The sequence below is a fragment of the Lipophrys pholis genome (genome assembly GCF_963383615.2).
Source record: "Lipophrys pholis genome assembly, chromosome: 15".
Classification (NCBI taxonomy): Eukaryota; Metazoa; Chordata; class Actinopteri; order Blenniiformes; family Blenniidae; genus Lipophrys; species Lipophrys pholis.
The window spans coordinates 23,655,974-23,800,152 of record NC_137642.1 but is presented as its reverse complement, the minus strand read 5'-3'; the positions used below and the strand labels follow the sequence as shown (position 1 = coordinate 23,800,152).

The 144,179-nt window shown below is 40.4% G+C and overlaps 5 protein-coding genes across 6 annotated transcripts; 3 read left to right on the top strand and 2 right to left on the bottom strand.

Annotated features, from left to right (window-relative positions):
• Positions 1 to 54,414: 54,414 nt before the first annotated feature.
• mrps5 (mitochondrial ribosomal protein S5) lies at positions 54,415 to 76,674 on the top strand. The gene is made up of 12 exons (XM_080482379.1): positions 54,415 to 54,508; positions 55,278 to 55,430; positions 56,757 to 56,882; positions 57,986 to 58,099; positions 59,224 to 59,343; positions 62,485 to 62,519; positions 71,045 to 71,135; positions 71,808 to 71,854; positions 72,652 to 72,709; positions 75,477 to 75,539; positions 75,615 to 75,751; positions 76,145 to 76,674. Exons 1-12 carry the CDS (start codon positions 54,460 to 54,462, stop codon positions 76,367 to 76,369), a joined length of 1,218 nt encoding a protein of 405 aa, XP_080338505.1. The 5' UTR covers positions 54,415 to 54,459; the 3' UTR covers positions 76,370 to 76,674.
• A 3,002-nt stretch (positions 76,675 to 79,676) lies between these two features.
• On the bottom strand, positions 79,677 to 95,706 carry LOC308121013 (myelin and lymphocyte protein-like). Of its 2 annotated transcripts, XM_080482031.1 has the most exons (5): positions 95,588 to 95,706; positions 89,916 to 90,080; positions 80,159 to 80,326; positions 79,849 to 79,974; positions 79,677 to 79,768 (listed from the first exon to the last, which is right to left on the bottom strand). In XM_080482031.1, the coding sequence occupies exons 1-5, from the start codon at positions 95,672 to 95,674 to the stop codon at positions 79,694 to 79,696; spliced, it is 621 nt and encodes a 206-aa protein (XP_080338157.1). In that variant the 5' UTR covers positions 95,675 to 95,706; the 3' UTR covers positions 79,677 to 79,693. The 2 variants fall into 2 exon arrangements, with proteins under 2 accessions (XP_080338157.1, XP_080338156.1); XM_080482030.1 differs by lacking the exons at positions 79,677 to 79,768; positions 79,849 to 79,974; positions 80,159 to 80,326 and adding exons at positions 88,554 to 88,692; positions 88,827 to 88,973.
• A 9,787-nt stretch (positions 95,707 to 105,493) lies between these two features.
• On the bottom strand, positions 105,494 to 111,633 carry nphp1 (nephronophthisis 1). The gene is made up of 20 exons (XM_080481156.1): positions 111,459 to 111,633; positions 111,045 to 111,106; positions 110,891 to 110,951; positions 110,359 to 110,492; positions 109,727 to 109,943; positions 109,140 to 109,241; positions 108,945 to 109,042; positions 108,816 to 108,861; positions 108,643 to 108,730; positions 108,048 to 108,142; positions 107,821 to 107,949; positions 107,598 to 107,672; positions 107,394 to 107,504; positions 107,229 to 107,311; positions 107,014 to 107,090; positions 106,818 to 106,917; positions 106,515 to 106,627; positions 106,374 to 106,447; positions 106,162 to 106,206; positions 105,494 to 105,908 (listed from the first exon to the last, which is right to left on the bottom strand). Exons 1-20 carry the CDS (start codon positions 111,522 to 111,524, stop codon positions 105,630 to 105,632), a joined length of 2,055 nt encoding a protein of 684 aa, XP_080337282.1. The 5' UTR covers positions 111,525 to 111,633; the 3' UTR covers positions 105,494 to 105,629.
• Positions 111,634 to 113,272: 1,639 nt separating this feature from the next.
• Positions 113,273 to 115,636, top strand: LOC308120526 (C-signal). Its single transcript, XM_080481167.1, has 4 exons — positions 113,273 to 113,623; positions 114,248 to 114,425; positions 114,973 to 115,067; positions 115,154 to 115,636. Exons 1-4 carry the CDS (start codon positions 113,297 to 113,299, stop codon positions 115,343 to 115,345), a joined length of 792 nt encoding a protein of 263 aa, XP_080337293.1. The 5' UTR covers positions 113,273 to 113,296; the 3' UTR covers positions 115,346 to 115,636.
• Positions 115,637 to 117,064: 1,428 nt separating this feature from the next.
• pank1a (pantothenate kinase 1a) lies at positions 117,065 to 132,696 on the top strand. The gene is made up of 8 exons (XM_080481240.1): positions 117,065 to 117,897; positions 126,069 to 126,215; positions 126,317 to 126,522; positions 127,707 to 127,960; positions 129,706 to 129,882; positions 130,688 to 130,811; positions 131,942 to 132,067; positions 132,257 to 132,696. Exons 1-8 carry the CDS (start codon positions 117,609 to 117,611, stop codon positions 132,314 to 132,316), a joined length of 1,383 nt encoding a protein of 460 aa, XP_080337366.1. The 5' UTR covers positions 117,065 to 117,608; the 3' UTR covers positions 132,317 to 132,696.
• The last annotated feature ends 11,483 nt before the right edge of the window (positions 132,697 to 144,179 follow it).

The window sequence follows — 144,179 nt, the reverse complement described above, 5'->3', positions numbered from 1 at the left end:
TATGAATGTCCTGCCATTGGTAATGTCTATCGCATATTGTTCTCTGCGCATGTGTGTGTGTGTGGTTTCATTACAAAAACAAACAACAGCACCAACTCGTGGCCCAACTTGCCCAAAATGTTACCTCGTAAGTGCAAGACCTTTCTGGAATGAAAACGCAAAAATGATGTGTTCTTTCTTGACACGTTGTGGACATGGAATTTGTGTGCTTTACATCTTATTTAATCAATAATCCACTGCAGCTAAGAAAAAGCTGCTCATGACAAAATCAGCAGTAACTCAGATAAATTCATATTTAATGCAAATGTATTCAGACATAAATCACATTGTAATTTTTGCATCCAAACATATGCTTAAACATCTGCTATTTGAATATGCAATATGAGGTTTATACCCGTTTTAATATGCTCAACCCTTTTATGTCAAGCCCATTGAGTCTTTTGCTTTTTTTCCATGATTTTATTTGTCCATGAAAATGAATTGGAAGGCTCATAATGCCGACGCATTAAAGAAAGATTCCAACATGAGTTATTTACTTCTTGAAGTTAATAAAAACACAGTAGAAATACACAGATATCTTCCAGAGATTAAATTGGGGAAAATTATAAGCAATATTGCTTGATGATAAAATAAAAGATTTATTACGTTGGGGAACTTTAATGCTATAGTCGTAGCTAATTAGAAAGGCAATCTGCTGCAGATATTTGTCTCTGCGTATTCTGCATAGAGTAATGTCACTGGTGGTCTAAACAGCCTTCAGTTAATGAGGCTTTAATTGTTAAATAACACAGCACTAAAGAAAGGTTCAACAACCAAATAATTGAGCTTTCTCTAGTTCTGTATGCATGCAGATCTGCAGGGTGTGCAAATAATTAAAGGGGAGGAGGAGATGGGCTGGCTCCAGTGTGTGTGTGTTTGTGTGTATGTGTGTGTATTTCCCTTGTGTTGTTAAAAATCTGTCATTGAAGGATAAGATCAGGAAATCAGTGTTGAGTATGTCTCAATAAAAATGAATGTAAGTTGCATATATGCATGAACGTAGACTGCATAGACCTGTAATTTGTTCTTTTGTGGCGACTCACATCTATCTACACTTATTTTAGTTCAGGGGTCACATACAGCCTCATTTTATGTTGAGTGGGCCGAACCGGTAAAATACTGTCATAATAACATTTAAATTTAAACTTTCAAAGTTTTCCTTTGTTGCGTCGCAGAGGATACGTGATGAAAATGTCAATATTTTCACAAAACTTAAAAAATGAAATAGATATTACCGAAAATTACTACAATCTCAACATGAAACCAGTTTTGAAAAAAAATTAATTAATTAATGTTTTCTTTGAAAAATGGACTATTTGCTTGGAGGTTTGGGAGGCCGGATTGGAGCCTCTTGGGGGCCAGTTTTGGGCCACGGGCCTTATGTATGACACACCTGGTCTAGAACATCATAAACCACTGCTCCAATGACCTAAAAACAGAATATGTAACAGAATAAACATGAGCAGTCAATTCAGTAAGAAGGAAATTAAGCTGGAAACGTTGAATTAAATAATATATTTAATCAGTAAAATAAGGAGTAAACGAGAAGAAGACTAGGCTACGATGACGGATGACAACAATACAATTCCAGTTTCGCATTAGAATTGTCATTGATGTTGTTTAGTGCATACTGTGTGTGCGTGCGCCTGTACATACAAATAACTCGTCAGCATTCATGTTGACACACTGACACAATCAGGCAAACACATGTCAGCAGCAGCGTGTCACATAAAGGTATTTCCACATTCTAATCTGTGGGTGAAATGTTTTTTTCCTCTTCAAACGCGACTCTGCGGTTTCAGTTCATTAGGATCAAAGTGCATCTGCTTCTTTTCAGAGCTGCGGAGGTTCAGAAATAACACGGGAGGAAATGTTTTGTGCAGCACGAGAGCCAGACGGAGAAATTTCTGCAGCAGCAACAAGCGGAAATAGATGCAATATCAGGGTGTATTCTGGGGAAGTCAGACTTTTTCACTCTGAAGTTAGAGGTTACAAATCAATGTGTCAAAATTTTAATATGTTTTTCTGACATTTGTAGAATATCATTATCCAGAAATGGGATAAATGTAAAAGTATTATACAGTTTGTGTTTATACCTGATATAGCTTTGAATTAATATCACAACATACGTTTTGTTGTGGCTCTCAGGAAAAATGTTTTGTTCAAAACCTTCTGTCCAAAAAAGACAAATAAAGACTAATAACACATCACTGAAAACTCTTTAAATTTTTATTTATTCTATATATCAACACAGCCCATTGATGACGCTAAAAATAAACCCGAACAGCTCCCAAGGTGGAACTTTTTGAAAACGCTCTGGCTCAGTCTCCATGGAAACCGGGGGAAAACACAGCTTTCCTGAATAGTTGTTCTGCAAAACAAATCTCTCTCTATATATATATAAAGTTTTATTTCAGTCACTGACATAAGAAAGAAATTTAAAAAAATTATAATTCAAAACAAAATTTCCAAGCTTGTGAATGGAAAGGCAACAGCAAAGAAAAGACCAAAAAACAACTTATGTAAACTGCCCCTTTGTATCAAGCAATTAGTTTACGATGATCTTTACAAACATGAGTTGATGGACTAAGAAAACAAACAAACAGCACCCACTAGTGGTCCGGCATGAAAACGACATCGTTTTCAGTGTTTCTGCCGTTTCAGTGTAAACGGACACCCTTTTCAAGACATTGCTGTCGAATCGCAAAACTTTTCTGAAACTAAATCACAAAACTTGTGCATTTTCACATGAAATGTTGTGCAACATGTGAGAGGATGTATGTGAAAGATAAAATGTAAAACTTCAGTCAGTGCCGGTTCATGCCTTCACATCTTTCCAAAGCTCTCCGAGATTATCCAATAACAACAAAAAAAAAAACCCTCACTGGAACTGTCACCAATTAAAACTTTATATTTATAGAAAAAGTTGTAAAGCTAGAAATAATGTACAATTCTCTTATCCAACAACAAACTGCTTCCTACCTAAACGTGTTTTGTTTTACCATGCAAAGTCGACAAACACTCATTTAAAATGCATTTAGTATTCTGTTCCAGAACTTTTATATGGATTATTATTCAATTTGGAAATGTACTCTTGCCTTCTTTTTTTCAGTGGATTTTGTGCGACATTTTCGGTTTGAAGAAAATACACAACTACTTGTCAAAAGGCTTAAAGAGAGCCGACATGTTGCGCAGTAATCACTGTTGTGAATGAATGGTCATTGACACCATGAATAATTCAGCCGACTGAGCTGCCTTTTCATCAAGTTATCCCCTGGTGCCAGTCAGACTAATGCACATTAACCTCATCATACAGTATTCATAAGTCCAACGATTATTGACTTCTCATAAGTCATAGTGACAGAAAATAGTTTCTGAGGAAAGACGAAACGTTGCTTTGAAATGAGACGACGACTATTTAGAAAATCATGGGGAAACAAAATGTATTTGGACAATGAATGACTGAAGAAATACGCAGAAGCAAAGGGGCTTTATCAAGGGAAATTAAAGTTATTTAAAGATAAGTGAAGATAAAGGCACTTAAATGTAAACAGCTAACGCGATGCTGAAATCGATTAAAAAGGCAATTGTGAGACCGATTAACATGTTCAAAATGACAAAAGAGGTACATGAATAATGAAAATGAGAAGAAATATATATGGAAATGACCAAACACTATATGTGACATGATTTCTAAGCCTAAAGTCACCGCAGAGGAAAAAAATATGAACACTTTTTTTTTTTCAAATATGCATGAAAATCATTGTTACCATGAAATAATTAAGAAGAAAAGTGTAATTTATAAAAAAAAAAACTCAAATTTAAATCCAAGAAGTTGATCACTATAATGCATAATTATGACAAAATGGAAGAAAAAAGGTGATTATTATTAGTGAATATCTTTTGGACAATATAATTAAAAAAAAATCCAAATACAGCCTAATTAAAAAACGTTTTTTCCCCATTATTCTTTGTGTACATTGGTTTGGGTTATAGCTTTTTAGTCTGGAAATACCAAAAGGCTAAAGGTTGTTCATTAACAACTCAGAAACAACGTTATTGTTGTCAAGAAAACGAAAAGCGTTCATCTGAGACTGCACTCACCTCTGGCCTTTTCTTCCTTGAGAGTGGAAGAATATGTGGATGTCGCTGTGTGAGTCTTCAATCAACTTGTAGGCTGATTGTTTTTTTATTCTTTCTTATTTTTGAATGGTCTGAATGGTAGAGACTAGCTGGAACCAGTAGATTGCAGTTGTGCAACTCCACGGATACCAATTGCGGTTGAAGCTAATTATAAGGAAGAAGAAGAAGAAGAAGAAGAAGAAGAAGAAGAAGAAGAAGAAGAAGAAGAAGAAGAAGAAGAAGAAGAAGAAGAAGAAGAAGAAGAAGAAGAAGAAGAAGAAGAAGAAGAAGAAGAAGAAGAAGAAGAAGAAGAAGAAGAAGAAGAAGAAGAAGAAGAAGAAGAAGAAGAAGAAGGGTAACGATACTTAACGCCCTGGAGCCTCAAATAGAAGCAAAGACATTCTTGCCATGTGGTAAAAGTGCAAACCACCACATTAGACAAAAAACAAACTAAAGAAAACCAAGATCATCTTCTTTTCTTCTGCCAACTTTGTGTAACATTCTGCACATAATACATTCGAAAAACTAATTCCGATGAATAGAAGGTTAGGAAAGACCATTATTTAGGTTAGTTCGAGATTAAAATAGCAAGCGAGCCAACCGTCTTTTGACGGTCACATCTCGTGATACCGCTTACTACCACTAGATGGTGCATTGCTACTGAAAGAGACTAAACCAAAGAAACCAACAAAAACAGTCAAATATCAGTTCACGTTGACCTTTAGCCACCAAAATCTGACATGTTCAGGTTTGAGTGATGCAGGTTGATACTAAAATTTGGGGGGTATCAACAAAATCTAAAACGATTTTGCAATAATGTCAATATGCTTGATCTCCTACTAAAGCAGCGGCATTGCCGAGTGTTCATACTGGGCCAATGCACAGAAACACATGAGGTTTGTGTTCCACCATGCTGGTAAAGTGAAGTGGAGGGACTCGACTGAATGAATGGCTACAAACAGGCAGATTTCATCTTCAACGCTCACTCACAAAAGAAATGTTGAGACCCAGCGGAGATTGCCCAGATGAAGATACATTCATGGAGATTGCGACACAAACAAGCATTTGCCAAAAAGCAAAGCGGTTCCAGTTGCTATGGCAAATTGTGGTACATTTGTATCCCAGATTGATTTGGAGTCCCATGTGCTCATTTACAGTGGACATATGTGTGAAAATTCCCTCCCTTACAAAATAAAAGAGGATAAAAAGAGGCAGATCAGTCGTTATGCAGGAATCATCAAATATTATCTCAGAGCAAGTCCAGGTTCTCCACAACAGAACAGGAAATACGAGCGGTGACTGAATCCCTGTCAGTGTGGTATACATCAAGAAGGGCAATTTGTTGTATTGACGGAGAAAGCGAGGAGAAAAGCGAGGAGAAAAGCTGGAGTGAAGCCTCGTCAGCATGAGACGTCCACATGTGACCACTTTCAGTTCGCCGCGACGCTCCTTCAACCCACCGGGCTGAAACTTGGCAGAGCTCCATTATTTCCTCCGCAAGTGCTCTCTGTAAAGGCTGCATTGCTCACGACTGATTGATCACGAACACTTTGTGATACAGCTTATCAGCACCAGATGTTGCCGGCCTGAAACCGGCTGAGCGGGTGACCGCAGGTGGACGCGGTGATTCCATGTTGGATTTAGCTGTTGGTTCCACTTTGGACAGAAAGAAGTGAGAAAGTAGTGTGTGTGTGTGTGTGTGTGTGTGTGTGTGTGTGTGTGTGTGTGTGTGTGTGTGTGTGTGTGTGTGTGTGTGTGTGTGTGTGTGTGTGTGTGTGTGTGTGTGTGTGTGTGTGTGTGTGTGTGTGTGTTACAAGAATTACATTGCTTTAAGGTTAAAGATGAAGTGAAGGTGGGATTTTAGTTAAATGTTGGTTTCGGGCAAGTACTTATTGTGGCTAGATTAGGTATTCACTGTATTGTGAGTCTCTAAATAGGTTACCATGGTAACAATACATGGACTTTGAGCGTCGACCGAAGTGCATATAAAAGTCGAGATGCCACTTCTGTATTTTTACTTATTTTTTCCCTTCAACGAATGAACAAACAATATTCCACCCAAATCCGGAAGAAAGATACAAATACACACATACAATAAATACACACATGACTGAGATAAAATGACAATACAAATATGAAATTATAAAAACAGACATTAGCAGTGTACAATTGCAGCACAGAATCAAAACGTCCAAGCATCCATGATTGTAGTTTTTCAAGAAAACCACATACGGACCCTATAAATACACATAATTCTTGTTCTTCTTTTTAACACTACATGTTTAGTCTTTGCAAATCAAGAGTAGCAGCTAGTTCCCTTGTCCACAGTCCAACAGACAGTGTGTCCACACTCTTCCATAAAAGTGCAATTATCCGTCTGGCTTGTAAAAGTCCAAAGTCAATGAGCAGTGACTACTGCAAAGTTACAACAGAATCTTCAGGATACATGCCCAGTACACTAAGTTTGGTACATGAACGGATTTTATTCCCAATTACAAGGCTTCTACAATCAATCACCAACCACAATCCAAATTGTTATTACTGTTGTTGTTGCTTCAGCCGTTCCACTCATGTACACAAAATTAATTGCCAGATCTGTCAGACCGTAATCATTCTGGGAAGTTGTCTTTAGCGGTACTAAATACACATTGCTCCATAGTTTGCAGTCTAACTTCAGGTGAAGACATGTTGAATATAGAACAGAGTACACGAATGGATGTCGATGTGTGTAGCTGGTGTGTGTGTGCGTGAAATTTTGACAGCAGACAGATGGTAGGATCCCCGCCGATACTTGGCCAGATGTGTATGGAATGATCCATCGTAGATGTGATTGTGTGTTTACTTTCTTTCTCCCAGATTCTTTTTAGATTCAAACAAACAATAAACTCGATTCACTGAGACAAAAACACAAGGAGCAATAATCAAACAACAGATATTATTCAGATTGAATACAAATGTACAGTAGCCACTGCGAGATGCAGCGACAAAGACAAAGTCTCCCTGTTGTGTTTGGCTTTGAATGAAACACCAGTTTTCCTTTAAATGCCTTTGTTTCCCCCCGCGCTGAACAACAAACATTACACAATATACTTCTGTTATTTAACTCATGTAGTGCTTTTCCAATCTCTCGAGGACATTTGATTTAGCAACATCAAAACACACGGCGCAGACAGACGGCCAACATTTACAGAAGTGGGATTCTTTTACGTTCAAGACCATTGGGCTTTAATGGGCTCTCGGTTAAAACAATGATTCAGAAAAACCAATGCAGAACTAATCACTTTCTTTGTTTTGGGCGTCAGCGCCCCCAAACCAGGAGCTGTTGGGATTGTGTGACATGTTCCAGCCGGTTTGGTCGGGTCTCTAAAGTGAATGTCAACGCCACCCGAACAACAGGAAGGTGTGAAAATTCTCGGCTCCCCTCCCTCCCAAGTGAACCGGGGTCCCGGACTGTCCCAATGTGAAAGAACCATAAGATGCCAAGACCGAATCAAGACCAAGACCAGAGGATCTCATAGCTCAGACCAGACCAAGACTTAAGGCCATGAGACCAAGTCAAGCCCAAGACCTGGAAAATGTGGTCTGGATACCAAGAACACTGTCTAGAAGGACAACACTAGTACATACAATGAAATGATGTACATTGTCATTGTTGCATCGCAGTACGATTAGCGACAATTTAGGTTTGGTTGATACGTGTCAATTGAGTTTAGATTATATGATGACAGTTCTGATGCCTAACCGTGCAGCCTATTTTTGTTGTAATAGATCTCAATGGGAAAACAGCAAATAATCAAACACACCCTCATGGTTAATACCGACTCTAAATAGGTTAAAGTGGAAGACTAAAGTGACTGTTTAGCTTCCTTCTGCTACCCTCATTAAAACTGAACAAATCTGTATGCATGCAGCGAAGTCGACACGGAATAAGTGGAGGGCACGACTGTGACCTAATTTGAGCTTCACATGAGAGAAACGAACCACTAATTTAACCACCCACCGCACCACCCCTCGTTAAAGCAAACCATTTCTCCCACTTAGAGCGCCATGCTCCTCCAGGACGACCAGCCGGCTCTCGCCTCGCTGAGCTGAGCTCCAGCGGAGGTGAACAGCGTAAACAGCAGGTGAAGGGAAGTGCGATCATGATGTGGCAGCCGTCTCTGCGAGGGAACCCCAGCTGCTTAGCACTGACAATAAGATAGAAACTCCCTCTTTAGTCATAATGTAATGGAAACCAATGCCCCAAATTGCATTAGACGAGCTTTTACAAGGCTTTTAGCCGAGATCTGCACAAATATTAGAAGTTAAAGTGGAAGTTAAGCCATAAATCATATCGGTCCTCCCAGGACTGATGAGCCTTGCCAGCCTTGAAATTAATTGATCAGGGACAGGTAATTGAACTATGGTGGAGGAGTGCATCCACTGACTCACATCTTTGTTCCATTATGTCACTTAGTTCTCATCTATTGTTTCTTTTTTTTTTTTAGTTAATCCAGCTGTCTGCCACTGATTCAAGTCTTGAGTGATGAGCTGAGCTAAAACTGTCCTTGTTCCAGCTCAGTTAGCAATCAGCAACAAGTGCCTTTTCTCTGGCTCACTGAAATAGAATATGCATTTCATTATTGTGCTAGTTAGTGAGTATTTCTGAGCGCGTGTTTGGAGTAATATTTCTGCTTCTATGATTAGAAATGCTTTACAGGATTCTTTTTTTTGGGGGGGTTCAAGGTAACTTGTTTGGCAGTTTACTCGATAAGATCTCTCTTTCGATTAATTTTCCCCCCAAAGTCTTTAATTTGTATTGTGTGTTTTCTTTTAAATAAAAGAGCAAATCCCATCTTTGCTTTTCGAACTGGAAAAAGTTGTCTGGGTCCAGTCATTTTAATGCATTTAATACAAGTTGTACAGTTTTATGTTAAGCAGGGTAATTCAGGGTAAAGTTGCACCCAGTATTGGTAAACCTTTCTACAATACTGTGAAGTGAGAGGGTTCTAAAATATCTTGAAATCCTCTTGCAAACATGTGTGCAAACAATGTTTACTTTGGTATCCATGAGCCATCCATTTTCCTACCAACTCTGTCCAGACATCATACCTGAACAGGCTGAACTGATCCTGTTTAGCTCAGTTCAACACTTTTATTTTATCCTCTGAAGCGGATTTGTGAAACTGTGTATAACTTTTATTTTGAGGGGTCATGTATGTCACTTGTATGACATTTGGCCTTACTGTAATGTCGTAGCAAATCAAAGATTTAAGAAGGTGCAAAAAGTAAGTGAAAATGGAATATTTTTTTGCATTTTGGGTTTCCGTTGACACGACAACGGTGCTCAAAACCATTGAAAATGCAACCCAAGGTGGAAAATGTTTCAAAAACACTCCAAGCCCATGGAAACGGGGGGGGAAATGGAGGCTTCTAGAGTGTCATGACCCCCCAGTCCATTTTCTCCTGGGACTTGGTAGTTTTATAGTCGACAGTCACCGTAATAACATCTTGGTCGTCTGTCCACGAATGTCCTTGTTCTCCCATTGTTAATGTTTATAGCATGTTGTTCTCTGTGCGCACGTGTTCGTGGTTTTAGTACAAAAACAAACAGCTCACGGACCGGCATGCTCACGTAATCATTTTCATCATTTCTGCTGTTTTCATCATTTCACATTATACCCCATTTGATTTATTGAATACAGTCTTCACCTGGTACGATGAATCAGAACAGAAGAATTTCACTAACGTCTGTCTTTATTCACTTTGAGAAGTCTGTGTATGAAAGCAATATGACTCTTGTCTGAACAAACCAGTTTGTTGTCTGCCTCGACATCTCTGACAATCAGTTTAACGCCATCGGGGGAGGCCAGTTGCTTGTTCTCAATAACTGCAGGGAGCAGCAGGTAGATGAAGTAAAGTACCTGGGGGGGTTTAATAGACGCTAAACCACTTTTTCTCATTTGATGCCTTTCATCACAGTAATGTGAGCTGTGAGCAGCACTTTGCCAATCTACCTGCAATTACAGGGGCAAAGAAAAAAAAAAAAGCAGGACCTGCTTGTTCATTGAGTTAAATTACCCATAATCACAGTAAAGAATTACCGGCATGAGTGTTACAGCTTTTCTGCAAAGCTGAATAGACCTGCAAAAACATATAAACCATCACGAATAGCATGTTGTTAACATGAAAGCTGCAATCTTATGTACCTTTATGCATTCTGCAATGATGAATTGTTGGTTGGTTTGTGTCAAAGAAAATCAGCATTCTAAAAAAGTATATTATGAGACGAATATGTGGCTTTTATCAAACTGTGCATGTCTGAACAAATAGTTATTCCTCCGGAAAAGACGTTCATATATTTCCACGCATGGGGGATAAAAGCAGACGTGCTTTCAAAGCTAGGACAACCTTTTTCCAAAGCCGTCACTTTGGCTTTGTCGCGGGATGCGAGTGGACCCAAACGCAGACTCACAAGTTCCATGAGTAAAAGTGGGTTTATTGAAAAAATAATTGCCCAAGAAAAATCCAAGACAAAGCAAAGTCCAAAAACCAGAGAGCACAGAGATGACACTGGGGAGCAGGGAATAGGACGAGGACGAAACAGATTGATGAAATGAACTGACACAGACACGCAAGGGAGAGGGGTATAAATACACAGGGAAGGAAGGCGGACAGCCGGTGCAGCACATGAGTGCGGTACAGAGCAGGGGAAGAAGACGATAGGATGATTGGAAACATGAGGCGAGCCACACAGGGGCGGACAGACACTGAGACCTGACAGACTTGAGAATCACATGAATCTGACGGGCTGTTTAGAAACTAAGGCCACGTTTACACGTACCTGAGTTTTTAGAAAAATGCATATTTCCCTCTCTATGTTTACAAAGAAAATCTTCATTTACACGGCCTGCATAAACACTTGGTTCAGAGATACTATGAGCAGCCAAACCTGTAGGGGGCAGTGTAGCGAGAAGCATGAAGCCATGATAGCCAATCAGAATCCTGGAAAAAACACGAACGTCACGAATTGTGACGTAGACGCAATCTGAGATGCAGAATTTCTCTAAATCTCCACTGTGGCCGGAGTTTTCAGGAATCATCATCTGTGGTGACTCGTAGATGTGTTTATGTGTAAATTCAAGGGCCAAACGCAGAGAAATATATATATATTTTAAATACCTGGGTTCGTGTAATAGTGGCATAATGTTCACCTAAAAATGTTTTCATGTTAATGAGGCTGAAATGAAAATGAAATTGCTTTAGTGGAGAGTCTTGCGGTGATGTTTTATTCATACATGTTAGGTTTTCATTCTTCATGCTGAAATCTTATATTTTAGTCTGAGATTAGAGTTCCTGAAGACAGACACATCTTTAACCGTACCTCAGAATCTGTCATGGCCTCATAATTTCATGATTTATCCGTAACATGATTGTGTAAATAAATTTGAGTCCCTACATCAGTAACATCAACACACACAGCAAACATTTGTCATAGTGAAAGAGACAGGTGCAGGACCCACCTCCAGTTCACACTGTGGACGCAAATTCACAACATTCTTTTCTCCTGTATTTACTGTAAGAACTTGATGGTGACGGTTAGTGTTTTTTTTTTGTTTGTTTTTTTAATTGGATAAAGCATGTTCTTTTCCCATCACAGCACACGAATCGGGCTGTTAATGCTCCACCCCACCACTGCAGCTTACATGTATGAATGCAAAGCTGTCGGCCCTATATAAAATGCCAGGAATTATCAGGGATTTGTGTTTCTTTACGAAAAAGGAATCAAGAAAATGTAGTAAGCACCTGAGAGAAAACAGGATTATCATAAAACCTCAGACATGTAATTGACCAACATCATTTATTTGTTTTTTTTAAATGTGCCACATTTGAAAGTTTTTGTACTGTGTCTCGCTCAATGTGTTGTTGGTGGACATATAATTTAAAAATTGATTTTAAAAGCTAAAATAAAGGTTGAATATTTCATTTAAAATGCTGAAAATCACCTAACAAACATAACAGCACTTTTTTGTTGTTGTTGTTATGACACCATAATCAAGTGTCCAGGCAAGTTTTTCAATTTCACATGAGCAAGCATAAGGCAACAGTGAAAAGGGAAAACTTCCTTTTAACAGGAAGAAACCTGCAGAACCAGACTCAGAGGTGGAGACTTTCTGCAGTTCTGGTTGGTGGTAGGGGAGGACAGACAGCCAGATTGTGGGGAGGCATTCGAACCCTTATTCAGGATTACTGGGAGCGATTCAAGGTGTGAGCACAACCTTTAGAGAAACAGGAAGGATTTTGCCAGTGCTGCTCTTCTATATTTAAAGTGACTCTTTGTGCCTCAGTATTATTGTCATACTTTACAAGCTCTTCCTTGTTCATGCTGCAAGTAGTCCTGCTGTTTTAAAGGTTCCTGGGTCGTCTTGGCAATGTTAGTGAGTGTGGTTGTAGTGGACTGTGGACTGACAACCTGTCAAGGTTGTACCTTGGTTTTGCCTATAGTAAGCTCAGATCGGCTCCAGCCTCCCTTGACCCTGAACAGAAAAAGGCAGTATATATTTGATGGGTGCCCTTAGCATTCTCACATTTTTCAGTATAACAGTTAACCATACTGGGACTAACCTGCCAAATGAGCCGTGTATCTGCTGTATCTGTCTCCCATGTTTCTGAGCGTACTTCATACTTTGGCTGAGTCGTCTGTAAACGCTTAATAGAATTATGGAATAAGGTTAAGACTTAGTATTGCAATAGAATGTGGCGGAGGGCTGTGGTGACATCTCGGCAGGTTAGGAGTCGTGGGTTACACGTCCAACCAAACCTGAAACCACCTGGTTCACCGGCCTCTAAATAACTGTGGGAACATTATGCAAGCTAAAGATAAAAGAGTCCATGTTTCATGAGTAACATCCAATCGTTTCTGACTGTGCCATTAATATCACCACCCAAGCATGGCAGGGATTCATAATTGTCCACACATTCCTGCAGTAAGTATCTCATCAGTTGAAACATCTATTACCACCGGTCTCACCTTAAAACTAATCACAGCGCCATACCAGTCAACAATCAACAGACTTGTTATGGTAAGTGCCCTTATCCATTAGTTACACTCACATCTATTTAGTCTTCATCTTTCTTGACTGAAATATATGTAGATTTTTAAACCATTTTCAGATAAAAGGAAGAACATGAACCACATTGGTGGCTTCAGGCTTGCTTACGTGACCTAGTTGTTAATTGCCTCCACAAAGCCGACATCCTGTGGACGTCAATCGAGCCACTGTGTCAGCGGGACATGTACAGGAGGACGTTCACCACATAAGGGAAGGTTTGCAGGCGACTCCACACCTCAAGAAGAGATAGTGCTTTACACATGAGCTCCTCTCTCACCAGCAAATGTAAGGTCAGAAGGCACTGAGACTTTCAGACAGATAATGAGAAAAGAGTTGGCAGCAAATACTGTAAATGTAGAAGTTCACATGCAACGGCCACAGTCTGTTCATCTGCTTGACCCGAGCTGGACTCTCCTACACACACACACACACATATATATATATATATAAAATTGTAATAGCTTTTATTCTTTTTATCATTGATATAAAAGCTAGCAATGTAGAGAAACAGACACACACTCACGTTCATGCCTGTTTTTGGACTATGGCGGGAAACTGCAGTATTCAAGTAAAAAGGTAAGACCATGCAAACTCCACACAAAAAGACCCCCAATCCCAATCTGGAACACTTCCTGCTATGACATGAGAGTGCTAACCACAACACCGCTGTGTGAGGGTTAGGTAGAGATCAACCTCTATTAACTGATATGGGCACAATATGAGAAAAGACATCAATTCATCCAAAATGTTGTAAAATGAATGAAAGAATTGACCTGAAACAATAAAGTGAATGGGTGAAGCACTTCTGGTAAACTTACTACATTGGCGGGGATTGCAGTGTGGATCGCTAAAAGTAATGTGAATAAATGTAAAACTTTTTAATTCAGTCCATGTTTTTCTTTCAATTCCTCTAGATCTGATTTTTTATTGCTTGAAACACAGATGGTTTAAAAAAGAAAAACAAAAAAAACAGACAACAAAGCTAATCCAGATGTGCCATAATTTGAAGCAATCCCTTTTAATCTGAGGAAGAAGTGAAATTTTACTGCGTCCAAATGACACTTACAATCACCTCCTGGCCTCATACGCGCACACACACACACACACACACACACACACACACACACACACACACACACACACACACACACACACACACACACACACACACACACACACACACACACACACACACACGATCACACAAAGGCACCAACTCAGTCATGAACACTTAAGTGCCCACCAATGGGAGGCTTAAATCACACAAACACGCACTCTGATGAGCCTCCGCTCGACCTTGGCCAAAGCCACACTGCTGACGGTATAAATCTGCTCGGTCCCTGATGGAAACAGATGAGAAGAGAGGAACACAAAGCCGGTTTCAACTAGTTTCTCAAGCAGAGGATTGCACCACCGCCTTATTGTCCACGTGTCAGGCAACGACTCAGTTCTCATGTCTTCACTTTGCTGAGTGATGATTGAAAAAATAAACCACAAATACCAAAATAAATCCAGCCACAACACAAACTTTTGTGATTCAAAAAACTAAATTAAACACAATATCACTATTTCTGAGATAACGTATCACTTCCAAATAAATTAACTTTAAAACGGGAATATGTTTTATTCGATTACCATATTTCCAAGTCCATTTATCACGCTATTAATAAAGCACACTCGTCCATGCATTGGAAAAAGGTAGGGTAGATCCTGAACAATTTACCAGTTCTTCACAGGGTAAACACTGAGAGACAACCAAAAACGCTCACATGCAGACCCATGGACAATTTAGAGAAGCCAATTTGCCTCAAATGCATGTCTTTGAATTATGGAAAGAACCCAGATTATCAAGAGAAAATCCACAAAAACACAGGTAGAACAATAGGAGGCATCATCTTATGGTCCAGTGGTGTCATTTTGAGTACTGACAAAGAAAATACAGAGAAAGCCTTTACCCGAAACATATTGTAGATTAAAAAAAACAACAACACACACATAGAAATACTATCACGAAATGTCTTTATATATAATTTAAATGTAAATCTGTTGTTTCTTTTTCTACTTTTTGGGGTGAAAACTATAATAATGCATTCAGGAAGGTGAGAAAGGCCGACTTTTGGGGTTTGTCTACAACGGTCTGGAAAATTTATGATTCATCTGTTGCTTCCTAAATATTTTATGTAAGTTGTAAATGTTTAAAAAATTCCCAAATGGCCTGTTTCTTCAAGCACAATTACAAAATCCATTACACAGGTTTGTAAAGCTGCGTCTAACATAGGTCACCCAACAAGGAAAAGAAGAGGCGTCGCCTTTGTTGTCATTGATAGATAAACCACATGGTGAGACATGCTGAGATGTCTTGATGTGAACATGTTACTGCTGACACTGTTTGGTAATTTATTCTAAATAAAGGACGACAGTTCACCATCGAGGCTGCCATCCTGCTCCATCCTGCTGCGACATCTTCCCATCTGGTCGGCTCTTGATGGGACCATAATGTGCTTTTCACCCGAACAATGACCCGAAACACCCTGCAAGACACAGAGTGATGGAGTGTCCCATTACCTGATCTGGTGCCCTTGTTTACTACCGTTAACCACATTGCGTGTGTCTGTTTTATTTATTTTTTTCAACACTGTATGCACTCATGCTGAAATGACAATGAAAATGTCCGCTTTCTTTTTCATTTGATGGATTGGCAACCTGTAAGGGGTGTCCCACTGCCAGTCCCATCTAAACTAACTGTGTTCATTTTGATATGACTTTCCTCCTCCGTCGTCCCACCTGATTCCAGGTTTCAGCTGGACAAAAAGCCTGCGACGCCCACCCTGCCCCTCTCGTCTCTTCTAATTGGCAATTTCTGTATCTCATTTGTATGATTGGTCTTTGGCCACAGTATCAGGCAAAGCTTCAGGGTGGCTGTGTGTGTTTGTGTGCCTGCGGTGGGAGATGATGAGCATGTTTGCTGATGAGAGTCCTCTTTCCGATTGAATTTACACCTCAATCGGATGTCTATACTTGATTATTGAGGCCAGAGGTCACCAGTGCGCCATGCCAACGTACATCGCGATCAATATTTGAACCTGCAAGTCAAAGACGGTCCACCTGTCCATTGAGTCGCTTGAGCTCCATCTATAGTGTGTGTGTGAGTGTGTTTGTGTGAGTGTGTAAGAGAGCAAGACTTCATAGGAGCCTAAACTCATAGCTCATAAGTATGTAGTTACTCTCTCACACACTTGTACCATTGCTGCTGTTTTATCGATGCACACAAGCACAGAAACTCAGAGTATAGATCATTTTTCCATTTTCCTCTCTTAAGCTTATTGTACAAGAGTGAATTATTCGAAGCGGTGGTATTCACATCACCTCTGATCTTAAAACTGACGCATGATTCAGAAGACTTCCTGTTGTCACACAATTGATTCAAATGACAAAGCTGTTATCAGACTTCTGCACATGAGCCTGTTCCTCCTCATTTGATCAATCTCAAAAGCTGCATAGAACCTGTTTCATCAATAATGTTTAATGTTGTCTTTATTTAGTTGTGTATAATAATAATAATAATAATAATAATAATAATAATAATAATAATAATAATAATAATAATAAATCAGACTGGCAGTGCGAGCATGACTGTTCGGTTGAAGGTTCATGTACTGGAGTTCATAACAATGTGGTGACCTTTCTCTGACATTTGCTCACATTAGCATCATTGTAAAGACTGACCGCAGGGAATGGTGATACATGTAGGATATCAGATGGGGCGTGCATGGACAGAAAGAGAGAGAGAGAGAGAGAGAGAGAGAGAGAGAGAGAGAGAGAGAGAGAGAGAGAGAGAGAGAGAGAGAGAGAGAGAGAGAGAGAGAGAGAGAGAGAGAGAGAGAGAACTATAGATTTTAGACTGTTATTCTACAACAGACACTTTTAAACCTAAATTTAAGATATAGGCATTTCAATTTGTCCATCCATCCATCCATCCATCCATCCATCCATCCATCCATCCATCATTGTGATACAACAGTATTTACCACTACATCCATCTACGGCCCGAAATATGACTAATAACTTACTCATAAGAGAAGGCTGTGTATGTGAAGTCATTTAACAAATGCATTAATATCTATTTACGCTTAAAACATCAACAAAACATTGACAGAAACTGAAGACTACTAGTTTGAAAAAAGCTAATGATAGATGAAATCTTTTACATATTTTACTGTAGAAATGGATGGAAGGCCATGCAAGTTTATGAAGCTTTGATATCTGCAAAAGTAATCGTGTTATATCTACTGTTATTGGGTTTTTCTCTCTGCCTCTGTGGAGCTACAGATCTTGGTAAAAAATACGGTTAGTGAGAAAAAGACATCAGTTTGAGCTCATACTGAACAAAGTGAAAAAACCCCATGAAAGCCAGAATGGTGCCTCTTAAAAAAAAAAAGCCTTTTCGAGGAGAATATACTTTTAGGCATACTGTGTACTGAAAGAGGACCAACTGGTACATCTGAATGTGGGTTTAAGGAGCTCCATGGTCACCTGGTGAGCCATCACTTTTTATCATTGGCAGATTCAGCTTGAGATAAATGAGAATAACATTCAAGTTGTGCATTGGAAGAATGGTGAAGAAGTGCTGACGCATGGCAGGTTTCTCGTTCTTCCTGTTCAAGTTCTTCCTTCATTTTCACTGTAAAGTTTTGTTTTCATGCTGCAGGCAGATTTGTCCCTCCACCAGGACTTAGAAAAGTTTTAATTTTCCCTCCTAAAGTGACATCAGATCAAATTTAGCAGAATTAATTGTCCGTTGGTTCTGCCTGTGAGCTCTCGCAGACTCCCTCTGCTTCACTGCTCCATGTAATTTCGTACTCACTTAAAGCTATGCTTACTCCGGAAAACACTGGCGAAGCTGCTCCTTACGACGTTGTGTACTTTGGGGAGCTGAATCATATTTGACACCATTGATGGATAAACTAAGGCGAGACCCAGAACTGAGGCTGGGTTGGAGGGAAATCCAATTTCTGAGGACACGGGACATTGCCTGTCACAATCCGTCAGCGTTTTGTATGTTTGGCCTCGCAGACAAAAGCAATAGGAATTTGTGTCCTGCGAGGCAGCACCAGTGGAGTTTTTATTTCAACTTCATAACATCCTGATGGCGGGAGCAAGAGGATGGTAAAAGAGAGCGATAAGACAAAGAAATGCTGTGCACCGGCATGTGACAGGAGGTTATGGTTGTGTTTGTGGAGGAGTGAAGGCCTGTGTGATCTATCTGTCTGCTTGTCTTTTTATCCAGCACCTGTAGTTTGATTGATTTGGTTTCAGACGACTGAGGGACAACAGCAAAACTACATTTAAATCTATTATCAACAAGTGAAGCTGGAAAGTGCCAAACCTGTGAGATGAACATTTTTGGGACATGTCACTGTAATTTGCGCAAGAAGGTTTCACTAAAATTGGTTTACGTTGAGATTTTAGGAATTTTCCGTAGAAATTGTTTGGCAAAGTGAAAATATAGACATTTTCATCACGTACACTCTGCGCCGCAACAAAGAAAAACTTTAAACTTAAAATTTAAAACATAATTATAGCACTATTTTAGCTGTTCGTGAACATTATGTGATGGTCAGAATCAGTGTTTACTCCTTCTGGTCCATACCAACCTGCTTCTTCTGCATTATTTTATTTACCGTATAGTCCCCAATAGAAGAGCACCGCCTAATAGAAGACCCCCCCCCCCCCCCCCACCCCCCTTTTTTGGGGGATGTGGAGCGATGAAGAAAGAACAAAGCAAATCAAGTGCGTGGTTTGTAGAACTACTTCCGTACAGTAATTACAGTATTTACAGTATTTACAAAGGCACATGCAATTGCTGTATTTTACAGAACTATATGGTATTTATTTGCTTGCTATCAGTTGGGATAGTTAAAGGACAGTGTCCAAATGGATTTTGACTGTAATTAATCAGAGTTGGAAACAGTAGATATTTTTTTCATGCGTCTGTTTTTTGAGTATTTCTTTATGGCTTTTTACTTTTATTCTACATTCCAACTCTATCTGTATTCTGTCTTCCTCACATTCTTCAAACTGTATCTATTGAAACCTGTTCCACCCTTTATGAACATGATGCAGTTACTAGGACAAGAATCACAGCAGCGGACAGCGACAGTTTTCCTCAGGCCCTGGAAAACGACATTGTGGGTGTCAGTGCTCAGAGCCACTGAAAACAGCTCAGTGGACAGCAGCTCAAGCTCTTGGAGAGCATTTATGTTTTGCGTTGTGATTGTTTCTAAATTCTACATCAGCATTTTATGGAAACTCTCTGTGCCGCGTACATCCTCCTCAGACAATGTTATCGCTCTTTGAGACCGAGAAAATACAACCAGCACACATCCTGCTTCAAGATGTAACCGTTGGAGTTGTCAGCATTTAATCGGGAGTCATAATTTGACGGGTCTGTCCTGAATGCAAACTGAGCGGATGGCAGTCGGAGCGCAGTAATATGCAATGCTGAAGTTCGGGGAAACAAGGTTATACTGTGGCAGGAAGCCCTCGCATGCATTTGCCGTGGTGAGGTGGTTAGCAGGCAGCGCGCAAACACGGACATGACAAATCGAGGCTGCTTTTGAATTCCCCTAAAGCATCAGCATTTCCAACTCGGAGGAAATAGGCCTGTCACACTGGCCTGATAGATTAAAGTAGTCTATCTATACATATATGTATTTACTGAGATACACTTGCTCTTTATTTGATAGCTGTCAGGCAGCCAGGCAGAAGGAGTGCGTGTGAGAGTGTGTCTTTTATAATGTGTGCATTAGTGCATGCGCCGATGTGTACACGGGTGTGCACGCATGTGTGTGTGTGTGTGTGTGTGTGTGTGTGTGTGTGTGTGTGTGTGTGTGTGTGTGTGTGTGTGTGTGTGTGTGTGTGTGTGTGTGTGTGTGTGCAGGCGTGCGTCTGCATTAGCATGCCTGACATGCAGGAGCTTAACACACAGCATCTTGATTCACTGCTCTCCGACACAAACACTCACACCTGACAGCCTGCTCATGCATTTATAAATGAAAGAAAGGTTTTTGGGGAGCCGCGCGGCCTGCAGGCAGCGTCACAGATGGAACATATGGATGAATGTTGCGCCGCTCGCAGTGCATCGTGCTCAAAACTCCGTATGGACATCGACAGGGAAGAACAGGAGGTGATGGAGTGGATGGGGGGGGGGGGGGGGGGGGGTGTGGTAGACAGACTTGATTTTTCTGAGTACATTTTCATTTATGATAACTTGAAATTATTCACACAAAGGCTGTGAAAGGGTTAAAGCACAATCACATATTTTACCTATTTGAACCCAGCAGAGGGGAAAATATCTACTAAAGCCAGCCATTACCTGGGAAATCTGCAGACATCTAACCCCCCTGGAACAAGAAGCACAAAGATTTTTGGGAGTAATAGCAGGTTTTGCTTCTATTTCCATTAGTTAACCCGAAGTAGGGCAGCCCAAAGGGGATAAGGTATAAATCAAACCTTACTGCTAGGAGAAGAAAATTAAGAAACGTGTTACTTGTTGATCCATTTTGCTTACTTAAAGAAAAAGAGTCCATTTTTTTTTTTTTTGCACGCTCACACGACATAACGGAGAAAGTCGGTGAAAAGAGAGCGAGGGAAGGGGAAATAACAGGCAGGCAGTGTAAAGCCAATGAATGTCAGAGAGTCAACACGAGAAATCAAGAGGAACAGGGAAAATCAATATCTAATTTTGGAAGCAAACGTCCTCGCAAACAATGTTGCTCCATGAGAAATTATTTGTTCATTGGACATTCCTGGCAAAATGTGATTATTCTGCTTTCAGCTTTTCTGAGAGATGAAAACGGTATGATGGATTCATTTTTGCGTACGTCGACGCCGCCTCTCAGAGTGTTGGTGCCTTTACTGTTAGCTGATTACAGTCTGTTGGTGATAAGAGGCAATCAGTGAAGTCAGCCAAGAAGAATAATTAAAGTATTCATTGGTCTGCGACCAGTATGGGTTACTTTGTTTAATTTAGTGAAGGTTTGACTGGACAGGTAAATACATGCCCTGCATACATGAATAGATGGGGTTGGACAATGGTGTCGTGTTGTTCATGTTATCACAGCTTAATATTTTCATCAAAATACACAGCATTTTTAAAATCATACAACACTGGACAATAAAATTCATGTGGTAGATAATACAAAGATGAAATAAACGTGCCGTTACTGGGTTCTAATAACTTTTTGGATATAAACAATATACTTGTTTAATTTGGCGTGTGTACTCCTAGGCTATCGATGAAATCAAGAAAATTCAAAAACTAGCTGAAAGCAGAGATTTAAGACAATGAGTTCATTGTGTATTTTTTGTCCAATATAAAGCCATATAAATCTACACAGTGTTAACGCTCCCAACTCTCATCACGGATGTTCCCATGTGTGTGCAATGGTTTCCTTCTGAGGAGGATTGGTGACAACATAATTTCCTGTATGTGACTGTGATGCCTATCCTGATGGGTTTGTGGTGGGATAGTTTGTGTCTCCAGGACCCCTGGAGCTATGTCTGCTGGAGTATAATACTCCTGGTACATCCACGAACTGGTTGAACAGTAGAGACCAGACCAGGAATGAACCCCTGTTCCTCCAGGTCGGGGGTTTGGCGGTTTGATAATTACACACTGGAACTAGTGTTGCAACTGCGCCGCACTGTTGGGAAGCAGAGGTACAAGACAATACTTCCTGGTTGGATCGATGTGCAAAGCAAAGAATGACACTTAAACTGTCGATGTCTTCCGAACAATGAGTTGTAGTATTAAAATGTACCTCATGAAGGCTGACAAGTCACCCAGGGTCTCTAATGAAGGTTCATGCATCAGTAGCAGCAATAGCATCCGTTAGAAGGTTGCTAATTTAACAAATCTGTGTTTAGTTCTGCTTCACGTTTGAAAATGTGAAGGTTAGTCTGACTTCTTAAATCAGTGTTAACAAGTGCATCTGTCACAATGTTTAAAATGCAAATGTGAATCTTTTCCCCAGTGGAAACTGTTGAGGCCAAGTAGAAAAGAGTGAAAAGACAATGAGTTTCTCACTCAGACATTAATCAGCATTGAATATATCGCGAGGTCAGAGGTTTCTGCCCTCGGGGCTTCTGATGAGCCTAGGAGAAAAATGTGCATGGCGATCTTTAAAACAACGTCAACTCAACACATATTTCTGTGCATGCATGTGAGTATAAAAAAAATAAACACCTTTCCTCACATAGTCAGAGTGCGCACACATGCACACATATATTTTTTTTTAATTCCGTGAGGCTCCTCACTGATGTGATGCGTACTCGCCTGCAGGTTACCGGATGTCAAGGTGCCGTCAAATCTCAACCTGAATCCGACAGTTTGACCGGTGGGCTCATCTCCTTCTGGACGACTTGCTGCTCACTGTAGTCTCTCATCTTGGTCAAGAATATGTTGTGCTTCTTGGAGGAGGGCTGAACTGTCAACTTAAGTCAGCATGTCAGGGTCACCGTGCAACTTTTGTTATCAGGATGATGTAAACTAAACATGTTGGACTTCACCTCAGCTGATGATGAATTTGGGTCATTTCAGTATGAATACTGTTTTTTGTTTCTGCCCAATCCATTTAACCTAACACTATTTGTTGGTCACCAATAATAGTCAAGATATATTCTAAGTCAAGGAATATGTTTGTGTAAAAGGGACACTCCCAAAAGATTTTTTTTTTTTTTTTCAAAGCAGATTTAAGATAATTTAAAAGCATCAGACAGAGTCAGTAGGGTGAACAAAGATAGATTTACACTATTAGCTTGGAATGATTATCTTAAAAACATATATCAACGGTTTCCAATCAAATCTTCAAGGATATTTTTTCAGAAAGCAGACGAGCTGGTACGCCTCACCTGAAACCACAAGCGGTGTCAATCAGAGTAGTTATCTGTGAAATGAGCTGATCCTGCTGCGACTGCAACAAGCTTCAGTGCACTGATTGTCTTTTTCCTTTCTTATGCTACGAGTCACGTGATTAAACACTCCTGGGCGTCAGAGCTGCTCATGTTTCACACTATGTATAACAGATCAATCTCGAGAAGGTAGAACAGGGTTTCTATTCTCGTCTTACAACCCGGCAAACAGGACAGACGACTTAAAGACGTCTACAGGTGAGAAAAAAATCCACAGCTGTGGCAATAAAACCTGACCGGGTGATAAATGGGCATCTCTGCCTTTTCACTTTAACCCAAACCCTTTAATTCCGGGAGAGTTTGATGAAAGTAAAACGCTGCTGCTCGATAAGTGTTATTAATTTGGGTACGTGTTTTTAGAAGTGTTGGTCATCGTGTGGAAATTGTCATAATGTTATATACGTGCTCTGCAGTCCATCGTTTAGTTAATAGTCCATCAGAAAATATTGTCCCACCGGAAACAAAGCCTGTTCTTCTGACCGCTGCTCACATCCGTTGTAGCGTTTGCAGTTGCGTTGACCCTTCTGGGCCACTGTAGTTTTTCCCTTTGATTATTTGTCCCCATCTACCCCTTCCCACGCGTCCCAATCTGTCAGGTCGTTGGGTCGGTCAAGCACGACAGTGACAGCATTGTTGTTTCAACACCTGGTGCCATCGGTGCCTGTTGGACTTCAGTAAGTTTTCCCAAAAAAATCTGAGCCGAAGTCATTTAACAGTTTCTAACAGTTGTTTGGCTTCCTCGCAACTTTCCCTCGCTGTTCCTCCAAAAAAGTGACTCCACATTTAAGCATTAGATTGCAGTTAATTAACATAGAAACAACGACGTGGCTGAGAAGAGGTTTACAGCACAAGAACAGAAAAACCTGAAACTGTGCCAGATTACACTCAAGTTGTTTTTCTTATGTCGTAAATTTTGGCCAAAAACTGCATTGCACACAATATTAAAATAATTTTAAAAAAGGAATTCTAAACTCTTGTAAACAGTTTTGTCCAAGTCTTGCCTGCAGGTTTTCCAACGATAAAAACACATTTCATATGTGCAGTGATCTCTAATTCAATCTGACAGGATGTTTTTTTTCCCACACAATAATATTATAATGTTTCATTCATTATTCAAGTTAATTTTCCTGCTGCGTCTTTGGCGTCCAAACTGTCAGACCTGCACAAATGGAACAAGTTGGCTCTTCCCTCTATTGTCTGCTGCCATGTAGAGTACAATTATCAAGCTTAATGTCATTAGGCAAACAGCAGGTGTGTTTCCCAGTGTGTGTGCCAGAGCTGTCAACATTTCGGACGGATAACGCCAAAAATGCGGAGTGAAAAAACACAAATAAAGCCTCACACATTTATATGCAACCAGGTAGGTAATAGTTTAGCCTCGTGGAGAGAAGGATAAAGGTAAGAGGGGAAGATAGATGGTGAAAAATCGGACAAAAAGGAAAACCAAAGTGGGGATAAGCAGCCAGGGTAAAGGGACGGAGAGGGATTTTGGCAATCAGTTGGAACAAAAAGGGACACAATCAATAAAATCTGTTGAAGAAACGATGCGGTTTATGATAATAAAGGACAGTTGGAGGAGGAAGTTGCTAAGAGACGCGGGTGGAGGGAGGATAATTAAGAAATATTCAAATATTTGTCTTAATTAGTTGACATTTAAAGATTAATATTAAAGGCGTGAGTCATTATCACAGCATGACGCGCTGATTTCTGAGAGTGTTGAAGTTAATCACAAGTGTCTTTTTTAAATCTCAACCTGCCATCGAGATGGTCGCTGCATAAAGTGCATTCATTGTTTGATCACAGGCTCATGACCTGTGATTTCATTCATAAACAAACGTTCAACTACCTGCTCAAGTTGGAGCAACGAATAACTGTTTAGGGACAAAGTATTCTTCTGGGAGGTTTAAGTTTGGGTATTTTTACATGCTGGTATTAATCTTTTCTTTCTTTTTTTTTTTTTTTTAATAGGATTTCCCTCTTGATTAAAGTGTTGTTTCTGTCACTGCACCCTCCAGTCTTAATTCAAACTAGTCGTCCAAAGTAGCAGAGATTCAGACTAAAATTGATCTTTAATTTAAAAAAATCGAACCAAAAAACAACAACAAAGTCCACACTCAATCTGAGGAAGAGCCAAGGATGAAGACAAATGATCATCTATCATCTCAACAGTAACCACGAGATCTTCATCACTATGTTTAGAAGTTGGTAACTCTTTGGCTTTTTAACTTTGGCTCCCCCCAGCACCTCCTGCTGGGGTCCCGCCCCGGCCCGGGGTGAGTGCGGCTGGGATGAGGGGGGCGCGCTCCCTCGGGCATGGCGCTCGTGGGGGGGCTGGGGCGCGGTGCTCCTTCTCCATTTGCTGTTGGATTAGTGGAGGTTGGGACACCGCGGTGGCCGGGTGGGGGCCTGGCCGGCGGCCTGGGGGGGCGAGAGTCATCACTCCCCCACCGTCCCGAGTGTGTGTGTGTGTGTGTGTGTGTGTGTGTGTGCGTCTGCGTCAGGGGTGGGTGTCTGTGGGGGGTGGGTCAGGGGTTGGGTATTTCAAATAAAACCCGGGGGGAGGGTCATGGGGCGGGTGGGATATGAGGCTCCTGGGGGTGTAGAGTTGACTGTCCTCCGACCGGGGCCTGCGCCGGCCTTCGCTTTCCTGGGTCTGGGGGCGGGGCTGGTCCGGGGCGCGGCGGCTGGGGCCGTCTCTGCCTTGCCGGGTTGGGGGGGGGGCGGTGGGTGGGCCTGTTCCCGGGGGTGCGGCGGGACTCGCCGCCGGGGTTGGGGGGGCTCTCGACCCGCTCGGCCCGGGGGCCCTGCTCCGGCCTTTTCTCGGCTTGGCGGCTTGGGTCGGGGCCTGGGGCCCTATGCCCTTTATCCTTCTCTTGTGGGCCCCTCTTGCCTGGGGGGGATTCCTCTCTGCATTTTCCGTCGGGTGCTTTTTGGGCGGGGACGTGGCTCTCTGGGGTGGTTCGCTGGGGTCTCCCCGGGCCTGGGGGGCTTCCGTCTGCCGGGGTGGCGGTGTCCGGGCCCGATGGCCTCGGACCCCGGGGTCTCGCCACGGGTCCCCCCACAGCAGTTCCGGTCCCACCCAGTGGACAAACCACACGCACACACGCACATGCACACACGCACACACACACACACACACACACACACACACACACACACACACACACACACACACACACACACACACTTCCACTCCTCACGAAAGGTGCTTCTGAAGTTGCTTGTTCTCTATCATCATTTGCTCAAACTTTGGAGGTCATGTTCCTCTTTTGTTGTCGCCTCTTTTCATGTTCCTGCTTCACGTTACTGTCTAGATAGAGCTGCTCAGGCTGGTTAATCTAAGAAATCATTTTACTGTCTAGATAGAGCAGCTCAGGCTGGTTTAATCCAAAAACAGTTGGAAAATATTTGGATCAGTGTGATAACTGCAAATAATATATGTAGCACAACAAGGATATTGTATGTTATCCCCCTCCCCCCTCCCCCCTCCTCCCTCCTCCCTCAACCTTTTTCTCTCTTTTCTCTTCTCTCTCTCTTTGAGCGTTCCCCCCCGGTCGTGTACGGCAGCCATGCCATCTTCTGACGGAGAAGGCAACAGGAGGAGACTCCAGGTCTCTCCCTGTTGCAAGACCAAAATCTGTTTTGACTCCGAAGGCTCTCAATCACATCATATTGTTGGCCCAAGCTGCCGAACAGGACAAGGGAAGAAAAAAAAGAAGAAAAAATTAAAAAAAAAAAAAAAAAAAAAAGAAGTTGGTAACTCTCTATGAAATAATCAGGTGAAATATTGATGAAAGAACGAATCTCGGTTTGGTTCCAGTTTGTTTTGATTGTCGATATTTTCCTCCCCCGTTTGATTACATGTGGTAGGTTCATGGATCCAGAGCTCAACGAACTGGTGCGGTTGCTTTCACATTACACTCATAAACCAAAATAAATATATAAATGGGGCCTAAAATACCTGAAGAGTCATCAAACATTTTTACCCTTTTTCAAAAGGTAGTGCAAATAAAGACCCCACATAGTAGATCTCTAAATAAATGCGCAGCGATGTTAAGCCTTTACCAGCATCCAGAGTTACACTCTCATCATACACAACTATATTTCTCTGTTTTGTCTAAACCCAGCCTATTATTTCTGTAGTGTGATTTCCTGAAAAGCATCTTGAACAAATGGATACTGAGCTTTAGTGTTACAAATTGTTCCTGTTCCCACCAACGATAGAACGAAAAGCTTGTAGTGTGAAATCAATTCCATTTACTGCCTTTGTTTAACCATTCTTTAGACAAATGCTTCTCAAAAACATACACCCACCCCCAGACATTCTCTTGAGTATTGCTATAATATATTTTATAGTTGGATGATTCTTTAATTCTTCTTCATTGACCTCTTTGCTCTTTATTGTTGGCAGATGGAACTGATGAAACCTCGGAGCAATTTTGCTGCTTCATCACCTCGTTCATTACAGCATGATAATGGCAAGATGTCCCGTACTGTATTTTTAATACACCGACCGATAAATATAGACGAATGCACAACTGCGAGATGTCGATTTGAATGGAGGTCAGTGACGTACAACACGGCCTTGACAGGAAGCTCAAATTGTGTTACTTTCTAGCTTTGTACACGAGTAAATAGTGGAGAAAGTGTCCAGCCTGCAATGTTATATTGACCGTTTGCATGTCGAGAGCCAGTGGTGGCCGTGGGAAAGAGAATAACAAGGATCAATGCGGATTTAAGGATATTGCAAAAAATATGAAGAAGAGAGAAGGAGATGACCTGGAGGTTAGTGTTGGTATGTCACCTTGAGAAAAAGATGCATTGCCTGAGTAGGAATAATATTGTTACCCGTTTTTTTTTTTTAAAGCAAATAATGTTTTATCTCGGAATTAAACCTTGAGTGAAGTCAATTAATAAATTTCTTTGAAAAATGGCAATAATTCTCTCTCTATATATATATATATATCCAAGCTTAATTTTAATGCAATGAAAAGTTGTGTCATCAGCCTATTATTGTTAACTTCCTACAAGTAAATGGTGACTGTCATCAGCCCGTCCTGTCAACGCTCTGCAGCGTAGTTCCAGGCCATTCTTGATCTGGCAATCGTACTCTTTGTTCCTGCCAGCGAGTTTTGGCTGAGGACAAAGGAAAACAAAAGTATGTTATGTAATGGACGAGTCACCAGAATGTCAATCAGTCACTGTCGAAAAATCACATTATGATAATGACGCTTATGCTAATTAACTCCATGGTAATCCTCTTTAGGCAGACCTAGACCTTACATCAACTATGTGTGTGTGTGTGTGTCTGTGTGTGTGTTGTAAACGTCTCAGCTGTCTCTGAGTAGGTTAGAGCATTATTATAAAAAAAAAAAAAATCAGCATTACATCCATTGAGCAAAGACGGGCCTCTTCCTCATCCTCAGATCTAATTTGTAACAGATCCACATTCACCGAGCAAGATTTTTGTAACTTATTTTCTTGGGGACATAAATATTTAACTGAATCATATTGCGGGGCCACATCTCAGGAAGCCCCCCCCCCCCCGTGTTATAAATCATCAGATTGTAGTGGGAGGAGTTTATGTGTGGGTCACGGTCAAAATGAAGATGAGAAAATAAGGCAAATGGAAAGGTGAAGTAACATGGAGGCGATAATGGAACGTATCCCCATAACTGAGCCTGATTGTTGCTTGGAGTAAACAGACGTTTTCACAGCTGTCGGATGTTTTGCACACATATAGAAATGTGGTTATTTTTATCCTCCTGATTGAGTTTGTGTTGTCACGCCGTGCCTCGTCGGGCTCCAACAGAACACAAAAGCAGTTGACTGGTCTCTCTAATCTGTGTTAATTTACTGCAGTCAACAACACCTACACACACATCCACTCCTGGCTAAGCCCATAACGCTATCCATCTCCAGCAATTATGTCTATTTCTTATTAATTAAAATTATTTATCGTAAACTGCAGCAGGTCCGTTAAAGGTATGGATTTATCAAGCAGTATGGCAGTGAAAATAAAGATGCCAGTTCAGTCCTTTCGCTTCATGTTTCCCTCCAATTCCAAACCACATCAATAACCTGGAAGAAGAAGAAAATGAATATTTCAAAGCTTGTTTTTCTTCAATATATCAAGATTAGATTTTGCTCCGCGTGCCCCACAGGCATGAGTTGGATCTGGAAAAGCTGACACTGAAGAAAAAAATACAAAATCAGGCACACAAAGAAAAACATAGCAATAAAATGGATTAATCCTGTTTGTTTTAGATATACTTACTTACAACTAGTAAACATTTATTTGCCGGGAGAACAGCTCGGTGCCAACTGTTGCACTGTGGAGACTCAACAAGGACACAGAAAACATCCCCATCTGTACAAATATCAGCTTTATCAGCCTTGTTTTTGTTCTTCTTTCAAAAGAATATAGCTAATTAGCTCTGGATTAAACATTTCCAGGTGAAGATGGATAGTCATTAGAATACCAACTACAAAATTAACAAGTTGAATCTCAGATGATGCCACTGGTAAAGGTAAGGAAAACCTAATTTCATACATTTTGAAGAGAGGCAAGAAAAAAAAGGTTTAAATTGGCAGCTCTAGAGACATGAGGAAACATAAAACATAAGGAAACAAAAGATAAATGAAACATAGAATAGAATAGAATAGAATAGAATAGAATAGAATAGAATGTAAAAAGCAATTGGAGAGCTGCTCCAAATGCAAAATATTAAAAATGGAAAATTAGTGCAATATGCAATAGGCTTCACAGTTGTTTCACACTATATAGTTGAAGTGTTTTGATGTGCAGAATCTATGTGAATCAAGGAATGTGTGAATTTAGTTTCTGAAACCGAACTCACACATTGCCAGGTATTTACAAAAACAGAAATTTCCCCTCGACGTTTTCAAAAATAACATTTTTCACACCATATCGTTCATTTACACACACCCGCATAAAAATCTGGTTAAGAGCTCCTATGAGCACGACAATCGTACTGGCGGCAGTGTGGCAGGCAGCATCAAGCTTTTGCTCGACACCATACGACATTTGTGATTGTAAAACACAAACAAGCCAAAAGCATTTTCACGAACGTAAAAACAAGCAACAGCCTTGCGTGCTGCTGTGACGACCCTCTGTAGCATGTGCAGTAGCAGCCTTTCAGAAAAGGTGCATTTGCTCGTTTCCATGGCGACAGAGTGTCATCGAAAAGTTTTTCAGTGGCGCTGAGCACCGTTGTCGTACGAATGAAGGTTTTGCTGTAAACGGGGCTTGAGTCCTTGGAGGTTATTATCTGTTTTTTTTATAATGTGTGTGTGTGTGTGTGTGTGTGTGTGTGTGTGTGTGTGTGTACATATGACACCAACACTACCACCTGAATGGTTTAAAAGTCCTTGAAAGATGCACCATGTATCAACAAAGATTAAAAAACAACACATTTTTTACTCATTTTGTACATTCCTGCGATTTCTTAATTTTACGTGAGTGAAAAAAAGCTGACTTGGTAATCTTTCCCAAGTATTTCATGGAGTATAATTAATCCACAAGAATAAATTAGGGCAAGAAAATCTAAACAACTGAGACTAGAGGGAGAGGAAAGTCCCAAAAGGAAAACATGAGTAAACATAAAAAAAGAAGAATGTGGCAGGCTGCTCACAGAGATCAAAGCCAGTAATATAAATTTGAGTTTTACATCTTAATTGTTGTTTTCTGGTGCCTGTGAACAAAAACGATCTTTTCTACACTTGTTGAGATGTTTCAATCGGCTCCGAAATGCAGAACAAACTGACAGATGACATTTAATGACTCAGATTCTGACATGATTTCTTTATTCTCACAGTCCCTTTAGCCTCATATTGTGTGTCCTTGCCACTTTTGATGCCCGTCAATTTCTTTTTCCCCCTGCACAGCTGATTTGATTATCATCCCTTTTCATCCTTGCCAGCCGGCAGTTGATTCTTATTTCATGTATTATTATGATGCATATTCTTTTTTGTCTCTGGTTCCCATGCAAGCCCACACATGTACTTACACAGATTTGTATCTGCAGACATGCAGGAACGGAGCAAAGGGCTTCATAAGGCAGATATAACCACTGGAAAAGTCTTGGTCAAGCAGATGGTGTGGTGGAAAGTCAGACTATATTGCAATTATTGCAAAGTTTCCCCATCCAAAATGTCTCCTCAAAGTATAAGATTACACGTCTTTTTCCACTTTCTTGGTGGAAAAGACTTTTTTTCAGGCAAATTAGGACAAAGTTTTGCCAGAAATTTGAGCTTGGGTATTTTTTTTTTCAGTTTTAAAGTTGTCTTTAAGACGGAAGTTGAAAAGAGCAATGTTCAACTGCAAACTGGTTGGATCTAAAGTATTTAATAAGTCGTCAGGGGTCTTTTTCCTGTGAAAGGGATTCAGACACAGTCAGACAGCAATGCTCAATTACATATCGCACTTAAGAAAATGTTAGCGTTCTGCAGCTGACAATGTTTCACATGAAAACCTAGACAGGTTGACTGAAGAGAAGCTTTTATAAACAGTGAAAAGATCCAATTTTTAAAAATGCAACATCCCACATTCACTCCAAGACTTCTCTGGATAAACCGTGCAGTGGTGCCCACAACAGCTCCACTTATCATGGAGGCGACAGGCACATAATAACATGGCTCTATGGCTAATGGCTCCCACACACTCAGGGCTTACAATGTATTTCTCTCCGACTCTATAACTCCTGCCCTCCTCCTTCTCAAACATGATGGGATAATACATCCAACAAAGGCAATGATTCAGGGGTAATGACGAGAGCCGCTGCAGATGGACTCGCTCTTAGCCTCCAGCTAAAAACGCTGCAAAATGAGTTTTATTCTTGTGTTTGCCACCAAATATCTATTTGTCTGCAGAGCAAATGTTTTAAAATCTCATTTATAAATGTAATGTAATTTGAATGGCTGAAATAAAGATGCTTTATTAAAAACACTTAAAACATAAACTTTCCAAGAACTTTCTACGATATACTAAAAACCACGGTGGGGGTGGGGGTGGGGGGTGACACACATAATGTCTCTTAAATAAAAGTTTTTCATGTGGCAGGTCACATTTGAAATGCAGACGGCAAGTCAGAACAAAACGTAATACAAAGTCAAAACTTATAGAAATAGACTGAATGTCCAGGGTGAATCAAAATGGAACACGTGCTGGTTAGGAGGTAGCAGCGAGGCAGGACCAACTACAAACAGACAAAGACATGAGTATTTATTTACATGACAGGAGGAAAGAGAGTATACGTCCATCTCAACAGGAACAGGGGGATAGTGAAGTTTCCGGTGCACAGAACAAATCAGAAAAGAAAATTGGCATGACATCCCTTAAAAACTCAATGTTGTTATTGTGGAACACCAGGAACAAGAAGGGAATCAGCCACTAACACCAGTGGGTAGAAGGTGTAAACCTAAAAGTTCTCTTCCTGCTGCTTCTTTGAGTGACTCAATACTCCACCTTGTGGTCCAAACTTGTATTGCATGGCTAAACAAGCTCAATAAAACCATGAGTGAAATCATATACTATGGGGAGCATTCAAACCCGAGTTTGCTTGCATTAAACTGTGTTTACACGATAGTAACCTGCTGTAAACTTGATCCTTTTTTGATGTTTATTTGCTGTGGTTCAGTGCAGAGTAATTGGAGTACAAAAAAGTAGAGTTTAACACATAAACAGATGTGAACGTATATTTAAAATTGGCAATTTTCATAGTGTGAAATGCAAACTGTATTTACAGCTTAGAGAGCTACATATAAAAGGCAAGACATCTATCAAAGAGATACACTGAGTCTGGTAAATTTATTTGAGGAAAGCACAGTGACAGTAGGAATGAAATCGGAGAGCGCGTACGTTTTCTGCTTTTAATTCGACCTGAAGGCGAAGCCACGGGCAGGCCGATGCATCTGTTGTTTGCAGGCTCACAGCTCCACTGGCTGCTCGTGTGTCGCAGTCTCAAGTGTTCACATTTGCATCAATGATGTGAAGCAAAAAAATAAATAAAAAATTCTGTTTGCATTCTGTTGTGCCCAAAACCTGCAGTCGCTCAAATCTGCAAGCAAAGAGTTTGCTTCAATTCAACAGGACAGAAACGAAGTGAACTGAATGGAAATCGTTGTCTGCCAGGGAGGACGATTGTGTTTATCCCACGAGCGCGAAATGAGAGAAAAAGCTTTTCCTATGATCTCAAGGCGAAGACTTCTACATTACAATCAGCAGAAAAAGTGATGAGGCAGCACAATGAGGGAATACTTGGATGAAGCAAAACCTGTGAACTTCTTGATGCGGCTTCTTGAATAGATTCTCCAACACAACTCATATTTGGTCAAATGGAGGCTAAATTAACCCTTTCAGAACAGGGATGACATTTGCTTTCTTCTCTTTTAGACTTTGATGTGATGTGACTGCATTTTAAATGAGGCCATCGCTTTCAAGACCTGTGAACATCGCCATTATCTGAAAAACCATTATCTACGCATATGTGAGTAGATGGACAGTAACAACAATGGCGATGTCCAGAGTGTCATCACTCCCAGTCCATATTCTCCCAGGACTTTTAGTGGTAGTTTTATATTTGGGTCACCTGGAATAGCAAACCAACTTAGTGGTCTGTCCGTACGAATGTCACTATACTCCCATTGTTAATGTTTTTAGCGTATTGTTCTCTGCACACGTGTGTGTGGTTTCAATACAAAAACAAACAACAGTGCCACCTCATGGCCTGGCATGCTTATTACATCATTTTCAGCATTTCTGTCATTTCCGTGTGAACAGGCGTTGTTTTCAAAATGTTGCCGTGTAAACACAAAACGTTTTAGAGGCAAAAACGCCCCCAAAAGATGTGTTTTCATGTGAAACGTTGTCGTGTAAAAGGGGTCTAAGTTGCATGTCTGGGCCTGAGTGAAAGTTATAGCATCACTTCTTAATGCTTTCTGACACTTTAAGCCGTCAGCTTGAATCCATACATCAAACCTTCACACATCTATGCTCCAAAGTGTAAGAGAACTTTTGTCACATAAAGAGCAGATTGTGTCCTCCACTGCGGTTTATAGCGTGTTCTTTTTCTGCTCGAGAGCCGATCTGAGCAGTATTACTCAGTGATGTGTTGCTTGGCTGCCAGGTGGTTAACTGCAATCACCTGTTGTCCCAGATGGAAGTCCGCCTCTCATTAGACCGAATGGCCACATCGTTCTCCACACTACGTTTTCACTCGGGGCCTATTTTACGTGCTCACTTTGGCGTAAAACCCAGTTGGATGCATCTTGCCGTGGTAATATCATAATATAATATAATATATGACACATCTGGAGCACGCAATGTTTGGGGTTTAAAGTGCACAACCTGAAATGCAAATTGCTCAAGCATTTGACCTTCGTCAAGTAAACTTTTAATAATACTGTCGATTATCGTGTACTGACTATATATTGCTCCTATTGGTGGGACTATGAGTGGTTCAAATAGACTCCGTTTAATCAAATCCTGACAAAATTCATTCTCATATTAAGGAGATTTGATTATTGAAGTTTTCTTATTCCAATCTTCACACGTTTTGGAGACACACGTGGTGCAGATTATGTAGTGAACTTTAAGAAAATACTCCAATCAACTGTTCTTAGTGCCCAAAACAACATTTCCTATTTGGAGTAACTAGTTCACTCATGCAAAGTCTTATCAGAAGCACATTTCAAGAAGTTTTGCTGCAAAACTACGAGTACAGAAATATCACAAGACATTTGTTTTTATATTTGTGTCTGCTATTGCTGCTTGGACGTGAACAAACAAGGCACCATCTTGCTTGATTTTCACTAACATTCGTTTCACTCTGAAGAAAACTTACAGTTAGTCTGTATGTTTTAATGATTTCCCTCCTAATTTCAAGGTCCCGTTTACACGACAATGATTTCAAGTGAAACGGAACTTTTCAAAAACGCTCAATACAAAAACAAAACAACAGCACCCACTAGTGGCCGAACATGATACGACATCGCTTTCAGCGTTTCTGCTGTTTCCGTGTAAACTGACATCAATTTCAAAACGTTGATAAGTAAACGCGAAACTTCCCTGCAATGGAAACACAAAAAAGATGCGTTTTCACTTGAAATGTTGTGTAGACAGGGCCGGTGACAAAAGTTGCAATTGTTGTTGTTTGTTCTTTTTATCGTCTCCTGGAGGTCTACATCTCTGCCATGTCCATGCGGGTGAAGGACAGATTGATTTTGCAGCTTCATTTTCGTGTGTTGTTTTTCTCCTCACTCGTCCAGTCGAACATAAGTGTTCCCATAATTTTTTCTTTACATTTCATGAGCCTCCCTTTGGCCGCTTATGTCCGATCATGATGTGTCTGTATATGTGTGTGTACATACCGCCTATTGACAGACCATCTAAATCACAGTCCCAGTTGATTGGATGAGTGTGTGGTCTTTCAGGCATGCTGCTGAGAGCTCTGTAAGCCATAAAACCGGGGGGGGGGGGGGGGGGGGACCTGCCTGTGCCATCAAATGAGCAAGACTTTACAATCTGAAATGAAACATTTCAATGTGTACAAGTGTGTGTGCAAGAAAGAGCACATGCTTTTAGATTTAGCAAAAAATGTAGAGGATCCAAAGAGTTGATGGTTTCATGACAATCTGGACTTAAATGGGTGCTTGTCGACAGAACTGCAGTGTGTAGTGATTGTGTATCTCCACATATGCATACATATTGTAAATGTGTGTTTGGTCCACTAAATCTTGCCATTATTATGGTGGCGTGTGTGTGTGTGTGTGTGTGTGTGTGTGTGTGTGTGTGTGTGTGTGTGTGTGTGTGTGTGTGTGTGTGTGTGTGTGTGTGTGTGTGTGTGTGTGTGTGACTAAAGTAAAGGACATCTTGTCATTATCATGCTGCACTGAACTGTGGCAGAGCTCGAAATGGCTCAAAGGTCAAATTAGTTCCATTTGAGAATGATAAGAAAAAAAAAAGCTGCATGCGTGCGTGCGTGCATGTGAAAATAAGGTCCACCCTTTATATCTTAGTTCAAGATGTTTTATTGCACAGAAAGAGGTTTGACAGATGGCATGATGGTCGCCTCCTCTGCTATTTGCTGTCCCGTTCGTTAAAATGGCTATAAATGACTAGTGGTGATGGTTGCATATCTGTGTGTGTGTGTTTATTTAGTTAAGTGATTGAGCTGCTGGGCACAGTTTCAGCATGATGACATCGTTTGCCCTGAGCGGGTGAAGAACATCCGAATCTGTTTCGCTCAACCAGCGATGAAAGTGCATTTACAAGGGCACGTTCGTCTCTGGAAGGCTGTGTTCCTTAAAAACAAACAGAGGATTATTACATTTCGATACATTTTGTACATATTTATCATGTTAACTTAAGCCGGCGGCCGAACCTACATGACAGAATAAGCGTTAAGAAAACGCTCCGAATGCATTCTCTCCATTATCACTGTTTTCAGTTTCACTTAACGATGAGTGTAGCTGCACAAAAAGCTTTGTATGAAATGATGAGGAAGTCGACAACAAAGAGTGTTTCCTTGACGACAAAGCTGCAGGTGAGTGTGAGCTCTTTTGTGACGCAGAAGCATGGAGCACGAGAGTGAATCCAGTGGTGAGGCGATAGCTTGGATCAGGAATGATGAAGAGAAGAAACACTCTGTTGGACTCCAGATGATGGGTATCATGACAGCGATGTGACGTCTCTTAGATGGCACATAAAGCTCTGAAATACCAGTGATAGATGACACAAGAAACATACAATCGAATTAAGAGCTCCTTCATTATTTATGTAGTTAGAATTAAGTTTAATTGGTAAATTTGCTTTTGCCAGTAAGAATTTTTTCTATTGTGTTTCTCCAGAAGAAAACAAGAAGGACCTGCAGTCCTATCCTGTAATAAACACAACTTCCTCCCCTCTCAGAGACATTTACACTAGAAAAGAAGACCTGGTATAACATGACATAACCTGGTGTCCATGGTGTCCTGGTGTCCATGTATAGACGAAGGCCAAATTATACCACAACGTTTTCAAAGGAAAAACGTCTTTGCATTTTTCAAGTCTGTTTCCACGACAACGGTGCTTAGAGTCACTGAAGAAGCTACTTTTTGAAAAATGGCTCCCAAGGTGGAGCTTTTTGAAAAAGTTTTAACTCAAGTTGGTGCACCAAAACAAACTATTACCGGTTGCGAAAATTCTGTTTATCCATCCATCCATCTTCTCTCCCGCTTATCCAGTTCAGTGTCGCGGGGTGCTGGAGCCAATCCCAGCCTTGTTTATTTCAGGCTGTCTTTGATTGCACGTGTTACTGAGCACCTGCATCCCCTCTCACTGAGCTATGCTTTCTCTGAAATGTACAGAATCTCACGGTGTATCGCCGCCTGTAGCAAAGCAACAAAGCCTCCCACTGCCTCGAAGGCCCTTAACTGCCTGTGATGCTGCATAAGACAAGTGACCTGCTCCGTTTACTCCCCCTACACCAATATAGGTTTATAACTGAAACATCGCTTCAAGTCAAATGGAAAATCACAATGTCAGGAGCTGGATGTGACACGTGGTGTCGCCCTCTTTGTCCCCCGCCCTGCGGACTGTTTTAATGATAGGCTGTGAAGCATTAGCGCCGAGGGAGCGTCAAAGTCCTGCTCGTCTGTCAGGGCTTCGCTCGGAAACTGCAGACGGAGCGGGAACATGACCGTAATCACAACTCCAGACAAACACAAGCAGAGAGGTATGAGTAAAGCAGGAGTCACACACAGGTAAATATGATTTTGACTTTTGAAGGGCAAAAATCTATGCGTTGAATAACATTGTCACATGTTATCAACTACAGAATGTGAATAAATTGTCTTTGTCATGTGTTGTTTCCAGTTCATAAATCCACTCAAATCTAAATAGTAAATGACTGCGATGCTGTGAGGCAGCTCGGCAGTGAGACGCAGACTGACTCTGAAGAGAAAAACAGGCCTTTGATAAAAAAAGAAATAAACATGTTCAGCCAACCTTTCCTTGGAGGAAATTGTGTTTTAATTATCCTGTCAGAACGGCCTTGTCATAGAAAGCAGAAATGTGATTCAAGCCAAGAGGCTACAAGTTACTCGAGAAGAAAGGAACTGATGTAAACTCTGCATTTTCCACATCATTTCCAGCTTTTTGGACCCCATAATGCATTACTCACACTAAATTTGTCTAGTGCGTGTTCTTGGTAAGAGCACAGTACCGGACTCTGATGTGTCTGGAGATTTTAGCTGGTGGTCCGTGACCCCTCACTGTCCCTGACCCTCAGCGGGGAAAATGGTCGCTTCCAGCCAGGCTAACAGACAGATGGACCGACAGAGAGAACGTAACAGGATTATTCTTTGGTGGCTGTGGTTCAGTGATCTTAATTGTAATGTACATGGTGTTGCTCTCAGCTACATCTCTCCATGTCAATGAGAATTAAAGTTTCAGGAGTTCAAAGTAACTTTAATGTCGGGCTGCAGTGCCCTCAGCTCGGCGTGGTTCCGTTTTTATCTCCCTGCTAACTCTCCTCGGCCTGGTTTCCTCTCCGGGCCAGTGCTTACTCATTACATTGTTTACTATGAAACAGGCCAAACCCATTCGGAAAACAGTTGCTAATGTGCAGGTGCCTCCGAGCAAAGCCCTGACCTCAATACCTCCCACTTGTTTCAGGACGGAGGAACAGACACCCCAAAATGAGGTAAAGCATGACAGACGCAAAAGGGAAATTAAGTTTTCAGTCAACCACTATGTGAACTGATGTTCTGGTGACTTCAAATAACACTGAAACAAATGAAAGCACATATATTGCATTATAAATTGGTAGAAATATGCAACATAATTGCAGCAGCAGAGAAAGAAAGTCTCATAATCACAGTTTTTAACCAACTTGTTAAAATCACACTCAGCGAAAACAATAACTTCTAATTTGTAGCATTTATATTGCGCACATATATCACTGTCAAAATTAGGCAATTCGTATTAAATATAACATGAAGGTAGTCTCTTGTGCACAAGAGAAGATGTTCCCCACATTTCTGCAGAAGAACGGTTGAAAATTGATGTTGTAACACAACATCTATTCAGGGTTGTAAAGCTTTTCTGTAAAGCCCATCCTCAAACTGGAGACAAACAGGACAAATGTAAACACAAGATGTAAATATAGTGGCAATAATGAGTGAGGTGGTGTCACAGCTTTATGCAGAAGACACTGTCTATTCCATAACTCTTGGATCCTCCAGCAGACTTTGATATCTGGACCAACCTCCATGTTTAAGCCTATGGTTTTGTTTAGTTCTTACAGGAAATGCTGTTATGCGCTACTGGAGTTGAGATAGACAACCCAAGTGGAGGAGTGAGGGTAAGAAAAAGAACACAGGTTGGTACAAATAGCAGGAGTAATGCCGTGACAATACTAGGCTAAACGGACTCTGTTTACCAGTTTAAAAGGAAAAGACGTGAAAAAACTCGGAGTAGAGCTGTTACTCCTCTGCAGTTATGGAAGAGGGTTCAACAGGTTCTGTCAACTCACATTACTGGACATCATCAGCACCACAGAGTAAATTTACAGAGTAAATCTGTCTTTTCTTTTTTTTTTTTTACACCAAGTCAAAGGATCACAACCCACCGATTGAGAATCACTGGTTAAGAAGATCGATAGAAAGAAAGAAATCACACTTTGTTGATCCCTTGGGAAAATTGTATCTCTGCATTTAATACATCCTATTGTAAGTTATCTTTAACTCTGCGTGCGCCCAGAGAGCTGCTGGGGTCAATGGCGAGGGGCATCGAGGTCAGCGGTAGGATTTCAACCTGCGGGCCTCTAAGCATGAGTCAGATATATGAGGTAGCTGAGACTAGAACAAAGCCTCAGGGAGAATAGAGTGTGAATATGACTTCACTACCATTACTAATCATCATGTTGCCTTTGGGGTCACGATCTAGAAGATGGATGGATGGATGAATGGATGGATGGCTGGATGGATGGATGGATCGATGTTTCTTGACGTGTCAAGGTGAAAAAATGATGAGTAAAGGCAGTTCAGTCAAGCCACATTCAATCTAGATAAAGCACTTGTGCATCATCAGAAACACAACATGTACAGTATTTCACTCATATAGGAAATAGTTGCGTATATCATCAAAATACTGCCAACACACAACCACAAGACTTTCTTGGTTTAAATATTTTGTTTAATCTCGTGAGTTTAGATTTTTATTTTTTTTTAAATAAAGCACATCTAACAAACATTCTTTTGGACTTTTTATTTTTCCCTCTATTTTGATGCATTCACTCTCACTGCATTCAGAGCAATTCAGGAAAAGGGGCTCAAAAAGCTGCTAAATTGCTTTGAAGCTGGTGACAGTACTGTCTGAGAGGTCATTTTATACTAAGTGGAAAAGCGTTTTATTCTGAATGCCTTCTTTTCCAACTCTCCCTCTCTGAACTTTCTTTCATTGTTAAACCCCTCCTCACACAGAAGTTTTATTATCACGGGAAATATATGACAAGCGCTGCATTTTGCTGAAAGGCTTTCATGCGGGGCAATTAAATTCACTGAGGTTACCGATGATCTCCTCACACCAGTACGGTGTAAGGTCAAGACTTTTACACTTCTTTGAGCATATAGAAAAGATCTTTAAAACCTCCGAATGCTGATTCAACTGAAATGAAGACGGCAGGGGGTTCACTTTGAGGCTGAAGTTACACTTGTCTTAATTTGCAGAGGATTACCACTATCAAAAGAAATTTCTGCCTCACCATATTTTGGTGAGACAGAACGATATGTTTTACACGGCAGATTCTGAGTCTCTGGGTACATTTTATTCGGCGGGCTGAGTTTAACTGTCAGGGCAGAGTGTTGGGAAATTGCTTACGGGTCAAAAGCAGTCAAGCTGCAGAGGAGAGAAAATAGAGGGAGGCAGAGAGTTTATGAAACGTGACATCACATGTGGTGTGTTCGGGTAAAAGTTTGCCCAGTGGCTGTGCCAGAAGGCTGCTTTTGTGAGTGTGTGCGTGAGCGTGTGCATGATATATCTGCTGACATTACAGGCCATTGAAGATCACCCCTCTGCAGCAGGGAGCACAGATTATTTTGTCACACAAGGTATAAGTTTGTTCTTATCCTGTCATTCACGAGGCAGGCAGTCTGGGGCAAAGCTTGTACAGAGAGATTTGATGAGTCCTCACTCAGTTCCCACTGCAGTCATATTACCTGAGGACAATAAACTATATTTGTAGCAATAACACAGATTATTTGTGACTTCACTGCTGTCCTGTAAGGTGAAGGGAGAGTCTGCAACTAGTTTACAATCCCTTTATAGCTGAACTAAAAGGGGCAGTGCAAATATTGATGCACTTTTGTAATGAAACTACACACATCCGCTCAGACAACAACAATAATATGACTGAATATTGGGAAACGGTAGTTTATGTGGCCATGATCAAATTTGTCTCCTTTGCTGAGGACTAGTTGTTGACTGAAAAAACACAAAGGTCACTTTTGTATAACAAAGAGAGAAGTCAGTGGATCAGAAACATTTGTAGGCTTCAAAGTATTCCAACAACTTGTGTTGAAAGAGTTCAGTTGGACTCGCAGATCCATTAAAAAAAAAAAAACAATCTTCATATTATTTGACCGCAACTTATTTAATTTTACTCTCACTTTATATTAGTTGGCATTAGTCCTGCCCCCTTCAATGTAATTGTTCGAGAAGTTAAGTAAATTTTTAAGAAACCAGAAATTATTAATTCCTCACCTTTTACAAACGTATGTGGATGTGCAATAACTTCATTATCCCTCTTGAGATGGAAACGGTTTGTGAAAACAGATTGAAGGAAATTTAACACTGCTTTAGATTTTTCATTACAAAGAAGGCATTGCTATTAAAATCCACATGGCCTCACTTTTGGACCTTTATTTTTGTACCTTTCCACCCTTTTGACAGCTCAAAATTACAGTTGTGATTCAAGACAGGATCATATCTAATGTGAGGGGATTACTCTAAGGACACAGTATGACTTCAGAGGACAAAGTACCTCGACTTGACGTGGAGAGCGTAGAAAGGACTGTTGTAAAACATGCTCTCTTGGAGTTCAGCAGCCATTAAATGTTGGATTAGAGCCCAGCAGAACAAACAAGATGCTTAAAATTACTGGCCTACTCTGCATGAGTCATTCGGGATGGATTGAGAAACACGATGTGTCTTCTCTTAAGTTCAGTATCGATCTGACTTGGTCCTGCCTCGATTAAAAATACCGACTGGATGCAGTGAGCGATGATACTGGAGAATTTAGAGGAGGAATTATAAAACACTGCTTGTTTTTCTGTGCCTGGATTTAAGAAATCAACATTGTTTGTTTTGTAATCTTATTGTTATAACGGCCGTGGGTGTTTGGTTTGTCTTTTGCCTGGTTTTCATGGCTTGTTTTGGTTCCTTTATGGTGTTTCGTGTAGTTCTAGTTTTGTTTTGGTTCTGGGTTTAGGCCTGGTTTACACATTTTCAAGTACGAAACAGTTATGTTGTGCTTTGGGCGTCTATTTACTCTACAACGATGGTCAGAGCCACTGAAAACACAACTTTTTTGAAAACGACTTCCAAACTGGAACTTTTCTGAAACGCTGCTACTACGCATGCCATTGTTATTATTTATAGCATATTGTTCTCTGTATGCATATGTGTGTAGTTTCATTACAAAAGCAAACAACGGCATCTACTGGTGGCCCAACATGAAAAGTTCATAATGTTCAAAATGTTGCTGTTGAAACATGAAACTGTAAAATGTAAAAACGATGCATTTTCACTTAAAATGTCGTGTAAACGAGGTCTTAATTTCTAGTAATAGTCCAGGTCTGGTTTTATGTCCTCTGCTCGTGGTCAGGTCAGTGTCCTATTGCTTCCCCCCTGTATCTCCCCTGATTACCCTTAATTGTTGTCAGCTGTGCCTTGTTGTCTTTTCTTTTTCCCATTTCTGTCTATTCTTGTCAGGCCAGAATAACAAGAACCTGTTTATGTGCTTGTGTTCCTCATCTGTTGCTTCTTGACTGATGTTCCTCACATGTTTTTCCTTTATAGATTCTCATAATCTCTTGTCTTCTTCATTCTTTTTGGTGTAAATAGTTTTTGTTGTTTCTGTTTTTTAAAATTTGGATCTTAAGGACCTTGTGTTTGAATCTCTTTTATTGTCAAATATGGCAAAATGACCACTTATCATTGAGATAATGTAATATCTGCAAATGTATAAATACAAGAGTGAATAAGCATTTATTTAATTTTTCTTATGTAATCCATTGGGGCAACAAAACAATTCTTGGTTTCATCTCATGATATGCTTTATTTCAACTTGAGACCATGAAAATATAATCACAAAGTCTGTTAGGAGTATTTCATCATGAGTTAGAATGTTTGCAAGATGCAAAAAAGCATTGTACACTGGCTTGAGTTCCTATGAGACAAGGTTTATGACTACACCCTTCAAAGTAATATACCAAAGGATAACAGTTCATTGCCGCATCAACCAACAACAAATGGTCCAGCTACATGCAGTGCATACAAAGTCTATTAATATTATCTATAATTGTGAAAAAAAATTGTTCCACTGTTTTGTCTAACAAAGTTAATTCCTCTCTTATTTCCCTTACGCTCCATCAGCAGCCATTTTAATCTCACTGTAAATTATTTATGATCTTACATTATTCAACAAGTGTAATAAGTGCAAACTGCTGGTTGAGTGAATAATGGAATGGAAATCAGTTTAAAAAACACATCTCTCATGCTGCCTAACTGGTAACCACTTCTGGATGACTGCAGGCCATTTGGACTGGGCTGTGTTCAGTCGTTGGTCTGAAACCTCAAGATAAACAATTCGACAACGTTTGTACGTGTTTTACTGGAAACTTGTGGGAAACATATAAAACAGACAAACCACGTGTGAGATTTTTCATTCGAGTTGTAAGTAACGTGTAGATGTAGTAGTAAGTGATTCAAGTTAGTCTTCAAGTCCAGACCTGTGTCTGGGGAGTAAACAGGGCTTCTGCTTCTTCTTACAATCTAACTACTATGACGCTGTTTGTTCAATGTTCGCTGGGATTAGTGCCCATAACTATTGTTTTTACAAAATTAATGGATATATGGATATGACTCTCATATGGTTTACAAACTTATAAACAATACATATTTTCCACAAAAATGCATAAGTGGCCACTGTCGAATGTGATTTATAATAAGAGATCTAATGCTTTTAAAGGACACAACTCAAATTATGATTTTCAAAGATTTTTTCTGTTCGTTCACCACATTTTCAGACTCCGTTGAGCATACACAGAAACCACTGACCACATACATGTCCTCTGGGATTCTGAGCAAATTTAAGGGGCTGCACACTCAAATATAAACCCATATTTACACTTAAGTGAACCACTAACATCTTCTAAGGCTGAGATGATGTTTCTTATTTCCTGCTCAAATCAAATGCATCGTGTCCTTGCTGGTCGAGCTGCTGTGCCATCAGCATGGACATGAATCAGAAGTGCATAGGCAAAAATTACAGTCCAGTATAAGACCAAAATAAACCCTACATAGATCAGCATAGACCAGCATGAACCAACATAGACCAGCATGAACCAACACTGGACAAATTTATCCCTCAGAGCTTCGGACGGGTCCTTAAAGTCTCCGAAAAGCCTTTTTGTGAAGTTTAGGCAAAGCAACGACAGAAGGTGTCTGATTTTCATGTCGCACGACGTGCAAGATCACTGAAATTAGCAGACTGTGATGTAAAAGTAATGAAGCAGACCTTTTGAGATGAGTCTAAACGGGGTCTCACTGTGCCGTCGCGGTGTCAGACCAAGTGAGTAATCTTGAATAATCATGGTCCTCGCCAGCTCAACATGACTGCAGGAGAAACTGTGGCGCTGTGTCCAGTTATAGTATCTTGGCCCTGCTCCCTTCACCACTGTGGGCCAGTGACACAGCGTACCTGACATTAGGATGAGTTGGCATAAAGAGGAAAATAGGAGCGGATGAAAACATGTCCACAGGGGGGTTAACTGAGTGAGGTTCGGGCGAGGTTAAATGTTGAATTTACTTGAATGTCAAGTTATACTGTGAAGAACGGTGTGTATCTGAAGCAGCCGCCACAAAGAATGCCAAAGTAAAATGTCAAGCCAGTCAAGCTTAAAATGCTTATCAAGGATCTAGATTACATAGAAACCCTGGCAAACACGGCATTACAAGAAACTGATGTAATAACATTCTGAAGTGATGAGATGACGGCAAATGGTTCCCTGCACTGTTTTAATCTGCAACACCAAAGCAAAAACAGGGCGATGAGTATTGGTTTTCCAGCCCAACAGCTGCGACTCAGGGCAGTGGCCAAACGCACTATATCAGACTCTCTGTCAGCAATCCTCCGTGGCTCCATCAAACTGATAGAAAACAGCACAATCTAAAGGACTTCGGGTGGGATGCTGCCAAGGAATTGATCTGTCTTGGGAGGGAGACAAAGGGGATGACCCTCCAAAAGCAAATAAAGGTCACTCACCATTGAGCCGGCTTGTGTTTCTTTCCTCCACTGGTCCTCTCTCCGTTACCATCTTGTTTTGGGAAAGTCATGTGCACAGATTTTTCTCTTTCCCTCGACATCAACTACTTTTACAACTTCACTCCCTGCCACATATTATCAAGCAACCAGTCAATCAGATGTTATTGAAATAGCACTTTACACGTAGGTGGATTCCATTCAACAAGCTTCCCAGGGAGACTGATACAGTTGTGACCCGACAAAAGAAGAAAGAGGGAAACAGAAAATACACGAAGACAAGAAAAGCAAAGAAAACATTTGAAATGTAGAAATAAGAGTAAGAGAAGTGGATTGAAAATACATTCAAGAAGACGACTAATAGTGATACATATTTTTGGCTGCTCTATTTCTACGCTATGTTCCACAGAAGGTCATTACAACTTGCACCATATGACTTTTTATTCTGGATGCTTTCCCTGCTGCTATCAGGACTCAAACCTGGGGCCCATTTACACAATATTTTCCAGTAAAAACGCAAACCTTTCACTGTGTTTTGGGTGTCCGGTGAACTGACAATGGTCCTCTGAGCCACTGTAAATGCAACTTTTTGAAAACGGCTTCCGAGGTGGAACTTTTTGAAAATGCTCAGACGGTGTCTCTGCAGAAATGGGGGAAAATGCCACTTTTTGAAAACGCTTGGGCTGCATCTCCTTAGAAACGGGGAAAACGCATGTTTTTTTTTTAATGCTGCTCCTGCGTATGTGCACCACAGCCGTAGTAAATAGTTGTTCTGCACATGCGCAGGTAGATGAACAATAACAACAATGTTGTCCTCCAGAGTGTCAGTCCCCCAGTCCAGATTCTCCCGGGACTTGGTAGTTTTAGAATTGACAGTCACTGTAATAGTATTTCAATTTGGCCGTCTGTCCATACAAATGTCCGTGTGCTCGCCATTGTTAATGTTCAGAGCGTATCGTTCTCTGCATGCATGTGTGTGTGGTTTCATTACAAAGACAACCAACAGCGCCAACTCGTGGCCTGTCATGCCAGCTACATCATTTTGAAAATGTTGCTGTAAATGCAAACATTTTCCAAAGAGAAAATGCAAAAACCATGTTGTTGTGTAAACAGGGTCTTATGAAAATGAAAAGCATAGTCTGTGATGTCTGTTTGTATGTCGTAAGATTTTTTTTTAATGCAATTAAAAAAGAGTTTTAACCTCTTTCGGTAACTTGTTTTGGAACTCCTTGTTGTCATCAGTCTCCCGGAAGCAAATCAGCCTCCGATAAAGCCTCAGTGTGCCGCCTCGGGAAAAAAAGTCAATCAAATCAAAAACATGCATCAAAACGCACAATTTAATGCAATACTATTTAATATTTAATGTTGAAGTTTCGGAGGGATAATCGGTTATACTTCAGTTTTCATGCACTTTTCCTAGTGATGTCCTGAGTCAATGATTCTCCTACATCATGTCTTATCCTCCCTTTGGTGTTAATATGACTTCATACTCTCCCTCTCTTGTTTTCATGCCCCGTTAACTTGCGTTTCTGAAACCTTACACACACTTCCTATGATTTCTTCTTCTGCTTCTTGATTTCATTCAAACCATCCCTCTCATCTTTTGTTTTCATTTCAAAATAAATCTCCTGAATCTCTTCGTTACCAGCTCTCCCATGTTGATGTGCTGCTGAATACCGCTGCTTATCAATACTTGTGACTCTCCCATTGATAAGATATGTGACTGCTTTTCTGATTCCCTGTGTTACTTCAGCTGTTTTATCTTTGTCCTTTTAAATCCCCTGCTCCTCTGGTCAATCTCTCCTTTCGGTTTTTAACACCCTGAATTATCTTCTTCATTATTAGTTTTCATTTATTCTATTATTCCTGCTTTCATGTATCCACTGCACATTCACGCTCAACCCACATATTCCCCATTTCCTCTCCTCTTGACAAGTTCCTTTTTAATTTCCTGACACTTCTCCATTCTCTTCACCTATTCAATTCCTTTCCTCTTTCATGACCTTTCACTTTGGCCACAATCTCACCCACTCCCTTCTCATTGCATTTCCTTCCTTTCCAATAAAAGTCTCAATTTGCAATTCTTCTCTAGACCCCCTGTGTTACCTCATATCCCCTCGCTCTTTGCTTTCGTAGTTTTGCTTCCATTAATTCCCCTCCCATCTGCCATCGAGCACTTTCTGAATTTCCAACCAGGTTTTTTTTTTTTTTTTTCATTTCCGCTCCGTTGGTTGTCTTTATCTCTCTCCAGCTCTTATTCCACTCGCGTCTCTCCCCTACAGTTCCAGTTTCCTTTTCTGCTCCCTCAAGCCGAATGTTTAAGTACAACTGGATTTCATCATTTTCCCCTCCTCCACTTTTTATTCTACCGCTCTTTTTTTGTATTTCTTCCTCGCAGTTCTCCTCCTGGTCATAATAATGCTTCCACTCCCCCAATGCTCCGCCAGCTCCCACTTCCCCCCGAATAACAGCTTCATCACACAACCTGTCAAACTTGATATTGCCCAGGAACAATAGAGAAGTCAGGAGAGAAAAATCGCACCAATGGTTGTTTTTGCATTGTTGGTTATTGCTTGTGTTTAGTGATTTCCCATCCATCCATCCATCCATCCATCCATCCATCCATCCATCCATCCATCCATCCATCCATCCATCCATCCATCCATCCATCCATCCATCCATCCATCCTCACATCATTGCACGTCACTGGTTTTCACATGTTATAATTAAATGTTGTTATTTTGAGTGGCAGTTTTTTTGAATGTTTCCTACATATCTACGCAAGTATTATTTTCTGTTCTATTCAACTCTGAAGGTTAATCACCAGAGCAAAGACTGAAATTAGCAAAACAAAATGATTGTCGTTTGGAAATGAGTAACATTTGTTATTTAGGCTTATTGCTCAAATATGATTGTTGCACAAATGAACAACAAACTCGGATCTCGTTGTGCTGTTTCAGGAGCACTTACAAACCAACTTCAGATCTTTGTATTTCAGCCCCTTTTAGGAGTAAAAATATTTCCATTGAAAGTTTTTTTTTTTTTTTTTTTTTACAGTGAAATGAGAAATACTTGCCTGACTCATCCAAATTAAATGTGCTTCCACTTCACCCTGACGTAAGATGCATTCTGAACCTTCCATTCAGCAAATTAATTTTAGTGTCAGACTTTTGTTTCTCACAGTGAAGGTCACACAAGAAAATGAAAGTCTCATCCTGAGCCCAGAAATTTGACTTTAATTCATCCTTAGAGGATAATGGTTCATAGGATTGTATAGGATCTACATTTTCTCTAAAAGATCAAAAAGAAACCAGATTTCCTGAAAACAACTTTGAATCTGTCCCTTTCATATTTCTACTTTCATTCTCTAAATGGAGCTCTTTACTACATTAGATGCCCATTTTATTTATGATTAAACTTTCTTTTCTATTCAGAAATATTATGTTTGTTATAAAACGATCATACGTAAGTGGTTTCTTTAAATGAATAGTATGTCTTCCCACTTCATCTCTTTCCATGTTGTTATCCTCACATATCCCTGCGTCTACTGTTTTTTATCTTTAATGCTTCTGTTCTGTCTTCTGCCTCACACTATATTCACTTTCCTATGCTTATGTGGAAGTTTCTTCCACTTCTCACTTAACCTTTTATTTTGCATTTGACTTCTCTTTTCACTCATTCCCTCTTCTTTTGTCTTTCCAGAAGCAATGCACTGACTTCCCCTTTGAAATCCGCCAAAAATTAATATTGCATAGGGCCTCACATGGTGAATGTTTCATCTGACACTGAAGTAGCTCCATAATTCACCATGCGTGAGAGAACCTGTGAATCTTTTTAACTTGTTGGCCTCTGAATGAAGACAAGAAAAGAATGGAAAATACATCTTAACAATGCGCTGAGAGTGATTATTGATTGTATTGTTTGTGATCTGGATACAAAGGAACGTGATCAAAGACGTCTGTATTTCTTTCCACCAGTGATTATTCTAAAGATAATACGTCAATCTTTTTTTTTTTGATGTTGATTCAAGTCTGTTGTTCACCCGAGCTGCAGCCTAAAGCATGTGTCAGCTTCAAAGAGGCATCACTGGTGTCAGGTGAGGCTGAAAAAAAACTGCTTGAGTGCTTTCGTTAAGTGAAGGAGAGTGTGGAGGCGACAGGAGCAGAGGCCAGGCCAAAAACAGTGTGTAGTGAATGTAGACTCAGCTGACCTCCACGTCTCTCCATTTTACTTTAAAGATTTACATTTCTAAGAGATCAGAAACGTATGGAGAGTTTCACTGGAATTACAACCTCACCATCTACGTGTCATTGTCTGTATTCCCACATTATTTCCAGTTTCTTTTTTCCTGTGCTGATGCTCTATTAGAATTCGTTGTTTTCCTCTATAACCTTTGAAATCTAAGAATGTTACTTTTGTCTCTCAGTTTTTCCATGTTGTCCAACTGATCGCTTCATGTATCTGCTTTTTATTCCTTTCTTAAGCGCACATGTTCATGCAAAAAGTAATTTTTGCATGAGCATGTTTTATTCTAATAAAATCCTTTCATTGCAACCGAGTGTTTTAATAAACATTGGTATCATGAATGTAATGCAGACTCAATTTGGAATGTGATATCATCGCATCAACAAATGGTATTTGATGACCATGAATCAAACTCCCTTCTAATGTGGAAATACAGACGGTCAGAAGGCATTCGAACTAAATTAGCCATCTTGTGTTATGTAAATGGAGTGAGTAACTTAGTTTCACTGAGATAAGAGCCAGAGAAGTTCAAACCAGGAGTTTAAGACAAAGTCGGGGAGGCTTTGCTGACGATAATTTATTGGTTTTGCAGAGTCAAAGCTGAGCGAGGCGTCACCTCCGCTCCGCTCCCGTCCCATCCAATCTCCGTGAGGAGAGGAGGAGGAGCAGCGGGAGGAAGAGGAGGTATCATGGAGGGGACAGCGGGGAGCGGCGGTATCGATCCCCGTCAGGTTAGGATGACCTTCGGATGATACCGCTGAGAAAAGGCTTCAGCTCTAAGTGTCTGCTGTCTGCTTCCTGCTGGGTGGTGCTTTTGCTCTGTGACTGCTTACTGCAGGTAAATTCAAAACGCTTCACTAAGCATCTCAGATGAAAACATTATTCCACTATCCAGCAAAGCCTTTTATGATTTCAAAGTTTGTTTTCCATTACTTTACTTTTTGTCTCTATATACACTATAGTTATGGTTTGTCTGATAGCTTTTCAAAAAGGATGATATGACTGCTGGATAAATAGGCAACACTACTATTTTTTTTTTTTAAACTATTTTCAAGCACAAGTGTGAATGTAGTGAATTTAAGACTCATCTGATCAATAAGCAAAAGATTATGTGAAAAATCCATCTGTCTTCCATACTTTAACTTAGAATGTAAACATAAATCAATGTTCATGTTCTTACTACAGCTATAAATTTAATATCCTTCTGATGAGTGCATCACAACTAACAGTGGATTAAGAGAAAGGCTACACACGCTATACATTCTATACAGGTTAACACAGTCACAAACCATATACACCTTTCAGGCTGTCTGGATCAAATCTGCTTTTTTTTCTCAAATTCACAACAAATGAGCTGTTTTCTGTTCTTATTCACTAAATATTTGAAAAAAACTCAAACAGCAGCATGGCTTCATCTTTTCACTTCATGCTGTTGTATGATAGATAAATTGAATGTATTTCCATTTGGCCTGTTCTTTCATGCTTTCCCAGCTTTTATTCACCTTTCTTATTGTCTTTGGTTTCACTGTGCTTTGTTGCTCCACATACAGTGTATATGTTGTCACTCTTTGCACAAAGAAAATCCCTTGCCCTACAATCATGCTTTTTTATTATGGGTGACAGTTTGATATTGTTGATATTGTCTTTGTCAGGGCTTCATTTGTTATAACTGTACTTAAGAGGAAGATATTTATCATTTGACTGTCTCTGAGAATGAAAGGATGCAGCGATGCATAAGATTAAAGAAACTGCCATTAAACGACATACCTGGGTGTAATTACCACCATATCACTCTGCCATTGACTTCCTTGTAAGTATATCATCATGCAAATCTTCAGTTCAACTGCTATTAATGTTCAAGGCTGCAACCAAAAGCTGTAGTTCAGCACTTTAAGCTGCAGCAGCATAGAGCAGCCTCCTCCTCAGGTCACCTGAGTCAACGCTACACTTTACAAAGGCTTAAAAAAACTATTTAAATGGAGAAATTAATGGTCTGAATCCTATGCATTCATTGTGACTACTGGGAATTCACAGTTTTCGCTGTGACCAGTTGCTGCAGTTTTAAAGGTGGATTATAAATTAAGTTTACTTTGAGACACACACACACACACACACACGCACACACACACACACACACACACACACACACACACACACACACACACACACACACACACACACACACACACACACACACACACACACACACACACACGAACTGACATAAATAGCTTCATACACACCATCGAACTCCAGACTCCCTGCTCGGAGGGAGACGGGAGTCTTTGGCAGGCCGTCTGATAGATGTCTAATCTCTAAAGCCACCTGGAGAAGATGGATCATTGGAGTTTTGTCAATTTATTTTTCTGCTGGTGTATCTCCTACACCTCTTTTAGTTATTCATCAGGCTAAATATATAGTAGATGTTAGTCAAATGAGTGTTTACGAACATAGACGTGATCTCAGAAATAATAAAAATGCAAATTGCCTTAAATCAGTGAAAAAGTAGTTGCACAAAGATTTGTGACTCTCAAAAACTGTATTTCAGAATCCGACACAAATCCCTGGTTGTCTGATTGAATGCTCACTTTTCATTCAGCCAATTTTGGTGAATTGTTATGAAATATTTGCAACAGCATGCAAAACTGTGTGAGCCTTAGGCCCCATTTACACAATGGGGAAATTTAGGGTCTGCAGTGAACCTCCAAGAAAATCCACTTCCACAGGAAGAACATGCAAACTCCACACAGAAAGGCCCAGTCGGTACTGGAACCCATGAACTTTTCAGTGCGAAGTGAGACTGCTTACCACTGCTCTACCGTGTGGCCAGGAACTGAATCAGATCAGGAAAAACAACATTTCACAGCCAATGATTCACCTAATATAGATATAAATAGCCTGACGGGGTAGAGTCCACAGTCATTATTATAACGTTTTTCTTAAGTTAAAGTAATCTTACTTTGACTCAAGCAGCACTGCGTTTACCGTAATGTTCCATCAGTCTGCACTCCTCCGAGAAACGTGACTCACTGTTTCACATAATGCCCTCGATGAAATTGTTATAATGGTGCAATCATTGTAAAGAAAGTTACTGTGTGAAACGGCATTGATTCTTTTTTCATCAGCATCTACCACCTCCTGCTGCTACACAGCTGGGCCACTGTCCCTTTTTTTCTCAGCGTCTCTTTGATTGCAGATCTCCACTGTACTGAGAGGAGGCGGCTGTATTATTGAGGAAATTATCTTGAATGAGGTGAAATTGAGATGCAAACGGTGGATAATTGCCAGTAACTCTGCTGCAAGGCAATCATGTCCAAAGGCTAGAGGTGCTGATTGGTGGCCTGCCGCCCATGTTCAGAGGCAGCTGTGTGGATGTGTGTGCACAGTGGGTACTTCCCACCTGCCTGCATTGGCCAAAACATACAAACAATACTAATAGTGCTAAGCTGAACCAGTTTCCTAACTCTCAACTTGAAATCTGTTAACTGTCACAATGATGGAACAGTGCACAACATCAACCTGCATAACTCTTCACTTCTTCTAAAGAATTGACTCCTAACATCTTGCTCTCAAAATGTTAGGAGTAAGGTAATTGTGAGGTAATTAATGCCACGGAAAGAAAGACAAAAGCTCCAAAGCTCTTCTAATCAATCAACACAAAGCCTTTTCGAATAATCGTAGTTTATTTTGCCTTTTGATTATTATCCTCACAAATATGAGCTCATCAGGAGGCACAGACATGACACGCCTGTTGAAACAGATGCAACTCATCAGGGTTTTCAGCCACCTGATGTTAGGTCACCAAAATATGCGTGTTTGTGAGTGTAGTTGTGGCAAAAAGTTATACACCAGAGTTTCTTTCAAACCGACTCTTAGCAGTGCTGCCTGACAAATGTTGATATTTCACTGAAAGGTTGGCTTCATCACTAAAGTCTGTATCATGTCGAACTATGTCACCTGCATGCTGCTATTCATTTCAGTTTAATCCAACAGCATGGATAGGCTCCTATATTTTTACTTAGAACTATGTCATAAACAACAAGGAAAATATACATGAAAGCTCCATAACTGCTAAGAAGAAGGCTTAAAAAAAAGGTATTAATAACAAAAATGTCTAGAAAAGCAAACATTTCTGACAAAATAGCTAAAATCACTAAAACTATGAGAATCGACAAATGTTTGCATATTCTCCCCGTGCAAGTCTCACAGCAAACAAAGAAACAAACAGGCATGTTAGGTTAATCAGTGAAAATAAACGACCAACAGTAGATATGTCTGTATCTCTGTGTTCTTTGTGTAGTAGTAGTAGTAGTAGTAGTAGTAGTAGTAGTAGTAGTAGTAGTAGTAGTCGTCGTAGTAACATTGTCGTGCCTTGTTTCAACCTTTTTCGTCAGGCACAGTTTAGTCGTCTTGCTTTGCTCAGAAGGACCCTCAGTACTTCTAACATGGCGGCGCCCATGCGGCTGTGCTGTGTCCTCCGTGTCACAATCGGAGGTAAATAACTCATCCTTTTCAGTATTTAGCAGCTTTGAGACAACGGTTTGAAGTTAATACCGTAGTGTTTGGAGTATATTGATGTTTTGGAAGTGTCGTTGTATGTCCAAGTTTGTTCTAATTGGAAGATGACGATGTCAATGATTCTGAGGAGATTTATCCTTGACAAAATAACCTAAATCTTGCAATGTTGCAATGTAACGTTATGAATTGATGATAAATGTTAATGTTCTTATATTATTGCAGCAGCGGTAATCAGAGTCGTTATTTCTGGATAGTTGATATTTATTAGATAGTCACCCATCCAATGCAATTACTAAAACTTATCAAAGCATTTGTTGAATTAATGGTCTTAATCGTCTTACAGTTCAGTGCAGAAAAGCGACTATTGCAGTGTAATCTCAGTTGTTTTCTGTTCTGGTATCGCCTTTCTCCTATTATAACATAACAGTTATAGCTGTGTTGTCCTGATGATGGATATGTTATCCATAATGACATTATCTCTGTCAATAAAGCTTTAGGAGTTATATAATGATTGGCCGAGTAAAGAAATGATACTCATATGTTATAGTCATTCAGATCTTGTCCCTCAAAGTTTTGATACATGATCAAAACAATTCTGCTGACATGTGGTTGTGCAACACGTCCTGACATGGTGTCTATTTGCTTTTAATAATCCACCACCTCCATGTTTGCTTTGTTTGATTCCATGGACACGACACAGTTTTAATACATCCTTTTATTCTGATGAAATGCCGTCTTCTTTCAGGTGTGGTGCCTCTTCGAACTGCAGCAGGAGCCATTCGGGGGTCCATCTTTCTAAACCGAGCTTCCGCTGCCACTCTCCAAAGACAGCCCTCGTTTCCACTGTTGCCTCCAACATCATGGCAGCAAACCAGACACGGCAGCTTTTTCAACAAGTGTAAGTTAATGGAAAACGTATTTTCTCCACTACAGTATAAAATAATCCTGAGTATTGTACAAGCAAATGATTCACACTGGCAGAGATGCAGTTTTGTTACAAGAAAGAAAATCTGTTTATGGATTGTCTGTTTCTTAGAATCAGTCGATGCAGAGATTTGCATTAGTAGTGCAACTTATAGGAACATGTGCAATATTTCAGTCCATTTTTAAAAATTGCATTATTAAAAGGCAGGATACACTCTGGACATGTCACCAGTCCGTCATAGGGCAAACACACACACCCACACACACACACACACACACACACACACACACACACACACACACACACACACACACACACACACACACACACACACACACACACACACACACACACACACACACACACACACACTAGTATGATTAAAAACAAACAAACAACATCTAGTAATTTGGTAGTAAACTGGTAGTTTTTCATTTGATGCTGATCAAAATGTTTAATTTGTGACATTATTTTTACTTTAGCAAGTTTCTACAGCAGAAATAAAACACAGCAATTTGTTGTAGATCAAGAGAAAGGAAACACCCAGGCTACAAGATTAGACGGGTGACAGGTAGAAAATTTCACATTTACACGGCAACTTTTGTCCGTTCACATGGAAATGGTGGCAGAAACACTGAAAGCGATGTAGTCGGCATGCCAGGCCACGAGTGGATGCCTTTTGTTTTTGTAATGAATCCACACAAGTTGCTTATCCCCCCGTTTCCACACAGATGAACTCAGAGCCTTTTCAGAAAGTTGCATTTTCCCTCAATTGCACGAGTAGGAGCGTTTTTGAAACGTTCAATTTCGGGAGCCGTTTTCAAAAAGTTGTATTTTCAGTGGCTCTGAGCAATGTAAATACACAAACACATAAACCTTTTGCATTTCAACTTGAAAACGTTGTTGCATAAACAGCGCTTAAATCTGCAGTCCTAGTCCTAGAACCATAATGAGACAGAAACATCAAGTCGTATTGATCGCCTTTAATTGAAAATCGAAATGTGAAAGCTCAAATCAGAACACAGTTTAGACGGGATTCAATTGCTTTGGCATGCCGGCTGACTTTATCAATAATTCATGTTGTTTTCAAACTTGCCAAACACCTTTTCTGAGTTTTTTTTTCTTAAGCTATTGACAAAGTTCCACCACTTCACTTTGTTCGCGAAGTTTGAGTCGTCTCCTGAAAACAGACAGTCGATTCCTTTTGTTGTTGTTTATACGAAGATAGCGGATCCTGTTTTGACGGGTCCTTGAAGCCGTTGGATTTATTCTTCTTTGTATGTTTTTCTGCATTGGCAGTGACTGCGCAGGAGCTGTGGAGTGGTGTGCTGGCGGATTCTGGCGCCGGAGCCAGGAAGGGTCGGGGGAAGCGAACCAAACGCAAACTGAAGAAAGATCTGAACCGAGGACAGATCATCGGAGAAGGTGAGACATCGTCTGTCTTTTTTTTCACTCTTTGTTACATGTTTAATTCAACTTTCCTGTGAATAATTGAATGTTACACCCCAACAAACTCGTGTAACCTCGTTTCAGTGTATCTGAAGATATATTTTAGTTGTTTGCTTTATTTTCTTTGCTGAAAAAATGTTTAAAGATGCACTTTATTTGCTGTTGGCTTGAGTGCTGGGATTTAGAAGCTGACACAAGTGTGTGGAACTAAGGCTCCGTTCACTTGACGAGGTTTCAAAATGAAAAGCCTTCTTTTTTTTTTTTTTTTGTTTCAGAAAAGACTCGTGTTTACACAGCAACGTTTTATAAACGACGTTTGATCAATGGGAATTGACAGAAACGCTGAAAGCTGTGTACTGTAGTTGTCATATTTGGCCACTGTTGGTTGTTTTTGTAATGAAACCACACAGCATAGAACAATATGCTGTGAACATAATCGATGGCTTTGGGGCGTTTTCAAAAAGGTTTTCTTTTCAGTGACCACCGTTGTCGTGTAAATGGACGCCCAAAACACTAGAAAGTTTAGCTTTTTCACTTGAAAACGTAGTGTAAACAGGGCCTAATGCTAAAAAGCACTTAATGTGAATGATAGACTACAATCTTCATCACTTAAGAGTCACTTCATTTGTTGCGCGACATTACAAGAGGGAATTACATCTTTTTCATTCAGATTGCTTTGGTCGTGTTCATTGATTGAGTTTTATTTTCAAAATGTAACAAAAACAAGAACAAAACAAATAGAAAATATAATAAAAACAGTTAAATAAATAATACAAATGTAGAAGAAACAACATTATCCGTCTCCGATACATGCTCATTTATTCCTTAGTGACGTTGCCTGTGATGCTTTTTTCTTTTTCATTTCTGCTCATTCTGTTTTATTGGTTTTGCTCAGTAAAACTAGATGGAGTTCTAATAGAATATTTACTTGTTTACGTGCATTTTGCTTCAGTCTCTTTTCTCCATAAGCTTTATATACCAGCAATGCATTTCAGTGCATTTTTCTTTGTTCTTGTCCCTTCTTTCGTTCGTCATTAACCGGATAGCTATTATCTTTTTCCATTCCCTGTGTCTGTCAGGTCGTGGCGGGTTCCTGTGGCCCGGTCTCAACGCTCCGGTCCTGAAGGAGGGCATGTTGCAGGGCATGAGTCGAAGAGGCGAGGCCGAGCAGCAGGATGTTCAAGCTGAACTCGGTACACACAAACACAAACGTCTTCTCCGGCAGGCTTTTTATAATGATGTTTAATTATACAACACACGCAAACATGGAGCAACGAATCAGCCTGCAGGTATTGTACCGCTATGGAGACAATATTACTGAGAGTAAAATGAATTGGCTCGAAAACAAATCAGCAAAATTAGATGTTCTGTGTTTGAAAGCAATGTCATCAATTTGTCATATTTCTCCAAGGTTTGCAATGTAATCATTATTACTGACAAATATTTTTTTTTACCTGGTAATGTCAATAAACAAATTTCAAAGATTATCATTGAGAAAACCTATAATTTAAACTTGAAATACTGTATGGAACCCTTGTTAGAGGAGAATTATCAGCCTTGATATGTCATATTTCCACAGTGGTTTAAACGCAACAACAATTCATTTATTTTCTGAATTTATACATGTTTTAACACCAGGTTTTTTTCATTGTAGCACATTAAGAGACAATAATGTGAACCAGCTGAAATTACTTTGACAGTATAAAGTAGTTTCTTTATTTATAATGCATTTTGTTGTATTTGATTAGATGAATTGTTGTCAACTAGTGTCAGGGCTGTGCCATATATCACAAATGAATCTTTATCACAATATGAACATGTGCATTCCAGCTCTGCATGGGAACATCTTTGAAAAATGTGAGCCTGACTGTCAAATTGAAAAAAAAAAAAAAAGCACAAACCCAGTTACAGTTCATGTGAATTAGAGGCCAGAAAAACCAAAATGAGCCCTACACCTTATAACTTCAGGTCAGATTAAGCTGCAATAGCATCACTTATAGTTCAAAAAATATTGAAGGTACAGGATTAAAATATATTTCAGCACAAAACTACATGACGATATTTAAATATGTCAGAACTGCCTGATTAGGAGAAATATCTCAAACAAGAGGAGAAAAGTGTCGATCTGGATCCTGAACAGCTGAAGCTCCACTGCTGTGAGACCCAATTTGCCTCCACTGTGATCTTATTTGTTCACGGTAATTGCTCAGATAATTTGACGATGAGAAATGGCACCTTTTAATGTTCACCACGCTGCGCAAACTTCAATTCACCCGCGGCCTGTTGAGTAAAGTTTGTCGCTCGCGTCGTCCCGCAGTGCGCCAGAGAGACGAGTGGGAGAAGAGGAGAAGGATGAAGGTGAAGAGGGAGAGAGGCTGGACCGGCAGGTCCTGGGGGGGCACCAGCCTGGGACCCCCGGACCCTGGACCCAACGGAGGTGAGTTGCACCCAGATGAAATCAAACCTTTACTGGGGATGCACCTATAACAGTATCGGTTATTAGGTCCGATACTGCAGTCGTTCTCGTACTTGGAAAATCTCCCCGATACAACCCGACGAGTACTACATGACGATATCCGTCAGCAACGTGAGCAGCAGGTGGACGAGAGCGAGAGTGATGTCACTAGTTTGGAGATCCTTCAAAGTGAATGAACACTCGACTTGGGTTATGTTCACACTGCAGGTCGTCAATTCTGATTTCATGCAGTGGTCTAACGTCTTTGCGTGGTCGTTCACTCTACGTTTTAAATGTGACATCCACCTTCGTGACGTCAGTCTCCCGTCGATGACGTTGGAATCAGATACATTCGGCTTGGCCGTTCAGACAGTGCCTGACGGACATCGGATCCATATCCGATTTGGTACCACATACAATTGAGGCCTGGGTCTGGTGTGCAGCGTTTACACGGTCACAAAACAAATCGGATACGAGTCACTTGTGAGCAGAAAATTGGAATTGGGTCACAGTGTGACCAAAGTGTGACTGCAGCCTTAATCCCCAGTGACATTTGCCGTGGTGCGACGCAGAAATATACGTTTGGCTTAAAAAATATCCCCGAGAAGCATCAAGACGACAGAAAGTCTCCATTGACGTTTTACAGGCAGTGTCACAGGAAGACGTGATTGAATAATAAAAGATGGATGAATCAGTAGGAGAGTAGTAAGAGGAGCACTGCTGTGTGTGTGTGAGATCAGTGTGTGCTCTCATTAGTACTGATGAAGATGAGGGTTTGACCGAAGTGTTAAGTGGGACGATTCCCTGATTTAGAGAGACGCCTTTCTCGCTCACTGTTCCCTGATTTGTCTTTTTCGACAATCACTCCACCCCTGGTCTCCTCCTGTTTCTTCATCTATTCCCACCTGCTTCTTCTGATTTGGGACTGAATCTCCAAGTGATCGCACAGTTTGAATGAGCTGCTATCAGTCGGAAACAAAGCTTAGCCAAATGAAATGTGTCCAAAAGCCTTACTTAACCTAAAAAATGTATTTAATACCTCCTAAACTGTTAAGAAAATGTAGAGAACTGTAGCTTTGTATCCATATTCTAGGTATTATCTACAATTTTACAATTTAGAAAATGTAAATAAATTTAATATATTTCACTGCATAAAATCTACATCTTTCAGAAGCCACCACATTAGATGTATCTGTAATCTTATAATTTAACTACAGAGAGATGTACTGTCCTCTTCTACTATTAGGTCGACAGTCAGCCACAGGAGCTGGAAAATATCAGCTAATATGAGAAAAAAAATCCAATATCTTGTAACATTTGCTTTCAGTCCACCACACAGATAGTGCCTCTTCCAAAAACATGAAATAAACGAGACATGTTTGGTTTTTTTCATGTAATGACTCAACAAATCTGCTAAGGGGACAAAAAAATAATAATTCTCTGAACAATGATGCCTCACGTTCGGTGAGTAATTTCACGAGACAAATATACAGGGTTACATTCGAGCTTTAATATGATCAAATGTCTCAATATCGTCCACTGTGAAATTTTGTGGATTGAATGATGTTTTCTTTGTTCATTAACACTGATTGACACTGATTCGTCAGATTAGTAATTCACACGACTTCTTTAGTGGATATAATTCACAAATTCTATTACTTTATGTCAAATTCAACCCCTTTTTTTTGCTCCAGCAGACTCTTAATTGGAAATAAATTAGATGTGTTTGTTCGTTTTAATGCACAGTGGTGGATCTGGCACATTGTTGATAAATATTTGTTTTTGCGAGGTTATTTCCTCCTCATGCCTCTTGGCAGTGACTCTTATACCATTGGAAATATCTTAAAAAACTTTAATTTGTCTTTTTAATAGTGCCACATTTGTGGAGAACTTGCATCTGTTGCTAAGGAAGTATTGTTAGAACAAAGAAATAGTCTCACAAACACACATTTTCTTCCTTTTTTTGTGTGGTTCAGGGAAACTTGTGTGGTTTCCTACAGTAAAAACTCAGTATATTTGCCTGGTCTTACTTGTGCCATGATACATTTGAGCGTTTCAAATAACCGATTGCGTTTCAGGGACTTTCCAGAGTAATTCTTCTTGTTTTTAGTGAAAACCTTTTAGTGTGGGCATATGAAAGGTCTTGTTGGAGCGCTATCAAAAAGCACATTTTCATCTCTCGGATGATCTCGGATTTTCATCAGTCGGATCGCGATACTTTATTGTGAACGGTCTCTGCGGCGCACCACGTTGCAGCTCTCGCCTAATCAACTCTTTCAGTCTGGGACCCGGAGTGTCGAGGCCGGCTAATTCCCACTGATTCGCCGCCGGAGCCGGTGGCCTCCCGCTCCCAGCCTCATTACGCGTTTAAACCTCGCCAGCTTGCTTGAATTGAGTGGAGTTTGTTTACCTGGTTTGTCTGAAGGATGAAGGACAGGACTGCCAAGTTACTCACCGTCTTGCTTTAGATTCTGCCCCCTCGTGCAAACAAGCGCCTCGCCGTGAAGTGCACCCCGGAGCCGGAGCTCGCTCCATGCCTGTCGTCGCGTGTCAAACACAAAGTCGCCCGGGACGCCTTGAATGTGATGTGCAGAGAGCTGTAACCAGGTTGCCTCTCGCTGATCAGGTTTGCTTTCTTACAGATGGTGGACTAATGTCCCTGCTGAGGTGTGTGTGTGTGTGTGTGTGTGTGTGTGTGTGTGTGTGTGTGTGTGTGTGTGTGTGTGTGTGTGTGTGTGTGTGTGTGTGTGTGTGTGTGTGTGTGTGTGTGTGTGTGTGTGTGTGTGTGTGTGTGTGTGTGTGTGTGTGTGTGTGTGTGTGTGTGTGTGTGTGTGTGTGTGTGTGTGTGTGTGCGTGTGTGTGCGTGTGTTTCCTCTCTTCGGCGCCTTATACTCAGCTCTTCTTTGTTTTTTGTTAATTGCTTGGAAGTGAACAAGCTGCTCTTGAGAAGAGTAACATCCTGCAGAGGTCACTGACAATGGGAAGTGCAGACTCCCGACGCCGCCCCGGGGGCTTCTGGGTATTCGCCGCACCGACGGGAGCCGGCGTTAAGCTGTTTATGTTGCGCACGCCTGTGCTTAAAGCTTTGAAATTTACATTTTTCTATTTTCATTTCTCCCACAGAAACCTACAACGAATTTGACTCACGCGTCATTGAGGTGAGTGTGCTAATATATTATCAAAGTCGTTTATAAATTGCTTTTAAAAAAAAAAAAAAAAAAAAAGAACTTTTAACAATATAAATAAAATGTTATCACATTACATGAGACAGTAGCAGTGATTCTTATGATGCCTCGGGGGCGCTAGAGAGCAGAGCCGAATCATGATTTGAAGAAAATGAATGGATTGTAGAACTATTGTTTTATTCAAACACATATATAGATATCTATTGATTTTAATTGAAACTAATGAAAACTAAAGAATAGTTATAAGTAATAATTCGGTGGAGTTTTTTTTTTTTCTTTTTTTAAACGACAAAACAATGTGTTTTCACTTGAAATGTTGTCACGTAAACAAGACTTAAATGAATACGCAGAAAATAATAGAAAACCACTAGGAAACAATGAACCTCCAGCTCATTGTGTGTTTTCTCATGTCGTCTTCCATCGAGGTCAGTCTCCATAGAATTATACTATTAAAAGCATCAAAGGGGAACGTGTATTCAACAACCCGTAGAATTTTCTGAGCAGTAAAGTACTGGAACTCAGTTGAGGTGGAATTTGAAGAAAGTCACGTTTGCACCCGTGTTTGATAGAAAGAGCAGAAGAGCATTTCAGCTGTCTTAAAGGAGCGGTGTTTATTTAATTGAGGAGTGGATTCAAACTGTTTATTCTGAGCGTCCACAAAAGGCAGCTCCTGCAGATATGCAGGTAAAATATCCACTCAGCCCACTGGTGGTACTTCAACAGTTTGCTTTTCACAGCTTTGGGGTGTTGATGGGGGTTTTATTTGAAAGGCAGGGACGTACCTGTGAAACACACAGGAGCAGGTCTGATTGAGTTATCTGTTATCTGTCCCAAGAAGAGCATCAGATGCCCTTTTTCACACCGCCCCTTTAATTTTCCAGAATTTTTGCCACAGTCTATCTACTCTCTCCATGCTTCTGTTGATACTGTATTTACCAAGTCTGCCGCTCATACATCTGCCAACTCTCTCCTGATGCCTGCTGACTATGCTCCTCATGCCAATTAATTTCGCTCACACTATAGCCCTGTACCCTGCAACGAGGGGGAGGATCAGTGGGTTGCCAGGTCAGAGTAAAATTCTGTGTGTGGCCCTTGAACTAAAATGTGTTTGACACCGCTGATCATATCAAGTAGTGTGACGCTAAAACTTATATCTCGCTTTTCCACTGATTCAACTGCCTCCAAAAGGCTTTACAGTGTTTCTCACATTCACACACTTGGAAGTGGCTGCCAAGCAAACTCTGTGTTCAGTGTCTTCCACATATGGACAGATGGGGAATCGAACCTGCAACCATCCAACCGAGAGACAGCCCGCTTCACCAGCTGAGCCGTTGAATCTAAAAGATTAAATCTGAAGCTGCTGCTTAGTAGAGAGAGCCATAAGATGTATTATATTGCCTGTTCATTTAGATTCCCACTCTGTCATGCTGCATCTTACCTTAATTCAATTAGCACTAATGGACCCTGTTGAACTAATGGAGGTAATGTCGCAAGGTCACACGCACACACAGCGGGATCCAAATTTGTGTGTGTATGTGTGGTTGCGGGTATGTTTTCCCTACATATTATCTTCCAAGTAGATCAGTGCAATAAGAGTGATGACCTGTGGGTTACTCGTGTGGATTCACATTTTCTTATGTAGAAATATTTGCGTTACCTTTTTGTCGGTGCGTTTCTTTATGCGTCCTCATGTGTGCGTGTCCCATTGATAGTCCTCCCCAGCGCTGCCGTCTGCATAAATAAGCGCAGTGTCACGGACATTAGGCTTTCCCCTGGAAACTGGCGGACGCTTTTATGGTGCCATTGCTTCTTATAAAAAAAAAAAATACTTTGTGTGTGTGTGTGTGTGTGTGTGTGTGTGTGTGTGTGTGTGTGTGTGTGTGTGTGTGTGTGTGTGTGTGTGTGTGTGTGTGTGTGTGTGTGTGTGTGTGTGTGTGTGTGTGTGTGTGTGTGTGTGTGTGTGTGTGTGTGTGTGTGTGTGTAGGCCACTATAAATTCTGTCCTAATGAAATGAAAGAGGCTTACTGGAATAAAAGGCTTGTCTCCCAAGGACGACGATGCTGGCATGCCATTAGTGAACGCATCCAGCAGGAGGGAGAGAAAGGAAGAAAGCGAGGGAAGGAGGAAGGGAGGGAGGGAGACGAAAAGTTGGGAAAGTAAGTTGGGAAGTTGAGCCGTCTGGTGTTCAGTTCTGACATGCGATGTGATGGCGTTTTCTCGATGTGTGATGAGTTGACGAAAATGAAAACAAAGGCAGAAACTAAAACGGTATTTAACCTCCCCCGTTCAACAACCATATCAGCTCATTGAATTGTGATGGACCCGTCTGTATATCTGTAATTACATTTGTCAGATTCATTTTGTTAACAGATTATATGATTTATGAGTAATGTGTGTTGCTTTTAAATAAGGTAACACAATTAAATCTTCAGTATTCAGACTGTTTTTCACTGTTGCCACTGATTTTTCTGAAGTGGTTCATAATCTGTGAAAGTTTTATTTTGCATCTGTTGTTTTGTCAAATGTGTTTATTATTAGTTTTTGCATCAGAAGCATCTAAATATTTAGAAATGAATAAAACATTTTTTTTTCCCGTATAGAAAAAGTGAAATCCTTTTCTTTAGTGGTTTCCTCCATCCATCTATTTTCTCTACAGCTTTATCCAGCATGGGGGGAATTTAGAGTCACCAATTAACCTTACATGTTTGTTTTTGGACTGTCAAAAGAAAGCAGAGTAACAAGAAAACATTTCAACTCAATAGATAAAAAAAAAAAACTTCTGCCGGACTTAAAACCGGGGATGTTCTCATTGTGTTAGTGCCAGAGCATTAACCACTACACCACTGTCGTTACGGTTTGGGGGTTCGTTTACGCAACAATTAAGTAAACAATTTGAGCCACTGAAAAAGGCAACTTTTAAAAAAAAAAAAAGCTCTGACTCTTATCTCCACCTCTGTGGGAAAACAAAACTTTTTGAAAATGCTCCAACTCAGTCTCCATGGGAAATTTTTGAAAACACCACATCTCCATGGAAACGGGTTAAAATTCGACTTTTTGAAATCGCTTTAACCCCGTCTCCTTGGAAACATGGGGGGAACGTAACTTTTTGAAAATGGGAAAATGCATGTTTTCTGAAACGCTGCCACTGCGCATAGCGTATTGTGTGATTTCATTACAAGAACAAACAACAGCGCCAACTCTTGGCTTGGCATACTAATTGCATCGTTTTCAAAACCTTCCTGTGTGACTGCAAAAGTTTTCTGAAAAGGAAATGCTGAAACAATGCATTTTCACTTGAAATGATGTTTTGTAAGTGGGGTCTTAATTGTGAAAATCTAAAGCATCTCTTTGTATGTCATAAAGTCTTTTTTATGCAATTTAAAAAAAAAAAAAAGCGTTTTAACCTCTTTCGGTACGTTATTGTTGGATCTCCTGTTGTCGTCCGTCTCCCAGCAGCAGATTGGCCTCTGATTAAAGCCACAGTGTGCCGCCTCGGCAGAAAATCTATTAAATCAAAAATATGCATCATAATAATTTAATCCAATACTGCTCCGTTACAAGCTGCCTCCAAAATTTCTATCGAGTTAAATCATACGTTTCTGGCACGCTCACACAAGAAATGTGATGAAAAAAACAAGGAGGGCTGGGGTGACAGCGAGCTTGAGGTAACAAGCGGGGAGAGTCAGAGCGACGCAGACAGAAGAGATGTCCGTGGCCGCGCTCCAGCTGCAGCAGCCGCTTGGACGGGACTCGGTGATTTCATTAAGAGAGATGGAGCGTCGTCGGTGTCAGAGCAGAGTTTCTCTCTTTTTCGTTTCTTCTTTCTCCCCCTTTAAAGTCAACAACCTTGAAAGTTTGGTGGAAAGTAAACATAGGCTGGACAGAGGCAACTTTTCTGAAACTCCCAAATGGGATTAAATGTTGTTTTGGAGGCAGTGCCACACCTCAAATTGTAAAGTGGATAGGCATACATACTTAACGAAGATTGGTTATAAGCAGTAATTCCAGTTATCAGGGACGTCTTTCTGGTGACTAATGTCTTTGTCCACCAAACAAAATTTAGTAATCCACGAGTATCAACATGGAAAATGAAAGATTTAGCACCATATCCTCAGACTCAGCATGTTCTATTAACTACTGAATGCCCGTGGGACAAAAACAGCCGCCAGAGGCTCCAATCCAGTCCACAAACCACCAAACAAATAGAAATAATTTCAAACACGATGTCTTTTCTTTTTCTTTTGTGTGATTTTTTTTTATTTTACATATAAACAAACTGAACATGAAGACCTTTTAAACGCGTGTAAAAACATAAAGGGAGACAGAGGTAAACACGGCGAGTTAATGAAATGAGCAAGAAAGAGAGTAAATAAGAAAGTGTGTAAATAAAAGTAACAACGATTGTCCAAACAAAGAATACCTGAAGTCAGGTCTGATGGTAGAGACATATGTAATCTATTTTTTTGCCATTTTTCAATAAATACCTCCTTTTGTGTTCTGAGATTTACAGTCATTTTTTCCATCACAAACATATTGTGCACAATTTCCATCCATTCATCTCCACTTGGTTATGGACTTCTTACAGGCCACCAGTAATATTCTTAGCAAGTAATTATGTTTGTTCCTCCACTCCAGGTCCTCCAGATCAACCAAATATAACAAATTAAACCTCGGTTATTGTTGTTGAAAACACAGTACGTAGGATTTAATGCACGCTCAGCCAAAACAGTGTCACAGCAGGGAAAGTCCAACATATATCAAAGTTATATTCAGCTTTATGTACACAGCATCTCCAACACTAATTTGAATGTGATTACATTTGATATGGAGAGTAGAAATTCTAACAAAAACCTTCAAGTTTATATTTAAAGGTTATTATGGCACCATTTTACCGGTCCGGCCCAGCCTAGATGAAGTTGGGCTGAATGTGGCGCCCGAATTGAAATGTGTTCGGCACCCCGGCTCGAGAGGTTTGGCGGCGTCGCTCTGCCTTCTGCTTCTGCTTGATGGCAACTCCTCCCCCTTCACACGACTCCTCCCCCTTCACACGACTCCTCCCCCTTCACTGCAGCACAGAGACGCGGCAACAGATTGAAGTCGGGGAGCGAACGAAAAGCATCCGCCCACTGACACGCTGTCGCTCATCAATGCAGGAAGCGCTCCGTCCATCTGCTGTGTCGTCACCCAACAGGACAAATGTAGAGCCTGGCGATCAACGTTTGCACACACGTCCAATCAAAACGCCCTGACACATCGGCCTTAATAACTTGTTGAATTTCTACTTTAAAAAAGAAAGAAAAAAAAAGGTTTCAGATGCCATCTGGTTAGAGTTCGTAGTTTTTCTCCCACTCGCAGCATTGTTTCTGTTGAGTAATTACAGGGCGGTCCCAGAGTTGTGATTCCATCCCCGTGTGTCCTGCAGGCTTGTGTTTTCCAGTGTTTTGCTGTTTTCCTACTGCTACACTGACCCCAATCCTTCTGCTGTTGCCCCCGCAGTCAAATTATAAACCCTTTACTGAAATGTGTGTTACATAACTTGCCAGGCTGAAGGCAGATCTTTGACTTTGAAGATCCCTCAGCGGAGATTCGGCTCTGCTCTGCCGCTCGCGGCCCCCCGGCCCGGGGGGGCGGAGTGGAAGCCATCGAGGTGAACTGCAGCCCAGATCGCTCCCTTCCTCCTCCAAAAAGCCGCCGGTGGTCCGCTCGTGGAAACAGACACATGAAGCAGACTTAAATCCAGCCTGCAGGGCGACTTGTCACGTCTTAGAACACTTGGTCTTAGTTTTTCTTGATATTTTATTCGTTATTTTGTCAGAAACAAGGGCCGGGGCTTAATGTCGGCTCTCCTGTGATCTATAACGTCGTTATCAAACAGCCGAGCCCAGTGGTTTTCAACTGAGGATCTTTTTACCTGTGATTTTCAGCTTGTCAGGCGTTACACGTTTATTCATTTATTTTGTGTCTGCCTGTGAAATACACAAGAAAATTATGGATGCGGGACTTTTCACTTTTACTGCTCCTGTGTTGATTCCTTTTCACTATTACTGGCACTTTTTTGATACTTTTGTCACTTTTACTGGTAGTTTATTGATAAGTTGAAACTATTACCAGGCGGTAATTAATTTATACTTTTTCATTATCACTGCTACTTAACTGATACTTTTTCACTTTTAGTGCTACTTTAATTCTTTTTTCTATTACTGCTACTTCATTGATACTTTTTCACTATAACTGATACTTTTTTGATACTTATTCACGATTACTGTTATCATTACACGTACATTCTCAGACACAGTCACAGACTTTGACAATATTTTTTTTTTTCATAATTTTTCTCCAAGAATTGGATCTGAGGCTGTTTTCAGGCTTGTGGTGATGATCCAACAGAGAGTTACGGCCTTGAAGCTCCGAGAGAAAATGCTTCCTCTCTTACATAAAATATACGCTATAAAGTTAGCAGCTGTCTGATTAACAATGTCCAGATTTTCACCAATTAATAGGCTTTTTTTTTTTCCACTAAGAAATCAAAGCAGCTTTGGAGAGACTGAATATTTGACTTATGGATGGTTCAGCTTAAAATATATTTGCTCTGTGTGTGTGTAGGCATGCCGCTTCTAACTCGCTACACCATCTGGTGGTACAGTGTGGTATTACTAGTGAGATTGGGCGTAGGTGACGCCAGGAGATTTATCTTCAACATTGTGATGATTGTCTCTCATGATAAAACCTAATGTGATGAGATGCATGAACATATTATCTTGGAATTAACTGTGATCAATCATCTGTTTGTTTAATGTAGCATTTAACGGCTCCTGTGTTCTGTGGATTTTTGTTTCAGTGAGATCAAGTTTGATGCGTTTACCTGGTGTGTTTGTGCTGTCTGTGTGCATGTACCCTGAGCAACTTTTTTTAAAAGTTTAAAAGTTATTTTCGCATTCTCTTTACACACATGGTAACACACACACACACATACACACACAGTTATCTCTTCTTTCTCGTCTATTTTCACAGTTTTGTTTTCTTATCTCGTTTTACCTCCCTCTTTACTTTGTTCATCCTCTTAATCAGATTAATCACCCCTTCTCTAAATCACCTTAAAGTGGCAGTAAATCCCCTTTTTTCATGTCTTTCTTTCCCCTCTTTTCTTTTCCCCTTCTTTCTCTCCTGTTTTGCCTTTTCATCATTAGCCACCCTGTTATTTTTTTTTCATTATTTTAACTTTCTGCTGAGTTCCTCCCCTCTTCAGTCCTCCCTCACAAGTGTTTGTGGTGTATCTCTGCTGCCCCCTGCCGTTTGTAGGTGATGTTGCAGGCTGTGAGGAGACGCTGTCATTATAATGATCTAATAACTACAGATGTCTATACTTTATTGTTTCATTTAGCTGTGTGAAACATTTTTAACCCAACTGAAAATGTGACAACAAAGTGAAATTTAATAGTTTCCCAGATTAAATACACTTATGTGAAGTCTGCTTATTATTACTCTCTTCAGAATTGGTGTTTTTGTTTTTCATATTATGATTTTCAATTATAATTTTACTTATAATGCTTTATATGGCAGATGTCAATAACAACATGAAATCTTCTTTTTCTAGTTTTCCATAACTGGGTCATTAAAGGTTGCAGACTAAGAAAAGTAGTCCGGGTCCTCTAATTGGTGGAAGCGTCCTCCTGCGGGATCTTGAGGCATTCCCAGACCAAAAGGGATATAAAATCCCCCCAGAGTTTTTTTTAGTTCTGTCTCAAAGTCTCCTCCCAGTTAAATGTGCCCAGAATACCTCTCAGGGGAGGGGATGTCCTGGTTAGAGGCTCCAACGACCTCGGCTGGGTCTTTTCGAGAGAAAGTAATACACTGTTGTAGTCCGGACGGCTCAAACTCTCCGTTAATGCAAGGCTGTGATGATGAATAATGCAGCGATGGTATGAAATAACCTCAGGTGTTGCCAGGAACTAAAAGGATCAGAAGGAATTAAAAAGACTTGCAACCCTAATTCCAAAAAAAGCTCAGGGCAACGTGTGAAATGCAAATAAAAACAGGATGCAGTGAGTTACAATCATCACATATCGAATATAGAGAATATTCCAGTTTGATGTATGATGTTTTGCTATTTTATGAAATGTATTTGCTTTTTTTGAGTTTGATGGCAGCCATAAATATCAGAGAAGTTGGGATGGTGGTTATAAAGCCTTTCAAATGTATAACTAAGAATTTTGCCATCAATTAGATTAATTGGCGGATGGCCAGTGACATGACTCGGCACAAATGGAGCATCAGTTGAACTCATAAAACTGATCCTCACCTTTATAGAGGACAACCGAGAGGCATGTTGCAGCTTTAATCCAATACTTATGACAAAACACGCGCTTTTAAACGTCCTCTTAGCCAATGTTTTACTCATCTGGTTGCAGGCAGTGACACATTGGGTTATAATCGAGCTGATGCCATGAGTGAGACAGACTATACAACCCGTCTCATGTGCTTTGGTTTATGTTTTATAGGTGAAGAGCGTGTTCAACATGACGGCCAAGGAGGGCAGGAAGAGGTCCATCAGCTGTTTGGTCGCTGTGGGAAATGGAAACGGAGCTGCAGGTTGGATTTCATGAGAAAATACACAACTTTTACCCCCTGTGAAACAATGGAAGCACGTTGCCAAAGCATCATTTCACCAACCTACTTGCCACATTTTAGACACTCTTGTCAAATATTTCCACACAATGAATGAAAAATGTAAAACACCAATTTAAAAGACAATTCAAATGAGCAACAATTAAATCCTGTGAGCCGTAATAATGAAGTTAAATTTGACATTGATTTTGATTTTGAAGAAATATGATTTGTGTGTGTGAACTGCAGGTAATATTTTGTAAGATATTAGATAAAATAAGTGACATGTAACTTTGACTTGAGCCTGCTGTAATCGCATCATTTGCGTCTGTGTGACTGAAGTGAATATTCTGTAAATTGCACACTCGTCCATTTCGTTTATATTTTTTCTGTTGTGGTGTTTTGAAGGAAGGGGCACCCGCTTTAAGTTTTATCTTCTTTGTGCTCCTGTTCAATTGCGTGAAGCATTCAATGGGATGAGCTTCATCTCGAATTCACACTACCAATGATGCGTTGTAGTGAAAACCCGTCCTCAGTGTTAATCACTAGATTAGGGACACGCTGTGAATCACACTCTGAGAGCGAATGTTGTTTAAATGTAAACAAATAAAAGATTTTCTGTGACGTCACTTGATTGAACCTCCGCCCTCCCGCCAGGCTTCGCTTTGGGGAAAGCAGCAGACAGACCCACGGCTCTCAGGAAGGTAAGACTCTTTTAAATCTAAATTAATGTTTCCAATCGAACTCATTCTCCAGTCGAATCTTAATAATAAAGCAAAGTGAAGCTGAGTTATAATCGACAATTTGATCGTTTTTCCGATTATACTTCGTTGAAAAGATGGAACTAAACACAAAACATCCGTCCAATAAAAAAAAAAAAGATAATAAAACGACAAACTGGAAAGCAACATGTTGTATAACTTCAACCTGTTTTCCTTTTCCGCTGGGGTCCATTTTAAAGGGCAGTTTGTGTGATTCAGTTAACCTGTATTATTTCAATGAATACAGCAAAATAAAAATGCAAAATTGGTATCGATTAGTCAGTTACTCCACAATGCAGTTGTTTGGTAGTAGTTTCTGTTGCAGCACTATGAGGTTTCCCATATATGGACAATTTCCCAAACTGAACATACTTTCTTCGTCTCCTTGGGGAAATTCATTTTTTCTGCATTTAGGATTTGTGGAATGCGATGCAGCCACATTATGGCTCTCCACCAGCTGGTGGGGGTCAAAGGCTCATGGGCTCATAGTGGTGACCTGAATGATGTGGGATTCGAACATGTCAACTTCCAATCCCATTCTTTAATCAAAAAAAAAAAATATATATATATATATATTTCTTCATCGTCTTTCTTTTTTCTTTACCTTTTTTCTTTTCTTTTTCAGGGAAGTGTGTGGACAATATAGTGTTTCTGTTAATGATAAAAACAATATGGGCGTCTACTTTTGTCTGCAGCCACTCCACTCTTGTCAAGTTGAGTTTTCCTTGTTTGATCTGCAGGCCAAGAACAGAGCCATGCACTACTTGCACTACATAGAGCGACACGACGACCACACCAGTAAGTCTTTTTCACGATTCCCGCTCACTTTCATCTTTCATTCATGTCCTTTCTCACCCTCCTCTGTGTGTTGATGAGCGGTTCAGTTGGTACAATAGTGCAATAATGACCGATAAATTAAAACCTGGTGCAGAGTACACGTGATGAAAATGTCTATATTTTCACAAAAGCAAACAATTACTACAGAAAAGGACTATAATCTCAACATGAAGCCAATTTTACTGAAACCTTCTGGTGCAAAATACAGTGAAATGTCCCAAAAACTTTGTTGCATGTTACATTATGTATGTTTTTACAAACTCACCATGACAGCGATGCTGTGAGGCTCGTTTGCGACCATCAAGGAAGCCATCTTTCATGGCGGCATCTCATTGTTGTGTTGTGCTTCTTAAGAACGATTTCTTTGACATTTTTACAATTTGCTTGGTGGTTTGGCCGGATTAGATCCTCTTTCGGGCCGGTTTTGGCCCTTATGTTTGACACCCTGTTGAAATGAAGGAACCTGCACGAGTGAAACTAATTCTCACTTAAGAATCTATTTAGTGAAGAAAGAACCTGACTGAAAATAAGGCTACAACACTTAAATGCCTGGGAAGGGAAACACAGAAGTAAAATCTCGTTGCTTTAAATGATTGTGAAACACCACAAAAACTTCTAAATGATTCATTTCACTTCTTATCTCACGTCGAATGTGCAGCTTCAGATGCTCCATATTTAATAGCCGCGGTGCCATTTGTGCTCAGGACAGAAGAGTAGACTCTTTATCAACATGGAGCACGGCGGGATAAAGATAAAAGAACAAAAAGACAATATATCCCGTGTAAAAGTGGTTGAATAATACTGAAACAAGTAAGAACAAATTTTTAAAAAATGATCAATTCGGTGGTATATTGAAGACAAATTCAATTGTAAGATCACAATAAATGTTTGGTTTTCTAGCTCAGTTCACCTTGCAGGTGGGACTTATGTTTTATGCTGAGTTAATACCATACAAACTGATTTTACAGGATATTGGCAGTTTTGTTTTGTTTTTTATGTAATTATTCCTGGAAGAACAGTGTAGGAATCCTCTGTTTAATATGTTTTATCTCACTTTGGCCTGGTGGAAATCTCCAGATAGGAGGAAATTGTGTAAATCAGAGCCAAACACGAAGTCAAATATTAGTTTGTGAATTCTTCCAGAAATTTACCCTGGAGGTGTAAAATTCTTTTGTAGGCACACTTAATACACAGTTCTGAGGCCCGAGATTAGAATATTTCCAACTGATCTTCATATTTCGCTTCATTCAGCCAATTAAAGTTCCTAAACTTTGAGGGATTTAACATTTACTTTGAGGGAAAAGAAATTGAATTGGCCTTCAGTTCCTGAGCCAGGAGCACCTAAAATATTCACCTCAACACTTTCTCTTCTCCTCTCATGTCCAATAATATTAGAGTTTATTTATCAGTGCCTTTCAGAACACCAAACGTCGCTGTACACAATGAACACATTAATATACAGATTAAAAAACACAATAATGAAAAAGATCTGATGTAAACGCCAATATTGCCGCTATTTCATGTATTTGAACACAGGTGAGGATATTCTGCTCTGCTTCAGCTTTTTTTCATCTTGCCCCTGCGTGTCACTTTGTGCCGGCTGCTGCTGGAGCAAATCGATGATTTAATTCAGGCTCCATTTAAACGTTTTCAACTGAAAACACGAAGCTTTTGTTGAGTTTTCGGGTGCTTGGAGGCCAAAGCCACTGAAAACACAAGTTTTTGAAAACTTTTTGAAGGCGAGGGGACGAGCGACGTGAACTGAATTTAGATCCTTCACTATTAATGAGGCTGACAGAAGTGAAAAAGACTGTAAATTAGGTTCTGCCAAAATATCAAGAGAAGAAGAAAGATAGTAGCCAGTATCAGCAAGTAGCCAAAGGTCAGTACTCGTCCTTTACAAACGTATCGGTGGATCCCTAAAATAAATTGAACACATTTAGAGGAAGCAGATTTTTTCAGTTGCTTTTAGATGTTTGGAGCCCTAATGACCTTTCATTTCTTCTTATTGTCGACACTTTTCTTGTGTTGAGGATTCTTTGTGTGGCTTCGGTGCAGCGTGCACTAAAGTAAAGTAGATAGAAATGCGTTTTTTGTGTTATTGGTTGAATCAAAGGTTCAGAAAAACTGTATTTCCTTTGAGTTTCAGTCATTCCATTGTTATTATAATTACTGGAAAAGCAAAGTGCTCTTGAAGGAGGAATTGTTGTAACTCTGTAGCTCGATGAAGAAAGACCTCCTGCAGCCACAGCAAATGTTCACTTCCCTCCCTCCCTCCCTCTCTGTGACATTTAGTTTTACATTTTAGACATCTTCACCCAGCAGGACGCTTCCCCAGACACTCTCCTCCCATATTCCTCCGCCTCGTCCCGGCAAACCACAACTTCAGTCTCAGAGTCGCACAACAAAACCTCATTTATATCCCGAAGCGAATGTCCCGAGGACAGCAGGGCAGCGTTGTGACACAACAGGGTTTTAACCCGCAGCTACCGAGCAGCGGCGCAGAGGGACGGCGTGTCTCTGAATAAGTGATTATCGCAGCTGCCGCAGCGAGCAAGCCACGCCGGCGTGTCGGAGGACGCCTGGTGGCCGGGTAGAGAAGCAGGAGGCCTGGCGGGGAAAAGCAGAAGACGACAAAAACACAAGCGAGTCCGTTCGGAAATGGAACAAGAAGATGAGAAGATCATCTTCAACATCTTTTTATTTTTCTGTGTGTGTCTTCCAATAGTTTACCACGACATCCAGTCCAAGTTCAAGAGGACGACGCTCCGCATGAAAAAACAGAATGAAGGTACGTTTTGGTCTCATCTCGCAGCGTCGAAACGCCAAACAAGAGAAAGCTTGATCATGTTGCTCGTGCTCGCAGGTCACGGCCTGCACTGCCACCGGGCCATCATCACCATGTGCAAGCTGATCGGCATCAAGGACCTGTACTGCAAGGTGGAGGGCTCCGTCAACCTGCTCAACATCACCCGGGCACTCTTCACCGGGTTAGCCAATCAGGTGAGGGCATGGGAGACTTCCAAGAACTTAGCGTTAACATTACGAAGACAGACTTACTAATACAGGTAAAGTGTGGATCTCAGTCACTTGTTATGTTGTACTTGTTAATAGAGAGCAGAAGGTTCAAAGATTAGATCTTTTCTCACTTATACTTAACAAAACGACAACTTCAGAGCTTCTAACAACTTATTGCCTCATTTTTTATAAGTATAAACTTATTTTCGCTTCAGTTTCAGTAGACAACGAACCGTCGTTTGTAGTTGAGTTTATGTAATCCGCATCCAGTACTTAGCATATAAGACCGCTGAACTCCCGCGGCGTGCAGAAGCTGCAGGTCTTTTTTATTCATGGGTCACGCTGCCATCCGCCCCCTCTCCTCCTCCCACGCTGCAGAACACCCACCAGATGACATCGGACAAGAAGCAGCTCCACGTGGTGGAGTTCCAGAACCAGCGCGGCCCGCTGCCCATCGTGGTGGCCAGTCCCAAAGACGGCGCCCGGCCCCTCGGAGAGCCCGTGGACGAGATCCCCAACACCCGCCTGCACTGGGACGACGTGCGAGCCGCGCAGGGAATCAAACGCTCAACCTGGGCGAGCGTCAAGCGCACCATCTGGTAGCGGAGGAGACGAGGCCGCGGGTCCGACTGCAGAGAAGATTGTTGGACTGAGAGGAGCCAGAGGGGACAGACGGAGGAGCTGAAGGCTGCATGTGGAAGAAGAAAACATCTCCACATCTGGTTGATTCACTTCATCACATTGTTTAGAAAAGTGCCACCAAAAGCGTGTGAGCGCATGAATCTCCAGCTCCGGTTCAGAGGCCAATAGTGACAAACTATATTGAAAAAATAAATTAATAAATATTTCCTGATCAATGTGGACATATTGAAAATTATTAGATGTGTTAATAAAGTATCAAACTGTAGAAATCTGTGTTTTGTGTCATTTTCTATAAAATGTGTGTTTTGATTAATGAATTTGTTCTCAATTGTAAAATAAATTGAGACAAAACAGTTAAATAAATCTGAAAAGACAGTTGTTGATGGGATATAATTGGCACCCTGAATAGAATACTATACTATACTATACTGTAGAAATTCCTTTTCACTGATATATGAGCTCCTGGCCAACAGGTTCAAATGAAAGTTAGAAAATGTGCGGAAAAGAAAATAAAAGTGAAATTTTTCACTTGTCTTGGGTCACATTCAATTTTAGACAAAACTGTTAGACACTGGCCATAACATTAGATACACCTGTTCTAATGTAGCCAGTAAGCATAGTTAAAGGTGATTCATTCACTAATAGTTTGTTAGTATTATCACTGCGTTTACTATAAACATTACCCATCTGAACGGTGGAACATCAATCAGTATTTCCATGATGTGTGTAAGGCCAGTAATGTTATGCACTGTATGTCTTATAAATGTAAGAAATGTGACCAAATGCTCCATGTGAGGCTCGAACTCACAACCTCAGCATTGCTCTCCAGTATACTGTGTTATAATCACCTCACGCTGACCGATTGCACCTCTGGAGCTGATATTCCTTTTGCTGTATGTGGTTTTTCAAATGGATATTGAATTGAATCTGCCGGACCGTCGGCCATGTTCAGGGGGTTTCCTGCGACTCCGGCTCCTTTTGGATGAACCGACATCTAAAGTCAGTGAATAGATGGAGATCTGAACGCTTGCAGTCGTGTTAATTGTGCATAAGTGCATTAAGTTACTACTTTTTAGTTACAAAATATAATGGAATATATAACCCAAAATGTAATAACTGGTCAGTTATGTAAAAAGATTTAACAATACTTTAAATTTGACCTTAATGTGTTTAATGCTTATATCTTATTTTGTAGTGATGATTGGAGAAATAGATTACATATTAACGGAAGACTACAAATGACTGGGGCAATAGCAATCATAGTACTCATTCTTTAAGTGTTATTCTTGTGTTAGAACTTGAAGTCCAAACCATGAATCTTTGACTCACTTTATGATGTAATACAATTATTACAATATTAGGGGGAAAATATTTTTGATGATGTAATATTAAGAATTAAGTTTTGGGCTCAGCGTCTTGTCAGATTATTGACCAGTTGTTCCATTTTGGGTTTTATTCAAAAAAAATTTTAAATACATTTCAGGCTCAGCACTATTGTCACATTATCAACCAGTTACTACATTTCGGGTTTTATTACGTCGTTTTTTGTATACCAATTCAGGTCGTTGTTACATTTCGGGCTCTAACAAGCCTTGAAGTAACATAAGACCAATGTTCTTGACACCATAACTGACTTATTGCTCCCAAGACATGTCAACGTTTTGACTTGTTGGAAGTCAAAACTCTCCCGTCGTCCGTTTCCTCTCCACTCTGCAGGCTTGAAGATGAAAGGTTAATGGTTTGTAATGAAAAGCACCAGGTCAGGCTTGTACCAACAACCCCGGCATTGTTCTGCAGCATGTTGACTTTAAGTTCTACTGGCTAACCTATTACTGGCATGTTTGGTTACCTCCGACCCCGGGATGCGCAAATCATGGCTTTGCTACCCAGAAGATTTAACCGTGTCTCGCTGCCATTTAGTGTGACGAGGACATGACTGCATTTTGACTTTAAATGTTGGAGGTCAAAACTATCACTTTGTCCTTTTCCTGCCGTATCTCTGTGGGGTTGAAGATGAAAGGTGTGTCGGAAAACGGTCCAGGTGGGGCTTGTACAAACAACCTCGCCATTGCTCTGTAACAGAATACCTTTTTACATCCCACTTGGTAATCTTTGTGTACCCTTGTTTGATGTCGGTTCTTGTTTGAACATTTGTTTGTGGTGTCCCTCTGGGGTCAGTGTTGGGCCCAACATTATCTAACCTAAATCAATGACATTTGTCAAGCATCAAATGTATTTTCTGTTCTCGGGGTGAATGTGTACAATGTGCTCCGTGCATGACTGAATTTACACAAAACAACACCTGTAAGGAAATTGAAGGACACAAACAAGCAATAGATTTCTTATTTTATTATAGAGAATTTAAAAAACAAAAAACAGCAAAACAATACAAATACTCTCTAACCTAAAAATAACATGTCATAATACTCTAACTCAGTCATTGAATATCTTATTATTGTTTCAGAATCACAAATGGTTCAGAAAAATGTATCCATATATTTGAATCAGGTTTGTTAAAGTTGGCTTAAAACATGGAAAATACAAGGTTCTGCAGAAGCGGGAAATATTGCTGACATGCGTGTGATTAAAAGAATCACTAACATAAAATTTTTTTAAAAATGGACTTTGAAACTCTTAATGTGACTTCAGTGGAAATTAGCTGAAACTGTGATTACAAGTGATTAATGTGATATTATGTTCAGAAATGTCCACATGTTCAGTGTGGGAAACGTCAGAAATCATGATTCAGTGTATTGTATGTTTCCAATGAACTTCAGTTTACTATAATAATACATCTGTGGATTCTCAGAAAAACAATCAGCGGCTAATAAAAAATATATGATATATAAGTAGAGAAATTAAAGAGAAATAGAGCTTGATTGACATTTTTACTAAGAAAAAATATTTCCCAGATTGAGGACCGTTTCAATAGTTTTTTTCATGTATTTGTAAAATATAACTCTTACAGTCGTGGTGCTACTTCAATAATCCTCAATTCACTTCACAAAAGAATTATTCAGCGCCTCAAAATGGAGCTTGAAGTCTTGATTTCAATCAACTGATATGTCAAAATATTATGGGAATGTAAAATTATTTTGCATGTCGGTATTTCTACCACACACACACACACACACACACACACACACACACACACACACACACACACACACACACACACACACACACACACACACACACACACACACACACACACACACACACACACACACACACACACACATTCCTGTAGACACGTGCACAGTGGTTGATGATCTGCGAATCTCTTCAGAAGTGTTTCCATCGGATGGCAGAGAGGATGGCGTGGATGAAGTAGAGGAGTGTGGCCAGGTACGCAAACACCTGAGAAATAACACAAACGACCAGATTAATCCTGAAACTGACGAGAGAAACGCGGAGAAGGCGACCGTACTGATGCTCACCACAGCTGCAATGTCAATCTGGTAGATTCTTAACTCGGGTTGTGTTTTCTTCATGATAGTGATGTTCGCCAAAATCACTCCTGCACTGAGGAAGAAGATCGTCGCCAGGCCGTGGTAAGCAAAGTCCTACACACACACACACACACACACACACACACACACACACACACACACACACACACACACACACACACACACACACACACACACACACACACACACACACACACACACACACACACACAGTTTAGATACTCACAACCACATCGTTTCAAACTCATCAGGGGTTTTATTTTATTTTCTATCTTACGGCTGCAGCCCAGCCAGGACTGTTCCTGTGGCCCCCGGCAGCGAAGATGATCATCCAGAGGAAGGTCATGACGAAGCAGAAGACCGAGACGAACATCACCCAGCCCAGCGGGTTGGGTGGGTCGATGTGGGTCGATGCCACCAGGATCCACACCAAGCCACCAAACACCTGCAGGGCCAGAGGAGAGCAGGGCTGAACCAGTGGGATATGTGTATAGTAGGAAAACAGGAAACACAGCACAGTCCAGAACATAAACCCACATGGTCATTGTGAATGTTTTCTTACTGTTTCCTGTTTTATTTGAAAGTTCCTATACTGTCGCTGGTCCTCAGCTTCCCCTCGCTGTGTCTGATTGCTGTTCCCTGCCCTGATGTGTTTCACCTGTGCCTGAGTGTGTGATTGTCTTCACCTGGTGGCTGCAGTATATATATTGAGCTTCTGTTGTGTGTGTTTGACAGTTTGTCATCCAGTGTTCACATGTTCTCTGTGTTCCAGCCTTTCCAATGTTTTGTAACTTTTTTGTTTCGTCTTGTTTTGAGTTTGGGATTTTGCACGTTTTGCCTCAACGGCTACAGTATGTCTCTGCTGGCCGCTTGCTCCACCTCGACAGTCCTCTTCAACTTGAATAAATTGAGTTGCAGGCCCTGTTTAAAGTGAAAATGTACATGATGATGTGTTAGCTAGTTATAGCCAGTCATTAAGCTTGAAAAGCATTTAAAGGTTATTTACAACAACATGAAATATTTTAGTCGTGTTTGCATTTAAAAAAAATATAATAAGAGACTACGTTTAAAAGTTGATGAGGCTTTATGATGCACTTGGTGCAAACTCTCAATTTTGGCATGCACAAAAAGCAAAAGCTTAAATCTTGAATTCTAAGATAATAAACAATAAACTCTCTGGAAAAATGCAACTTATGGTTAAATGAGGTGATATTTCAAGAAGCCCTTTGACAGCTTTTCCTTTCACTAGATTATAAACGGGACTTGATTTTCTCACTGTCATTCCTTTATTAAGGCTAAGGGGGATTACTACAAAACCCTCGGCTTACTGCTGCACAGTGGCAGTTTTCTTTCCAGTGGACAAGTGGGTAACCTCAATGAATCTTAAAGTGGATTGAGGAAAGTTCTGTTATTTGTGTTGATGCAACTGTTCAAAGCAGAGCGGTCATAATGGGAGTCACAGTGACTTCAACAAATTCATGATCTGACGTTACTTCATTCTCTATTCTGTAGTGTGACGATTGCATGCTTAACACGTTTAAGCCTGACAATGAGTTTCCTAATAAGTTGTCTTCCTTAGAGGGACCTTCAACCACCATGTCTTATTTCTAATACCATGCCTCACTTTTGGTTAATTGGTTAGTTTGGTTGTTGAAGGTCCTCACTCTGGAGTTACTGGGAAATGGTTTTATAAAGGAATGCTCCAGGTGAGGCTCGAACTCACAACCTCGGCATTGCTCTGCAGCGTACTGTCTTATAAGTACCGCGCGCTGACCGATTGCGCCACTGGAGCCTGCTTGTGATGCTTGAGCTGTCGTCGACCTTCACTCAATGCCAGCCAGCATCTGCCAGCTATCACCTTGGTTAAAGGGGAAGAGAAAAATAATGCGACGTGTAATTGAGGCTAAATGAGGCTTCTTGTTTCTACTTTGCTGATAACCTACTGGTTAAAATTCAGCTTTAACCGTCTACTGTCACATCCTCAGGTGTACCGGTTCAGGTTCTCTGGTTCAGTCAGACTACATGAGGCTTCTTCCAAACACATTGTTAGGCGCTATATAAATGCTGCGTTAACTCAAGGACCGTCAAATTGTTCATCTTTCAAGAATAAGAAAGGAGTTACATGCTCCAGGTGAGGCTCGAACTCACAACCTCGGCATTGCTCTGCAGCGTACTGTCTTATAAGTACCGCGCGCTGACCAATTGCGCCACTGGAGCTCCTGCAGGAAATTCATTTACGTTCGTGAGATCTAGGGCCCCGCTTCACGTGACAACACCTAAAGCATTAAAAATAGGAGTGTGTTTGAACTGCAGCAGCAGACAGAGACAATGATGTAGTTAGTATTCCGGGCCACAGGGGGGGCGCTGTTGCTTGATTTTGTAATGAAACTACACAGACGTGGGTGCAGAGAACAAAACACTATAAACGTGAAGAAAATGGAGAGAACCTGACAACCGCATGGACTGATGACGCATCGGATGCTATCAGGGGTGAGTCTCAACTATAAAACTACTGATATGGACGATAAAACTAGAATATGGACCGCGACTCATACCACTGCGCGGCCGCCATGTTTGTTTACAACTGGATGAGCAGGAGGGAGGGGGAGATGTGCATGCGCAGTAACAGGCTCAGTAGCCTCCGGCAGTGCCTGCAGGAGGGAATAACGGCCGTGAAAGAATCTTTCTACCTTGGGAGCCAGATTAAAGACTTTGCGGATACAGTGCATCCGCACACTGGTGCCGTGTAAACGGACCCCCCCCCAAAGTGAAGAAAGTTTTGCGGATACACTCTTATTTGTTGTGTAAACCGGGCCTGGGCCTACTTGCTTTCTTGCACTGATGGTAATAAATATATCTCCACCAGCTGGTATCCACAGTGTAAACCTGCAACATTTCAGGTTAACGGGTGTCATATTGTCCATCTTTCTCAAAAATAGCCTGCAGTGACTGGTAGTTGAATCACTTCTGACTGTTGATCTGAGGATGTTCAGCTTTGTGGCGAGTGCTCAGAATAGATAGCTTTTGTCACTATTGATATCGTATCTCCACATGCAAGCTTCCATCATTTCCAACCTTTATTTAAACACAATCTAGAAAAAGCGCCAAGCGAGGGTCGAACCCACAACCTCAGCATTGCTCTGCAGTGTACTGTCTTATAAGTACCACCAGCTGAACGATTGTGTCACTGGAGCTTTTAAAGAACTAATAATGAAGAGCTCCATACGGATGTAGTCTAGAGCAGTTTGCTTCTGGAAAAATCTTCCAGTACATGTCTCTTGTACTTAGAGAAGCAAGATGGGAGGCTGCGATTGCAGGGAATGTTCTGACTGATAAAACTGTGTGTGGTAAATTCCTTTTGTTAGTCTGGGTGCAATTTGCAACCATGGATGAGGTGCATCTCCATCAATCCAATCTCAAGCATGTATGCAAACTCCAGCTGAAGCTTTACCCATATGGCACTAGAATTCGTGCCGTAGCCTTTGTACAAAAATTGTCAGTAATTTGTTTCCTCTGAAATGTTTGTCTTGGATAGAAAAGGGGAAAAACGGCATCATAAACACTAAAAGCTTTATCGTATTAGAAACGTGTTATTGTAGGCGAACGTGACTTGAAAAAGAGTGAAAACGCACTCGGCAAATAGGACAGTTTGTTTTCTATGAGGGTGGTGTTTGGTTTGTAGGGTTAATGGAATGTCAACCACATCCGTAACCTCACCTCTCCACGATGTGACACTGCGTCTCACCGAGTCATGCACAAATAATCCTGGTAAAGGAACGATAACTGGTAAAGCTTCTGTAAAAGCATCTTTCTCAGGCGTTTTAGGTAAAAAGCAATGAAAATCTGTTCAATTTGCAATAAAAAAAAAAAAGAAAAAGTTTCTCCTCTTCACCAGACTGATGCATTCATCTTGAAAATATGTGAAAATGTAGAAGACCTGTTTGAATACGAGCACTTTACTCAGAATAAACCTGGTAAATTAGATTTATGGCATATTTTAGTAAATTGCACATAAGATTAAAGGACAGGAGCATTACAAATTGTATAGGATATCATTTTATGGGCGGTTAAAGTCTATTTAGAGAATGTTTTAATAAGAAATTGTGAAATATGCAGGTCTGGTCAATTCTGCATCACTTGGAAAGACATTTGATGTTATAATTATATGTAGGCCAATGGCATCTATTATCTATTATCTATTATGTATCTATCTCCCAGTATCTATTCTCACTTTAAAGTCTTTAAGTATCTTTTAACAACCGTTTTTCTAATGTAAACATGTTCTAGTGAGTTCAATATAGAAAGTTAAGATACATTTTGACAAGCGACGTCAAGTCGTCACTATTTTAAGGTCACACTTATGCATCGTAGGCACTTTAAATCTCTAGATATTTTTAACATGAGTCCTCTTTTTTGAAATTTTGAAACAAAATCTGACAGGAAGTGTTAACAAGTGACATCACTTAGAGGTTCAATATGTGTGAACAACTATATAAAATAACAAAAATAGGCAGAAAATTTGTTCATTTTCAGGTGATTGTAATAAGCTCACTGCTCTGAACCGAACCAGAGTTTTTAATGTGTTTCATTGTTTGCAATAAGCACCAAACACCTGAAACTGAGTCTGTCTGGTAATTTAGAAAGCCGTTAAATTACATGCAAGCGTGGTTTGAAAGAATTGGTTTTGTTTAAACGTGAAAGTCTCTTAATTTGCACAAAATCATTGGAATAATTAATTAGAACTCACTGTGCAGAACCTTCTGAAAATTCACTGAAAGGATTTGCTGGATTAAGCTGTGGCAGTCTATAACGGATGAATAAGACCTTTTTTTAAAAGTACATACAGTATACATATCCCTTGCTTCTTCCTCTCATTACATGTTTAATTAGCCGTCATCAGTATTGTAGAAACACACCCAAAAAAGCACATAGTATAGTATCACAGTGGTGTTCCTGATTAAAGCCAGCTCAAAGCTTGATTAACTACAGAAATGTCGTTCTGTTGGTTTAAATTGGAGCTAAATTCAGCTAAATTCATTGATTTTCTACCTGTAAAAATACAAGAATACGCTGCATTCATGAGCTATTCAACACTAAATGTGATACGATTTGTACAAAAGGAAAAAAACGATTTTTCCTTTTTACTAAACTATATTTCCATATAAATCTATGATATTGTGCACAATAGTATGAGAACGTTGTAGTGAGTAACAGATTAAGTCGATTGTCAAACACACATTAAAGGTGTGTACGAAGGAAGGCTACACCTAAAATTGTTCAACTCTACAAGTGGACAATAAAAGATAAAATGTGTTCTGATGCAATGAACTGAGACGTTGGTGTGGGAGCTGCGCTTTAAAACCTCTTTAAAATGGTAAGAGATAAAACAAAATTCAGTTTTCATATTGAACGATGGCTGATTCAATATAACCCACCGAGACTAGAATCTAAAGTAAACATGATACAAAAGACAAAATCATCTCCATCGCCTGTTGGGCGCAGACTTTCTATCTTTTGTTAGGAAAAGAAGAGTTGGCCGCAATCTGTCTTAGAGGAGCAGAACAGACACAATATGAGTGAAACGTGAGCAGTGGGAAGATGTGGGTCCTCCTCCCTCGTGAAAAATGTGCTTCATTGTCTCCTTTTATTTACCAAAATGACTGATTTTTAATCATATCACTTGTTGTTCATGTTTTAATTCAGATTATTGTCCAATGTGTGCCTCAGACTTTAGGCCAAGGATGGCCAAATTGATCGCCGTGAATGTTACAAAAACTTGATCCTTTACTATGAGAGAGCTGAATTGTGACCGAGCACATCAACCTGTAGAATGTATGACAATTATACCTTGTAATTTAATTTAAAAAAAAGGACTAATTGTATTATTGCAATTTTGACTAACATTCGTGCATTTCATATTTTTCGCCTGGAAAAAAGTAACACTCTTGATTGGAGAAATTCTTCCATAGATACCCCATTCTATTGTGCTTAAAATGATTTTTCCACCACTGTGTGAGGTCTGTGCACCATCAGTTGCATTGTTAATACTGTGCCTGTGGAAAAATTGATGAGTTATTGCACTTCTGAGGAGATCCTTAGATATCGAAGCAAAAAAAAAAAAAAAGTATTGTTGGAAAAACAAGTTGATAATATTGATGGTTGTATTTGAAAATTCCATTTATGATTGAGCAGAAGCATCCAAAATGGGAAATCAAATAAAAGACATCAATGTCGGGGTTTTCTATCTCACCAGCTCGGGCAGGTAAAATATATCCGGGGCCGTGGTGCAGATCTGCAGTCCGCTGGGCAGGCTCTCCATCGGCTGTGCAGTGGTTGCAGCCATCTCTGCCTCTTCCTTCTCCCAGAGTCGACGGTCTCTCCTCGCTCTTCTTCTCCAAACTAACGGAGGCGCCGCAGGTGCGGCTGACCCTTATAGGAGAGCCAAGTCAGTGGACAAACCCGTTCTGCCATTGTGGCCGAGAGATCCCTTCCCACCGCAGCTTCAGAGCGCCGGTGCAAACCCGGACACGCCCTCCAGGCCGCGCCGGGCCTTGTGAGCTGCTGACCTGTGACACGGGGCATGAAAACCCACCACGAGAGGAATCCTGTGGCCTCAGGCTGCTGCAGCGGAGACATTCTCATTGTTGCCGTTGAGTAAAGAAACGGCTGGATGAGTTTTCAGGTTACACTAACTTTAAGGGCCTGGCTTTGTGTGTGCAGAGCGCCTGCAGCCTCTGTTTGTTTTGCACACAGAAACCCGGGCAGGAGTTTCTGTTCAAAATAGAGACAGCCATGAAAATCATTGTGTCTACACCCACGAGAGGAAATGATTAATTAAAAATGACTATTATTAGGTAGTATTTTAAAGTACAAGAGACAAGAATTTTACACAGAAGTACAAATTGTAATTTACTTTGAGCGCGTCTACAATTCAAGTTGCTGTTTAAACGTTTCGATTGTAGCCAACGCCTTTATTGTTTAAACACATTCGCTATCAACAATGCCATTGAGTGCGGTTAAATGTAACGTAAGTTATTTTTCTTTAACAGCAGTTCTTACTGTAGTAGTGACACTTGAGTACAAACTTTGCAGGTGTTGGAAAAGTTTTGCGTTTACGCAGCAGCAGCAGCTGTGTTTCCATGTTTTCTCGTCACCTACAAGGGGGCTCAGTGGTTAGTTTAAAAAAAAAAAAAAAACTCCTCGAGCATATGAAATCATCCAGACCGTTTAACTGAGTCAGCATAATAATTTGCCAGCATAAAAAAAGTAATTCCAAAGTGTAGCTAGTTAACCTCAAACTTAATTTCTATTGGCCAAAATATCCATGTGTTGTTCTCTATGTGTCACTGTGTAGTAGTCACAGTGTTGATAATAAAGAAAGTTGTTGACTGTATCTCGAACTGGGATTTTCTCCTGACCGTACAAATTCACACGCCACCATATTTCCTCAGGAAAGAGGAAATTAGGAGCTAAAATTAAACAAGTGCTCAAAAAAATCCACATGCATTTCAAGTTAATGTGAATAATAAAGAAACAAGAAGAGTTCAGCTGAATCTAAAATTCTTTTTTTTTTTTTAGAATGAAAGTTTACCCTGTTGTCAGAAATAGGATCATAGTTTCCTCATCATCACAAAAAGAGAAGACGTGTTTGAATCTCCAGTTGGTTTATTTCCCATCATAGATTCAAAAATGTACCTGTAAAGTAAAATCATCTCAGTATTTACATTACAAAGTTCATCCGTAACTAAAAACAATTATAAGAAAAAAAAAAAAAAAGAACGTTTTAGTGTTGAATCTGTTTGGGAAAGGAAATTATTTAATCAGTTGGGTAGGAAAAATTCATGAAACATATAGGACAAAAAATAATAATAAAAAAAAGCTACAACTTTATGACAGATTCTTTCAAGATTTATCCAAAAATTCTTATGAAATTCTGCAAAAAATATTCTGCTTCAACCTTTGAAGTAAACGCTTATTTGCACTTCATCTTTTATGAGTAATTTCATATTTTCTCTGTCAGATACCGACGTTGATCTCAAACTATGAACGAAATGGACGGAATTTTAAAAAAAGTTTCACAGATTTTCATCTCAATTTTGTCGTATCATACAGAATCCTCAGCTTCGACCAACCGGAGTCCATCTCTACCAGTAATGGACATTAATGTGTAAATATCTTGACCAAACCCAACTTTGCCTAAGTGTGCTTCACACTTACATCAAAATGTAATTGACTCACTGTGGTGGTTAATGAAGTGGCATTTAAAATGCATTTGCTGCACAGGGTAAACATGCAAACGCCACACGGGCACATGATGGAAATATGGATGTAAAAACAGATAATTCAGGAGATTTAAACCTTTTTTTGGTGAAACATAATAAACACAATTAGAACAGTGAATTTAGCAATTTACTCTCTATTGTCTTCATCAGAATTCATTTATTTTAAACAAAAAAGGTTAATTTAATCATGTTTCTGCATATTCAGACCAAATTGCAGTTTTTTTTCCCATTAATAATGTGCTTTTTCAAACTCATTTATTTTTTTGTATTTTTTTTAATTTAGACTTTAATTTGTATATTGTATATTGTATATTGTAATATATATATATATATATATATATATATATATATATATATATATATATATATATATATATATAAGAAAAAAGGTGAATAAAATTATTTCAGGTCGTCTGGTTTTTGTTTCAGATTTCATGGCATCTCAGTGTCTCTTTTAGGACCTTTTCCATCGCATGGCAGAGAAAATGGCATGCAGGAAGTACAGAAGAGTGGCCACATAGGACATGACCTGCAAGCAGAGGGGCAGACGGATTACTCTCACACTACAAAATAAGAGTCCAAATACAACACAAAAAGTGGAGCATTTCAAATCAAATATGCCAACATGACACCTTTAAAGTTTCTCTATATTTTAACACTTACCACTGCAGCAATTTCCAGCCGGTAAATTTTAAGCAGGTCAAAAGATGCTATTATCGGCAGAACAGAAGCATTCGTGATGGTGATGAATGCCAGATCCACGGCTGCACTGAGGTAGAAAACAATCGCCACGAAGTGATACACCGTGTCCTGAAGGAGACATAGAGGGATCCGTTTGTGAATAAGACCAGTGGAAAGAACTATGTCCCGTTTACGCCACAACTTTTCAAGTAAAACTTGCATTTTGTTTGTGTGTTTTCTTTTCATAAAAGTTTTGTGTTTACATGGGAGCGTTTTGTAAATGATGTCCGTTTACACAGAAACGGCAGATGCAACATAAAAATGGTGTAGTTACATGTCGGACCACTAGTGGGTGTTGTTGTTTGCTTTTGTAATGAAACTACACACGTGCGTGCAGAGAAAAAAAAAGAAAAACACTGTAGCAGTAGTAGCGTTCCATGAAACGTCATGTTTTTGACCAATTCCACAGAGACGGAGTCAGCGCATTTTCAAAAAGTTGCATTTTCACCCATTTCCATGGAAACCGAATCAGAGTGTTCTGAAAAAGTTGTGCTTTCCGCCGTTTCCATGGAGACCAGATTGGAGCGTTTTCAAAAGGTTTAATTTTCCCTGTATCCATGGAGACGGAGTCGATGCAGTTTCAAAAAGTTGTATTTTCCTCTGTTTCCACGGGGACAGAGTCGAAGCATTGTCTAAACATTCCACCTTGGGAGCCGTTATCAAAGAGTTGTTTTTTTCGGTTGGCTCCGAGCACCGTTGTCGTGTAAACAGACGCTCAAAATGCAACCATTTTATATTTTCACTTCAAAACGTTGTGGTGTTCAAGTGAAATGGAGCCTGAAGTTGAACAGGATAGATTTAGAAAGCAGAGATTTGGACAATTCACAATGCGTTCAAATAATATGTACATTTACAATCATTTACTTGGGGATTATTTCTTTTTGAAGAGCTCTCCCTTGAAAATACCTTCCAATATCATTGAATGTGCCATACAAACACTTGTAAAACCGGCGTGTTGATAGGTTCGACCTCCCCGTTCAGCACATTAGCCATAGAGTCGATGGGACTCACCAGAAGTGGCCAGACGCTGCTCTGATTGGCTCCACACAGGAAGATGAAGAACCAGAGTGTGGTGAAGACAAAGCAGAAGACGGAGACAAACATCACCCAACCCAGAGGGTTCGCAGGCTCGACTCGGGTGGAGGCCACCAGGATCCAAACCAAACCTCCAAACACCTGCGGGACAGAAAGAGGCATCGATATGAATGAAGGATCTAGATTGTGGATCAAGCTACAGATCCTGATGTTCGCTGCGGAAACCTGGATGATCCCTTCTAACTTTCGAACTACCAACCATTTAATACAACTTTTAATGAAAATGCTAAATTTTTGAAAAACAATGTTTATGAAGCAGAAATAAAAAATAAAAAAATTGAAATCCTAAAATTTACATGCAAGTTTGAGACAACTTATTTATTTTATTTCCCATAGTGCACATTTACCAGACTTCTAAAACAATCAGTCCATCAAACACTATTTAGATGAAACTTTTCTTCCAAGATGATATAATTCAAAGTGCTTCACGTCCAGTTTGACACAGTGATAATGAAAGTAACAAGAATACACGAGATTTAAGATGAGAATGAGGCGAATATGACTTTTGGGTACTGTTTACAAGATGACATTTCACATTAAAAAGCATCGTTTTTGCACATTCGTTTAAGAGAGGTATAGCTTTTCCGAGGCAAAAAAAAAAAAAAGAAAAGTCATTTCACACGAAACAGCAGGAATGCTTAAGACGATGCAGTTAGCATGCCAGGCCACGGGTTGGCGCTGTGGGTTATCTTTGTAATGAAACCACACATGCTACATGCACGCAGAGAACAATATGCGATAAACATTGACATACACAGACGTTCGTATGGACAGACGGCAAAGATCCCAGGAGAAAATGGACTGGGAGTCACGTCACTCTGGAGGGAAATGTTGTTATATTGTCCATCTTCTCGCACATGTGCAGAAGAACTATTCACTACACCGTGTCAGAGAAGTTGCGTTTGACCCCGTTTCCATGGAGACAGAGTCTGTGCATTTTCAAAAGTTTCACCTTCAGTGGCGCCAAGCCTTGTTGTCGTGGAAACGGAGCATAACAGTAAATTTAGTTATCCTGTGATCATCAAAACTGGGTGGAGGAGGAGAGGATCAGAAAACCCTTTGAGAGGACAACTGGACATGGTGATGAATGCAAATGGCAAAAATGCGGTAAAGCGGATGTTAAATACTAAACTGAAAATTTTAAAAACAAAGAAAAGAAAACAGATACTACAAATACAAGTAGTTGTAAAGAAGTGGATTGAAACGGAAGTATCAGGGACTAATCTAAAGCTTCTCCTGAGCTTTTTATTTATTTTATTTTTTTTCCTGTTATATTAAACTTTCTTTTTCTCCAGGGGAAATTCAATTGGACGCTTCAACGGGTCACAGCCGGTGTTACCAGGATATCGGTTGTGCTTTTCTCATTGTGAAAACTGGAATTTCTGCTTATTTGTGTCCCTTCTGTTGAAGGCTCCAGCGAGACCCTCACTGGGCATGTCCGTCGGCCAATCAGCAGCAAGCTTCAGGTTTCAGGTGTGGTATCAGGAAACACCTTAAACTGGCAGCTTTTAGTGAGGAAAGCAACTCTGCTTCTCCAATGGAAAAAAAAAAAAAAGGCAAATATTACTGGAAAGCCTTTTGTTTTTAATGTTCTTTTCCTCTGATTACTTGTATTTGTTGTAAGGGTATTTGTATTTGTTATATATATATCAATCAAAGTGGAAGGAGACAATGACAATGTGAAATGTCTTAAAAATGAGGCGGAGCCAGTATTTAATCAGCTGTACAAACAGAGTGACTTCAATGTGTGGACTGTTTATTCATACCTCAGCTCATATGAACTTTTTTTTTTTTTTGTTACAAACTGAAGTATAAGAATGAGCCCGCCCTAAAACAAACAATACACCTGCAAATATTTCTCAAGCGCATATTCAGTTCAGTGTTAAGAATGTAGATCTGGTGATCCCTTTGAAATGACACAATTTGCAATCTTAAAAAAAAAACAAGTTTATTGATTCAAGGGAGGCTGCGTGAATGATTATCTATCTATCTATCGATCTATCTATCTATCTATCTATCTATCTATCTATCTATCTATCTATCTATCTATCTATCTATCTATCTATCTATCTATCTATCTATCTATCTATCTATCTATCTATCTATCTATCTATCTATCTATCTATCTGTCTATCTATCTGTCTATCTGTCTATCTTTTGTTTTTTTTATTTGTTCTGCATTTATTGGATAGTACACTGAGTTACTAGTTGAAACCTTTAATCAGTTTAACAGTGTAAAATTAAGTCTTCCCTTCCAAAATAAAAATAAAAAATTCAAACCCAATGGGGCAATACAGATTGATTCATAAAAATAAAATGAAAGAACAAGAAGACCTGTGATATGACTCTACAAATCATGTGAATAACAAATAATAAAAAATATAACCTGGCATATCAACGAGAGTGAATATAGACAAATACATCAGTAAGCCATGTTATATCTTTCATTCCAGCTGCTGTGAAACTGCACAATACCTCAACATAATAAGATGTTAAATCTGTTCTAAATACTTCAAATCTGTATTTATTCATTTATGTAGTTTATTTTTCTGGCACCATGTTCAAAAACATTAATCTTGAAGGAAAGAGGCTTTGTACCGGATTTTAGTTGGAGCTAGTTTCCATCTGCAGTCTCCGGGACTGTAAACATGTTTAAATTTTTTTAAAGTGTGTTGCTCCAACCAGCCAATCAGAAATCAAACCCTACATAGTGTCATCGGGGGTTTAGCCAATCACAAATCAAGGTTGGCCCTCCCTTTGACTCCTCCCACAATTAGGCAGCTCTGCTCTGGCACATGGCACCACGAGAGGAAGTACTTCCTCCTCCTCCCAAGATGGGCATGTGTGGGTGGAGCCAGTCCAGCTCTCACAGACACAGCAGATTCTGAATGCAGCAGTTTTAACTACAATAACTCAGCCGACCTTGTTGATCCAGACTACCCAGGTTAAACTCTGGTTCCCCCTTGGACCACTTTTGATAAACACACACACACAAAACAAGTTTGGAGTTGTTGGTAAATGGTTCAAACTTTTATATGATTGACATCTTTTCCTGCTTCTAACACATCGCCTCTAAGTAAAACATGTTTACTTTCTGTCTTATGTGTCTATTACTGGGATGTCAAACACATTTTAGTTCAGGGACCGGGGTGCCATTCAATTCTAAAGGTTTTTCTATGTTGTGATGCAGAGTAGAGTATGTGAGATGACAATAGTTTCACATAACTAAACAATTAGTACTGAAAATGATTACAGTTTCAACTTAAGGACAACTTTAATAAAACATCTGGTAAAAAAACTGTGAAATGTCCAACAAAAAAGTATTACCATTGTATTTGGTATAACCTCTGTTATGATCACGAATAATAAAGTCATTCTATTCTATTGTAAATAGAGGTCTGAAAATCACTTACATTCTCACACCTTACTTACTACACCTTACTACATGTCAATGCCGTGTGCCCACACTGTCCATTCTCTGCCAGCTCAAATGTCAACCTTGCTATATTTTAAAGGGCACTCCCCACTTTGAACTAGCCAAGCCTTACCAGAGCACAGTGGTCAATCATTTAAAAAAATATATTTCTGTACATACATCATGTATGTACATTATATACACTGTTCTTTTTTCTTTCTTCGATTAAGGTAAAAGTATCATTTCAAGATCTTTACTCAACGTTGGACTAATAAAGTAGCCATCAGTTTTATTAATCTTTTGTTTTGTTGTTGTCTCGGTACAAAAAAACAACATGCAAATACATGTTTGCATGTTTGCACGTACACACATTGGAACTACTATTAATAGCCCAGACAAGGATTCAACCTGTTTCCTGGTTTTTGACACACCGCTTTCGTCATTTGCATGGTTTGATGTACAGTTTTTCGAAAGACCACGAATTCCATTTGAGTCCGTTTTGGCTTTCAGCCTTTATGCTTGTAACTTGATCACTCTTAAAAGTGCCAACTTCTGCAGCTTCACGACGGGGAACTGTTAACGTCAGCTGCTCCTGATCCCTTCACTGCGGGCAAGTGCGTTCTCCCGTTCTCCTTCTTACGCAGTTAAAGTAGAGAAACTGCATCAAACTGCTGCCAAGTACCTTATTTTGGTGAATGCCCCTTTCCTCAGCAGCAGATTATTTTATAAAAAGGTGTGAGCCAGTGTTTAAACAACCTGAGTTGACCGTTGGTTTAGATTTCTGCTTGACAGAGATGGGAAAGCACCTGCTCCGCTGATTTAATCTTTCAAAACAAATTAATTTGGGTATCTACAGCTTCTGGTCTTGAGAGCTTTCTAGCAATAAAGCGAATGTTCACAATGAGATAATAAAGACCAGTGATGTTTAATGAAGACTTTATTAAATAGTTCCTCTTTCTGTGTACTAAATGTTCTATGTCAGCATTAAAAATGTACTTTCATAATCAAATCCTGCCGGACGGGTCTCAGCCGTGACCTTCAATGTCTGTGATGTTTGCAAAACATATTTTATCTGTATGGAGAAACTGTTGCATCACTGCAAATCATCACATCACCACAAAGTCAAAAATTGAAAAATACCGTTTAAGGGAAATGTTAAGCTTTATCTGTGTTGTTGAGTAGAGGTATAAATGAATGTATGGCTTTGAACAGGGTACACTCATTTGTTGCATAATTGCAATCCATCATATCAATTAGATCAATTAGAAAATTGAAATTCAAGCCAATAACTCCCGGCTCTCACTTCTCACAGATGTCTGACACCAAGTGGTACGTTTTCATTAATGCCTTTCTTTATCAATGACTCTCACTGTCGTCTGAAACATGTAGTTCACATTGAAGAAAGAATGCACCTCTGCTTTTGCACTATCGCCTTCCTTTCATTGCATTTGCTTCACATTTAGTTTAGAAATAGATATTTAATTTGACCAATATCGATTTTAAACTTGACATTTCTCATTGTAGTCATGATTTCTACCAAAATCCAGAATGTTCTCGAGAGAAGCCTCGCTAAATCTTAGAAAAAAAAAGAAAAGAAAAAAAAAAAACACCAAACAAAAATTAAAAAGGTTTCCATGTGTGTTTTGCTGCTGAAGTGGTTTTACTGTTTTGCCGTTGCCATGGTTACAAGAGACAAATCCCAAAATGACCTCCACAGGTTTGCCAAGTTTTTGGAGCGGGAAATCTTACAAATATCTGCCAGCGATGAGCAATTTAAAGAAGATAAGAGCCAGTGAGGAGTAGATATGTGAGGTTTAAGTTGGTGGTGCTTCGGCCTATCAGCCCCTCAAATCTCCTCACTTGGTTGGTTGTCTGGACGCTGATCAAACATCGGCTCCCATTGACCCAGTGAGACAACGGAACAGATTATCTGGACTGAGTCTCGCCCGACTGGAGTGTTGATGAGGAGGCAGATAGTGAACAAAGGAAACAAGATCATTGGCTAAATGATGCTGAATGAATAAGAGAGGATACAGAATAATGTAGAGAAGGAAATAGGCGGATAAAAGGGGGAATAAGAGATTCTGGGTGAGAAAAGTAAAGATGGGAGGACAGGAAAAATCCAAAAATGGGGGGAAAGCTCCTCCAAAAAGTGTCAATGAAGGAAACTCACAAATTCAGGGATGAAGAAGACGTCGGGAATAGTCACGAAGATCCTGCCGCCCGAAGGCAGAATGTCCCCTGAAGTGGTGGAAGCCATAGTCCAAACTCAACGTGTGTGCGACTTTCTCTAAACTGAGATGTGTAACCTGTCCAAATCTGCCTTTTAAAGGGCGTTGTTCTATCCTCCTGCACCTCCCTCCCTCCCTGGCTCCTCTACTCCACCTACCCATCCCATTCCTCCAGCCGAAACTACCAGTCCGACAGGTGTTTTTTTAGCTTTGTTTGCGCGGCAGGAGGTTGTCTGAAGGCTCAGTGGGCCGTGTGCCTGTGCTTCTGTGGGAGGGTTTCATTTGTGTTTACAATGTTTGAGCCGCGATCAAAGCCGAAGACGAGTTTACATGCACACAAAAAAAGCGATTCAATGTGCCTGTGGGAAAATCAGAAATAGTTGTTAATCATCTCAACTGTGTTTTCAGGATTTGGTTAATGAATTAATTCTTTCTTTATTTTTATTTAGCATTTTGTATCAGCTTCATGTGCACCAATTTAAATTGTATCGCAACAGAAATCGCCCTGCAGGTTCAAACCAGACACCATCTTCCCATGAAGTGACGGTGCTGACCACTGCACACCCATCAGAGGTAACATCGTGCATTGATTTGAAGTGTCAATCAAGTCATTAATCGTAGACTTTAGCGGTTTTCCTGTAAGATGCAGAATTCTAAAACTCAAGGTTAAAGCTTAAATAGGAATAAATAGAGTCACATCATTACTGTTAAGAAAAATGTCTTCATGTTTTTTGGGGTCCATGAACTCGCACAAAGATTACATGACATTTATCTTTATAGCACATTTCAGACAATAAGATGCAACTCAAACCATTTAAAGGCAAAAATATGTAGACACACACACCTACACTTGTATATACTGTATGTTTGTGTGTACATGCACATATACAAATCATGAATACACGCACACAAATGATCAGAGTAATAAAATAAAATTGATATTTAAATAAAATAAGCCAGTATAAAAAAGAAATGAACAGAAATGTGTATAATCAAAAGCATATAGACAAAAGCCCAACAAAAGACTGTCTCCTCAATTGATTGGCATTATTCATTTTCATCAATTAGCTGTTTATTTCTCATTTTTCACCTACATCCACCCTAAATATGATTATGTTGCTCCATTTCCTTAAAGGTCAGGAGTCATTTTGAAAACACACGTAGACATTGAGCAGACTGTCATCGACTGCAACTGCGAGCAGAAGAGCTTTTAGTCGGAGCTGGTTTCTCCAACGGGTCAATTTCACAGACGTGCTGGGATGTAAAAGCAGTGGAAGTCTGCAAAAAACATCTGACGCACTCAGATCTGCCAAAACAGCCAAGATGCAGCATCACTCTGGTTCATTTCCTTCACTCTGATTTATTTATTTATTTTCTGTCCCATAGCTCGCTTTCGTTTTAAAAATTTGTTTTTCATTGTTGGCTGCGATTTTTCACAACAGCGCTGAACATGAGGGAGAAAGTCAGTTTAACATCCATGTTTGTCCAATAACCTGAAAGCCAAAATCAATTTTCTCATATTAAAACCAGTTTTGGACAGACAATTTGAAATTTGTACTCGTGATCTGATGTTCACACACCTTGGATGCTTCATCCGTGTGTGTCTTTGGTTTGGAGGAAGAAGCTGGAGTTTGCATGTTCTTTACATACAGGAAACGAACATGCAAAGGACAGCGCACAGATGTTCTGCAATGCGCAAATATTAACAACCACCTGAAATTTATTGATTCTTTTTCATAACATGAGTCGAGAAACTGACATTTACAACGCCAAAATATGCAGGAAAAATATAATGAGCTAAATTCAGCAACAAAAGCCGTTGGTCATTGGGGAAAACTACGGATATACTGTATGTACTGTATGTGTGAATGTGGGTGTGTGTGTCCTGTGATGGACCTTCAACCAGAGTGTATCCTGCCTTCATAGTCGGCTGGGATTAGCGCAAGCCGGAGATGGATAAAGTGGTTTTAGATAGACGAATGGATAGATCAAGTCGATGTGCAATCACCTGAATAGACAAAAAATAAAGAAATGTTAAGAAATGATATGAGATTGTTTAAATTGAGTCCAGTGTTTGAAATGCACAGAAAGGCAGAATACAGGAAGGTCTATTCGGGTTAATGTTGAGTGTACATGTAAAAAGAACCAACCAAAAAAACAGGGCATTCAGACTGCAGGAGGACAGAACGGAGAAGGACAAACAAGCTGAAGTGGTTTGAAATGAAACAAGAGAGCAAACACAGAGCCCACAAAGCAGGAGAGTGGTTGGGAGTGGCAGGGATTTTATTCATCACCTGTGACATTGTAGTTTTCCGCCTGACAACATGAAAGTAATCATCCAGCCAACAGAGACCGGAGTACTGACATTGCCCAACACGTTGCCCTCTCCAGTCAATCAAACCTTAACTATTTTAATTGGCTGCTTTTAAAAGTGCTGGCCGGTGGATTTTATTCCCTCACAGTCGCTAGCACCTTTTTGAAATTTTTTTAGATATGGTCTTAAATCAGCCGTGATCAGCGTTAGAACCATTTAATGTGTGTGTGCTGTCGTTGCTGAGGTTCGAGCTGCCAAACACAGCATGACGGTCTCCAGGCTGAGGGATTAAAACTCGGCACAATAAACAAAACCTTTTGTGTGTGTGTGTGTGTGTGTGTGTGTGTGTGTGTGTGTGTGTGTGTGTGTGTGTGTGTGTGTGTGTGTGTGTGTGTGTGTGTGTGTGTGTGTGTGTGTGTGTGTGTGTGTGAGGCAGAGAGAAGAGCTCTCTACCTGTTTCATCTCAACTGACTTGACATGCTCTGTTGCCACAAAATAAATCACAAATTGCACACACATACGTTAATATTCGTTGTGGTTGCCACACAGATGCTGAGTCTCATGAACGAATGTTTGTAGTGCGAGAATCAGTCAGATGTGAAGAGGTGAGAGTCAAAAACTGCACTTTATTGAACAATGTGACATTTAGGAGATTTAATCGAGTACATATAACCTTTAAAATGAAGTGTCTCTTACTGTATATAAAAGCATCAGAAGTTATCCATGACCATTACTTATCAACCCATTACAGATTAAATATTCACATTTTAAATTAACAGGTTAGAAATTAAGGAAAACAATGTGGTTGTAGATTCCTTTAAATCTCATATTTACTCAATGTGATTTTCATTTTCGAATGATAAATGGATAGAATGGTGCCTCAGACTGAGGTCCCGTTTACACAACAACGTTTCACGTGACAACAGCTCATCCATTAAAAAAAAGGAGTGTGTTCACACTGCAGCAGCGGACACAGAGACAACAATGTAGTTAGTATGCCGGGCCTCTGGTGGGCGCTGTTGCTTGGTTTTGTAATGAAACAACACAGATGTGTGCAGAGAACAATACGCTATAAACGTGAAGAAAATGGAGAGCACCCGACATCCGCATGGACGGATGACGTATCGGATGCTACCAGGGGTGAGTCTCAACTATAAAACTAGAATGGACGCGAGTCACATCACTTCCTGTCCGCCATGTTTGTTTACAACTGGATGAGCAGGAGGGAGGGGGAGAGATGTGCGCATGCGCAGTAACAGCCCTCATAGCCTTCGGCAGTCTCTGCAGGAGGGAATAGCGACCATGAAAGAATCTTTTCACTTTGGGAGCCGGTATAAAAACTTCGCGGATACAGTGGATCCGCACACTGGTGTCGTGTAAACGGACCCCCCAAAAGTGAAGAAAGTTTTGCGGATACACTCGTATTCGTTGTGGTGTAAACAAGGCCTGAGTCTTGACCTGTAGCGAGGAAGAACCTGGAATCAGATGAAAAGAAACTTAGTTTCGCTGCAAAATGGCTCACATTAGCCTTTGAATGACTGTATAGACCTGCATCCTGTGTTTTGTTCTGGTGGTAACCTCCATATTGTGTTTGAACTGAGTCACTGTAGGAGCAGTCTTCACGCCGTCCAAAAGGGTTTTTGTTGGCGAGAGAGAAACTCTAAGATGTGCAGATAGAGACACGCCCTGAATCAACCTGTTAGTCTGTTGGACTCTGCAGAGGTCAGTCGAGACTGTTGGGAGACCATTTCCCCTGTTGGTCAAAGGTCAGGGACACCGGTGAGGAGAAACATAGTGAGGATTGCTCCATGGTGACAGGATGGTCAGGTCGGTTAGAATAACTGTATTTTCTGTTGCACTACAAGAACACAATATATGAGGTTGTTCCTCATATATAGGCCTGCAAATGTCATATCTGTTAGATCTGTGGTTGTTTTATTATTTTAAATGTCATCATATTGTTGGAGGCTCATGAGATAAGGTTTTGACTATGAGAGCGTGAGACCTGGGTTCAAATCTTTTACCTAAGAATGTCCTGCTCCTTTCATTTAAAAACCATCCGCTATGGCAAAACTTATAGTACATAAATGCATCCTTTATTGTATGTAAATTATATTTCTTGAGTGACTTTCACTTAATGAATTTACCACAGAGTTCTCCAAAAGATGGCCACACGAGGCTCCGGTGGAGTATGCCAGTTCCCCCAAAGTAAAAAATCAACACAGGAAAAATCTAATCTAAACTACAGGGTAAAAAGTTATCTCATATAAAACTTTTGTCTTTTTACATATTTACGATTTGTCACGTTTTTTTGGAGGATCATTTTTACTACAAACCGGAATTTTAACTTGCCAGAATATAGAAAAAAAAACTCTGAAGAATTTTTGGTTTGTTGATTTTGAGGAAAAATCCACTAGAATTTAGATTCTACAGACAGTTCCTCATTAAAAGTTGGTTAAAAAAACTAAATAATCACCTTGTAACACTTAAATGGTTTTGTCTTGTCACATGAAGAAATGTGAATGTGAAGTCTTGAGAACGTCTTTAACCACTGGTCAAATATACACACAACAAAACAAGCAGTGTTGAGAGAGAGAGAGAGAGCGAGAGAGACACACCTTGGACTACCTCCTCTGTGATGGATCTGGTTACAGGTTACACACACACAAAAACACACACGCACACACACACACACACACACACACACACACACACACACACACACACACACACACACACACACACACACACACACACACACACACACTCAAACACTAAAACACTTCCATGGGAACCCCTGCCAGCTCTGTTAAAGTACAATGGATATTTGTCAGTGTCAGCTGCACTTACACACACACACACACACACACACACACACACACACACACACACACACACACACACACACACACACACACACACACACACACACACACACACACACACACACACACGCGCACGCACTATGATAAAGAATGCATTGTTTTCTGCATCCTGGAAAACAAGAACACCTTTTTTAGTCTTTCGAAGGACAAAAATATCAATAAAATCTCAATATTTCCTCAACCTGCAGGCCAAACAGAGGTGAAGTGGATTGTCGGAGTGACGTCCCCCTGTTAGGACAGAGGTCAGATGTTCAAATCATCAAGATGATCGGATCAGAAATTTATGATGATATTTCCACAAATGGTGTCGTTCACACATAAACCTCGTCCTCAACATCCACAACAGTCTGGAGACATTTATCTGGAAATATATACTCTTTGTGTTTTTCAGCTTAAATTTGTACACTTGCTTTTTCACAACGTTTAGAAAATAAGCCAAAATACATGAAGCTCTTGTAAGAAACTCATTATTTTCTAATGAACATGACTTACAGCTTGATAATAGAGTTCGAATATGGAAAAATAACACCATCTGTTTCTAATAAAATGGCAAAAAGCATTGTAGGAGCCGTGGTAAAGGTTAAATATTACTTTGAAATTCCACTTATTCCTTTATTTGTAATTGTTTATTGAGAAAAAACACAATAACTTCTGATTTCCTCACAATTTGCATTCTGTTTGTATTGTATATATAAGAAAAATACACATAGTGTAGTATCAAGATTATTTTCATTCTGTATTGTAGCCTTCATGGGTTTTCCTCATAATTATCATTGACATAAGGATAGTAAGGGTTTATTTAAATCTGATCCACTTCAGTGCAGCAACACAAACTAAAAAATGTACATGAATTTACATAAAAGCTGAATCTTTATATGTGATACTATAAGTACACGAGATGACCAGTGAGTGTGTATTTTAGTGAACACACAATTAGACCAATAGATGCCATAATGTAAGCAAAAATTCTGTCGGTGGCTTTTTGTTGGTGTCCTTTCATTCTGTATCATATTTCATGGAATTGGAAGACCCAACCATCTACAACAGGTTCATTTACTTTGTGTTCTGCATTTTTCCCTGTACAGTGCTTAGCAATGGAAAGTGTCTTTACTCAAAAATACAACCTGAGCCTTCCTGGATCATATTTCCTGTAACTATTTCATTGGAAACTCCCACATTCCCGCTCAACTTGCTCCTCTTTCCCTCTGCTCACACACTCACAATGAGGTTTTTCCTCCCCTACACTTCAGTCAAGGAAAATATGAGCGACGTTACCAAATCTGTGTGTGGTCGCTTTTTTAAGGGTTTTTTATTAAGGACTAACAAATATATCAAGTTTTCTATACATTCTTCAAATCTTGAAGGGGCATCCAGTGACTCCTGAATTAATCAGACATGATTCTACACACAGGCCGAAACATGTATTTATCACATACAATACCATGTGTTTTATTCATATTGATTATTAATCATGTATAAATGCTATTTGCTGCAGTAATCCCATTAGCTTTTCTCCATGTGTTTATGCAAAAATGTATATTCACAATATCTTTGTTTATTGTATATTTTGTCCTACGTAGATACGTTTTCCATGAACAGAATAGAATAGTAAAACTTTATTAATCCCAGACGAAAATTCTTGAAACTTCCCATCATCATTATAATGGGAGCTGTTATAAAGCAGGTGCACTAATATGGATGCATATTGGTTTTATTCAACATGCATTTATTGCATACTGTTCACTTTGACAATTAATTAGCAATATAACACATAGAGCGTTATTAGAATAATTTCAAACATTGTTAAGCATTGTTAAATGGGCCTGTATCACCTGTGATACCATAAACTTCCATTTGTGGAAATTAGCTCACAGTTCACAGGGATTAAGGCCTGATCCAGGAAAGGTTTTTTTGGAGGACTTTTCACTGTATTTTACAGCAGAAGGTTTCATTAAAATTGGCTTTGTGTTCAGATTGTAGTCAATTTCAGTAGTAATTGTTTGTTTCATAATCATTTCAACACGTGTACTCTTTGCCACAACAAAAAAAAAGTTTAAAGTTTAGATTCAAAAGTTATTTTGGTGCTATTATGTGGAAGAATTTCCCTCTGGGAATAATAAAGTATTTCTATTCTTTTCTAATCTACCGATCGGGCCTTCTCACGATGACATGGGCTGTAGGTGGCCCCTTGAACTAAAATGTGTTTGACACCACGGGGGTAAACCAATACAAATAACCTGGACATCAACACAGGAAAGAGACTTGAGGGGACAGTAAGAGACTGGACACTGTAATGAGATAGAAAGGTTGGTGGACACCACCCACCCTCAAGGTCACTCTGCTGATCCATGGAAGGACAAACAGACTCTTAAAACCTTCAACAAATAGCCTAAAATACAGTTCCATCAGTAGGGTTGGGCAAGCTACTGAAAATTAGTACTTGAATTACATATAGGGTAGTTACTTAAAAAACTGGTAGGAAAAGTTTTGGTTGAGTTACATTAGCTTGTCTTTCTTAATTCGATTACTGTAGTAGTATTGTAGTGACAAATAAAATAATGAATTATCAGCCAATTAATACGTAGCAGCTTTAAAGTAACAAGTTACTTTGTCACTCCTTCTATCCAGTCACATTTATTTATTCTATGTGGACTTATTTTATTGATTTCGCCATTATGATAACTGATATTCTAATTAGGATCCAAAACAATATTTGAGTGGCTCAGAGGGTTTTTACTGTCTCACTGTCGACAGATATTTGAGTCGCCTTGATGTTGTGCCAGTTTTGTTCCACTCTAAATAAAACTGTCCGGGCAGCCAGCAGTCACCACAGCAACAACAACAACACGGGAATGTGGAAATACAGGATGTGCAATATGATCGACCTGCAAACTGGGCATGCGTGTGATGTGTGTGTGTGTGCGCGCGCGTGTGTGTGTGTGCGCGCACACTTAAGGAGGACCACTTCAAGTGTTCTCGGAGAAACATGAATGGTGTTTTGGAGTCTTTAAGAAAAGGCCGTTTTGATGTTTAGAGAGTGAAATGAGAGTTAGATTTATTTAGGATCGAGGTCATGTTGGAGAAACAGATGACTGATGTAGATGGGCGTGGTCCAGTCAGCTTTAGTGGAGAAAAGTGGAGAGGAAAAGTCAATTGTTCTGAGAAGAGGATGAAAGATTGATTTTCTTTTTTTCAGTTTTACATACTAAACCCCACTAATGGTTCGAATATCTATCATTCTCATAAATCAATTATTCCCTTAAAGTGAACCACAGCGGAAAATCCCTAAGGAATTGACTTCCATGCGTTTTTACAGTTGAAGGTAAAGCGAACCGTCACATATCACAGCTCCGTATTGAACTGCTGTGTGTCGAGTACGAGTCTGCGCCCGGACTGAACCGACCTCCCACTGCTCCTCTTCTTTTATACCCACCTATAAAAAGACTGCGGCAAAGTAATTATCAACTCTGCCCTGACGTCCTGTAACCCTACACCACACACACACACACACACACACACACACACACACACACACACACACACACACACACACACACACACACACACACACACACACACACACACACACACACACACACACACACACACACACACACACACACACACACACCTGATGTTGAACAAATGGGTGTCGCCATCTCACACAACAGGACTGGAAAATAAATATCAGCAAATGACGCTATGAAGCCACACAGTTTCATGATACTCTGAATAGTTATTCACTGGATTTTCTCTATTATGGTTGAAAGTATTTTGTGATTCAGAAGTTCTGCAGAGCTGTGTCATAGTTGGCGCAAAAAATCTCTCCAGTTAAAAAAGTGCAGATAAATTATATCCTTACAAAATAAAATTTGTGGAAAATTTGTTGAAAATACAACAAAATGTACGCCGTTTGGAACGGCGGCCAATGAGGATGAAGAAAAACTGAAATCCAAAGAGTGTCTGACACAACGTGTAGATGAGGAATGTAACTCACATACAGTGAGAACTAATCGATTGTTGGGTTTGTTGTTTAGGGCTTTTTGTTCATAAGTTACGAATGTAATAGTTTATTCATTCAGCCGATTCCTTTTCTTTGTCATTTAAAGTGAACAGTATTTTGATTGTGTTTGTATTTTATATGTGCACTATGACCCGTATTAAACCAATCATTCATTTATTCTTTCAAAACAGTTGGGGTGGGGGTGGGGGTGGGTGGGAGGTTTGCATGTTCTCTATGCAAGCAGTCTTGTTTAAAAAATTCAATTCATGACCCTGATTTAGCTAAAATAAAGAAAATATGGTTTTCTCATGTCACATGTCTTGAGGCAGTTAACAGCGATCAGCCACAATCAGTGCCTTTGTAAACATAAAGTAAACTAACATGTTCCGTTTAGTTTTCTGAGGTTTTTTTTTTATTTTTTTTACCAAACGAGTGTCATTTAGTTTCTCAGTGCAGAAGAGAGTATTTTTATTAAAATAATTTTTGATGCAGTTTTGTTGATTATAGTGGCGAATGTAAGGAAAGCAGTGAGACGTGTGTTCTTTACATGCCTGTTTCATTAATTTGAGTGAGTGTGTGTTATTGTGTTGAATCAGCTCGGCCTAAGTTGGATGAAATGTCTGAGAAGACAAGGAGAATCACTGACAACTTCTTCAAAGTTATTTTATTTAGAGCACACATTTAATATAATTCTATCAAAAAAAAATAAAATAAAAAGCAGTGTAAAAAATATCAAAGTTCTCTCAAATGGCTTCTCTGTCTGGATGCAGTGGATGTCTCTGTCACCGCCTAATACTGAGAAGGTCAAAGGTCAACTCGGTCACGTCAAAGGCGAGATGTGAGTGTGCGGGGCTGACGAAGACGTCCAGACCTCCCGTTTGTCCCGCGGAGTGCTGCTGGCTCTTCAGAGTGTCCAGGGTGGTGTAGATGACCCGGGCCCGCTGCTCCTCGGAGGACGGGTCGGCCCAGCGGTGGCCGGGCAGCGACGGCGAGTGCAGGAGGAAATACACCGAGGACATGTAGACTTTAGCAAACTGGTGTTTCAAAAAGGACGAGTCTCTCTGTGAACACAGAGGAGAGAGAAACTGTTGATAATCACATCTACTCATTTTTAACTCTTAAGAGAGGAGCGCCACCTCTTTGTCCAGACTGACAGCACCCTCTACAGGTGTGTCCTGCTATTACAGCTACATCAGTTTTCGTCAACAACACTGACTTTTACTACTTATTTATAGTCACTTTTCTAACCACGTATTTACAGTGAAATGAATAGAATAGGATAAAAAGTTGTCACAAAATGACACACAAACACACCTTCTGTGCTCGGCTCATGTTGGCCTTGGCGTCCATCCAGACACTCTGAAAGAGAAGTCATGATTTTAGATTCGACACAATCACTATGTGATGTGAGTCTAATCAGTTTAATGGATTCTGAATTTAAGATTTCTCTTTTCAACATATACTCATTCATTGTTTTAGCATTGGAGCAAACAACATTATAATAAATTAGAGTTCAACTTTCTGACCCTGAGTGCATCCAGGAGATCGGTTTGTTCCAGCAGCACAGGGAAGGTTGACAGGATCGGGCTGCAAATTAGATCTGAAACAGAGAAAAATGTTAGAATATACTCTTGTTTTTTGTTGCTGTGAACATTTAAGACTGTTACCTGCATTCTGCATGGTGGGCCTGTCCATCAGCAGTGTATCAGCCAGCAGCTGCCTGTGCAAGGCCAGCAGGTGGACGCTGCTCTGACAGTGTAATAGAGTATCTGGAAGAAGACTGAGGGAGGAAAAGATACTGGTTTCGAACATCTGAGGCTGGGATGTCAACACAGGGGCCTTATGTTTGACACCCCTGATCCAAGGTGATCCATTCATGTATTTAAATACATCTAATGAGGAATATTTGCACTAAATCATTAAATAAAACACAGTGTGTTTAAGGTATAAGGCATATTTTTCTGGCTTACTTAAGCTGTGTTCTGGTTTGGTTGTTGGCCGATTTCAGCTTTACAATCAGTTTGGGCTGCCGCCTGGCCTGGAGCATCTGCTGGAGTACACCGCCTGGAGCTGGGAGGAGAACAGACACACTGATTAGAACACAATTCTATTTAATTTTACCCTCACATGAACGTTTCAATATTAGGTTTGTCCCCGTCTTCTTACATCCTCTGGTAATTGTCGGCTCCACTGGTACATCCTCCTCATAGGGAGTCCCACCGTTCACCGGGACCTCGTACGTCCTGAACACAGGAAGCATTTTTACATACTGAGAGCAGTTGAGAAAGTCAAGTTCAGATTCAGTGTGAGGATGAGGCATTTCAGAATATCTTTCAGAAGAAATACACAAACATCTTTTTGTGATTTATTTGTGGATAAACCTGTTTGGAAGTGGATTTCCTGCATCGTCGGTCAGTTTTAGGAAAGCCCAGCCACAACTTAAGTCTCCTCTCTCGCCTGTGGACTGAAACAAACCCACACGCTCGATAAGTTCACATGACAGCAGAAAAGTCTTTCCAATTCTCTTAAGTGTTATGCGTGCGTACATTTCTTATAAAAGTTACTCCAAGTTCAAAGAGGATGCCGAGGTCGGGAGACGTAGAGATGCAGCGTAAGAAACAGTCTCCGTTCATTAAGGTGGGCAGGATGCCGGTCATCTGGAACAAATGAAATTAGGATGTGCTGAATGTCAGAGGAGGTTTTGTTTAACAGCGACGTGAACGTTATGAGTTTTTTGAGGTTTCCGATACCCTTGGAGAGAAGCTCCAGGTCTTTGGGCTCTTGGAGTTGTAGGCTGCTCTCACAGTGTGGATGTTGCTTAAAATCTAGATCACAAGCATAAAAACTATCAAAGACAGTTGTGCTTTTCAGATTTCCCACAAAGAACGTAGAGCTATTATTATCTGTAGGGAAAAAAAAAAAGCAAGTTTTAGAATTCAGGGCTGTATAGCCATCAGAGAGAACTCCTGATACCTGAGTCCCATCGAAGGCACAGAGTCGAACGTGTCTGCTCAGGACCTGAACTCCGACCCCTGGAGTGGGAATCATCCGGCAGTTCCACAAAGTGAAGCAAACACACGTCTTGACCTGCCGTGCACGAACCTGCATGCAAGAGAACTCTACAGTGAGCAAAAAATTGGAACTCAACAAAGCCCATTGGAGACAAACGTCATGGCCGAGTAATATTTACGAAGTCTCACCCTGCCAGTGTCAACGTCAAGGAAGAGATCCTTAAAGGAGAGCTGTGACTGACTGAGCTCCGGCTGAATGTAGTGACTCCCTCTGTATTTTACACCTAGAATCAGAAAGTCAGTAACAGATATGCTCTTTAATTACGTAGAATTTGTGAGGTAAAGCACTAGGAGTACCAGAAAAGCAGCTACAAAGAGAAGCAAAACCATAAAAAAAAAGGGACATAAACTACAAAAAGACAAAAACAAATGCAAAGGAACCTAAAAATTGCATTAGGAAAAATGTTACTTTGGTATCTTGTAACTTGAGGGTCATCGTTTACTTTAAAGCTCAGAATATATCTATTGAGACAAATACTTCTGTTTTACTGACTATAGATCAAGAATGAAGCTCTCATTCATTTCTTATATTTCATACACAAAAAACAGAAACTGGCAAAGTATTGTGAATTCTTAAACGGCTAAACACCATGGGGATTCATTGGAAACGAGCAGCAGTAACCAGCAAGTAAAACTTTGCCACTGCTGCTTTGCCAGAATTTAATAAGTATGAATTGTTGTGTTTTCGGTTTGAAATGAACTAATTAGTTTCCCCCATAATGACCTTCCTCCACCAGAAGTTTATTGAGAGTTGATGGTCTGAATCCGGACGGGATCGCCCCCATGGCAGACAGCACATCTGTCGTATCAATCTAAAACAATACAGAAATCCACATCATGCACAGTTCAGAATTGTACACTTAAAATACTTAAAATAGGAATAAAATGCAGTTCAACCTCAGTCAAGGCCTTTCTGACAGTCGACCAGTTTGCATGTGAAGCACTGAAGGAGAAGAAGAAACAACGTGGATTTATAAATATTAACATTCATATATTAGAGGTGGTTGAAGGTTCAAAACACTGCACCTCTTCCTCTCTTGGGCATGGGTCACCTCTTCATCCGATTCCTCATCATCGTCACTTTCATCGTCTTCATTTTCACTGTCTTCAGCGCCGGAGCCGGTCTAAACACATTACAGGTGTATTCACTGAACGTCTCACAGCTCTTAAGAATATAAGAGGCTGAGGAGTGACAGTCACACACCGGAGCAGCGTTTGTACCTGCAGGAAGGTTTTTGGAACAACTCCTCTGTTGCCTTTGCTGTCCTGAGCCAGCCACCATCCATCTGACGTCTTCCTGATGATCCTCACTACTTCCCCCTGCTGAAACGCCATGACAATGGAAACGTGAGGCAACTTCTTTAAAACTGCTCACATTAGAAACCCCACAGAAGTGTTCCGCTCACGGAGGTGTATTGCTTTTCTTTACTGTAACAAACTTTGTTTTAAATTTGACATTTGAAGATAGAAGGAGGAAAGTGTTCATGCTCCAACAAGACTGACCTGCTCATGATTTCATAAATCTACAAAATCATATAAGATTAATGTTTGGGGTTTTTTTGGGGCACGGACAGTGCTCTTTTTTCTTTTTTTTTTAACCTTTTGCATCTCTTACAAAAAGATGCTATTTACAAGAAGTGGCTCCAGATGAACGAACGCAAAGGATTTTTAACGCAACTGAGGCCGTTATTACAGTTCGTCGACACGGGCTTCACTCAACCTTTGAAAAGGTAGGAATCCTTTGTGAAATTAGCGGTTCTGTCACTACAGCCCAACACACAATTCTAGTACGCTTTAAATTATTGTACCCGAACAGAGAGGTCGCCGCCCTCCTCTCCTTTAAAGTCACCCAGGACGGTGTAGATGCGGCAGTCTGGATGAAATGGCGGCTTCATTGCTCTCTTCTCCTTTTCATCATCATCGTCTTCACTACTGTCTTCGTCACTGCTGTCTTCATCATCATCATCATCATCATCATCATCATCATCGACAACTCCATTCTCACTGTCGTCCTTTGAAACATCACTGTGAAGCAAGTATTGGAAATGTTAAAAGCTATTTGAAGTTACAATCTAATAAATACACTTCAAAGTAGCACTTCTATGTCCTGACAAGCACAAAAGGACATTTTATCTTTTTTTATGCTTTACATTGGGAAATGTTGATCCATGTGAGATGGAACAACTGAACCACTTTGTTTTGGAATATCAGGCAGTTTATGGATGGCAAAAGTACGAAGCCGTACGAACATTGCGTGTGAAATAAAATGTTAAATTGTGGCCACAACTTTACTGGTCTCGAATTAGTATTTTTGTGGTCACATAAGTTTTATTACCGATGTCACATCTGGGGCTTTGTAGAAAAGAGCATCATAAATACTCATACATGACCCCTGTCCGTTTTCTTTTCTTTTTCTGTAATGTCCATGCACATCACTGACCCTGTGGTGGTGCTGGGTCCCGGTGGTGAAAGCGCCAGAGAGAGGCTGTTCAAACGCTCCAAGATGCTTTGCAGTCGCGTCTCTTCTTTCTGTTTCCTCTGATCATAGTTGCCCACCGGAGCCAGCTCGTCCGCCTAGAGAGTCAAGCAACAAGCATTAGGAGTGATGTGTTTTTCGACTAGTTCGTGATTTTAATGGTGGCAAAAAAAAACACACAGACTGAAAATTTCAACCACTGAAACTGTGCAGGATCATGAGATCTTCGCTTTTAAAACATAGTCAAGTTATTTTGGGCTCTCACTAATAGGAAATCAGATGGATCGAGAGATTATAATAGACATTATTTCTGGTTTGCACAGATTGAATGCATATGTCACCAACCTATATTATTATTACTGTTATTCATTTATTTATTTACTGAGAGGAAAACTTTGTTATTAATTTTCTTTTCTTTCTTATTGTTTTTGTACCTTATATTCGAAAAAATAAAAATAAAATAAAAAATAAACATTTCAATCAATTTCAAACCAACCTTTGTGAGTGTCTTCAGCATATTTTGTGTCTTCTCCACCAACATCTGCAGCTCTTGACATCTTTTGGAGAGGAGACATTCAGACTTTTAGACATTATGTTATCGAGGGACTGAAGCCCTTAAGAAGACTAGTTTATAAACCACAATCATTTACTTTCTAGATGCATCTTCGATGGTTGTGACCTGCTTCTCTGCATCCTTCACCAGGCTGTCAACCTGCACCAGAATAAAAATAAGAGGAAACCTCACTCATGCAAAGAAGGCATACACTTATACAGCTGACTATTTTCCACGTGTAATAAAATTATGTAACTTGTGTTGATTATTTCTAGCCTTTCACCACACAGCATCTATCTGCGACTGTTCACGGTTAATGTAGCGAGAGCAATACTCAACTAAAGGCGGCTCATATTATAAAATATATCTAGTCGACTTCAAGCCTTCATTTTGCCGAGTTTATAAAGGATCTGACAGTGTTTCAGCTTCATCACATGAAGTTATCCGATCACAGTTAATCGAGACATCAACTTTGATTCACGATACATACAAGCGCGATCCTCTAACAAACCTGCTTTTCAATGTCGTCCACTTCCCTCTGTGCGAGCTGCAGCGGGCCTCTTCTTTTCAGCGGCATTTATTCTCTATTTATTCTCTGTTTTGAGTCATAAAGTCCACGAGTTAGCTGTTAGCTTAGTGCTTAGCCTGCTAGCTGACGCTACACGTCCACTGGTTGCTGGGCAACCGACTTCTTCGGCTGAAGTGAACTGTATAAAACCTCCAAATATTCACATGGGTGAGTTTCTTTTCATTTTTAATGCGTTTCAAATAAAATAGGGATATATTTATGTTATCAATGGTGATATAATAAATGATAAATGAACAGCATAAAATATCTGACAAGCTTTTCCTTGTAAACGTTGGTAGTTTTATTGCGCGACTGCCGCCTGTTGGTCTGGAGGAGAAACCTAAATACTATATAAATTATATTTCTACTTGTTAAACGTGTCATTTAAGATGTTCAAAACTTGCAACTGTTTTATGGAGTTACTCCTGATAGGGTTTTTAACAATATTCTGTAAGGAAAATTCTATGATCAAGTCAGATTTTTTTAATGCAAGAATGCCTCTCCATGCATTATATTATTATAGCATGATATGGTTGTTGGTCCTAAACTCTTCAGTCGACATCAAGACAATAGTTAATATATAAAAGCACTGCAAACTCCCTCTGTTCAGGGGATCCTACTTTTTACAGATTCCAATCCCATCATTTACTGTATTTGAGTTTGGAAAAACAGCAAATGCATCATGAAACACTCATGCTATTTTCTATATTGTTGACTGACTAGGCTTCACCCCAGTGATGTTTCAATACAAACCCCATAATTCAAAAAATGATAAAGAAATGTGCAGATGCCAGACTAAATTCTTTTTCTATAGAAAAGTTCATTTTTGTACAATGTGGCATCATACGTTGTTGTACATCTTATATATACTTGATAGATTATCCATCCAGCTCTCATACAGTTACAAGAATGTACATCACCCCGACATGAGAGAAACAGACGTTTTGAGACTTCATTGAGGTGGGATATGTTCACTGCAGGGTCCCTATACTCAATGCTTTCACTCCTATTCATGGTACATTTGTTTCCACTGATATACGACTTTAAACGTTGCTGCTGTGTTGTGATATTGCTGTATTGTGTTTTGGATTATAGCATTTAATTTATTATTTGTTGCATGTTGTTGGACAGCGCTTTGAAACGCTGTTTTGTTTGTTTGTTTGTTTGTTTGTTTGGTTGTTTGTTTGTTTGTTTGTTTGTTTGTTTGTTTGTTTGTTTGTTTGTTTGTTTGTTTGTTTGTTTGTTTGTTTGTTTGTTTGTTTGTTTGTTTGTTTGATTGTTTGGGGGGAGGGTTGTGCTACAGAAATAGACTTTACTGTCATTTATTATTTAGGGGACTTTGACTCACATTGTTCCAGTATACCAATGAATCCCAGAAAACATTTTGTTTATCTGTGTAGAGTTACGCTTTAAAAGAATACCCCACAGGTAAAGTATGTTCTATTCTATTCTATTCTATTCTATAGCTGTTTTAGAGTGGTGTAAGTACATATTTGAACCAGCAGAGGACAGACTTTGATTGTTATTAAATATGTTACCTTCAGTGTGCGTCGTTTTTCCTCACACTATACTTTTATCCTTAAGGTTTGAAAACACAATCTTCCCTTTTAGGTTATTTGCGGCCTGGGATTTAATAATAAATCGCCTCTCTCTTAAAAACATATCAATACAAAAAATATATCGACTTGTATATTTTTCCAAATTAAAAAAAGGCCACTTCCCATCCCTTCGTGTGAACCTGAAGGCACCACGGCCCATGCTGGTTATGTCACTTTGGCAGTATGGCGGCGCCCATCGCTCTGATCCAAGGAGCCAGCAGGGGACTGGGGCTTGAATTCTGCAGGCACATATTGAAGAATAAAGGCCTCACTTCTGTAATAGCGACATGCAGGAACCCGGACGGTGCGGCCGAGCTGCGGGGCCTGTCCGGCCAGCACCCGGGCAGAGTGACGATCCTCAGCCTGGACGTGAACCGGGAGGAGGACATCCGCGGAGCCGCGCAGCGGGTGAAGGAGAGCTTCGGCCGGCTGGATCTGATCGTGAACGCCTCGGCGATGCTTCACCCCTCTGGTAAAGGAGAAACCAGTCTGAGGGACGTTTCTTCACAGGTAAAGATGGCTTATGGCTGTTTAGTCTGCTTCATCTTCTTTAAAGTTTAGCAATAAATTCGCCTGTAACATTGGTCCTGTCAGATCGTTCAAATAAATTAAACGTTTAGACCAAATTAACACTTCTCTAATCCTAATAAATGTTTTCCATATTAACACGGGACGGAAATCCTATGTCAGTGTTCATGGGTAATAAAAAGTAATTACCTCCTTGGCATTTCCACCCATGTGCACCTTTATGGAACCTGAACCACTTCTTTAGTTAGTGCATATCTGTTTCATATATTCAAAATGCAAAGCATTCGATCCATACTGGCTAATCATGTGCAAGGTTTTGGGGTGCAGGAGCCCAACCTAACTAACTATGGGCAAGGATCATCAGTCTGCCACAGAGACAGACTACCACATCTTGGGGAAAGTTTGGGTCATAACTTGGACTATGGGAAACCCACACACACATGGGGAGAACATGCAGCACTCATGCCTTCATAATTTCAGTTATTTGGTTATATTTTCCCTTGTTTTGCTTGTGATATTTACACAATATCAATTTAAACGTCAGAAATGTGTCCCCAGAAAAGAAAGGTACAGTGTTCCATACACGCGATTTATTTTCTGTTTCAGGGCATCATTTCCACCTTAACAACCAACACAGTGGGTCCCCTGGTCATGGCTAAGTACTTTGCGCCACTCCTGCAAAAGGGCAGCGGTGGTTTTGGTCAGCAGCCCGCAGAGAAAGCCAAGCAACACAGCGGCATCATCGTCAACATCACAGCCAAAGTGGGATCCATTGGAGACAACGGTATCTCAAAATAACACTCCCTGCACACAGATGATGTTGCCTCCACCACTGCTGCTTTGGGGACAGGCCGCTTGAGTCATATCAATTAAAATACAGTGGATGGATCCAAAGGATTTAGCAAAATGTTACTATTTTTACATGAGAAATAATTTATGGGTTATAAAGAACTCTGCTCTGACATGAAGGGACAACAAAAACCGAGCCAGACTCAGTGATGGTCAGCCATATACTTTATCCACGTAGCACAGCCCACGGATCAGAGGTACTTGAAGAAAGAAGAAAAGAGTTAATGGTGGCACATACATAAATGCATGGAGTGACAGGGATGATCCAAGTGTCATAGAAAATCCCTTTGCAGTCCAAATCTATCGCAGCAAATCTAAAAAAATAAATAGGTCAGGGTCCATGTAGATTCACAAACATTTTTTTATCAAATAGAAACATTGAAGGCACAATCTGTTAAAGTACAGCGGAGGGGTGTCAAACACATTTTCCTGTTCTGCAGTGTTCCTTCGTGTTTAAAACGAGCCTCACCCTCTCCCCTCAGGTCTCGGTGGCTGGTACAGCTACAGAATGTCTAAAGCAGCTCTCAACATGGCCACCAGGAATTTGTCAATAGAGCTGGGCCGCGGTCGACCCAAGGTGAGTGCAAACGCTGGAGGGAATCTATTGCTGTGCTTCCAGATGCATTTAAGCCCACGGCATGTCGTCGTCTGCGTTTCCTCCAGGTGGTGTGCGTGTCCTTACATCCAGGAACCGTCGACACAGACCTCTCGCGGCCTTATCACAGAAATGTGCCTCAAGACAAACTGTTCAGTGCCGAGCGCTCGGTGAATTGTCTCATGGACATCGTCAACACGCTGAGTGTCGAGAAGACTGGGAAGGCGTACAACTGGGACGGGTCCGAGCTGCCCTGGTAGAGTCGGTATGGCAGGATGGGTTTTATCATTTGTGTTCTTGAAAGTAGATGTTGGAAGTGATCAGGGCTGAGGCTTCTGGCTGATTCAAAATAGGTTTGCATCTTTTACTACCTCAAAGCCAGCAAGTCTTTTCATTTCTTTTAACACTTTGCTGATAACACACTTGTCTAAAGGCCTTAAAATATATTACTCTGTAACGGAATTCTTCATGCATTGTGGCACAGTCACACTTCATTTCTACGATAATGACAGTCTGTATTATATTGAATAAAATCTTGATTTCTTCACTCTATGTGTGTGTGCGTGCGTGCGTGTGTGTGTGTGTGTGTTGACCATGATTAAACCTATACTTTTTAACCAGAGAAGTATATTTCTAAAATGGCATATTTTGAGGTTCAAGCTTTTCAATGCAAATCTTAAAAAGAGAGAACATTGTCATGGTAGCATTTCTTGTTTTTGGAGACTTTTTGGTGGCCGTGGCTCCGTTTCAGAACCACGGTGTGTTCCATTCATAAAGTCAATAGATTACTCTGCCGTCCACATTCCCAAAGCATGTTGGAGGTGATTTAGTCAGAATTCAAGTCAAGGCAAAAAGTTATAGAACCACTTAGATTGTTTCTCTGTATTTAGATAATCATATGTAATTGTTTTGATTCAACAAGAGTTATATTTCATCATTTATACTCTGGAGGGGAAAAAAATGTTTAAATTGCGGCACAGAATTTTTACGAGGTTTAATGTTGCAATGGACGCAGAGGAAAACATTTAGCAAATGGTGAGACTGAACTCGATCCTATCAAGTCTGGGTTACCAGGTTCATTTATTAAACTTCAAAAGTAATAGAGACCGACTTTTACACATCTTCCATGTGAAATCAATAACAAAACTGCCAACGTGAGCCAATGTTTTGACTAGAGGGTGGCAACATTTCACTTAACTGACAGGCTTCAGTGTAAACAGACTTCAGATGTTTGGCTTCGGTCACATGCTTCTAAGTGTGTCTTTCTCATGTAAGATGATTGACTTTATCCTCAGGAAACCAAAGCAAATTCATTGAGTTTTCACTGAAATTTCATGCAAAAATACGCAATCAGTCCATGATACTATGAATTACTACGTCTAAGGATGTTATACCATGTTTTTTTTCTTCTTCTTCAACCCATCGCATTTATAATTTGGACATTCCTATAAAAACTATTTAATTTCTATGTTTCTCCTTTCTTCTATCATGTTAATAAGCACAATATAGTTCTAGCGTCAGGATTCCATGATGTGGAGGGTGAAAGAAGACGATGTCCCATCGTTTCTGCTTTATCTTCCAGAAAATGCTGCTTGACCTTTGTATCTCGACTAAAGTATGCCTGTTTATCAGTATCGGGTCTCTTTTGTATTCAAAAACAACTCACCTTCTAACAATTCTTCATATCATCACGTCAAAGGTTGAACACAATATATGCACCACTCATATATGCATATAGTTTTTAATTTATTATTTTTATTTCACATTTATGTGTACGCGTTGTTCTCAACAGAATAACATATTTTCTTTCTATTGTGGCCAGTGCGCTTCATGCAGTGGGTCAGTGTCCCCAAAGGGTATTCCTATTTAACAAACAAAGAAAAAACAAGCAAACATGTTTTGACATTTGATCGGGTTACAACAGTTCATTTCGCTGTCTGATTTATCGACTGCATGTGAGCTGTGTGCGCACACCTCGCAGAGGACTGCGGGGAACAGGGGGAGTGACAGCGGTGCGAGTGCAGGCAGCGACGCTTATAAATAAAGTGCCCGCAGCTGCACACGGAGCGCGGCCGCAGCAGCAGCACCGGGGGGAGCTCTGCGGGCGACACTCAACGGGCCCATTGTTGTGTGTCTTTTGTGTCGAATTACGGCGAGAGACGGAGAGGAAAACCGGTCGGAGGAGGTGAACGGGTTCGGGCCTGGGCTGGAGGAGCTGCTGTGACGTTGCAGTCCACACACACACACACACACACACACAAACACACTCACCGGCTGCCGCTACCAGAGAACTCAATGTGGGGAAATGACCGAGAGTGACCTCAACGGAAACGCCGGCTTTTAGCGACTGTTTATGTTTTTGTTTTTCACCCACGCACACGCAGAGATGAGCGCTAAATTTTAGCGTGCTATTTTAGCTTTAAATACGGGACATCGAGGCGTCAGCCGCGCGCACGGTTCTCTCGGTAGCTTGCAAGCGGGGCTAATAGTAGCCGAGCTAAGGCTAACTGCTATCTGTTCGCCATGGATCAAGCGAAGTCGATGGTTGACAAGAAAGGAGCGGTGGGGCCTTTTCACGTCAACAACGGGCAGAGCCAGAGGGGGTTTCACGGTCATGTCGTCGTGGCCGCAAACGGGAGCTGCTGCAGCGGCGGAACCAACAGCGGCGGCGGCGGCGGCGGCGTTGGTGGTGGAACCACTTTCGACGGCATGCATCACCTGCACCGCGGGGAGGATGCGGAGTGCAACGGGTCCCCGGCGAAGAGGTGCCGGCTACGGAGGAGGACTGAGTCGGTGAGGCGGCACAGACCCCGTAAGTGCTTTTACCCGCAGATTTTATCCCGCTACTGACAATTTAGCGCAAGGACATTATGCACGGTAGCGATTGTGTGACATAGACCGGTGTTTCGGATTATCTGGTTTCCGTGTTTACTGGTGACAGCCTTCCTTGAGCGTAGCTGCTAACCACAGCAGGTGTTAAATAGACTGTTTTAAACACTTATTGCAACAGGTTTTCCCCAGGACAGCTACGGATTTCTGTATTTTATTTTTATTGTATTTTTTTACATCCGTTGTTACGAGCAGCAACAAGGGACGCTAAAGGAAGTCGGTCACCAGCGAACAGTAAAGCCAGTGCATCCGAAACACCAGGTGACCGCAACACTGACCAGCCCGGGTTTGCGCAACCACATCATGTTGTAACCGTGTTTTATTTCAGCAGTTTATGGAGTAATCTGCGTGTCGGCTCACATTCCTGTCTTCCTCCTCCTCCTGATTGTCTCAGGCTGATCTGTCCAGTCGGTCGTCAGGGAGACCCCGTCTCTGTGTTGCATGAACCCTCAGGTTGCATTTGGAGCGCTCTGATTGGTCGCTGCTCGGTGGTGAAAAAGCTCCTGATAAGTGGGCTTGGCTTGTCTCAGCCAATCAGGAGCCGAGTGGCTGTGCCGTGGTCTCGCCCTCTTATTTACCCAGTATTTGTGATGAAGTGGCTGGAGCTGCTCATCCTGCTGAACTTTTCGGCTTTTACACAGTATGTGTGAAAGTGTCGTTTCCTCAAGTGTCTAGAATCCAAGATCTTCAAAACTTTATCTGTATCTGAGTAGTTTTTTTTATTTTAAAACAGTTTAGCATTTGTTGGTGGTACTCTGCCTCACTATGAAGCTTATCACTGAAAAGAAACCTGGTAAGTGTAATTTTGGTTTCTTTCTAAAATGCAACACATGAAGAAAAGACGTAAGTTTAAGTTTCCATTCATATCTTTTCTCAGTGAATGTAAGTATATTTTCCAACAGTAACTGAAACAAAATTGTCACTTTTGCAGATAAGGTGTGTACTCTGTGAACACAGAGCTGATTGCAGTGCATGGCAGGGTGATTGTTAAGTCTAAGCTTCCAGAGTTTGTTGTGGTTAAGTGTTTCCTTCTCTGTGGAGGTATTTTGCACAGATTGGCTGCATGTTTAGCCGCTTTGTTTCGATGTTAACCCTACAGCATTGCTGCCACCTTTTTAGTAATTGCATTAGGGTGTGTTCAGATGAAATGAGAATGGTATGCATTCTGATTTCTGCTGACAAGGATTTTGTTTTGTCATGCTGTTTCAAACTAGACTACTGTTGGTAAATATTATTGGGTTTAATCATTTACACCTTGTCATAGAATAACCTGAGCATTTTTTATTTCATTGTGACTTCTAATCTCTTAAGTCTTTTGCACTTGGGTTGTAAGTTATATTGTTAGATTCTTGCTCTTTAATATATCTCTATACTTGCATTGCTTCCACTAAGTTAATTTGTGTCTAAAATGTGATACTTGTGTAACACCAATGTAACTGCTGCCTTTTGCTTTATCTGTTCTGTCGTCCAACAATATTGTATGCAAGTCACAAAAAATAGGGGGGGGGGGGGGGACACAGTATGTAACCACATGCAAACTCTGTTATAAATAATATAATCAGATTTCTGCAGAGCAAAAGCAATCACTAAAGTTTCCCCACAGCTATTAAATGACCAGTGGGGTTTTTTGTTTTTTGTTTTTTTTTCTTGCTTCTCTCTGCAGTGGTTATTGATTTAAGAAAAAAAGGCACACCTCCACAGTACACTGTGAACCCAGATTACATAATTAAAGGAACAACTCGTCAGTCAATTTTTAAATCTTTTCTGCTTTATGGCTGAGTTATCTCTGGATGGATGCCAGGTGTCTTGATACACTCAGATAGCCCTCTGAGCTTTTTCACCGATACAGACCGATCCTGGAACGTATCCCCCCTACGAGATTAGATTTTTCACCATTGTCCCAGAATATTTTCTTTCTACTCTGTGCTTGAGGTTGTTCAGGATCGGGGTTACTATTGGTTAAAGCTGGCCTTTGTACCCTTTGTTTGCACCAGAAGCAGCCTGGCTGCAGTTTCTCATTGGTTGGTTTCTGAAGTCTTCCCCATGGTTCTTGTGCAAGATGACTTTTAATTCACCACTTTATCCTCTATTGACTCCAAACTTTCATATGTAATATTTGATAACATAAACAGACTTTTGTATAGGCATGATGCACAGCAGTTAGGCTGTAAATAAACTTAATTTAACTGAATTTTGTAAAGTGAAAAATTTGTCATTTATTAGCACACCAGGTTTGTCTGCATGATTTGTTCTCCGGATAACTGTTAAAGACCAACGCATGTGTGTCAATGTTTTCAGTGGGTAATAAAAAACTGATAAAGACCGGTTTCTTCCCCCGTCACATCTGTGGGGTCACATTAACATACAACTAGGTAGCTCCGCAGTGTTGGGAGCCGTGTGATTGTCAGTTCACACAATTAGGAGGAGTTTCGGCGCGACTGGAAAGTATTGCCAAGTAGAAATATAATCTGCTCTTTGGATGGGAAGTGAACATTGTTTAAACTCCGCGCAGAGTTTTTAACAAAGATGTGGGTTACTTTATATTGGCATGAGCTTGTTTGTGTTACGATATCGGAAGTAGGGTATCGTTTGTGTCTGACTGTTTTTACTTGGATAATGAGGAGATAATATGGATGAAAACTAGAGGAAAGTTCTGTTCTTTACATGGAGAAATTTCATGGAAACATGCTTTGCGACAGCGCTTTGGCTCCCGATACAGGAGTGGAAAAATTGGATCTACAGCTAAGGTTTCAGGTTTCGCTATTGAATCTTAAGTGGTTGCCAAATTGGAATTAGAATAACAACTGAACTTAGGTGGTGACTTTTACCACGTCCTTCCATGACCTTACAGCTTCTGTCAGTGCTCTTATTAGTATAAGGATAACTCCAATAAAGAAAAAAAGGTTTTTCAAGGTCAGCCACAGGTTGAGTAAACATTTCACACCATCTATTGTTGATGAAGCGGTAAAAGACATCCTAGCAAGTTTCAGTGTGGGTGGAAGGGGTGTGCTCTGTCAGAGGTTATGCAAATTGAAACAAGAGGCAGTGTCTCACCTATAACACACCCAGAAACCAGCCGAAGACCGTTCTTGTGTCCTGTTTTACCAGATTTCTATATGTCAACATGGCTGTAAGAATGTTTATTATTATAGGTGACTTACAGTGGCAAGAATTCACAACACGTCATGTAAATTATACTTCAGATGACATTAAAACTAATAATGTCCTAGTAATCATATCTTGTGTATCAACAATATTCAGGAGCCGAAGGAGCCTTGAATAGAGATTAAAACTGTATGAATGTTTGTAATATCTCAGCCATGTTCTATTGTATCCACTCCTTGAACACGCAGTGCACTGGTCTTATCACGCAGCAAAAACAGGACAGATGTTACGGAGCTGTCCTGTACTTTTTGACAAGCGTGCGCACTAAGTCCTGCTGTGATACCGGAGGTGAAAGTTCAGGCAACTCTAATCAAAGCGTCTATAATGATTCCCAAAGTTGACAAGGAAAGTTTCTCTGTAACCGTAGTGGACCAACACGTGGGTGTACATGCAGCGAGGGTCAGATATGCCTTGGCCCTGAAACCTTTCACCCAGATGGACACAAATCACTTCGCCTCCTTGTAGCACCGACCTTTTGATGTGTTGCAGCGCGGTTGTGTCATATTTGCATCTGTGTGGTTCCTAAATAGAAACCCTGCAGAGAGGGCTCCTTTGATAACTATGCAGTGTAGTTGTAGAAGAGGTGCGTGTGTCGTTGGCCACAAAGCAGCAATAACTGAATGAAAAGTGGGGATAGTAGGTGTGTCTTCTCAGACAATATGTTTGTGGATGAAATATAAAGTCAAATTTCGAATTTTCATTCCTATGGACCCAAAAGTAGACGTTACCACATTGTGACTTTCATCTGCAACCTACTGCTCTCGTGTCAGATGATGTTGATACCCGGCGCCCGTTTACACGACAATGTTTTCAAGTGAAAACGCAAAACATTCCTTGTCAGTTTACACGACAACCGTGTTTGGAGCCACGAAAGCACAACTTTTCGAAAATGGCTTAAAATGGTGGAACTTTCCGTGTGAATGGACAAGGTTTTGAAAACACTACTGCATAAACCTGAAACTTTTCTGAAACAAAAATGCAAAAAAAATAAAGTTGTGTTCTCACTTGGAAACGTCATTTAAATAAGGTCTCCGTCAACTACCAAGACAACCACACAAGCAAGTCAGCTGCTATCCATTATTCTTTTTCCACAATCATCCCCCTCTCTTCTACTGTTGTAAAGAAATGAATACACAGTAAGTTAATATACTTGCTAAGCAAGTCGCTGCCTCTGGAGCCCCTTGCCTGATGGGAAATCTGCACCGCTGAGAACCAAAACTAATTACTCATCATTAGGGAAATACATTTTTTATGAAGTGGAAACATTTGGCCCATTGTAGTGGACTTGTCTTGAGTCAGGACGGCCTTAGTGATTCACAAAGGACGTTGGTTGGCCATTGCAGGATTGTCACCAGGTTACAGGAGAATTACCTTTGTATTGTTCTGTGATGGACAAAATGCAGCACGTCCTGGGTCGTCTAATAAAAAGAGGGGAAATGAATGTCATTGTGAGTTTTCGACTCCCTCAGAGAATGTAAAGTCGTACACAACAATCACATCAACTGAAGGTGCTCGAGAAAGTTATACAAGCGTTTGGGAATGCCTCTTGTGTCATGTTGCACATCTTATTCCCTGTTCTTTTCTCACACTCCCTGATGACAGCATTTCCACTTGTTCAGTCAAATGAAGCCAAGTGGCTTGTCTGGTTTTATCTCCACATTGTGTTCCAGTCTGTAGGTATGTAATGTATGAAGCGTTTGCACGTGCGGTGCACGTGTCTCGCTGTGCCTGTCTATCCTGGAAGATGGAATCACTGAAAGATTTAAGGAAGAACCCATTTCTTTCTCACCTTATTGGACTTTGTACTTCAAGTCAGGCGTGTCATCTTCAGAATAACAGGAATCAAAGATGTTGAGCTTCTTTTATTGTGCACATGTATCTATTGTTCTAGAACAATGAAAGAACATGACCAGTTGTTTTAATGTTCGTCGTTAAAGTTGGTTTCCACCGATAAGCTGAGTTCCAAGCTTCATCACAGTAGTTTGAAGAGGCGCAGCCGGAGCACACCATGTAAAATCAATGCTGTCAGTCTGTGTTTACAGACAGTGGAGCAGGTCAATAAGTGGAAGAAAAGGCTAACAAAAAGTTAATCAAACATAAAAATGGGGTCACAGTTCACTTTAGCTGAAGGTAACTCTGACCACGACCTGGTGGAGCTGCCGCAGGTCTGATTTAAGAAATTGATTTAGCTGATTATTGTCCAGTGTAGTTGACTGACAGATTTAATTCTCACAAGTAAGATTTACTACAAACACATTGAGAGCCAATAAAGTTCAGTTAGTCACTTGACGTTTGTAACAGACTCGAATATGCCACTGTGACAGTGAGTCAGCAGAGGAAACTGTAAAAGCACAAAATACACGTTCACAAGTGGTTTTAGTTTTACCGAGGCCTGAATTCTCCGATGTGTTGGCTCTGATAGGAAAACTTTGGTTGCAGCGTTCCCTGCAGATGTCTGTTGTGAAAGAGTCGCATCATCTCCTGATCATCAGGCCACACAGTGCGAGTTACAGAGAGGACCAGGACCTTGACTTGGGGATTTTTTTCTCTTTTTTTTTAAGAGCCCACTGTTCTTTTTTTTATTAATTTTTTTTTTGATTTACCATGTTGAATTTATTCATGATTGACTATTGTTAGTTGTGTTTCAGGTTTGTTTTTTTTATCTTCATCACTACAGTGTAAATAAACTTAATTGGCTGAGTAGCTGTATTGAAATGTTGAGCAAACCTCTGAACCCCCAACCAGCATTTGATGAACCTGTTGAAGTAGAAACGCTTCGCAGCACGACTCCTTTTCTCACTGTTGCCTCTATGTATTGAATTTAAACGCCTACTACTTTATCGTCAGCGTGTTGGCAACGATAGCGTAAATGAATAATATATTATAGCATCTTATTACGAGGTAACAAAGTGCTTAGCTGGCTGTCCTTACACAGTGAGTCCAGTTCAAAGGTCGCAGCTCTTCACGCATTTCTTAAGGTGGCTAAATATTCAATATTTAACAGTTACTGAAGAAGTCAGATGTGTTACACCAATGTGTCCAGTGTGTTTTGAATCCCTCAATCGTTGCTGATCCAAACTGTTGACTCTCAACCCAGCAACACATATTTAAGTGAACATGTCTCGAGCAGCGACACAGACTTTCTATTGTTCTGAATAACACAGCACACGTTGAAGCTGATGTGTTCATGCAAAATGTTTCAGCGCGCTGGGTGGAGGCTCTAAAAGCTAACCTTGTTAACCTTGCTGTGCCGCCATGCTTTCACGCCACGCCATGCTTTCACTGAACGTTGAACCAGAACTTTGGTATTTGATGAGCTGCCAATGCAAACATGAGTAGATGAGTGCATCTAAAAATAGCAATATACGATATGCAGAGCTAGGGATTAAAAAAAAAAAAAAAAAAAAAAAAAAGCCCAAACACAATTTGGGAACAAAAAGGCAGCGACATAATAATGGGCTGCAACACATGTTACACAGTCATGTTGATAAAGGTGTGGACAAATTTGTTGACTTAATATCAAATACATTTACTTCTATTTAAAACATAAATGTAATTTAATCTGCTGGCTACTCTTGCATCCAATTTATTTCTTTAGTCCGATTTACAGTCAAAATCAAAAATATTCTTTTTGACGCCGACAGTTGCTTCTTATTTCAGCTCTAATAATGTATTAAGTCCACTGTAATGAAGTGAATTACTGGGGATGGTGTATTGCATCTGAGAATCAAATATATTTTTGCAGCGCACACAAACATCCGTCCATATCCCTCCTCCTATGAGTGTATCAGTAGATCTCACTGTGATTGAATTAAATTGATTGAGAGGCGAGCCGCTGAAGACGAGGAGGAAAATAGGACATTGAGGGAGCAAGAAAAAACAATCATGTGAACAGAGGGAGGTTGAGACGGGGGGAGGGAGGTAGAGGGAGAGGAAGAGAAAGAAAGATGGATGTGTGAGACTGATGGAGGCTGAGGGATGGAGAAAATAGGAGGTTGAAGAGTGTGTGTGTGTGGGGCTGTCTCCATGGCAACCTTAGCTGTTACTAAGCCTGGCTAACATTTTGATTCATGCATTCATTCCAACTCTAATCAGACCATTTTCCACCCCTGAACTTCTGGTTAAAGCAACACTGTGGTGGTGGCATTGAATGCGTTCAGCACCAGCCTGCTCTTTGCCTGGTTTTCCGTTTTTTGTTTTTTTTTAAATAAATTTTTTTAGTTGTGGGTAAACGAAGAGCACCTGCTTATCATACGGTCTCATATGAAAACCTTTATCTGCGACTGTTTAAATATTCCTTGTAATGCGTTTTTGAGTTACTGAATATACAATTTTGTGGTGAAAGTAGGTAAATAAACCAGCAGCACATCAAAAAATTGTGATTGAAATTCAATCAAGACTGTTGTTTTGTCTCGTTCTTATTAAAATATTGTATATCCCACCTTTCTTTTTTGTTTTGGTTAATTGACATGTTTAACATTTTTGAGGGTTTTTTTCTGGAGTAACTGTTGAAGCTTCAGAGATATTCACTTTAATTTGCTTCATTTGTTATCTGCTGCTTTGTTTGCGTGTAATTTTAAAGAAAACTGGAGAATTGTTTTTGCTTTTGGGATTATTTGATTTAAATGAGCCATATAAATATGACAGACATTTTACTGTGTTTTGTAAAAAAGGAGCTTAGTGTGTTGTCATGATGAAAAGCTTTTAGTCTCTTTAAATTTAATAGATTTTTTGTTGTTGTAATTTCTTGCTCCTACCTTAGTGTGTCTTAAGCCACACCTAACTTATAAGGTGCTATTAATTGGAAATGTGTATTAAAGGCATGCATTTCTTTAATATGTAAGCTGTGTATTTGTATTTGAAGATATTGATATTTTGTGTTTCAAAACAAGAATAATCATCTGGGGATTTTTTTCCTGCTTCCTGCAGCATTTCCCTGGTTCGGGATGGACATTGGTGGGACCTTGGTGAAGCTAGTGTACTTTGAGCCAGTTGATATAACTGCAGAAGAAGAACAGGAAGAAGTGGAAAACCTCAAGTCCATCCGCCGCTACCTCACCTCGAACGTGGCCTATGGTATGTCTCCTGATTCCTTTCTAAATTCAGATTATTCACCTCTAATCCGAGAGGGGCTTGTACATCAATAAACTTGTGAACGTTCCTCCTCCCCTGCTCAGGTAAAACAGGCGTTCGTGACGTCCACCTGGAGCTGAGGAACATGACCATGTGCGGCAGGACGGGAAACCTGCACTTCATCCGCTTCCCGACGCAGGCCATGCCCCGCTTCATCCAGATGGGCCGCGACAAGAACTTCTCCAGTCTGCACACGACGCTGTGTGCCACCGGCGGAGGGGCGTACAAGTTCGAGAACGACTTCAGGACGGTGAGTGCAAGCAGTCGTGTGTTCAGGATACGTTAGAGAAGCACAACTCAGGACGTGGATACAGAACAATTCTCATAAATTAATACATTTTTCTAAAGTAATAAATTGGCGTTGTAATGCCACGTTTACAAGACAGTCAAACTGAAAACTTAAAACTTTCATTACGTTGTGGATGTCCGTTTACATGACAACGAGTCTTGAAAGCCACTGAAAACGCAACTTTTTGAAAACCGCTCCAAAGGCAGAACCTTTCAAAAACGCTGCTACTGTGCTGCACACCACGGCCGTAGTTCTTCTGCACATGCACGATTAGATGGACAATAACAACAATGGCCGCCTTGATCGCTTTATAGTTTAGTCACTCATAATAACAGTCAAACTTTGTGGTTTGTCCAGACGAATGTCTGTGTACTCTCCATTGGTACCGTTTATAGCATATTGTTCTCTACACCACATGTGTGCGTGATTTCATTACAAACAACAGCAATCAATTTATGTTCCTACAATAGAACTACATTATTTTTCTGTGTAAACAGACATTGTTTTGAAAACTTTGCTGTGTAAACATGAAACCTTTTTGAAACAAAAATGCAATAACAATGCGTTTTCACTTGAAACCTTGTGTAAATGGAGCCGAAATCAAGATTCCTAAAAGGTAGAACTACTTATAAAGGTACTACTAATTACTTTTCAATATATCTGTAATGTGAACTGTTGGACAGACAATAAATCTACATTGTACTCTAGACACTGAAAATATTTTGTTGAAGATAAACTAACGTCAATATAACATGTGCTATTGACACGCTTTGATTTCACATCCGTTCATCTGAATACTTAAGCAGATATGTTTTTTTACCCGAGTCAGCCCATTCTCCTGCCGTTTTCTGGCGATTCCCTAATCGTTGCCATTTTTGGAAGAGATTGTCAATTTGCTTTCTGATTACCTGATCGGTCAAGAGTTGCCCGAGTTCAGCGACCCTGTCTGTGCAGTGCAGCAGGGCCGCTGAACTGTCCCTCGTATCCCTGCACTGGGAGCTAAACTGAGCTCAAAGTCAGCGAGCGCTTTATCTCAGCCAGGTCCGAGGTCCTCAGAGGACCCTCTGAAAACCGCTCTTCTCTGGATTGTTTATTTCTTCGAATCATTGTTATGTCAACATGCAGAATGTGCTCATGTTTGGCAGATGGCCGACCTGGAGCTGCTGAAGCTGGACGAGCTAGACTGCTTGATCCGCGGGCTTTTGTTCATGGACCGCATGGGCTTTAACGGTCACCCAGAGGGCTACTACTTCCAGAACCCGTCAGACACGCAGAGCTGCGTGAAGAAGCCCTGCACCCTCGACAACCTCTTCCCCATGCTGCTGGTCAACATCGGCTCCGGGGTCTCCATACTGGCCCTGTACTCCGAGAACAACTACAAACGGGTGACTGGCACCAGGTGAGGCCGATCGGTACCTATTTATAGGCTCGGCAGCTCAATCAAAGGAAGGTTAATTTTGTTCGTGATGACTCACACAGATCATAAAAGGAAGGGAAATAGAAAGTTAATCATCGGAAATTACTAAGTAATGAGGTAAATTTAATGACTCATCACATATTCTGGCTTTGAAAAGCAAAGTTTCCACGCCAGGGTGGGGGTACTCGATTTGAGCGATTCTGCATTTTGGCCAAACAAGTGACTGACACAGAGAGCGGCCATCATATATGAGCAAAAGAATTACCGGCAGATGCAAAGGGCAGGAATTCACACATTATTGAAAAAGTCCCTAAAAACCGGATAGGGACTGGATATTATATATCGGCTCAGAAATGCCTTTATTTTACCATAATGCTCTTCTCCTGTGAAGTAAAGGAAAACTCAACTAGTGCACGAACTTCTACAGATGGGATGAAAAAAAGTTCAGCTCATGACATTTGAAGTTGCAGTTAAACGTCCCACCAGCAGCAGCCTGAAATACAACGGTAAATATTCATTTATTTCCTGCTAGTGTCAGAATCACAATACATGAGAAGAGATTATTTGGCCTGGAGAGGAGAGGATAGTCTACTACTTACACCCTCACTAAAGTGGTAAACAACTCGGCCTCACCCAACTAGAAATTCCGATTTGCTCATGTTAACAAACTCGGTACAAACATCTTTAAAGTTTCACTGTCTCACATTCTAAGGCTAAAATACCATTAAATACAAAATATTTCTCCTCTTGAACAAAAGTAGTTTAAATAAAAATGTTAGAAGACTTTTGCTCAAAGTAAAATGACCACATGAAAAGAAGAAACAATAAAGATGAAGAGATTTCACAAAACGTTGATAGTGGTATAGGACAAAGATTAGACTTGTCACTTGCACTGAGTCAATGTTTTGCTTGAAGGAATGTGTGCAAAAGGTGAAGGTGGCGAAATGCCTTTTTATAGCCATGGAGATGCGGTAGGTGAGCCAGCGGTTTGAATTCCATCATAACATCTATTATCAGCTCCTGTACTTTAGTGCTCATGTAATCCGGGAACCAGGCGTGATTAGATAGTGACTTGTAAACAAAATGTTGGGGGGGGGGGGGGGGAGTAAAATATATAATTTATGCAAATTATGCTCCAGCTAAATTCTGTAAGACCATTGTCTGGATTCCGTTTAATCTCAGATGTCTAAAACTAGTTCAGCCTTATCGGTATGTTTTACATTCCAGATTTTAATCAAACTGATATTACAAACTCATTTGGTGACACTATTCTACAGTGTTACTTCATGTCACTAAACTTCAAGCCATTTTATGCACCTCCGTGGTTTGAGTTTAAGTTCTTGTTATTGTTATATAACGGCTTGAGTAACAATCCTGGAAATGGATGCAAGTCACTGTAATTTAGCTTGAAGATAAAGACATGACGAACATTGATAAAGAGGTTAACTTAATCAAAATAAACATGGAAGTAGGGGGAAATTATTCATGTGTTTTTAGTTTTACACTAGTATACAGATTTCATGTCTTTGCAGGACCTTCAGAAATCCCATCCTCAAGAAAGGATCTTAAAGCCCAATGTAGACTTCAACCCGGACGTGCCCACCACTTCGTTTTGTCAATTGTAAATATTTGAAATGAACTGACAGAGTTGCTGCTTGGTAAAACGGACGCTGTCGGCCCGTGGACGTGTTCTCCCTCGTCACGTAGGCTCCATTACTTCCTTTCAGTCTGGGAGGCGGCACATTCCTGGGCCTCTGCTGTCTGCTGACGGGCTGCGAGACGTTCGAGGAGGCGCTGGAGATGGCCAGCAAGGGCGACTCTACCAACGTGGACAAACTGGTGAAGGACATCTACGGAGGGGACTACGAGCGGTTCGGCCTGCAGGGCTCCATCGTCGCTTCCAGGTGAAAACAAAAAAGTGACGCAAACAGACCTGAGATGATAATCTGTGCGGCCAACTTCAGTCAGGGGACAATCGAGAGAAACCAGATTTTATTACAGAGCATGACGTGCAGTCAGCAGGTTCTTCAGGGTCGATTCTGTCAATCATTAAATTGGCCTGACATAACAGACGCTCTCAGATGTTTTTCAGGCCTGAACACTTCTCGGGAGTTGGGCAGTTATGAATAAACTGAATCGTCAAACCACCAAGATAATTGTAAAAAAAAAAAAAAGAAACACTTTTTTTTTTTTACTTTTATTTAGTTTTTTGGGACATTTCACTGTATTTTGCACAAGAGTGGCTTCATGATGAGATTGTAGGCAGTTTGGTTCATAATTGTTTGGTTTTTGTGGAAATGTAGACTTTTCCTCATGTATACTCTGCACCACAAGAAATAAAAGTTTCAATTTAAAGGTTATTATGGCACTATTTTACTGGTTGCTCTAGATGAAATTGGGCTTTATTTGTCCCCTGAATTAAAATGTGCTTGACACCCGTGACTTAGAGAATCACACTTTCTGAACTTTGTTCAACATATATACAGAGCAAAGCTGCCACTCTGGATTGAAAAGCTGACCCACAAAAGATTTTTCCACAGTGATATGTTTATCATCAGACACAGCTCCAACCAGCATTGGTCTGCTGTCACTTCTGAAGGCAGATGTCACAGCGTGCCTTTGTACGGTTGTCTGTTTTTTTTTTTTTTTTAAGCTGTTGGAAGGTCACACGGCTTATCAAACGTACAAATGGCGCGGTTTGTTTTCCAGCTTCGGTCACATGATGAGCAAAGAGAAGAGAGACAGCATCAGCAAGGAAGACCTGGCCAGAGCCACGCTCGTCACCATCACAAACAATATAGGATCCATAGCTGGCATGTGTGCTGTCAACGAGGTACACACACACACACACACACACTCGGTCATATCAGTTATGTAATACGAACACATGAATAAGTGAAGCTTATTGTACCCATTGGCATTCACTGATTTAGAAATACTAAATAACTAACCAGGCTTCAGTGACTTCATGTCCATAATCTTCTTTCACAGACCAAACCGTTTCTTTTATAACTCGGCATGACTTAACTTATCAACCCCACAAAAACACTCAAGATTTCTGTATTTTCGCTTTTTTATTCTCAAGTATTTCATGATTTTTGTTGTTCTGTGCTGTGGCAAAAAGCTACAACTTCCTTTAATTTCTAATTAATCACCGTAATTTTCAGAAAACTCATCACCCATTTCATCTCATAGAAACCAACCCTGAACGTCTCGCTAGTTTATCACTAGTCAAACCGGGAGCTGCAGTTGGCAGACTCCTCGGTAGCAGCAGGCGTCAGCCCGGAGTGTTTCTGCGTGCTGTGAGCTTCTTTACAGTGTTGCCTTGTGGCATGGCGATCAAGCAGCATTGTACAGGGCTATCACTGCATGCAGAGCTGCAGCGAATCACACAGGGGCCACATCAAGAATGAAAAGATGCAGAATCATTCAGATATTTCTAGAAAAAAGGATTTAAACATTACCACTCTTAAAGTCAATCCTGTGAGGGTGAACTCACCTGCTAAATGGACTCATGGTACAAGTAGAATGCTTTACTAAGAAGAACCTGTAATAAAAACTAATATATCAGCTACACGGTGCCCTCCTGTGGTTGGGAGGGAGACATGCAATCACTAATTTTTCCAAAGGCTTTTCAAAATGTTGAGTTTGGATTGTTAGCAACTGAATATTCTCTATTCCATAACTTACATGAAGAGTAAAAAAAAAAGTTTTTAGACAGAAACTTTGGTTTAAGATGTTAGATTGTAAAAAGAGACGGCACTAGTGATAATCCAACTCTTACAGTTTGGGCAGTTTTTACATCTTTTGTAATCAGACAAGAGATAAGTAGAGAAAGTCCTTGGTCTGGACCCCCCCCAAAAGAAAACCTAAACATATAAATTGCTGTAATAAATCATATTTGATAGATTGTGTGTCTTGATCTCACCGTTTTCCTTTATTTCATTTTTTTTCTCACGTCAGAGAATCGAGCGTGTTGTGTTTGTTGGGAACTTCCTCCGTATCAACACCGTCTCCACGAAGCTGCTAGCCTACGCCATGGACTACTGGTCCAAAGGACAGCTACGAGCCCTTTTCCTGGAACATGAGGTGAGTACAGATCAACTGCAAAACACATTATTAAGATCTTATCAAAGAAACGGAATCATATGTGGCAAATCCAAACTATTCGGCCTCGCGGCACTGTTTTTGTTCCGGTTATACACACATCCTCACTTCAGTGAAAGTCCAGGACTTGTTTGTGACATGTGCACTCATGCGTTTGTCCGCCCGCTCCAGGGTTATTTCGGAGCGGTGGGGGCGCTGTTGGAGCTGCTGAAGACGACGGAGGACCCGTGAAGGTGCTGGAAAAAGTCCCATTCACAGAGGAACACTGAGAGAGGGATACAGGAACTGAGAAAAGCCATTTTAATTGTAATTTAACATTTGTAAATAAAGATAACCTCTAACATCCCCACTCCTATATTTCCCCCAAAGCCCCTCCCGCTGTCATAGAGGTTTAAATATTGTAATCTTTAATTTATAGTTTCCTGTGATCAGGCCCGTTGATTCTTGTGATGAGCCCTGTGTCAGGACGCACAGCCGCAAAGATTTATCATGCTTTTTTTTTTTTTTGTTTGTTTATTTTGTGTAAAGCTACTGTAGCATTACGTCCTGGGACAGTAGTGCGTCGGGCGGCTTGTTGTGCAACAGTATATACAACAAAGACGGTACTCCTCAATGAGAATCATCCTTTGAAATGTAGGAGTTTTGCAATTTGTTGCACAGAAAGACCCCCCCCCCACCCCCCACAGTCTTCTGAGGAGTGCACTGAAGCCAAATCCTTTTTTGAGATTCATATAACGCTTCCTTCTGCTCCCGATTGGAAGCGGGAAAACATTTCTTTTTATCTTTCGAACTGAACGACACATTGCCTTTGCTGTACGTTCGTCTGTCCTCCATCCGCCTGCATTTTTATTCGTCCCCCAACGCCTCCATGTCCTCGTGCATGAAACTTGCTGTTCGCAGTGTTTTAATAGACGGAACCAAGACATTGTCCTCAGCAACTCGTGCTTGTGATGAGGGGGAGACTTTTCTCTCTGATCGTTCTTCTTGCCCTCCGCTGCCTGTCCCTGTCTTATCCGCAGGACTTGTAGGACTCGAGGCACGTTTTCCTCTCCCTTTGGCTTCTGATGTTCCCGGCGCTGCCTTGATTGGTTTTAATAAGGTGTTTACATGTGCTCGGCATTAATTCATCGAAAAATGGAGAAGACGAGTCAGTTTTTATTGGTATGATGGCATGCTATCGTAGGTGGTTAGTCATACGTAAACTTTTACTGTAAACTGTTTCAGAATGACCCACACGTTCAAAATCGAGGTTTGGCACAAACAACCCTTCATAATAGTGGCAGGGAAGATTTTCTACTTCCTGTCTGTTCTGAACACCCTTAAAGAAGTTTGGGTTTTTTTTAGATTGTGGAGGAACATGGACCATGAAGCATTATTTCTTCCTGTAGTTTCTCCTCCCAGCCTGAACATTTGCCGCCTTTTCATTTCACTAAAAGCAGCTGAACCATAACGTTGGACACCGTCCACCGTCTCCATGCCTTTACTCCCCCCACAGAGAAACTGCTCCTTCCCCAGTGTCGCGTCGTAGAATCCACCTTAAACGAACGGAAATCATCAAGCGACCACACATTGACATCACTTCAATAACTTCTAAACAATCGTGTGAGTCAAATCGGGTTCTGTTGAACGAGTGGGCTGAGCGTCATGCACTCTGATTCACACTAATATTGTCTTTCCTTTGAAATGGAGAGATCTAGTGGCAGAACTGAAATGTAATATATAATCTATATGTATGTTTTATAGTGTAAAAAGCAGAGGTGTCAAACTATATTTAAATTCACAACCCAGTTTGTTTTTAAATTCTCGGCACCAAAATGTTGACCTATAAATTATTTTATTATACGTAAAATTAAGCTGCTTTCAGTTTTAGTGCGAAGAAGTTCTGTGAATGTTCACATTTAATCTGCTTTCAAAAACCTGTTTGTCTCCCAGGGTTTGGACAAAGGCCTCTTGGTCCTTCACTGTTCAGCGGGAAGGTTTTCTCAAACGGACCCTGGGAAAGCTTTCATACTAAGTTGTCAGTATTTTTAGTGCTGCATTAATACATTCACTGTTTGTATATGGGGGCAAAGACACAGCAGTGAGTTTTGTGCAGTTTGACACCCTTGACTAAAAAGCTGAACACGGCAACGACGACAAACTCTGGCCCTCAGAAGATCATTCGTCACTAATGTTTAGGCCGCAGTGGATTTTCAATAGGGATGAGAGCAGATTGTTACCACTAGATGCCTCCAAATCATAAACACTGGTCCTTTTGAACGATGCAACGCTTCACCAAGAGAGTGTTTGCAATCAGCCGTGTAGAGTTTCACTACAAACTGTGGTCACTTTCTGTTTTCTGGTCCTCTTTTATTTTTTTTTTTTTTGCCTTGCTCCAGCTCATGTTGGGACGATAACAGTGACCTCAACCTGTCAGGTGCCACTCTGCTTTATATTTAGACTAGTCTGGGTCGTGTCGTGCTGCCCCCCCCCCCCCCCCCCCCCCCCCCCTTATAATCTGAAACCGCGAGCCGGTCGCCTTCACTGCATGTCAGCCTGGTCACACCGTATTTGTGTCCTTCACTTTCCTACCGAGCTTCCCTTGTTTTGATTTTTGTTGTTGTTGTTTTTGCATGCATGAAACCTTTCTGAGTTTTCCTGTCGTGCTTTCTGCACTAAGTTTCTTTGTTTTTCCCACTAATATATATTATTTCTCGATTCACCTGCTCGACCCAAATGTGACTTAGCATGAAAACGTTGGGAGAAAGATTTGCGATTCATTGGGGAAAAAAAAAAAAAAAAAAAAAAAAGACTACAATTTTCTTTTATGTCCGATTGTTTTTTTTGGGAACATTTTCAAAGAGGTGTGCGATTTTATTTTTATCCTATTTCTGTGGCCAGTACTAATAATCTGAGGTCATGTGTTGTTTTCCCCACTCGACTTTTTAAAATGCTGTTGTATCTATTTTTTTTTTTTCTTTTGTTTTAAAAAAAAAAAAAAAAAAAAAAATTCAGTTGGCACAACAGAACCAGTATGATTGTTTGTGCTCTGTCAGACTGCGGGAATCCGCTCAAACGTGAGTCGCGCTGCATGCCGTACCTCTCGGACGCATGTCGCCGTCGTCCTGCAGATCATCTCTCCTGACAGGTTTGCCTACATTTACGTGTGTTTGTGGAGACCAGTGGCTGTATGTTTTTTACATTACGTGTACGCAGCTCTCTGTCACTACTGTCTCTTAATGAAAAGTATCTGCAGAATACATGCAGCACGCTGCTTGTATGCTGTTTTAATGAATTCTGGGTTTATGGTGACTTTATAAGTGCTTGTCCATACTACACAAACAGTTCAAACCTGTGTCACAGGCTGTCGTTGATATATTTTTGTTGATTATTGAAGTTGCTTCTGGGACTGAACTGCTAAGGTGGATACAATAAGAACAATAAGAACATTTGTAGCCTGTTTGCATTTTCTGTTCTTGTGGCGTATATAGAGACCTTTAGACAGGCTGCAAACTATCATAACAACACTACAAATCAGCATGACAACCCGTGGTGTGAAAGGTGTTTTTCTGGAACTATAACTTGCATACAATGTGAATCAGCCTTTTTAAGCAAAGCCTCTTTAAAGCAGCTTTTTGTTTTTCTGTTATCCCGAGTCGGTCGAGTTTGGGAAATTTTATTTTTATTTTTTTTCTTCGAGGGTTCATTTCCCACTGGGACCATCTGTACTCGGATCAGTCTGTGTTTCTCGGTACTGTGAGCAGCGCCATCGGCAAAACGAGTGAAATCTAACCAACAAGCTATGCAGTAACGCAACCCATCAGTCTTCGCCACCTCTTGTCTAAACCTACCAGAGTTCAGTCGACTTGTTTGTGAATACTTTTGTAAAGAATATGCAACCCCATTAGTTTCCTCCGTCTCTCGAGAAATCCCGTTTGAACCTCGACGGAGAGTCGTCGTCCCCCCTTCCCGAAGTTTCAGTCCTGCTGATTTTGTTGCAAACACTATTGAAGGCAGATGCTTGTAAACGGCATGTTTCCGACTGTATGATGCGACGTGTTTTAACTGAGCTCCTGGTGCATGCACCGTGCAGGAGAGTGTAAATGTTTCATAGCAGATCAGCGGGTTAACCAACAGTCACCGTGACATAACGTTTTCTGATAAGCTCCCGCTCGTCGGGTATTTTTCACCCAACTTTCACCTCTAAGGTTCCCAATCTGGTCGAACATCCTGTTGCTGTAACACATCCGACCTTTGACCTGTCTTCTGAAATGCTTGACTGGCAGGATGGACCTTTTCACCCTTGTGTATTTGATTGTACAGAGATTTTGTAAATAATAATAATAATAATGATGATAATAATATGATTTTATTCGACACCAGCAATCTGTCTGAAGTGGTTTCAGCTGCCCGGGGCCAAGTTTTCCAAGTACGACTCTGCCGTGTTCGATCTCCGACGCAGACAGAAGACGCATTGAGACAAACCACGTTTCATATTTAGAGTTGTGATAGACGGTATCAGTTAAATAGTCTGTTTTAACCTGCGCCTAGTTCATGATGAGGATGAGGCATTGTTTTAGATGTTTTCTTTTTCTTCTGTGATTGGATTAATTGGATATTTCAAACATTTTGACATTTCAGTTTGATAAGATGAACATTTTTCTCTCGAAATGGAAAGCTGCAGTAGTTGAATCAGGCCTTTCCTCGCGGCTGTTTTGATGCTCTTGGTGGCCACAGTCGAGGTGCGTGTTTTCTGTCTGCTGGATCGCCGTGCCAGTCGTTCATCTCTGTGATCCGGATTCACGGGAAGTCTTGGCTCACCCGGTGCTGGTTGTTTGCATCAGGGCTGCTGCTTTTAACTCCGGTTTGAATAAAAGAAAGGGTTGGAGGAAGAAAAAAATAAATAAAAAATAAAAGGTTCCCTGCCTTGTGCATTGTGTATGTACTGAAGTGAAGAGATTTCTTTTTCTTTTTTAAAAAGGAATTAAACTAAAACTGGATTAAACATGTGTGCTGGGTTGTTTTTAAGCAAAACGAAATAAGAAAATAGGAAATTATTTACTGTAGGAGAAAAAGGCTCTAGATAACGTTGGATAAATTACTATTCCTGATATTCCTTATTATTTCAAAGGCACAGTGAGATGGATGTGATACCACTAATGTCCATTGGGTGGCAGCATCATTTTACAATTGAGCATAATTGGTTTTTCTACTAAGTGACTCAACACCACCTTGTGGTACAACAAGGTGATTTTTATTTTTTAATGGCAAAACTTACTTAGGCTGCCTTTTTCATTAAAACGACAAAATGTGATATTTCCCAAGACAGAAGGCACGACTGATCATTTGAGATAGTACCAGATTGATTTTCTTTTCTACTTTATAATTTAAAAAAAAATTTGTGCACTTAAACAAAAAACTGCTTTTCTTACCATTTGTAGACATCTCTTTTTTTAAGTGATCATTTTGAAACAGTTTTTTCACTATATGTTTACCCAAAGCCCTCTTTCTTTTTTCTTTTTTTTTTTTTAAACAAAACTTGCACCTCCTACAACTCTTTTTAGATGTAACAGTGATACAAATATGAATTATTTTAGGGACGTGTACTTTTTTTTTTAAATCAGATATGTAGATTAAATGTAAAGCTCTACCAAACTTAAATTAAAAGTCCCAATCTAGTTGGTAAGAGACGAGTTCAGATTTTTTTCTTCCATGGATCCCAACAGGATAATATTTGTGTCATAAATCACATCATAAAACTCGCGCTGTGAGAGTTTCGGGGGTTGTTATACAGTTTCAGCTCTGTGAGGCCGCCCACACTGCTCCCATCCAACTGATCACACCATGAAGGTGCAACAAGGTGAGCTGGTTGTTTTCACTTACTACTGATTTAAGTGCTATTTTCATACTAATTTAATTTCACGCAGCAATTCTGACACGTTTCCTTTATATTCATATGAAGCACTGAAAAATTTAGTTCACTGTGGAACAGTTGTAATGTTTTGTGGCTGAAACACACACGGGAGTCAACAGTCACCACAGCAAATGCAGATGACACAGGTGCGTGCAGAACATCCCGTTCGGAGAGCCTCCGCCCCCGCGCGGGGAGCCCTGCATTCTTCCGCTGCTGCAACCACCATGTCTTTTCTCTGCATCCTCAACAGTGACTCATTGGTGTGCTTTGAATTTGTTTTTATCTCGGATCTCCAAGCCTGAAGTCTCGTATATTTTAATGTTGATTGATGCATAGATAGAAACTTTGTCAGTTCTATAGTAAAAACAGAAATTTTATCTGACACAGCTTATAACTGAGTTAAGTTTGATTTGTTCCAAGAAGCAACTTCATTGTAAAGGAATCCCACAGAAATAATACTGAACTAAACTACAGAAACTAAACTAAAAGCTGAAGAAGAAGGAAAAAAGGAGGGGAAACCCCGTTTTGTGCAAGACGTTGTAGCTTTGGTTTAGGTTCAGGATGTGGAACATTTGGCAGAAAAACCTTTTAATACGTGTTTCTAATCAAAACTGCAGTGTTAAAGAGAAGCAGACGTGACACAACATTAAGACTTGATGCAGTTCAGTGAAGTGGTGAAAACTTGCGGTTTTGTTTTTTTTAAACAAAGTAACATTTACAATCATTAAATCCATTAAATGTGTTGCTGCGCATGAGTCTGAAGAGAGGATGGATTTTAGGTCATTCGGCAGATTTGCACATTTAAAAATACAAGCTGCAGATGGACGACGCAGCTTTTGAACGTTGCACTATTTTGCACGAGAAGGCATTAAAAATGGAATAATGTGCAAATTGCACCCAATTTGGTATTTATTCAAACAAAATCAATGAAATTGAAATGAGAAACATTTAGAGTTTCGTCTAATTCCACTGCTGTTTGGGTTGTATGCAGTCTCTGCACTGATTTTTGAGGTTGACACATCTGTACGAGATTAAAAAAACATTGTAGGTCAATAAATTAATCAGAATCTAATTAACCGTCTTTAATAGTGGAGAATAGAGTCGGTAATGTTATATACATACATAATTGGAGCACTAAAGTAAGGGTGCATTACGTCCGTCAAACATTTGAACAGGTTGTGAAAGCAGACTGTGTGTGTGTGTGTGTGTGTGTGTGTGTGTGTGTGTGTGTGTGTGTGTGTGTGTGTGTGTGTGTGTGTGTGTGTGTGTGTGTGTGTGTGTGTGTGTGTGTGTGTGTGTGTGTGTGTGTGTGTGCGCGCGCGTGTCAGTCAGACAGAAGTTTCCACTGTGTAGGTGTGTGCGTGGGAGGCAGGTGGAGGAAGGGTTTCCTATGAGGTTGGCATCCCCAAGAACACAGAGAAGAAGGGGACTTCCTCGTATCATCACGAGCAACCAAAAAGAAAAAGCCTTTTGGTTTCTTCCTGCTGTGAACTAATTTACCCGATTAAGCAATTTAACAGGCTGAAAACTGAGCATATCATTTCTCCAGTCTTTCGATCACCATGGCGCTGAGCTCGGCCCGTAGTCATTAACTGATGAGCCACTAGGGGGAGACAAAGCTGCGGTGATGGGAATCTGTTGTGACGTATGCTTTAATACAGGGGAGTCAAACACATTGTAGTTCACGGGCCACGTAAAGCCTAATTTTATCTTGCGCGGGTCAGACCAGTGAAATAGCGTCATTTTAAACTTTAAAGGTTTTGTTTGTTGTGGCGCAGAGAATACGCGATGAAAATGTCTATATTTTCACAAAAGCCAAACAATTTCTATGGAAAATGACTACAATCTCAACATGAAGACTATTTTAATGAAACCTTGTTGTGCAAAATAAAATGAAGTCAACCACGAACAATTCTCGTAGCTGTTTATTATATTAGGCTTTTTTTTTTTTTTTTTTTTTTTAAAACAACTCACCCTGACTGTTGTGTTGTGTTGCCACTCACAAAACAATGTTTTGTTTGAAATGTTTGCTGGACCAGATCGGAGTTTAGCCCACGGGTCTTATGTGATTTAAAGTGCAAAATCATCATTAATATTCAAGCTCCTGCACTGTAGCTAAGGTTGTTTACTCTGAAAATTCTGACATACATAACAGTTATCACAGGACGGCACGGATTCCGTAAAGATGGTCATGTTTTGCTTATCAAACAGACTTTGTTTAACTGCAGAAACAGACTGCGGCTGTCGGAGGGCGAGTGATCTCCTGCGAGACACCTGTGTTGTTGGTTTACACTAGATAAAGACTGATAAACTTCAGTCATGCTGCAGAGCCAGGTGCAGAATGCCACTGTGTGTGTGCGCGCGCATGTATGCGTGTGTTACCACATCACTTGCACACAATTCTCTGTGGGAAGACAAACACTGTACAAAACACAAGACACTCCCGAGGAAACGCAGATGAAAAGGACACGTAGACGTTTCCACACACTGTCGGATCGCAAACGCTCCCTCATGAAAGACGTATCTCTTTTGTTTAACAGACTTTTTGTTGTATCTCAGCTGTCTTGTTTGCTTTAAAACAAAAAAAAAAAACCTACTGTAATCCCTTCAGATTAGCAAGGTGATTCACGATGGTGCAGTCAGTCACAAACGCTTCCATCCATACATCCATACATGCAGGAATCTTAAAATGTGATAAATTGTGTTTTTTAGGGTCAAGATCCACCTGCCCCAGTGTAGTTCTTAACGCCGTTACCTCGGGTTGAATTTGGGTTTTGGTGCCTTTCTATGTGGAGTTTGCATGTTCTCTCCACTGAGGGGTTTTTCTCTGAGTGTCCCAGTTTCCTCTGCCAGTCTAGTAAAACATGCGTTTTGATGGTGATTCTACAAAGTGTAAAAAAAATAATATTCAGATATTTTGAAGATCCAGTTTTGTATTGATGCCTGAATGAGAAGTTCTTTAATTGAGAGTGTTAAATGTTTTACCTGTCCTCGATGCTCTGAAGCCATAGGCCAGTGAGACAGGGAGGCGGAGCCAAGAGGCTACAGGAAGTGATGTGGGCGCAGCGGCAGAATGGCGGGCGGTAGAGGCCACAGAGCTGCGACTGGACTTTGGCCTTGCAGCTCTCTTCTGGAGGTGTGTTTCAACACTGGGCCTCGGCAGTGTTGCTCCACATCTCACCTCACAGCAGCTTGCCCATGTGGAATCGACCTTTTGGTTAAGCCCCGCCCCCCCAGCTACTGTTGCTAATTCGAACCAGCCATCATAGCTGACTGCGTGTTTACAAGTTGTGTTTGAGTTTGTGTTGTCTGCCACGCAACTTAACCCACAGGGGACATTTGTCTGTGTTTCCTTTGGGTTTTGGAAACGGTATAAAATAAATCCCGTTGTTTATCCTTCCATGATCACCTTTTCATTTTTGCTAATTTGCATTTTTGTGATGTTTTGCATCTTAAATGACTCAAAAAGCCAGAAAACAAAACAATAATAGTGTTTCTAGGTCTAATGCTTCTCAATGGAGCTGACAAGGTTTGTCCAAATCCGGGCAGTTGATAGCTGAATGCTATTGATTTGGGGGTTTTTTTTGCGTTTGGGGGCGGGGCTTAGCTAAAGGTCAGTTGTTGGATTTTTCTCTGTAAAACTACCTTGAAACGAGAAGTGTTGTATTTATCACGACGGAAATAATATCAACTTCAATTGAAAATGAAGGGATAGGACTGAAAGCGCCAAACAAGTTTGTGTTGGGTTGTTTTGGGACGTCGGAACAAAATGAAAAAACACACGAGAGCACGCCGACTCCACACAATACGGGTGTAATTTCTGAGGCCAGAAGGTTAACACCATCTTTAGTTCCAAGTTGTTGCTTCACAGTTTCACTATTGTGTTAAATATGCAGTTAATTGTGCAGCTGCCAAGGTTATCGGACGAACGCTTTGTTTCTTCTGGCTTCGCTCCAGCTCTCCTGGTTGATGATTCACAAGAGACTCGGAAACTAATTAGCTGGACGACCTACCGAGGAGGGACTCTAAACATGGCGGTTACAACTTTTTTAAGCCTGAAATCCCTGATCCTAAACTGAATCCTTTGTCCTCTTGTGCGGCAGAACATCCGTCGTGTCACGAGGCTCCGCCGCACCACTTTTGAAAGTGACTGATGTCGACAGTCGACAAATCACATTTTCCCTCCAGTGGAGACGGACGATTGTAGGACGACTCGTCCACGGATGAGATTTCAGTGGAGTTTTCATGTTCACCCTGCTGAGTGGGCATTCTTAGATCGTGATTTCGCTTGGAGGCTAATTTAATAAATGTTTTTTTTTCCTTTAAACACCACAAGAAATGTGATTTCTGTTGTTATGAGAGTTCAGATCTTTTCCAATCTATTGTTGGTGTCGCATCTAATGCCTCCGCCGACGTAAAAACCAGTGAAAGAACATGGAAATTGTGAATCCCGGTGAAGAGAGAATAGAAAACAAGGACTTTTATTCAGAACACCATACACATGCTGTGTGCGGCCTTCTGCTCCAGCAGTGACATTTACACACTTGAAAAGGGGACTCTTCCCTTTAGTTTGCAGACTTTCACATTAATGTGCCGATAAATTCCTTAATACACAACCGAGTTAAATGCAATATTAATTCGCTTGACCAGTTTGTTCACAAAAGAGAGTTTTGTGAAGGACTGCCGCGGCGCTGAACTGGAAAAACTGCAATGTCATGCTAATAACTGGATTGTGTTTGCAGAACGGCGTGGCACACTGAAAAAAGAAAGCAGTTAGAAAAAGTTGGACCAACTTAACTGATTGCTTCAAATGTTAACACCTAAAGGAATCGAGTTCATTGAACTTAAAGTAATTCATTACCTTAAGTTTAAGGAAGTTGATATATTTAGGTGTTACCAATTGAAGCAATTAGTTAAGTTGGTCCAAAGTATTTTCTTTTTTCAGTGCAAAGTACGACACCGTACTTGCACGTATAACTTATCCAACTGCTTGTGCACCACGTTCAAAATGTTTAATTCCAGGGAGTTCAGTCGAAATGGAGTGATTAATAAATTAACTTGTGTGTGAATTGGTGTTTCTCTTCCTGGATTCAGTGTTTGTGTGTTTTTTCATGTTTGTTTCTTTTTCTCGCTTGAGCGTTGTCGAATCCAGCCCAGGTAAAGAAAAACCACACTTCTTCACACCTTTAACACCGTAACCTTTCCTGTCCCGTTTTCTCCACCCTCCCACACACACACACACACACACACACACACACACACACACACACACACACACACAATAAACGAAAGAAGAAGTCGCACAGACTTTGGGAAACGTTAAGTATAAGTGAGAAAACGTGAGGTTTAAATATTCAGTGTCCACGGTGTAGAAGCAACAAACACAGATGAAGAATTAAACAGAAACACAAACGTTAAAGTTTTATCGCTTCGATGTGGAAGATTTCTTTTGTGTTGCAGCGTGATACCGTTCCTCACCTGCTGATTTGTGCTCGCCAGGACTTTTCTACAGAAATCCAAGAAATTGTACCTCACAGAAGATCAGTAACGGTTTGAAATTCATCTAGTTTATCAAGTTTCCCTGACATTCCACGTTGATTCTCACATTGATATTCTTTATAATCACGTAGCTGATGTTGCTGATGCCACTTCAGCAAAGCTTTTAGTCATGAATGCATTCCATTATATCTTGGCTCTTCGTGTGAGTACGTGTAAATGTTACGTGTAAGCTTGTTTTTAATGAATGCTGAACAATTAATAACTGGAAATAACGGCCAATTTAAATCCTTGTGATTTTGTATCCCAAAGAAAAATAAAAAGCAAAAACCAATTTCCGTCATTTTCCAGATAAGAAGCAGGTTGCATGTTCCTTTTTAGATTAGCTTTAAATCATCTATAAAAAGCCAAACGCTGCATATCGAGACAAACTTTACTGTCCCTCAGTAGTTCACATTAAAACATGGCACCGCCATTTTACCTTTTAGCTGTGGTGTGTATTTCATGGTGCCAATGCGACACACAGAGTGTGCAATACTGTATTAGGCCTCTTTTATCCTCAATGCTGCATTTCTCATTATTTCTGAGCATTTTGTGGTGGAGGGTGTGTGAACACAGTTTTCCACTCATGTTCCGTGTTGCAGGCTTGCAGAGGAAACTCAAAGTTCTTCTTTTGAGTCAGCCCACTGTTCTCTATGGAAACTT

Excerpts from the sequence above, each read along its gene's own strand:
- LOC308121013 (XM_080482031.1), bottom strand. The coding sequence starts at position 95,674 with ATGGCTTCCACCACTTCAGGGGACATTCTGCCTTCGGGCGGCAGGATC. Across the intron at positions 80,327-89,915 it reads GCAGCGTCTGGCCACTTCTG|GTGTTTGGTGGCTTGGTGTG; the intron begins GTGAGTCCCATC and ends CTGGCCCTGCAG. Across the intron at positions 79,769-79,848 it reads AGATTGACATTGCAGCTGTG|GTGTTTGCGTACCTGGCCAC; the intron begins GTGAGCATCAGT and ends GTTATTTCTCAG.
- nphp1 (XM_080481156.1), bottom strand. The coding sequence starts at position 111,524 with ATGCCGCTGAAAAGAAGAGGCCCGCTGCAGCTCGCACAGAGGGAAGTG. Across the intron at positions 107,673-107,820 it reads GTGCCTTCGATGGGACTCAG|ATTTTAAGCAACATCCACAC; the intron begins GTATCAGGAGTT and ends CTTGTGATCTAG. Across the intron at positions 106,628-106,817 it reads CAAACCAGAACACAGCTTAA|TCTTCTTCCAGATACTCTAT; the intron begins GTAAGCCAGAAA and ends TTCCTCCCTCAG.
- pank1a (XM_080481240.1), top strand. The coding sequence starts at position 117,609 with ATGGATCAAGCGAAGTCGATGGTTGACAAGAAAGGAGCGGTGGGGCCT. Across the intron at positions 126,216-126,316 it reads CACCTCGAACGTGGCCTATG|GTAAAACAGGCGTTCGTGAC; the intron begins GTATGTCTCCTG and ends TCCCCTGCTCAG. Across the intron at positions 126,523-127,706 it reads TCGAGAACGACTTCAGGACG|ATGGCCGACCTGGAGCTGCT; the intron begins GTGAGTGCAAGC and ends CATGTTTGGCAG.
- LOC308120526 (XM_080481167.1), top strand. The coding sequence starts at position 113,297 with ATGGCGGCGCCCATCGCTCTGATCCAAGGAGCCAGCAGGGGACTGGGG. Across the intron at positions 113,624-114,247 it reads TGAGGGACGTTTCTTCACAG|GGCATCATTTCCACCTTAAC; the intron begins GTAAAGATGGCT and ends TTTCTGTTTCAG. Across the intron at positions 114,426-114,972 it reads GGGATCCATTGGAGACAACG|GTCTCGGTGGCTGGTACAGC; the intron begins GTATCTCAAAAT and ends CTCTCCCCTCAG.
- mrps5 (XM_080482379.1), top strand. The coding sequence starts at position 54,460 with ATGGCGGCGCCCATGCGGCTGTGCTGTGTCCTCCGTGTCACAATCGGA. Across the intron at positions 72,710-75,476 it reads GCGACACGACGACCACACCA|TTTACCACGACATCCAGTCC; the intron begins GTAAGTCTTTTT and ends GTCTTCCAATAG. Across the intron at positions 75,540-75,614 it reads CATGAAAAAACAGAATGAAG|GTCACGGCCTGCACTGCCAC; the intron begins GTACGTTTTGGT and ends TCGTGCTCGCAG.